This window comes from Mobula hypostoma, chromosome X1 (assembly GCF_963921235.1).
Source record: "Mobula hypostoma chromosome X1, sMobHyp1.1, whole genome shotgun sequence".
NCBI classification, from domain to species: domain Eukaryota; kingdom Metazoa; phylum Chordata; class Chondrichthyes; order Myliobatiformes; family Myliobatidae; genus Mobula; species Mobula hypostoma.
In genome coordinates, this window is record NC_086128.1 from 23,472,127 (window position 1) to 23,616,305 (window position 144,179).

Genomic DNA, 144,179 nt, shown 5'->3' on the forward strand with positions numbered 1-144,179 from the left:
TTGGATCTTGTGCCTCAACACCTTGGTGCCACTGGTCTGGCATTGGACATTTATTTGCAAGTAAGAATGTGCCCACCTGTTCCCTGGCCAACTCTGCCAGGGTAGAGACGGCCGATGGCCCTAGATTGAACTGCAGCCCAGAGACAGGTGGAGTGGTTGCCAAGCTAGTAAGAGGTCAGGCTGGAATTGGAGATCAGGGACTCCATTGGCAGACTTGAGGGTACCAGGTATCTGTTGTTTTGAAAAATCTGGGGAATTATGGGAAGGTGGCCTGAGTGTTAGGGCCAATCTGGGATTGGGAGAGATCAGTGGATTGGGGGAGATCCCAAAGAATATGGGGCCAGTGCCTTGGGACCTGCCTGTGGAACCCCAGTTGCAAAACACAGATGTCCCAGGACTGACCAAACACATTTGCCCCACGGACAACATTGACTAATTCTCTGAGCACTGCTGGGAAGGAGACCATTTGGTGTGCATGTAATGTGTGCATGCAATTGTATCTGATTTTGGCTCTATTTTTTGGGCCTTGTTTATTTGAACTTTTGCGGCCATGTTTCCAGACTCTTGCACTGACCCTCGTCCAGACCTCACACCCATAAGTGGCAGCGGGTCTCTTGTCAGCAGAAGGTAGCCTGCATACTTTAGATGGTAATGGTGCCAATTAAAGAAAGGCAGTGCAATTAGTACCTGCCATCCAATTGGTGGCTACCATTTGTAAATTCAGTTAAACAGAGATATCCACCAAACCCTTTGTCACATGATTGTTTATTAACAGACATAAATTTCTAATCAAATCACATTGGTAAATCAGACACAATTAATGACTGGTAGAACTGAAGATACTTTAAATTCATTGTCATAGCTAAGCATTGACGGATAAATATGACCTTTCAGTTTACAATTCCACCCTTCCCCTTTGTGCTCTAGGTTGCCTTAACATTGCATAAAGCTCCAAGCTTGTTGGTGCCCTCCCAGTTCTCCTGAGGCCACTTCCTATAGCGGACTCACAACTTCATGGTCAGTCTGGTATATCAGCCTAGTGACCTGTCTCTGCACACTGAGGAAAGGTGCCTTATCAAGATACCTGGTCATTAGCTTGACCATCTGATCAAGGTGAAAAGGTTGACTGAGAGAAAAATGTTTTCCTCTGATGAGGGAGTACTGAATAAGGAGGTATAAACTTACACTGAGTTCTCATCAGGAAACATTTCTTAATGTAATCCATTAGTGGAGAGATTTGGGAACCAGAGATCAAAGTTCACCTGATTCTCTCAAAACTTGATATACTCTCCACTTATCAGGACTTAAATTACTCAAAATTATTTGTGGGAGGAAAAATTATCTAATCTGTATTTAGCTGAAACAACTTCCACCTTCTCTCTTGGCAGGATCAACCACTCACTTCACTGTGTTGGAACTGGGGTCAGCTGGAAATTTCAGAACTGAACTGTTGAGTGAGATGATTAAGGAATTTGAAGCTAAGCCAGTTAAGGTGGAGCTTAGGTATGGAGGAAATTCTTCTCAGGTCAATGGGAATCTTTGGAATTTATCCAAGAGAGCTGTAGAGGTGGAGCCATTGACTATATTCAAGGACAAGAATGACAGAACTTAAACGCAGGAGATTCTGCAAATACTGGAAATCCGAAACAACACACACAAAATGCTGGAGGAACGCAGCAGGTCAGGCAACAGAAATGAATAAACAGTTGATGTTTCAGGCCGAGACTCTCTTTCAGGGCTGGAAGGGAAGGTCAAAGATGCTGGAATAAAAAGGTGGGGAGGTGGGGAGGGGGGAAGGAGGATAGCTAGAAGTTGATAGGTGAAGCCAGGTGGGTAGGAAAGGTAAAGGGCTGGAGAGGAAGGGATCTGATAGGAGAGAAGAATGGACCATAGGAGAAAAGGAAGGAGGATGGGACCCAGGAGGAGCTGATAGGCAGGTGAGAGGTCAGAGTGGGGAATAGAAGAAGAGGGGACGGGGAGGGGGAGGGAAACTTTTTTTTTACCAGAATAAGAAATCAATATTCATTCATCAGGCTGGAGGTTACCCAGATGGAATATAAGGTGGTGCTCCAGTTCCTGAGGGTGGTCTCATCGTGGCACAAGAGGAGGTCATGAACCGACATGTCAGAAAGGGAATGGGAATCAGAATAAAAATGCTTGGCCATCGGGAAGTTCTGCTTTTGGCAGATGGAGCAGAGGTGCTTGACAAAGCAGCTACCCCAATTTACAGTAGGTCTCACCTATGTAGAGGAGGCTACATCAGGACCACCGGGCACAAAAGACAACCCCAGCAGATTCACAGGTGAAGTGTTGTTCTGGAAGGATTGTTTGGGGGCCTTGAATGGAGGTGAGGAAAGTGGTGAATGGGCAGGTGTAGTACCTAGGCTGCTTTCAGGGAAAAGTACTGGGAGGGACGAATGGATGAAGGATTCATGGAGGGAGTGATCCCTGTGGAAGGCAGAGAGAGTGGAGGAGGAAAAGATAAGTTTGGTGGTAGGATCCCTTTGGAGATGGCAGAACTTGCAGAAAATCATGTGTTAGATGTAGAGACTCATGGGATGGTAGGTAAGGACAAAAGGAATTCTATCACTGTTAAGGCAGTGGGGAGATGAGGTGAGCGCGGATGTTCGGGAAATGGAGGAGGTGTGAATGAGGGTAGCATCAATGATGGAAGGAAATCCAGTTCTTTGGGTGTTGCCAAGAATGACAGATGGTTGGTTTATGGGAAACAAGCAGGAAGTAGAGCTGAGGCCAAGAGAGATATGTTTCTGACTGGAAGTCTGTAACTAGTAATATACTGCAGGGATCTGTGCTGGACCACTTATGGCTTGACATAATGACTTGGATAAGAGTGAAGGAGGTCTGATTAGCAAGTTTGCAGATGACACAAAAGTTGGTGGAGTCATAAATCACAAAGAAGTTTGTCTAAAGATACAGCAGGACATAGGTCAGCTAGAAAGTTGGACAGAGGAGTGGCAAATTGAATTTAATCCAGACAAGTGTGAGATAATGCTCTTTGGGAAGTCAGATTTTGGTAGGACACTCACAGTAACTGACAGGGACCTTAGGGTTGTGTCATAATACAGCTTTACAAAATAGTGGTTAGACCATACTGAGAGTGTTGTGTACAATTCTGGTCATCACACTTCAGGAAGGATATGGAAGCTATACAGAGAGTGTGGAGAGATTCACTGGAAGAGATATTGCCTGGAATGGAGGGTTGTATTTACAAGGAGAGATTGGATAGGCTGGGTTTATTCTCACTGGAACGTAGGAAGCTGAGTGGTGACCTTGTAGAGGTTTATAATATTATGACAGGCACAGATAGAATAGAGTTTTTTTTCAAGGGCAGTGGAGTCTGGAGGTGGGGAGAGGGCACAGGTTTAAGTCTCAAGGAACATGTTGGTGACTCCAGCCCTCATTTCTTAAGTTGATCTACAGATCTGTCATTAATTGAATGGGGCAATGTGCTCAAAGGTCTGAAGTGCCTCCAGGTCTTTCTCTACAGTATCAGGAGCAACACAGCTGACCCCACGTTGACTTCAAAACACACGCATATGTATGTGGACTTCCCAGCAGACCCCTTTGCGGAGGGAGCAGGGGGTAGAAATGCTGCATCATTTTCCCTCCAAGCTGCCCCCTCAGTAACCTGATATAGGTTGGCAGAGACTAGGCATCCTGGCCTGTCTGACCATGTTCCAAAATGCATGGAGCCAGATGAATTCTCAAATGTAACTAAAGAAAAAATTCAAGAAGCAACGAGCAATAACTGTCCATTCATTCACACCTACCATACAAAAGAAAGGACCAACACTAGTGATATAAATTGATGTCCATCTATTTCAGCTTAATCCCATGCAGGTAAGAACACTACTCTCCTCTACCCCAACTTCCTCACCTCCAACTCAAATCAATTCTATTGTTTGCCAAGCGCTCCATGAAACCGGTAGCCCTTTAATGAACCAGTCTATGTCTCATTAACTAATCTCAGGCATTCCCAGTGGCAATAGAATTCCATCTGGATTAAATCTTGATAAATATTGGCAGGAGGGGTTGAAGTTGGCTACCTGCTTTGTTAAATGTGACCTTTAGCTTGAACTTAACAATCATTTGCTTTGGGTAACCATTTTGACACAGTCCCTAAAAAACTACGTTACACAGCTTAATCTGTAACTGCATTCCATTAGCAAAATACTGCACATTTTACATCATAACATAAGTCTCACTCTGAGTCCCAGCTTGAACAGAATCTATTTGCTTTTTTTCAAGCATCCTTGAAAGCTAATCCTGGTCATACAGGACGTTGTGAATGTCCTTTAAGTGCTTGGTTTAATCGGTAAATGAACTGAAAGTCCACGGGAAGATTTCATACCCAAATTGTTGTGCTTTTCTGTGATGAAGCTTCCTAAAAAGAGAAAAACAATCACATACAGTATATACCTTAATGTCTTGCGGTATTACTCAAGCATAACAAGAGCAGTTACAATTTCTGGTAAAGTTTAGTTTACAGAGGATCTGAGAAAGGAAAAGAACTGGATAATTTCATTTGCTAGTTATAGCACGTGATCAAGTGGTTAAGGCATTCGACTAGTGACCTGAAGGTCGTGAGTTCGAGCCCCAGCTGAGGCAGTGTGTTGTGTCCTTGAGCAAGGCACGTAACCACACAGTGCTCTGCCACGACACTGGTGCTGAGCTGTATCGGCCCTTGCCCTTCCCTTGGACAACATCGCTGTCATGGAGAGGGGAGACTTGCAGCATGGGCAACTGCCAGTCTTCCATACAACCTTGCCCAGGCCTGCACCCTGGAGAGTGAAGACTTTCCAGGCTCAGATCCATGGTCTAGCAAGATTAACGGATGCCTTTACTAGTTATAGCAGGAGGAATGGTCCATTGTTGCAATTTACTGTTTCCCTCTCCACCTCCACTTAACTCTTCCTCTGCTTTCTCGGTGTACCTCTCTGCGTCTCTGTTACACTACAAGTTGGCTCCAGAGTCCAGCAGGAGAGAGAAGACCCAGGCACAATGACCGACCAAGCATTGCAAGAATAGGGAGGCAGCTGTAAAGGTGAATTAAATGTTGGGTGCACTTGTGTACCGGTGGAGACCGATTCCACAAAGTAATGTAGCCTCTGCTTGGTGGAGGTGAAGGTAACAGGTAATGCTGGGAACAGGGAAACATTTAAGTTGTAGAAGAAGTTTATGGGGGAAAGCAAGGAAGGGTCTCAAGTTTCCAGCTTCCTTATAGAAAGGGACCACAGAAATGTAGGAAAGCATTGAATAGAACGAGCAATTTGGCCCTTCTTGTCTGCTCCATCCAAAATCTCTGTGTAATGCGGTAACCCACAATTGGGGTAGTTGATTCATCACAATTTCAAGCTCCATGGATGAGGACTGCAGTGGGAAAGCTTACACAAAAATGCAACCTTCAGCCAGTGGATGACACAATGCAACGCAAGGAGTGGAGGTCAATTGGAGCTTTGCGCGGGTATTAATCACCACCCCCAACCCTTCCCAATATTGAATGCAGATTTGCGCCTCAAGGAAACTTGCAGGATGAGAAGCACTTGGCTTGCATATCTTTTTATTGCACACTTGCTGCAAAGTTGTACAGCAAAATGGTCAGATAACTCAAAATTAAAAAGGAAATTATGGAAACACTCACTATGTCGGGCAGTGTCTATGGAGGGAAAGAGAGTCAATGTTGCCGCTTCATCAGAACTCTTCTGTGAACTCTTTTTCTCTCCCAGCAGATGCTGCCTGACCTGCTGAATGTTTCCAACATTTTCTTCTGTGTTTTTGAGTCACTCAGTAGCTGCTTGGGAATCATCATCGTTACAGGTAGCTCATGGTTGACTCTTCACTTTCAGTAACCTCACCCGTACCTGGCTCTTAATTCTCAGCAACCGCATCCACAAGTCTCCTTGTTCTCAGCAACTGCACCTGCATCTGAAGTGAATTATATTTGATGAGGGCATTCCTTCCATTAACCACGGAAGTAGCACGTCCGACTTGAATGGCTTTGGAGCCACACAGCGCAGGGCAACTGGTCCCTGCAGACCAACGTCCCCATCTCAGTTAGTCCCATTTACATGTGTTTGGCTCATACTCCTCTAAGCATTTCCAATCCATGTAGTGTACCTGTCTAAGTACCTGCCTCTACCGCTTTCACTGGCAGCTTATTTCTTATGCGTACCATCCTCTGTGTGAAAAATTTGCCCCTCAGCTTCCTATTAAATCTTTACTTTTCACCTTAAACCTACACCCTCTAGTTCTTGATTCCCCAACCCCGGGAAAAAGACTGTGTGCATTCACCCTAACCAGACCCCCAAATGATTTTATACACCTCTATAAGGTCACCCTTGTTCTCCTATGTTCCAATGAAGTCCCAACCTGCTCAACCTTTCTCTGTAACTCGGTCCCTCGAGTCCCTGCAACATCCTCGTAAATCCCCTCTGCAATCTTTCCAGCTTAGTGGCATCTTTCCTGTAGCAGGGTGACCAAAACTGAACACAATACACCAAGTACAGCTTCGTGAATGTCTTGTACAACTGTAGCATGACATCCCAACTTCTATACTTAGTGCCCTGACTGATGGATGTCAGCATGCCAAACATCTTTTTCATCACTCTGTCTACCTGTGGCTCCACTTTCTGGGAACTTTCACTTTCACTTCACCCAAGTGAAAACGGCCAGAGGCTCCGTTCGCATTTTGTCACAGATCAGCTTTCATGTCTTGGAATTATTCCTTTAAAGAATCTCCCTTAAACTTCCACTGCCATTTGTTTAATTTGCATGGTGGGGTGAGCCCACAACAAGAGGGCATAATCTTAAAGCTCTATCCAGCCTGATGTCTGGAATAGCTTCCTTGCACAAACCTCCCGCTAAAATGCTTCTGACATGACAGGTCAATAGAAACTTTCTAAACTCTTTTCTGGCTGGGGAATTATTCATGTCAGGACAGATGGGGGTAGATGGTGGTTAATTCAAGGTGATGAATAATATCCTCATGTCCCTATCATCTGTCATACTGGGTACCAATTTACTCAAAATTTAAATTTCCTGTTATTCTTTCAAGGTTCCATTTAAATGAGCTGAACTCTGCCTACAAGATATTGGAGAGGACAACACTTTGGGAAGTAGACAGAGAATCTGCTTTCTCTGAGGGCTGGATTACTGAACAGTATTTTTTTTATCCACCCTCAAGGATGAATTACATGGTCTAGTGGGATGTGGCCAGAATAGAGGCTGCAATTGGAGTATTGTGTATGCAGCAGTCTTGGCTGCTGTGTTATAGGAAAATTGTGATTTAACTGGAAAGAATGCAGAGATTTACAAGGATGTTGGCAGGGCTAAAGGGAGAAGTTGGCCAGGTTAGGATTTTATTCTTTAGAATGTAGGAGAATGAGGGTGACCTTATAGAGGTGCCATGGTCATAAGGTCTTTTCCCCAGAGACAGAGTCAAAAACTAGAGGGCACAGGGCTATGGTAAGAGGGGAAAGCTTTATAAAGGATCTGAGGGACAACTTCTTCACACACAGGGTGGTGATTATATTGAATGAACTGCCAGAGTAAGTGGTTGATGCAGGTATAATAATAACATTAAAAAGACACTTGAACAGGCCCATGCATAAGAAAGATTTTGAGGGGCAAATGCAGGCAATTCAGACTGGCTTGATGGGCACCATGGTTAGCATGGATGAATTGGGCTGAAGGGCCTGTTTCTGTGCTGTATCTGTGTTGTCATCTATATCCTTGTACCAATCGATCTAGGCTTTGTGTCTACAGTATGACTCTATGACTCAGTGATCTTAATGTCCAGACATCAGGAATAGCTAGCTTTAACATAACACTCTCAGATAAAAGCTAACGGGATTATAAATGTTGCCTAATGGTCAATGGAAACCAAAAGCAGGTTTAATATGAGTGGGCAGGCTGATCAAGTCTCACTGAGGGTGGTGGGGATATTGGAGGAGGTTTAGTCAAAGTTACTCCCCTAGGATTTCCAGAGAATTCATGACTAGATTTCAAGTGTCATCCAGGTAAACCTTAGAGCCAGCTGGCTGGGCACGTTCTGTATATTTTGTAGCACTGACCACTGATTAGACAGATATGGATTATTTGATCTGCAGAAGTAAAGTCTAGACGAGTCAATGCTACCTGAGGTTTTAGTCATCACGCTCTGTGGAGTGAGCTACTTATGCCCTTATGTGACCCTTCAAGTGAATCTCTCTTTATTGGGATACATTGTACCAGGTCCTTAAGGCTTTAGAAAAATACGGCCCAAATGGGGACAATTGGGGTTAATGTACAATGATTGGCATGGATATAGTGGGCCGAAGGGCCTAATTCTGTGCTGTATGCCTTTATGACTCTAAAATCTGCAGATACAGAGTCATTATAACACAGAAAGAAGCTACTTGGCCTATTACGTCTATGCCAGATATCTAAGCAAATCCACTCAGTGCCATTCTCCAGCCCTACCCCGAAATCACAGCAGGTGTATTTCTCTGAGTGTCAATGAGATTTCCTTTGAAAATTATTGATAATCTTTCTTTGCACTCTAGGAGGCACAAGTAACCACCACTCACTGTGTAAAGACAGTTCTTCCTCACACCCCTCTCCGCCAGTCCCTGTCTCTTGTCCAAAACCTAAGTCCTTGCTAATGAGAACACCTTTTCCTTGTAAATCCTATCTAAACCTGTTATGATCCGGCACAAATATCCCCTCAACCATCCTCACTCCAAGGAGAGCAATCCAAGCTTCTCCAAGGTCTTTTAGCTCTTGGAGCTAAAATCCACATCCCTGGAATTTCTCCTGCACCCTCTCCAGGACCTTCACATCCACACTACAGTGTGGTGACAATGAATACAAAAGCGAAGCAGGAATAGGCCCTGTGGCATTCAATAAGATTATGGTTGAGGTTCCATCTTGACAGCTAACCTTTTGGCCAATACTCTGATCCTATTTGGATAAAATGGAAATCAATCAATCTCCGCCTTGAATGAACTCAACCCCCAAGAACCCACAATTCCCTGGGACACAGAACTCAAACAATGCATAAGCCTTTTGAGTATAAACATTCGTCCTCACCTCACAGTCAAATGGATGATAGCTTATTCTGAAAACCTTTTCCCCTAATTCCAGATTCTCCTGGAAACACCCTCCCAGCATCTACCTTACAGTATCAAGCTCCTTGTGGAGCTGCCAACACTTCCCTCTGTAAGGGACCTGAGATTCCAGCACCTGCCTAGAAGTCAAATGCTTTCTGATCTGTGTTCACTGCAACTTTGATGACCACACTCTGTGATTGGAGTCATTGTAGACTACAGCAACATGTTCCCATAATTAACACTGAAGAAGTCGGTCTGTAGAACATGCGCTAGGAACGGCAATTGTTCATTTCAAGGGAGAGGAATGGCTGCAGGAGAACTGGTAAGTATGAGGGAACTTAATGTCTTTCCAATTAATTAACTTTAATTGTTTTGAAATACTTAAGTGTTTTAATTTTGACAGGTAATTGTTGAAATGCAGAAAGCTAACATGTAGGCCCAGCAGGAAATTAGCTTTGAATCAACTCTGGATTTACACGTGTTCTACACCATTGTTTTGACAGCCAGCTAAGCGATTGTCATCTGTCAGTATTCCTACAAGTACATTCTGCCAATAGCCTTGTGCTCAATATAGGCCTCATCAGAAAGGTTCAGGATGGCCTCCACAAGGTAGCTCTAATGAAGGAATCTGTATTGGTTAAGTGGGTAGATAAACAGTGGAGCTGCTGCTGAGAATTTCTTGAGTTATATGTTTAAATAAGAACACCTCTTAGTCTTCCAAACTCTAGGAAACTCAATTTCTCCTGCTTGGACAATCAATTCATCACAAGAGTCAGTCAGGTGAACCTGTACTGTGTACATCTAAGCACACAGTACTCCAGGTGTGGTCTCAGTAAGGCCCCATATAATTACAGAAAGGCTCCTTTCTTCTTATACTGCCTTGTAACAACATCTAAGATATTATTTGCTTCCCTAATTTCCTGCTGGACCTACATGTTAATCTTCTGTAATTTCTGTACAAAGGACACCCAAGTTCCTCTGAGCCCTAAAGTTTATCAGTCCCTCACTATTGGAAAAATGTCCTCCTTTATTTATCTAAGTGGTTAGTTTCTCATTTAATCACATTCTATTCCACTAGATACCCTCTTGTACAATACTTTCACCCATGTCAGAATTACTTTATCATCTGGTTCTGTTTTGTTGTGTGAGGGAATGGATTTGGGAGTTGAGGTTCTTATTGCATTCTGTTAGTTTTTGTGTGAGGGGGGAGTTTGGGGGTCAATGTACTTGTTCTGTTTTGTGCAGGGAGAGAGGGGGTTGGGAGTTGATGATCAGGGTGCCGTTCTTTTTGTGTGTGTGTGGGGGGAGGTTGTGTTTGATTCTCTCTGAACAACTTCCATGTCCTTTCTTTGTTTCATGGCTATCTGGAGAAGAAGAATCTCAGAGTTGTATAGGGATACCTACTTTGATGATAAATGAACCTTTGAACCGTAGTGTTGTGAATGAATTTAGATAAATTACACTGACCATTCTTCTAAATCAAGAATTATAGCCCTCTAAGGTTCAATCACAGATCCTTGCTGCTACCAGATTCAGAATGCCAGCCTTATTTGTTTGCTGTCTCACCCATTGCCTTGTACCACAAAACAATCTCTACTGTCCCTGCCAGTAAGAGGCGCCGCAGTGCCACAGCAGGTAGAGCCATTGCCTAACAGCTCCAAAGATCCGGAATCAATCCCGATCTCAGGGGCTGCCTGTGTGGAGTTTGCATGTTCTCCCTATGACTCTGTGGGCTTCTCCTGGGTGCTCTGGTTTTATCCCAAAGGCATGCAGGTGAATGGGTTAATTGGCTGCTGTAAATAATCCCTAGTGTGTGGGCGAGGGGTAGAATCAGCAGTGGGGGAGGAGGAGTTGATGGGAATCGGGGAGATGGGATTAGTGTGAATGGGTGGTCGATGGTCAGCTGAAGGGTATGCTTTATGCTACTGTATATGATTCTCATGGGCCCAAATTTACTTTTCCTGATCTTGTTTTACAATTATAATAAAGCTGCTGTCAGTTTCATGTGTCTTGATAGTTCGTTATCATCTCCTGCTTTCACCTTTGTTATGAGTGCCATGGTCATCCCTCACTGAATACTAAATTCCTCAGGCCAACTACATCTTTTTTTCTGGTCAGAAAGAAGTTAAAGTTCAGTGACTGAGTTGCAGCTCTGACCTTAGGCGGACTAAAATCCAAATTGAATTCTGGACTCAACCAGCTGTGGGAATGTCTGTGGAATGTTTTCAGATGGTTTAATCTCTGGAGACTAAAGCAGGAGAAAATCACTTTTGAAAAAGATTGTTACCTTGACTTGCTCCAAGTGGACAACAGCATCGTGCACAGTTACAAAGATCTGCTCTGGACGAAGGTGTTCAAGTAGGCCACTACACGTTAATACTCTCAAAACACCTTCTACGAAACAGAGAACAAACACAACTGTGTGACTATGCCTCACTGTTGCTGGCACCTTGAGAATTGCAAAGTCACTACATTCAGGCTCAAGTCTCTCTGAGGTAAATGAAAGCAAAGTACGATGGATCGGCTGATAAGCGGCACGTAACGTTAACTTCACAAAAGTTCTAGGCAATGACCATCTCTAATAAGAGAGTCTAATCACCTACTCTTGGCGTTCAGTGGCATTGCCATTGCCAATCCCCCGGTGTCCTGGGATTCACCACTGACCAGAAACTCAACTGGATCAGCTATATAACTGTAAATCGTTTGATGAGTGGCACTCCAAAACCTTGTCACCATCCTCTCCTGATGGGTCTCAGCCCAAAACAGCAACTGTTTATTCCTCTCCATAGATGCTGCCCGACCTGTTGAGTTTTTTTAGAACATGACAGCACAGTACAGGCACTTTGGACCATTATGTTGTGCTGAACTTTTAACCTACTCTAAGTTTAAGCTTACCCTTCCTCCCTATATTGCTCTTCATTTTTCTATCATTTGATAGTTCCTCCAGCACTTTAGGTGCGTTGCTCTGCAGTTCCAACATCTGCAGAAACTCTTGCGTTTATGACCGCAAAACCTTGTCACAATCTATAAAAGGTACAAGTCAGGAGTGAGGTGGAACACTTCCTATTTGCCTGGGTGAGTGTGGGTCCAACAAGTGTGAAGATGCTTGACACCACCTAGGGCAAATCAGCCTGTTTGATTGGCACCCCATTCACTGCCCTAAACAGCGCACAGTCTGTGCCGTCTACAAAATGCACTGCAGAAGTACAGTATGGCTCACAGAACACAAACTACATGGAGAGAGGACGTTTCCTCAGCATGTCAGAATGCCAGTGGCTCAAGAGGGTCGGGCACTAGGGACACTAGCCGAGATGATGACAGAACAAAAATAGCTGGTGTTTCTGGGAGCAATTTGGAAAGCGCAGGATGGGTACATTCCAAAGAAGAAATATTCTAATAGGAGAATGAAACAACTGTGGCTAACAAGGAAAGATAAAGACAGCATAAAAGCAAAAGAGAGGGCATATAATATAGCAGAAATTACTAGGAAGTTAGAGTTTTGGGAAGCATTTAAAAACCAACAGAAGGCAACTAAGTAAGGAACAAGAAGTGATGAAATATGAAAGTAATCTAGCCATTGAGGTAAAAGAGGATACCAATTGTTTTTCAGATGCATAAAGAGTAAAGGAGAGGTTAGAGTGGATATTGGACCACTGAAAAATAATGCTGGAGAGATAGTAATGGGGGATAAAGAAATGGCAGATGAACTTAATAAGTATTTTGCATCGGTCTTCACTGTGGAAGACACGAGCAGTGTTACAAAAGTTCGAGAGTGTCAGGGCGCAGAAGTAAGTGCAATTGCTATTACTAGGAGAAGGTGCTTGGGAAGTTGAAAGGTCTGATGGTAGACAAGTCACCTGGACCACATGGACTACACCCCAGGGTTCTGAAAGAGGTAGCTGAAGGAATTGTGGAGGCATTTGTAGGTCTGGAAAATTGCAAATGACACTCCATGCTTTAAGAAGGGAGGGAGGCCAAAGAGAGGAAATTATAGAACAGTAAGCCTGACTTCAGTAGTTGTTAAGATGTTAGAATCTATTATTAAGGATGAGGTTTCGGGGTACTTGGAGGCACATGATAAAATAGGCCCAAGTCAGTATGGTTTCCTTAAGGGGAAATCTTGCTTAACAAAGCTATTGGAATTCTTTGAGGAAATAGAGGACAGTACTTGGATTTTCAAGAGGCCTTTGACAAAGTGCTGCACATGAGGCTGTTTAACAAGATAAGAGCCCATGGTTTGAAAGATACTAGCATGGACAGACCATTGGCTAATTTGCAGGAGGTAAAGAGTGGGAATAAAGGGAGCTTTTTCTGATTGGCTGCTGGTGACTAGTGGTGTTCCACAGGGGTCTGTGTTGGGACCACTGCTTTTTACGTTATATGTCAATGATTTGGATGACAGAATTGACGGCTCTTTTTTGCCACGTTTGTGGACAATACAAAGATAGGTGGAGGAAGCAGGGATTCTGTGGAAAGAGTGAGACAGACTGAAGAGAATGGCCAAAGAAGTGGCAGATAGAATATAGTGTGGGGAAATGTATGGTCATGCATTTGCTAGAAGAAATAGAAGGGCAGACTATTTGCTAAATAGAGAGAAAATTCAAAAAATTGAGGTTTAAAGGGACTTGGGAGACCTCGTGCAGGATTCCCTAAAGGTAAATTTGCAGGTTGAGTCAGTGGTGAGGAGGGCAAATGCAATGTTCACATTCATTTCAAGAGGACTAGATTATAAAAGCAAGGATGTAATATTGAGGCTTTATGAGGCCTCACCTGGAGTATTGTGAGCAGTTCTGGGCCCTTTATCTGAGAAAGGATGTGCTGACATTGGAGAGGGTTCAAAGGAAGTTAACGAGAATGATTCTTGGAATGAAACTGTTAAAATACATGAGGAGCGTTTGACGGCTCTGGGCCTGTACTTGCTGGAGTTTAAGGCAATGATGGGGGAATCTCATTGAAGTCTATTAAATATTGACAGTTCTAGATAGAGCGGATGTGGAGAGGATGTTTTCTATAGTGGGTGAGTCTAAGACCAGAGGACACAGCCTCAGAATAGAGGGTCATCTCATTAGAACAGAGATGAGGATTAATTTTTTGCCAGCGTGTGGTGAATCTGTGGAATTTATTGCTACAGACAGCTGTGGAGGCCGAGTCACTGGGTATATTAAGAGCGGAGGTTGATAGTTCCTTGATTAGCCGGGGTGTCAAAGGTTACAGGGAGAAGGCAGGAGAATGGGATTGAGAGAGATAATAAATCAGCCATGATGGAATGGCAGAGCAGATTCAATGGGCAGAATGGCATCATTCTGCTCCCATATCTTTTGATCTAGTGGTCTGACATAGAAAACAGGTAGCAGGAATAGTCCACCTGGTAGTCTGCGCCGTCATTCAGCAACATCAGAGCAGAACAACACCTTCCTGTCTGGAGCAACGCATAATCTGTGGGAGGGGATCTAGGTGAGGAGGGAGCATAACAGATGGAGGATGGAAGAGTGGAGATAGTGACAGAGGCTGGGAGGTGAGAGATGGAGGTGGCAAAGGGCTGCAAATGGTGGCTCTGATTGGAGAAGAAGGTGCAGCACAGAACCAAGTAATAAGGTGGGGAGGGCAGATGGGACCAGTGGGGGGAGGGGACCCCATGGGAGGGGAGTGTGGGTGACAGACAGATGGAGTGGGTGGGGGAGGGGACCCAGTGGGAGGGGTGTGTGGGTGATGGACAGATGGAGTGGGTGGAGGGAGGGGACCCAGTCGGAGGGGTGTATGGGTGATGGACAGATGGAGTGGGTGGGGGAGGGGACCCAGTGGGTGGGGTGTGTGGGTGACGGACAGATGGAGTGAGTGGGGGAGGGGACCCAGTGGGAGGGGTGTGTGCGTGACGGACAGATGGAGTGGGTGGGGGAGGGGACCCAGTGGGAGGGGTGTGTGGGTGATGGACAGATGGAGTGGGTGGGGGAGGGGACCCAGTGGGAGGGGTGTGTGGGTGATGGACAGATGGAGTGAGTGGGGAGAGTGAACGCCGTGGGAGGGGTGTGTGGGTGATGGACAGATGGAGTGGGTGGGGGAGGGGACCCAGTGGGAGGGGTGTGTGGGTGACGGACAGATGGAGTGGGTGGGGGAGGAGACCCAGTGGGAGGGGTGTGTGGGTGACGGACAGATGGAGCGGATGGGGGAGGGGACCCAGTGGGAGGGGTGTGTGGATGATGGACAGGTGGAGTGGGTGGGGGAGAGGACCCAGGGGAGGGGTGTATGGGTGACGGACAGATGGAGTGGGTGGGGGAGGGGACCCAGTGGGAGGGTGTATGGGTGACGGACAGATGGCCTGGGTGGGGGAGGGGACCCCGTGGGAGGGGTGTGTGGGTGACGGACAGATGGAGTGGGTGGGGGAGGGGACCCAGTGGGAGGGGTGTGTGGGTGACGGACAGATGGAGTGGGTGGGGGAGGGGACCCAGTGGGAGGAGTGTGTGGGTGATGGACAGATGGAGTGTGTGGGGGAGGGGACCCAGTGGGAGGAGTGTGTGGGTGACGGACAGATGGAGTGGGTGGGGGAGGGGACCCAGTGGGAGGGGTGTGTGGGTGACGGACAGATGGAGTGGGTGGGGGAGGGGACCCAGTGGGAGGAGTGTGTGGGTGATGGACAGATGGAGTGTGTGGGGGAGGGGACCCAGTGGGAGGAGTGTGTGGGTGACGGACAGATGGAGTGGGTGGGGGAGGGGACCCAGTGGGAGGAGTGTGTGGGTGACGGACAGATGGAGTGGGTGGGGGAGGGGACCCAGTGGGAGGGGTGTGTGGGTGACAGACAGATGGAGTGGGTGTGGGAGGGGACCCAGTGGGAGGGGACCCAGTGGGAGTGGTGTGTGGGTGACGGACAGATGGAGTGGGTGGGGGAGGGGACCCAGTGGGAGGGGTGTGTGGGTGACAGACAGATGGAGTGGGTGGGGGAGGGGACCCAGTGGGAGGGGTGTGTGGGTGACGGACAGATGGAGTGGGTGGGGGAGGGGACCCAGTGGGAGGAGTGTGTGGCTGATGGACAGATGGAGTGTGTGGGGGAGGGGACCCAGTGGGAGGAGTGTGTGGGTGACGGACAGTTGGAGTGGGTGGGGGAGAGAACCCAGGGGAGGGTGTGTGGGTGACGGACAGATGGAGTGGGTGGGGGAGGGGACCCAGTGGGAGGGTGTATAGGTGACGGACAGATGGCGTGGGTGGGGGAGGCGACCCCGTGGGAGGGGTGTGTGGGTGACGGACAGATGGAGTGGGTGGGGGAGGGGACCCAGTGGGAGGGGTGTGTGGGTGACGGACAGATGGAGTGGGTGGGGGAGGGGACCCAGTGGGAGGAGTGTGTGGGTGATGGACAGATGGAGTGTGTGGGGGAGGGGACCCAGTGGGAGGAGTGTGTGGGTGACAGACAGATGGAGTGGGTGGGGGAGGGGTCCCAGTGGGAGGGGTGTGTGGGTGACGGACAGATGGAGTGGGTGGGGGAGGGGACCCAGTGGGAGGAGTGTGTGGGTGACAGACAGATGGAGTGGGTGTGGGAGGGGACCCAGTGGGAGGGGTGTGTGGGTGACGGACAGATGGAGTGGGTGGGGGAGGGAACCCAGTGGGAGGAGTGTGTGGTTGACGGACAGCTGGGGTGGGTGGGGGAGGGAACCCAGTGGGAGGAGTGTGTGGTTGACGGACAGGTGGGGTGGGTGGAGGAGGGGACCCAGTGTGAGGAGTGTGTGGGTGACGGACAGGTGGGGTGGGGGAGGGAACCCAGTGGGAGGGGTGTGTGTGTGTGAGGGACAGATGGAGTGGGTGGGGGAAGGGACCCAGTGGGAGGAGTGTGTGGGTGACGGACAGCTGGGGTGGGTGGGGGAGGGGACCCAGTGGGAGGGGTGTGTGGGTGATGGACAGATGGAGTGGGTGGGGGAGGGGACCCAGTGGGAGGGGTGTGTGGGTGACGGACAGCTGGGGTGGGTGGGGGAGGGGACCCAGTGGGAGGGGTGTGTGGGTGATGGACAGATGGAGTGGGTGGGGGAGGGGACCCAGTGGGAGGGGTGTGTGGGTGACGGACAGCTGGGGTGGGTGGGGGAGGGGACCCAGTGGGAGGGGTGTGTGGGTGATGGACAGATGGAGTGGGTGTGGGAGGGGACCCAGTGGGAGGGGTGTGTGGGTGACGGACAGATGGAGTGGGTGGGGGAGGGGACCCAGTGGGAGGGTGCATGGAGGTGGGGAAAAGAACATGGAAATGGGGGCTGGGATGGATTACTTGAAGTTGGTGAGACCAAAAACAGACTTGGTGACCACTTCACTGAGCACCTTTGCTCCACCTGCCATGGCCATCTGGAGCTCCTGGTTTCCAGCTATTAGTTGTTCTCCCCATTCCCAAACTGACCTGTCTGACCTTGGCCTCTCCACTGCCAGGGTGAGGTTAAACACAAACTAGAGGAACAACACCTCATTTTCCCCCAGGTGTTCTACAGCCTGATGACAGAAACAATGAATTCTCCAACTTCAGGTAAACTGCTCCCCTTCTGTCCCTTTTCTGTCTCCCCCTGATCTACCCAGTTCCTCCTACACCCATTCCAGCCCCCATCACCCTGTTCCTTCCCTTCTCCCACTGTTCCCATCTGCCCAGCCCACATGGTTCCATGTTCTAGGTCAGATACCGTCATCTGCAGCCCTTTTTAACCCCACCTCTCACTTCCAGCCTCTGTTGTTATTCCCACTCTCCCCTCCTCCATCTCCCCATCCTCCTCCTCACCTGGATCCACCCATAACCTGCCACCTCTTCTGCTCACCTCTTTACTCTGGCATCCCCCCTCTACTCTTTCATTCCAGATGAAGGGTCTCAACCCAGAACATTGACTCCATTGGCTCCATTCCTCTCCTCAGATGCTGCCTGACCTGCTGAGATCTCCTCACAGATGATGTGCTGCTCCAGACTCCATTATCTACAGTCTCTTCTGTCTCACCTTTCAATCTTAGCTTTGAATGAATGAATGGGATGAGCAGCTCTCTGAAGTGGAGAGTTCCAAAGCTCCTTAACCCTCTGCGTAAATGAATCTTCTCACTAGATGACCCTCTCTGCTAACTTCATGCCTTTTACTTCTGGGCTGGAGTCAAGGGAAGTTATATCTCAACACCAGCCTTTCCACCTCTCTCTGGATGTGAGAGTTCTCAATGAGGTGAATTCATTTTCCGCAACTCACACTCTCTCTCTCAGTAGTCTCTCTCCCTGACTCGGAATGTTCCTCGCCTGTGTCCCCCATCCTGCCATTAACCCTTCAGTTGTTATTCGGAGAGCCCAACAAGTGGACACCAGAAGCTACTGCACTTCATTCAGTATCCCAAAGGAAGACACATGATGGAGCTGTGATACTTACTGTTACACTCTGCTAGGTAGACCCACAGGTCAGCTTTCTGACACTCAACGCACATCTGTAAAATAAGAGGTTTATAGATTCAGCAAGCTCCACCAGAGGCTTAAATATGCCCGCTATCTGTGATGGATATACACTTTCTGGGCCAGGGGGCCTTTTTGTTTTGCCAGGCTTAGCTTTCTAAACACAACAGTTGCCACTTATAAGGATCAAACAGTTGTATATTAAACTTCCAACTAATATTGGCAGAATGCAGCAGGCCAGACAGCATCTATGGAAAAAAGTACAGTTGACGTTTCAGTCCGAAACCCTTTGGCAGGACTGGAGAAAAAAAGCTGAGGAGTAAATTTAAAGAGAAACACAAGGTGATAGGTGAAACCTGGAGGGAGTGGGATGAAGCAAAGATCTGGGAAGTTGTTTGGTGAAAGAGACAGAAGGGTATGAAAGAAAGAAAAAGGGGGAGGAGCACCAGAGGGAGGTGATGGGCAGGCAAGGAGATAAGGTGGAATTAAAATGGGTGGCCACTGGGAGATCCCACTTTTTCTGGCGGACAGAGCGTAGGTGCTCGGCGAAATGGTCTCCCAAGCTACATTAGGTCTCACTGATACACCAGAGGCCACGCTGGGAGCACTGGACACAGTATATGACCCTAACAGACTCAGAAGTGAAGAGCCACCTCAGAACTGTTTAGAGCTCTGAATGGTAGTGAAGGACGAGGTGTAGGGGCAGGTGGAGCACTTGCTTCACTTGCAAAGATAAATGTTGGGAGGGAGATCAGTGGGGAGTGGTGAATGGACGAGGGAGTCGCATAGGGAGCAATCCCTGCGGAAAGCAGAAAGTGGGGGGGAGGGGTGGAGGGAAAGACGTGCTTGGTGGTGGGATCCTGTCGGAGATGACAGAAGTTTCAGGAATTATGGACGTGCAGTCTGGTGGGGTGGTAAGTGAGAACAAGAGGAACCCTATCCCTGGTAGGGTGACAGGAGGATGGGGTAAGAGCAGTTGTGCGTGAAGTGGAAGAGATGCAGTTGAGGACAGCATTGATGGTGCAGGAAGGGAAGCCCCTTTCTTTGAAAAGGAGGATATCTCCTTTGTTCTGGAAATGAAAAGCCTCAGCCTGAGAGCAGATGCGGCAGAGATGGAGGAATTGAGAGAAGGGATGGCGTTTTTACAAGTAACAGGGTGGGACAAGGTATAGCCCAGGTGGCTGTGAGAGTCTGTGGGTTTATAATAGACATCAATGGATAAACTGTCTCTGGAGATGGAGACAGTGAGATCAAGAAAGGGGAGGGAGGTGTGGGAAATGGACCAGGTGGATTTGAGGATGGAAGTTGGAGACAAAGTGGATGAAGTTGATGAGTTCAGCACGGGTGCAGGAAGCAGCACCAATGCAGTCGTCGACGTAGCATAGGAAAAGTGTGGGACAGTCACCAGTGTAGGCTTAGAACATAGACTGTTCCATGTAGCTAACAAACAAGCAGGCATAGCTGGGACCCATGCAAGTGCCCATGGCTACCCCTTTTGTTTGAAGCAAGTGGGAGTCTGTAGGAGTCATATACTTCCTTCAGTGCTCCCGGTATGGCCTCCTGTATATCGGTGAGATCTGACATAGATTGGGAGACCACTTCACCTGGCTTTTTCTGCCAGAAAAAGCGGGATCTCCCAGTGGCCACCCATTTTAATTCCACTTCCCATTCCCATTCTGATATGTCCATCCATGGCCTCCTCCACTGTTGTGATGAGGCCACACTTAGGTTGGAGGATCAACACCTTATATTCTGTCTGGGTAGCCTCCCAACCTGATGGCATGAACATCAATATCTCAAACTTCCAGTAATGCCCCCCACCCCCACTTCACCACTTCCCATCCCCTTTTCAATCTCTCACCTAATCTCTTTGCCAGCCCATTGGCTCTCTCTGGTGCTCCTCCCCTCTTTTCTTTCTTCCATGGCCTTCTGTCTCTTCTACTAGTTTACTTCCCAGATCTTTACTTCATTCTTCCCCCTCCAGGTTTCACCTATCACCTTGTGTTTCTCTCTCCCCTCCCCCCACCTTTTAAATCTATTCCTCAGCTTTTTTTCTCCCATCCTTTCAAAGGGTTTTGGCCCGAAATTTTGTGTGTTGCTCAGAATTCCAGAACTGCAGATTTTCTCTTGTTTCCAACTAATATTTATTGCTTAGCTTCTGGTCCTAAACAGGAACTAGTCTTCAGTTCTTAAAATATAAATGGCAAGCAGTAATCAGCTTGAACTTAAAAGCACAGCTTTGCAAGCAGATGCATTTTCTGTATAAAGCCGTATGTTGAGTCACAGCACCTGCCTTAATGCTGAAGTGGTGTAGACCATGAATTACCGTGGCATGGAAAAGTTTGGGCACCCCTGGTCAAAATTACTGTTACTGTGAATAGTTAAGTGAGTAGAAGATGAACTGATCTCCAAAAGTCATAAAGTTAAAGATGAAACATTCTTTTCAACGTTTTAAGCAGGATTAGTGTATTATTTTTGTTTTGTACAATTTTAGATTGGAAAAAAAAGGAAAGGAGCACTATGCAAAAGTTTGGGCACCCCAAGAGGTTTGAGCTCTCAGATAACTTTTACCAAGGTCTCAGACCTTAATTAGCTTGTTAGGGCTATGGCTTGTTCACAGTCATTGTGAGGAAAGGCCAGGTGATGCAAATTTCAAAGCTTTGTAAATACCCGGACTCCTCAAACCTTGTCCCAACAATCAGCAGCCATGGGCTCCTCTAAGCAGCTGCCTAGCACTCTGCACTCTGAAAATTAAAATAAATGATGCCCACAAAGCAGGAGAAGGCTATAAGGAGATAGCAAAGCATTTTCAGGTAGCCGTTTCCTCAGTTCATAATGTAATTAAGAAATGGCAGTTAACAGGAATGGTGGAGGTCAAGTTGAGGTCTGGAAGACCAAGAAAACTTTCTGAGAGAACTGCTCGTAGGATTGCTAGAAAGGCAAATCAAAACCCTTGTTTGGCTGCAAAAGACCTTCAGGAAGATTTAGCAGACTCTGGAGTGGTGGTGCACTGTTCTACTGTGCAGCGACACCTGCACAGATATGACCTTCATGGAAGAATCATCAGAAGAAAACCTTTCCTGCGTCCTCACCACAAAATTCAGCGTCAGAAGTTTGCAAAGGAACATCTAAACAAGCCTGATGCATTTTGGAAACAAGTCCTGTGGACTGAAGTTAAAATAGAACTTTTTGGCTGCAATGAGTGAAGGTATGTTTGGAGAAAAATGGGCACAGAATTTCATGAAAAGAACACCTCTCCAACTGTTAAGCATGGGGGTGGATCAATCATGCTTTGGGCTTGTGTTGCAGCCAGTGGCACGGGGAACATTTCACTGGTAGAGGGAAGAATGAATTCAATTAAATACCAGCAAATTCTGGAAGCATACATCACACTGTCTGTAAAAAAGCTGAAGATGGAAAGAGGATGGCTTCTACAACAGGATAATGATCCTAAACACCTTAAAATCCACAATGGACTACCTCAAGAGGCGCAAGCTGAAGGTTTTGCCATGGCCCTCACAGCCCATGGACCTAAACATCATCGAGAATCTGTGGCTAGACCTCAAAAGAGCAGTGCATGCAAGACGGCCCAAGAATCTCACAGAACTAGAAGCCTTTTGCAAGGCAGAATGGGTGAAAATCCCTCAAACAAGAATTGAAAGACGCTTAGCTGGCTACAGAAAGCGTTTACAAGCTGTGATACTTGCCAAAGGGGGTGTTACTAAGTACTGACCACGCAGGGTGCCCAAACTTTTGCTTTGGGCCCTTTTCCTTTTTTGTTATTTTGAAACTGTAAAAGATGGAAATAAAAAAAGTAATCTTGCGTAAAATATTAAAGAAATGTGTCATCTTTAACTTTATGCCTTTTGGAAATCAGTTCATCTTTTACTCGCTTAGCTATTCACAGTAACAGAAATTTTGACCAGGGGTGCCCAAACTTTTGCATACCACTCTACTTAGTTTGGCTTCCTTCAAAAGCTAGGTTTTGCACAGTTCAAGGACACTTGCAGAGCAGATGGAGGTAATCACTTATCATATCAAAAAATTATTTATTAATAGTTGGAATGTTTATGTAGTCAGGGAATTTAGCTTCACAGCATTACTTGTGAGCAACTAGGATATGTATCTCCAAGAAGCTTTTAGACTGTTCGTTTAAAAAATGTTATCTCAGGAAATAGCATATGTGCGTGAAGTCACATAAGAGGCAAAGGAACTGTATAAATGAAGAGAGCAATGTAGGCTTATTAGGAATGGGATAAAGAACATCAAGAAGCATGAAAGAAACACAATGTGGATAACTTCACTCACCTCAACTCTGAACTGATTCCACACCCTACAGACTCACTTTTAAGGACTCTATAACTCATTTTCTCAGTAATATTTTTTAATTTGTACAATTTGTTTGCTTTTGCACATTGGTTGTTTGTCAGTTTTTGTTATTTATAGTTTTTCATAAGTTCTATTGTGTTTTTTATTTTCCTGTAATTTGCCTGCAAGAAAATGAATCTCAAGTTAATATTGGCACATGTGTACTTTGATAATTAATTTACTTTGACCTTGACTTCGATGTAAAGCCAACTTTTCATTTCTGGAGCAGCAGCTCTGACCATTAGGTTTCTTTGAGATATGTCATTGGCATCTTCAGAAGAAGGCTGATGAGGCCAGGCAGGTATAGAAGGATATGCTGATATGGTAAATAGAGGCATGGTGGGTCTACGTGGAGCATTGGATACCATTTCTTTTGTTGATGATCCTTTAGGGTAATTGAGGAAAACAGGATTCTGCCATTTCCTGTCTTCTTTCCTCATACATTTGACCTCCCAAAGTGCAGTGCCTCACACTTAACCAGATCGAATTGTATTTGCCATTTCTTTGCCCATATTTCCAATTGATCTATATCCTGCTGAATCCCTTGATAACATTCCTCACTATCCACAGCTCCGCCACTACTCGTGTCATTGGCAAACTTGCTGACCAACAACGCGAGCTACATCTGTTCATGTCTGATCTGCTTTCAATCTATAAATATTCTGAAGCTAATTTTGTGACAACTTCAGCATCCTTGAACAACAGGAATTCTGCAGATGCTGGAAATTCAAGCAACACACATCAAAGTTGCCGAAGGGTCCCGGCCTGAAACGTCGACTGTACCTCTTCCTAGAGATGCTGCTTGGCCTGCTGCGTTCACCAGCAACTTTGATGTGTGTTGCTCAGCATCCTTGATCTCATTTTTGACAAAACAGACAAATTTTCCCCTTCACCAGCCTTCCCAGGAGGGAACGAAAGTTCCTGTCAACTCTATAACAAATGGTAAATTCAGCATTATTGGAATTGAGAAGGTTTAACAAATGTTATAGCCGGGAAAAAAATGTCAAGTATGATACAGGGAATAATAAGGGCAGGAAGCAAGTTGCAAAGGAAAATAAAGCCTCAGATACCATTTTAATTTTTTTTGTTGATGATTCCTTTATGGTAGTTGAGGAAATAGGATGAGACTTACATATGAAACTGTTATGGCATAAGGCTTTGAAACCTCCAACTAAAATTAGTGCTCTGAATTTTGAATTATCAGCAAAAGCAGTTGTGGTTGGACATCCTGACAAGTTTCCCTCAAAAATAGATTATTCTGATTCCACCACACAAATTCTGTGGTTGAGAAGCCATGACAACACCTCTACTTCCTCTGAAGGCTAAGGAAATTGGCATGTCACCACTGACCCTATCAACTTTTACAGATACACCACAGTTGCCACATTGGACAGGAGATACAAAAGCCTGAAACCATATATCACCAGGTTCCAGGACAGTCTCTTTCCTGCTGTTATAACAATCTTGAACTGACCTTTTGTACAATAAACTCTTCATCTCTCTGTCTACTCGTCATGGCCTTTGCATTTTATCTGTCCATCTGCACTGCACTTTCTTTGTAACTGTTACACTACGTTCTGTATTCTGTTACTGCATTTTCTTTTGTACTACCTTGATGTACTGATGTGTGGAATGATCTGTCTGGATAGCACACAAACAAAAACTTGCACTATCCCTTGGTACCTGCAATGATACTAAACCAATCACCAATATTCAGACAATGTGTATGCATGATGTAACAGCCTAACCAACTTCTTTCCACTACAGGAAGCAAGAAGTTTTGTATCAGTAGATAGTAAACCTTTACCATCTGCATCCATTCTCAAATGTCAAACAGCCCAAGGATGAGTGTGTGGCATAATTAACACAGAGGCACACTGTAAAATGTTCTCTATAGGGAATATTCAAGCAAATAAATTGCCAAAGTTAGGCACCCAAGAAGGGGAACCATGGTAACCAATAAGTGAACAGGTAGATGCAGGCACTTTCAATCAGAATAAGACTGATGATCTGATACAGGCCATGGATAATGAGCCAAAACAAGTCCAAGATAGAACCTATGCCATCTCATATGATAAATGGAAATCTAAAATACAATTCAAGGATAGACTTTACACAGAGTGTAGTGAGTACCTTGAATGAGCTGCCAAAGGAAGTGGTCAAGGAAGGTACAATTGTAACATTGAGGAATCATTTTTATAGGTACATGGAAGGGTGGGTCTTGGAGGGTTCTGGGCCAAATATGAGCAATTGGGACTGGCAAGGAGGATGCTGTGCTCAGCATGGACCATTTGGACTGAAGGGCCTGCCTCCATACTGTATTACTCTATGACTCCAGTCCTGACGAAGGGTCTCGGCCTGAAACGTCGACTGTACCTCTTCCTAGAGATGCTGCCTGGCCTGTTGCGTTCACCAGCAACTTTGATGTGTGTTGCTTGAATTTCCAGCATCTGCAGAATTCCTGTTGTTTACTCTATGACTCTATGACTTATTCTTCAAGATGGACAGTATATCAGACACATCCCTCTCTACCATTGATAGTATCTACGGGAGGGGCTGCATCAAGAAGGCAACATCCAGGTCATGTCATCTCACAATTACCTTGGGCAGGAGATACAGAAGCCTGAAGTCTTGTGCCACTAGGTTCAAGAACAGCTACTTCCCTTCAGCCAGTTTAACCCCAATAACAACAGTTTAGCAACACTATGATTACTTCGATCACGATGGACTAAAAATGTGTATTTTTGTTTTAACTGTGTTTTCTTATAAAAAATTGTGTGGAGTATATGTTTACTTTATGTTTCACTTGTGAACGCTGCTTATCTGATGCTCTGTGCCTGTGATGCTGCTGCAAATATGTTTTTCACTGCACCTGTGCACTTGTGTGCGTTTGACAATAAACCCCACTTTGACTTTGACCTACCCAAGATCACAATCAAATAATATTCCAATGCCCCTATGTTTGGAACACCAAGAAGTTGAGATAATTACTCTCCAAATAAAAAGCTTGTGTTGGTGGTTGCTAGTAAGATGGTTAATTATTTGATGTGTGTAACAAATAACCAACAAGTAAGCAGACCCTGGACAAACTTACAGAACGATTACGTTGGTCCTCTGCACCATGCGGGGAGAATACAAGTACACCTTGTTAATCATTGATACGTTGAGTGAATGGGTTGAAGCTATTCCCATCAGGACTGACACCGCTAAAAACCACAGCCAGTATACTGGTAAGGTAGGTATTTACTAGATGGAGACTCTCACACTGTACTAAAATATTCTCAGTTACAAACATCCTGTTCTGACACCCACTGACAGAGGCATCTACTTCACTGCCCCAGTCATGCAGAACGCAATGTTGGGAATAAACCAGAAATTCTACAATGGCATATCATCCACAGTCAAGTAGCACAGTTGAACCTAGCAATAAATGACAGATTTGCAAGCAACAGCTGCATTCTTGAATAACTGGAACAGGCAGTAACAAGGTAAGTTGCTTCGACAGAGTACAGGCACTGCCAAAATGACAACCCCATATTTTGTTTCTTCTTCCTAGATTTAGTTCATATAATTGGAGACATTAATACATATAGAACATAGAACAGAGAACATAGGCACATAATCTTGCTTCGACCCTTCAGCTTACTCTAAGATCAGTCTTATCCTTCGCTCCCACATAGGCCTCCATTTATTTTGGTAATAAAGGCATAGATTATTTTCTAAATGAGGAGCAAATTCAGAAATTGGAGCCGCAAAGGGACTTGGGAGTCCTCGTGCAGGATTCCCTAAAGATTAACTTGAGTTGGTGGTAACAAAGACAAATGCAATTTTAGCATTCATTTCAAGAGGATGAGAATATAAGAGCAAGTGTAATGCTGAGGCTTTGCAAGGCATTAGACAGTCCACATTTGGAGTACTTAAGCAGTTTTGAGCCCCATATCTTATGAAGAATATGTTGGCATTGGAGGGGGTCACGGGAAGGTTCATGAGCATGAAAGGATGAATGCATGAGGAACGTTTGATGGCTTTGGGTCTGTACTCGCTGGAATTTAGAAGAATGGGGGAGGGAGGGCGGAACCTTATTGAAACCTATTGGATAGAGTGTATGAGGAGAGGATATTTCCAATAGTAAGATAGTCTAGGAAGAGAGGCACAGCCTCAAAATAGGACATCCCTTTAGATCAAAGATGAGAAGGGATTTCTTCACCAGAGGATGGTGAATCTGTGGAATTTATTGCCACAGATGGCTGTGAAAGCCAAGTAATTGGGTATATTTAAAGGGGTGGTTGATATGTTTGATTAGTCAGGACATCAAAGGTTACGGGGAGAAGGCAGGAGAATGATGTTGAGAGACATAATAAATCAGCCATGATGGAATGGCAGAGTAGACTTGATCGGCCAAATGGCCTAATTCTGCTCCTGTTACGACGTATGCTGGCAATATCAGAGACAAATCCAGAGGAAAGACAAAATCCGATGTAAAGACGGTGACAAGAGTTTATTCATATTAACTTCAAGCTGACCAAAATTGTACACCATACTCCAAGTGCGACCTCACCAATGACTTATTTAATTGCAACATAATGTCCCTACTCCTAAACCTGATGTCCTGACTGATAGGGACCATCATGTGAAGCGCCTTCTCCGTCAGCCTGTTTACTTGCGCAGCCAATTTCAGAGCACTGTACATTTGTACTCCCACATCCCTTTGTTCCACAAATCTCATCGCTGCCCTGCCATTTGATATATAGGTTCAACCTAAGGTGAAATACATTTGCCATTCCTCAGCCCATCTCCCTGAATGACCGAGGTCTCTTTGCAATTCATTGGAACCTGTTTCACAATGAGCAAAACCGCTGAATTTAAAGTATCAGCAACCTTTCTAATTGTGCCATGTCTAAATTATTTACATAAGTAATGAAAAGTCCCAAAACTGTCCACTGGGGAACCCCACTAGTCACAGGCCTGCATTCAGAAAATTAACCTTCAACCATCACCCTCTGCTTCCTATTATTATTGAGACAATTCTGAAACCACCTCGCTAGCTTCTCCTGAAGCCCATGCGTTCAAGAAGGAATCCAGGGATAATCCTTGAATCTATAGACTAGTGAGTCTCAAGTCAGTGGTAGGGAAGTTACTTGGGAGAATTCTTAGGGATCTGATTTATGAGCATTTGGAAAACCATGGCCTAGTTAGGGAGAGCCGCAAGGCTTCGTGTGAGGCGAGTCCTGTCTTACTAACTTGATTGAATTTTTTGACAGGATATAGATCAGTTGCAGATATGGGCGGAGAAATGGCAGATAGAGTTTAACTCAGCCAAATGTGAAGTGTTGCACAGTGGTAGGTCAAATGTAAAGAGACAGTTCACTGTTCGGGGCAAGATCCTTAACAGTGTTGGTGAGCCAAGGAATCATGGGATCCAAGGTCATGGCTCGTTGAAAGTGGCTACACAAGTTGATAGGGCAGGTAAGAGGGCATATAGCATGGCTGCTTTTATTAGCCGAGGCACTGAGTTCAAAAGTCAGGAAGTTATGTTGCAGCTTTATAAAACTCTAGTTAGGCCGCATCTGGATACAGTTCTAGTCGCCCCCATTACAGGAAGGATCCCGAGGCTTCGGAGAGGATGCAGAAGAGTTTACCTGATTCGGCCTGTATTGGGGGGCATAAACTATAACGAGAGGTTGGACAAACTTGGGTTGTTTTCTCTGGAGTGGTGAGGGCTGAGGGGAGATCTGATAGAGGTTTATAAGATTATGAGAGGCATAGATAGAGTAGACAGAAAATATCTTTTTCTCAGGGTTGAATTGGCTAAAGTTAAGGCCATGCATTTAAAGTGAGAGAGTGTAATTTAAAAGGAGATGTGAGGGCCAAGTTTTTTATACAGAGAGTGGTGGGCGCGTGGAATGCACTGCCTGGGGTGGTGATAGAGGCAGATACATCAGGGTTTTTTAAGAGATGTTTAGATAGGCACATGAATGTGAGTCACATCTGCCAGAAGTGCATACGGCTGGGCGATCTGGAAGACCATGTAAGGAATCTGGAGCAGCAGCTGGATGACCTTCGACTCATAAGGGAGAATGAGGCAGTCATAGATGAGAGCTACAGGGAGGTAGTCACACCTAGGCTGTCGGAAGCAGGTCGTTGGGTGACAGTCAGAGGGGGGAATGCGAAGGTGAGCAGGCAGGTAGTGCAGAGCACCCCTGTAGCCATTCCCCTGAATAATAAGTTTACCGTCCTGGATAGTGTTGGCAGGGATGACCGACCAGGGGTGAACCACGGTGGCAGGACCTCCAGCACTGAGTCTGACCCTGTGGTGCAGAAGGGTGGGACGGAGAAGAGGAGAGCTGTTGTCATTGGAGACTCTATAGTCAGGGGAGCAGACAGGAGATCTTGTGGACATGAGAAGGACACCCGCATGGTTTGTTGCCTCCCAGGTGCCAGGGTCCGGGATGTCTCTGACCGGGTGCACGACATCCTGGTACGAGAGGGAAAGCAACCAGAAGTCGTGATACATGTTGGGACCAATGACATAGGCAGGAAGAGGGATGAGGTCCTGAAGTGTGAGTTTCAGGAACTAGGCAGAGGGCTGAAGAACAGGACCTCAAGGGTGGCGTTCCCAGGATTGCTGCCAGTGCTATGTGACAGTGATGGTAAGAATTGGAGGAGCTGGCAGTTGAATGTGTGGCTGAGGAGTTGGTGCAGGGGGCAGGGTTTTAGATTTTTGGATCATTGAGATCTCTTCTGGGGAAGGTGGGACCTGTACAGATTGGATGGGTTGCACCTGAACTCGAGGGGGAGCAATATCCTTGCAGGTAGGTTTGCTAGCATGGTTCGGGAGGGTTTAAACTAATTTGCGAGGGGGATGGGACCCAGAGCGATAGAGCAGTGAAAGAAGTGCATGGAGTAAAGCCAGATCTAACATATAGAGAGGCTTTGAGAAAAGAGAAGCAGAATAAACGGTGTAAAGACAGTAAGGTAGAAGGGCTGAAATGTGTGTACCTCAATGCAAGAAGCATCAGGAACAAAGGTGATGAACTGAGAGCTTGGATACATACATGGAATTACGATGTAGTGGCCATTACAGAGACTTGACTGGACCAGGGCAGGAATGGATTCTCAATATTCCTGGATTTCAGTGCTTTAAAAGGGATAGAGAGGGCGGAAAAAGGGGAGGAGGGGTGGCATTACTGGTCAAGGGTACTATTACAGCTACAGAAAGGGTGGGTAATGTAGCAGGATTCTCTTTTGAGTCAGTATGGGTGGAAGTCAGGAACAGGAAGGGAGCAGTTGCTCTATTGGGAGTATTCTATAGGCCCCCTGGTAGCAGCAGAGATACAGAGGAGCAGAATGGGAGGCAGATTTTGGAAAGGTGCAAAAATAACAGGGTTGTTATCATGGGTGACTTTAACTTCCCTAATATTGATTGGCACCTGATTAATTCCAAGGGTTTAGATGGGGCAGAGTTTGTTAAGTGTGTCCAGGACTGATTCCTGTCACAGTATGTGGACAGGCTGACTATGGGGAATGCCATACTAGATCTAGTACTAAGTAATGAACCGGGTCAGGTCACAGATCTCTCAATGGGTGAGCATCTGGGGGACAGTGACCACTGCTCCCTGGCCTTTAGCATTATCATGGAAAAGGATAGAATCAGAGAGGACAGGAAAATTTTTAATTGGGGAAGGGCAAATTATGAGGCTATAAGGCTAGAACTTGCGGGTGTGAATTGGGATGATGTTTTTGCAGGGAAATGTACTATTGACATGTGGTCGATGTTTAGAGATCTCTTGCAGGATGTTAGGGATAAATTTGTCCCGGTGACAAAGATAAAGAATGGTAGGGTGAAGGAACCATGGGTGACATGTGAGGTGGAAAATCTAGTCAGGTGGAAGAAGGCAGCATACATGAGGTTTAAGAAGCAAGGATCAGATGGGTCTATTGAGGAATATAGGGAAGCAAGAAAGGAGCTTAAGAAGGGGCTGAGAAGAGCAAGAAGGGGGCATAGAAGGCCTTGGCGAGTAGGGTAAAGGAAAACCCCAAGGCATTCTTCAATTATGTGAAGAAGAAAAGGATGACAGGAGTGAAGGTAGGACTGACTAGAGATAAAGGTGGGAAGATGTGCCTGGAGGCTGTGGAAGTGAGCGAGGTCCTCAATGAATACTTCTCTTCGGTATTCACCAATGAGAGAGAACTTGATGATGGTGAGGACAATATGAGTGAGGTTGATGTTCTGGAGCATGTTGATATTAAGGGAAAGGAGGTGTTGGAGTTGTTAAAATACATTAGGACGGATAAGTCCCCGTGGCCTGACGGAATATTCCCCAGGCTGCTCCACGAGGCGAGGGAAGAGATTGCTGAGCCTCTGGCTAGGATCTTTATGTCCTCGTTGTCCACGGGAATGGTACCGGAGGATTGGAGGGAGGCGAATGTTGTCCCCTTGTTCAAAAAGGGTAGTAGGGATAGTACGGGTAATTATAGACCAGTGAGCCTTACGTCTGTGGTGGGAAAGCTGTTGGAAAAGATTCTTAGAGATAGGATCTCTGGGCATTTAGAGAATCATGGTCTGATCAGGGACAGTCAGCATGGCTTTGTGAAGGGCAGATCGTGTCTAACAAGCCTGATAGAGTTCCTTGAGGAGGTGACCAGGCATATAGATGAGGGTAGTACAGTGGATGTGATCTATATGGATTTTAGTAAGACATTTGACAAGGCTCCATACGGTAGGCTTAATCAGAAAGTCAGAAGGCATGGGATCCAGGGAAGTTTGGCCAGGTGGATTCATACTTGGCTTGCCTGCAGAAGGCAGAGGGTCGTGGTGGAGGGAGTACATTCAGATTGGAGGATTGTGACTAGTGGTGTCCCACAAGGGTCTGTTCTGGGACCTCTTCTTTTCGTGATTTTTATTAACGACCTGGATGTGGGGGTAGAAGGGTGGGTTGGCAAGTTTGCAGTCGACATAAAGATTGGTGGTGTTGTAGATAGTGCAGAGGATTGTCGAAGATTGCAGAGAGACATTGATAGGATGCAGAAGTGGGCTGAGAAGTGGCAGATGGAATTCAACCTGGAGAAGTGTGAGGTGGTACACTTTGGAAGTACAAATTCCAAGGTAGAGTACAAAGTAAATGGCAGGATACTTGGTAGTGTGGAGGAGCAGAGGGATCTGGGGGTACATGTCCACAGATCCCTGAAAGTTGCCTCACAGGTGGATAGGGTAGTTAAGAAAGCTTATGGGGTGTTAGCTTTCATAAGTCGAGGGATAGAGTTTAAGAGTCGCGATGTAATGATGCAGCTTTATAAAACTCTGGTTCGGCCACACTTGGAGTACTGCATCCAGTTCTGGTTGCCTCACTATAGGAAGGATGTGGAAGCATTGGAAAGGGTACAGAGGAGATTTACCAGGATGCTGCCTGGTTTAGAGAGTATGCATTATGATCAGAGATTAAGGGAGCTAGGGCTTTACTCTTTGGGAGAGAAGGAGGATGAGAGGAGACATGATAGAGGTGTACAAGATAATAAGAGGAATAGATAGAGTGGATAGCCAGCGCCTCTTCCCCAGGGCACCACTGCTCAATACAAGAGGATATGGCTTTAAGGTAAGGGATGGGAAGTTCAAGGGGGATATTAGAGGAAGGTTTTTTACTCAGAGAGTGGTTGGTGTGTGGAATGCACTGCCCGAGTCAGTGGTGGAGGCAGATACACTAGAGAAGTTTAAGAGACTATTAGACAGGTATATGGAGGAATTTAAGGTGGGGGCTTATATGGGAGGCAGGGTTTGAGGGTCGGCACAATATTGTGGGCCGAGGGGCCTGTACTGTGCTGTACTATTCTATATTCTATGTTCTATAAAATGGAAGGATATGGACATTGTGTAGGCAGAAAGGATTAGTTTAGTTGGCCATTTGATTACTAATTTAATTGGTTTGGCACAACATTGTGGGCTAAAGGGCCTGTTCCTGTGGTCTATGTTCTATATTCTATGTTCTAACCTTCCAGATCAGCCATGCGGGACCTTGTCCAAGGCCTTACTAAAGTCCATAAAGTTGGAGTGTATGGGGTGTCAGGGAGGGGTAGCACCTCTGGTGGGGGAACATGTCGCGTCCTTTTCAAGGCGGTTATCCCACCTTTGGTCCCCACCTGGCACTCAGCTCTCATCTGTGGCTCCCCATAGCTGTTTGTATGTGACAGCAGCTACACCCCGGGCAACGACTCCGACAAGCCGGCTAAGCCAGGTGAGGATAGCCGACAGGTCTCAAACCCTCGGTGAGATAGGGAGTTGTCTATCCCAGCATGTGAAGACAGACTGCGGCGGATTGAGCAGATGAGACCAATGAAAGGTCCAACAGTCAAGAAGGCGATCTCTGCAAGCGTTGTGGAACGTGTAGAGCAGGACAAGACACAGAAGATGTCCTGGTCATCCATTGCGCCTAGTCCCATCTCCGGCCGTCTCGACTCTTGTCTTGCCACTGGATCCAGATGGGAATTGGGAAGAGAGAGTGAGGCTGACGCTGCACAACTCTTCCTCACTTAAATCGAAATCAAGCACTCGTCTCGACACCATCATCATCATAATGGTGTCGAGGTCTTCATCGACGACAATGATGGACGAACAACAACTGAAGTCCATATAGACAACATCCACTGCCCTACCTTCATATATTCCCTTGATTAACTCTTTGAAAAACTCCAAAAGATTTGTCAGACATAACATCCCATACATAAAACCATGTTGTCTATTCCTGATCAGGTCTTGACTATCCAACTGATGGTAGATCTTGTCCCTCAGAATTCCCACCAATAACTTATAACTGCAATTGGTGTCAGGCTCACTGGCCTGTCATTGCTACCCATCTGGAACAAAGGAACAACATTAGCCACCCTCCAGTCTCTGGAACTTCATGGCAAATATCTCTACAAGGGTTTCCATGATGAATGAATAAGCTCTTTGTGGGTTCAAGGCAAGCTTGTACTAGAAACGTAGAAAAACTACAGCACAATACAGGCCCTTCTGCCCACAATGCTGTGCCAAACATGTTCTTACCTTAGAAATTACCTGGGGTTACCCATAGCCCTGTATTTTTCTAAGCTCCATGTACCTATCCAGGAGTCTCTTAACAGACCCTATCGTATCCGCCTCCATCACCATCGCCAGCAGCCCATTCCACGCACTTACCACTCTCTGCGTAAAAAACTTACCCCTGACATCTCCTCTGTACCTACTTCCAAGTACCTTAAAACTGTGCCCTCTTGTGCTAGCCATTTCAGCCCTGGGGTAAAAGACTCTGACTATCCACATGATCAATGCCTCTCATCATCTTATATACCTCTATCAGGTCACTTCTCATCCTCCATCACTCCAAGGAGAAAAGGCCAAGTTCACTCAACCCATTCTCATAAGGCATGCTCCCCAATCCAGGCAACATCCTTGTAAATCTCCTCTGCACCCCTTCTATAGTTTCCACATCCTTCCTGTAGTGAGGCAACCAGAACTGAGCACAGTACTCCAAGTGGGGTCTGACCAGGGTTCTATATAGCTGTGACAATACGTCTATGGAAGCTAGGATCCTCAAACTGACTTCACTAAGGTTACGTATAAATGAAAGGGAGAATAAGTTATCACTACCATCTTAATAAATTACCAGCATGGGGTGCAGGTATGCCGTATTATAAATACCACCTTTTCTATTAACCCTTGAATAACAGCCAGCATAGGTAAAATCAAATTTGTTGATACACACAATTGAGAAGATATTACTGTGGAGATCAGAGAGGAAATAAAGACTCATGCAAATATATTGCTGATATTAAGCACCTGCCTGAGGATTTGCAATGGATGGAGGCAAGGTGTTTACCAGGGTCACTCGAAAATATTGAACAACTGGGCCGGATACTAGAGAAAATCAGGTATTCAGATCTGGGGTACAAATGTACAAATTAACCCAAGGGTAAGGAATGCCTCTCATGGTTATCACTGTAATGATTATCATTTTGAAGGAGGATGAGAGATGACTTGATAGGAGTGTACAAGTTAATAAGCGGCATCAATCAAGCAGAGATGCTGGTGACTAATGGAAAGATAGGGGGATGTCAGAGGTAAGATTTTTACATAGAGAGTGGTGGGTGCATGGAACGTAGAATGTGGAGCATAGAACATGGAACACTACAGCACAATACAGGCCCTTCGGCCCATGATGTGCTGACCTTTTAACCTACTTTAAGGTCAATGTAACCCTTCCTTCTTTTATCGCCCTCCATTTTTTTTTATTATCCATATCCCCACTGAAACTTGTATCTCTCTAGGTGTTGTGCTGTCAATTACCTGAACAAATAGTCTTGCTCCGGCTGTGTCAACGAATATGATGCTACTGCAGTCAATTATAACTGACTGAATCCTCTCCTGTCGATCACCTGCCAGACAAAAGTGCAATGTCTACATTAACTCCACAAAGACAAGCTGCTGGGCTTTACAGCAGCCTTAATGTCCTCAAGGGTCTTTGACCTGCTTCTTTCTCAACATATACTGCCTGGCATGCTGAAGATTTCCAAATTTAAAAAAAATAATAACAGTATATGAGAACATGAAAAAATATGATCTCTACTGGGAAATTTGAATCAATCAACAGCAAACTGGGTAAAAATCCAAGTGGTTTAAGTGGTGAAGTTACGATACACTCCAAGCAGCATGGAAGATAACGCTGGATTTGTAAATGACCCACAAGCTGCAGGAATAATAAGGCTTGGGATGATTTGTGAGTTTGAAATAAAGTGGTGTAGTTTCAAAAGGTTAACAAAATGATTGAATAATTAAAATAAATAGTTTGAAGTTGCTATAAGTCAGGAGAAGGTAAAATTCAATAAATTCTCAAAATCAATAAACTCAGGACTGACATACTCGGAAAGCAAGTAGGGTTATGGTTGAGAGGGGAAATAGTCAGTACAAGTCCAGCATGGAAACCAACATAGCCGAGATTGGGCTAAATAGAAGAACTGATTGAAATATTTTTGCAAAAAAACACATTGCAGGAGGAACTCAGCAGGCCGAGCAGCATTTGAAGTGGTGATGGGGGAGAAATTGTTCATGTTTTAGATCGAGACCCTGCATCAGAGTTCGCACTTTGTTCCAGTTTCTAGCAGCTGCAGTTTCTTGTGTCTCTGGAAATATTTCGGAACAGATGTCTGCGAAAACATGGAGTGTGCTTGGCAGCTGATGTTAAATAAATAAAATGCTGCGGATAATCAGTAGGCCAGAGCGGAAATGATGTTAATGGTTCACGTCAAAAACGCTTTTGTATCTCTTTCCACAGAGGGGTCATTGGCCTGAAATGTTAACTCCCTTCCTCTCTCCTCAGATACTGCCTGATTTGCTGAGTATCCCTGGCAAGATCTGTTTTTGTTTCAGGTTTCCAGCATCTGCAGTTTTGATTTTCAATCAATAAGAAATTCCTTCTGTACCCTAGGGATGAAAGAAAGGCTAAGTGACAAAGGTATAACTGTGCTTGAAATTGAATATGCGGCCAAAATAGTAACTTTTTGGGGAGAAACACTTCCCAGAAATATTTAAAAGACAACAGATGGACAAGCAATAGCACCACCCAAAGATGTCCCAAGACTGATCAAAAACTTGACAAAACTTGAGCTGGGTCTGGGGCAGACATGCCCAGCACAATAATGTTAGCTTCCCCTATCATTTAATTACCTGCAGGTGATGTGTCTTTGTCTGATGAGCAGGCAGTTCGTGGCAGACCCTTCTCCTAGAGGTAAAAGCACCACATTATATCCTGTAGGACACTAACAGTTTCTGCGCTTATAGGTGTTTGATTTCATGCAGTAACCAGAGGGACTAAATAATTATTCTTATTAATCCCGCATTCCCAACATATAATCAGAATCAGATTTATTATCACTGGCATATGTCATGAAGTTTGTTGTTTTGCTGCGGCACTACAGTGCAGGACATAAAAACTAAGAATTACAATATCAACATACAATATTATATAAATATTGAAAAGTAGAGCAAAAAGAGAGTGAAAATAATGAGGTAGTGTTCATGGGTTCATTGTCCATTCAGAAATATTATGGCAGAGGGGAAGAAGCTGTTGAGTGTGTGTGTTCATGTTCCTGCATCTTCTGCCCGATGGCAGCAGTGAGAAGAGGGAATGTCCTGGGCAATGGGGGTCCTAATGATGGCTGCCACCTCTTAAGACATCACCTTTTGAAGGTGTCCTGGATGCCGGGGAGGCTAGTGTCCATGATGGAGCGCGCTGAGTTTGATTATTGTTTGACTATTGGTTAGGGGGTTTAAATCCTACTTCCCTAAATCCCTGAAGGTCGGATTTTTGGAAAGGGAGTCTCATTGTACCTCACCTGGGAGAGTTTGTCAGCTCAGAATAGCAGGATTGCAAGAGTGGCTAGGGGTCGCTCACTCACTCAGCATTTCTGACTGAACCTGATTGTGAGTGCTTCTCCTTGTCTTCAACACTGAAACGCCTTCACTTAGGATCGGGAAATTCTCAGAGACTCCCTCCTCCCGTTGGCTGTTTAAATCTCCATCACCATTCACAATTAAAGATGGCAAGACTACAGAGCTAGCATTGGATCTGTTGGCCTGGTGATTGCTTAGCTCTCTGAATTGCATGCTGTTTCTGCAGTTCGTCTGATCACATGCCGTGGGATTGTGTGATGAGATGGTGTAGAGGGAGCTTCACTTTGTTTCTGACCTCAGCAGTGTGTGATGGGACGGTGTGGAGGGAGATTTGCTCTGTGTCTGACCTCAGCATAGTGTGATGGGATGGTGTGGACGGGGATTCACTCTGTGACTAACTTGGTAATGTGTGGAGGGAGCTTCACTCTACCTAATCTGTGCTGCAACTGACACTGGGAGTCTTTGATGAGGAGCGTATGTGAGCTGGTGATACATTCTGTTCTCTGCACTGTTTGCTGACACCTTCCTACACAAAGTACAATGTGTTCATTTGATTCTTTAACTGTCATCTATTGAATCAGCTAGCTTGCTTTGAGCTTGCACAACTGAGCAGTTGCAAATCACTGAGTGAACTTGTGTTGGGACCAGTCTGAGGACATTGCGGCTTAACGTGTGTGTATGTATGTGTGCGTGTGCGTGTGTGTGTGTGTGTGTGTGTGTGTGTGTGTGTATGTGTAAAATAACCTGCAATGTTAAATAACCTGTGTGTGTGTGAAATAACCTGCAATTGAAGTAACCTGCAATGTCACTCACATGCACGTGCACGCACGTGCGCGCACACACACGCACACACACACACACACACACACACAAGCAAACACAAGCACGCATGCAAAACATTCACAATGCAGTTACATTCATGCATAATACACACATACACACACACAACACGCATGCACAAGACCTGCACACGCACACAAGATGCAACATGTGCACTCAACGGTCACCTGCACAGAACACACACACACTCCTAGATATGACAGGGAACCTAAACAGACATACAATGGTGGCGACTGTCATCTTGTTTATCTTCTTTAGTTCCTTCTTGGTCTTTGCTCTTGCTTTGATCTTCTCCTGAGTGAGTCCAATTAATCTGGTCATGGCATCCCGGAAGAAGCTTTTGTTTCCATAGTAAATGGGGGCATTGTAAGCCAATATCTTCAGACCAGGAATTTCGTGGCACTGGAATAGAATGAGAGCAGCTGGAAAACTGGATGGCACGGAAGGGAATTCATAGAACCGTCGCAGGAGAGTTAAATGTAACCAAACTCGGGGAGGGCAGTGAGCAGGGCAAGTGGGAACATGGGAAATAATGAACACTTTATATGTCTTTATTTTCTTATTTCTGAAAATGAGCTGATTTCCTGCCCATAGAGTCACACAGTGTAGAAACAGGCCCTTCAGCCTACTGAGTCCGTTCTAACGATCAACCACCCATTTACACTGATCCATTTTATTCTCCTTATGTTCTCATCAGTTGTCCCAAGCTCCTACCCCTCACCCATGCACACCTGGGGCAAGTTACAGTGGCCAATCAATCCACCCACCCACATGTCTTCAGGGGATGGAAGGAGACCCCCAAGGCCATGGGAGAACGTACAAACTCCACACAGAGAGCACCAGAGGTTGAGATCTGGATCTGTGAGGCAGCAGCTCTACATGCTGTACCACCTGTAAATTTTGTATTTCAGATTTCCAGACTTTTTGTCTATTAAATTGACCTTAACTCTGAGGAAAAATAGCTACCTGCTGTTAGTTGATCTCAGTTGACCAGGTAAAGATACCATAACTTTTCTTTGGTACTTTAGGTTGGAGTTGAAGGCTGAGGATGGGCTGAAAAATGGCAGATGGAATTTAATGCAGACAAGTGTAAAGTGTTACACTTCATGAGGACCAGCCAGGGTAGGTCTTACACGGTGAACGGTAGGGCACTGAGGTGTGCGGTAGAACACAGGAATCTGGCAATACAGGTCCATAATTCCTTGAAAGTGGTGTCAAGTAGACAGGGTCATAAAGAGAGCTTTTGGCACGTTGAACTTCATAAATCAAAGTATTGAGTGCAGGAGTTGGGATGTTATGTTGAAGTTGTACAAGACTTTGGCGAGGCCTAATTTGTAGTATTATGTGCAGATTTGGTCACCCACCTACAGCAAAGATGTAAGTAAGATTGAATGAGTACAGAGAAAATTTACAAGGACGTGGCTGGGACTTGAGGACCTGAGTTATACGGAAGGGTTGAATAGGTTAGGACTTTATTACCGGGACTTTATCATAATGCGTGTGAGTTTTGTGCCAGAGTGCTGTCCTCTGTGATCGATGTATACTGAGCCTTCAGTGTGGTCACGACAGAACCTGGATAAGTTCCCTAGCCCTGGGGTTTTGAGCCCTCTGGAACTTACCATACTGTTCTCCTCCATGGGTCGGTAGATCTCGGTGTTCGAGGCTTGGCCCAGCACAGAACAGTCAGCTCTGCAAAGCCAAAATCCAAAGGTTAGCATCAGGTGCTACGACGGTGGGAGACTTCACCAATAACACCCCCTGCCCTTGCCCTCAGTACCGCAGAGGCCAAGGATCATTTCTGAAGCATTAGCTACCATAACAGTTTGGTATTCTTACTCTCACAGCTCTGATCCTTGGGTCAAAGGCTGATGGGATAGGCATCTCTCCTTCTTGCTGGCTCCATCAAGGAACTTCCTCTCATTCCAACTGGCAGTTTCCTTTAGACAGTGCAGGTTTGCTAATGGGGTGGTTTATTTTTCTATGGTTAGAGGGAGGGTGGGGAAGGAAAGGACATTGCAATGCACCTGGGAATTGGATATGTTGAAGGAGAGGACATTGCAATGCACCTGGGCATTGGATATGTTGGTAGTGTTCTTGATTGAGTTGGTAGGACGTGGGTTCCAGTCCTGCTTCAGAGACTTGGACATGATCCCAGGCAGAGTCTCTAGTGTGGTGCTGCAGGAAGCACTGACAAGTTAAACTGAGGCCCTGTTTGCCAATTCAGACAGATGGGAGAGATCCCAAGATGCTCCTTGAGGAAAAACAAGGAGTTTTCTCTGAGATTGTGGCCGATAGGTTTCTGTCGGTTGACGCCACTTAAACAAGTTCACCTTTCACTCTTATTAAGAACACAAGACAACTTGGAGTGCTTTGGAACTGGAGACATTGTTATAACACATGAAATGCAGGCAGAAAATTTGTGCATGGCAAGATCCCATGAGCAGTGCTCCATATAATCTTTGTGCTGATAAAATTTAGCCAGGACACCAAGGGCAACTCCCCTGCTCTTCTTTAAGATCAAGGCATGGATTCCTTCATGTCAAGCCTTAGAACACATGAACAAACACAGGAAAATTAGAGCAGGGGTAGGCCACTTGACTCCTCAAGCCTCTCTCCACCATTCAATAAGATCATGGGTGATCTGGCCGAGGCCTCAATTCCTGCTGTGCTGGTTTCCCACTGCCCCAATCTTTCAAAAGTGCATCCACCTCCTCTTTAAATACCCCCCAATTGATCTGGCCTCCACACCCTTCTGCTCTGGGGTAGGGAATTCCAGAGATCCACCAGCCTCTGCGACAAGTTATTGCTCCATACCCCCTTGATGATAAGGAATTCAATGAAGAGGCCAGAGCTGGTACGCTTTTTAAAGGAAAGATGTGCTGTCCAATAGAGTTTCACCAGTTCAATTCCTGGGATGAGAGGGGTGAGCAATAAAGAAATCAGATTTACGCTCACAGCACGCTGGAGGAACTCAGCAGGTTGGGCAGTATCCATGGAAACGATCAGTCAACGTTTCCAAGGACGCTGCCCGACCTGCTGAGTTCCTCCAGCGTGTTGTGAGTGTTGCTTTGACCCCAGCATCTGCAGATTATTTTGTGTTTAAGAAATCAAATTTGTCTTCTTTGGAATTCAGAGTAATGAGGGGTGAGCTTATGGAATGCGTACGACCCTGAGTGAGCTTGACAGGGTGGATATTGAGATGTTTCCAACTAGTGGGAGGGTCTTCAATGAGGGGACATGGTTATAGGATTATGGCCAGTCATTTATAGCTGAGATGCATAGGAACATCATCTCTCAGAGACTGGTGAACCTCTGGAACCCTCTGCCCCTGAGGGTTGTGGAGGCCAGGTCACTGGGGGTATTTTAAGATTGTGGAATGAAGGTGACGTGGAGCTGACACAAAAGTGGAGATGGGGCCTGGGACTCACTGACCACGATCATATGCGGGATTCCTTTAGCCAGAAGGGGCGGTGAATTGGTGGAATTCATTGCCACAGGCAACTGTGGGGGCCAAGTCATTACTTATATTTAAAATGGAGGTTGATGGGGTTCTTGATTTAATCAGGGTGTCAAAGGTTACGGGGAGAAGGCAAGAGACCGTGGTTGAGAGAGATAATAAATCAGCCATGATGGAACGGCAGATCAGACTTGATGGGCTGAATGGCCTAATTGTGCTCTTATGGTCTTAGTGAATATTGGGACAGGCTTGAGGGGATGAGTGACTTACTCCTACACGGACCTTGTTGTGTTCTTGTGTTGTAAGAACCACATATCATTCACCCTTATGAATACTACTCTCAATGAACCACAATTCACTTTGTCTACAAGACCTAAGACAGCTGGTGTTCAGAAACTGAACATATCCCTCCATTCCTATTTAACAGCTTCTTAACCAGTTCTGTCGTATCTGCTTTCACTGCCGTCCCTGGCAGTGCATTCCAGGCAGAAACTTCTGGTTTTATCTTGAAAGTAAGGTTGTGCTTTTAACGATTTCCTGCACAAATACGTGAAGTCACCAAAACAAAATACCGGACTTGGATGGCAGCATTTTTCAGGGGCTATTTTAGTGCCTGTAAGACAACTTTGACCAGGCACAGGCTGCTTCAGGAAACAAAACACTAGCAGCATGTATATAAACTTTATTTCCAAAGACTACAAGTATAATTTGTTCAATATTTTGGAATACAATTTGGGCCAAAAATAAAAGTCACAATGCAAAATGTTTTTTTTCCCTTTCACTTGAAACTCATGCAGGAAAACCCAGGCGTGATGCAAACTGCAAAAAGGATTTTGGTCAATAATCAATGGGGAAGGTGGAGCCAGCAGCCCATTGATGGAATGTGATCGCGGGACCGTCGCAGCAGGAAGAGGAGCCAGGGGCTCGGGAGAGCGCTGAGTGCTGGGAAGCAGCTGAGGTGAGTGAGGAAAGGAAACAGGTATGAGATGTCAAACTCTAAGGAGTCAGGGGACAAACAAAATAGGACAGCAAAACAACGGAAAGAAGATGAGATTAAAGCAATTATAACACTGAGCGAAGACTTTTGGTGAATGGAACCCGATTCATTTGACGAAGATAATCAACAAACTTATAGGTGAAGTCGAAAGAGTAAAGATTTTATGAAATGGATTGCTATTAGTGATTTGTCGGGATAGTAATCAACAAGGCAAAGTGATAAGATTAAATAAAATAGACGGCAAAAAAGTACAATGCTCAATATCCAACAAAAGGAAGTGGACTAGAGGAGTTATTTTGGGGACACCAACAAAAGTTACTATGGATGAGATTAAACAGAATATAAAAGGAGCAAAAATTATTGAGGCCAAACGTTTGAAAGATACAAGAAACAGGAAAAAGTGTGATAGTTTATCGGTTTTGATCAACTTTGATGAAGAGAGATTGCCGACTAAAGTTTATCTAGGGTATATGTGTTATGAGGTCAGAATATATATTCCACCGCCTTTAAGATGCTTTAAATGTCAGAAATTCGGGCATATTGTGGCGGTCTGCAGAGGGAAACAAAGTTGTGCTGGAGAACATGAATATGGGAAATATGAGGCGGGAGCTAGGTTGAAATGCTGCAATTGTGCTGAGGAACACACTGCAGTTTATCAAGGGTGCTTTATTAGCAAAAAAGAAGCTGAGATACAATATGTAAAAGTAACTCAAGAGATCAGTTACGTAGAAGCAGTGAAAGCATTTGCTGGAAAAAAGAAGGCTGTCAAGCAAACAAATACAGGGAATAATAAACTGGTAAACTGTTCCCGATGTTGGGGAAGTCCAGAACGAGGGGCCACAGTTTGAGGATAGAGGGGAAGCCTTTTAGGACCGAGATTAGGAAAAACTTCTTCACACAGAGAGTGGTGAATCTGTGGAATTCTCTGCCACAGGAAACTGTTGAGGCCAGTTCATTGGCTATATTTAAGAGGGAGTTAGATATGGCCTTTGTGGCTACGGGGGTCAGGGGGTATGGAGGGAAGGCTGGGGTGGGGTTCTGGTTGGATGATCAGCCATGATCATAATAAATGGCGGTGCAGGCTCGAAGGGCCGAATGGCCTACTCCTGCACCTATTTTCTATGTTTCTATGTTTCTCAACTGTGAGGGTTGTGATATGATAAATAAGGATACACTAATTATGAGTAAGAAGGATTTTGTACTGTTTATGGTAGATGCAATTAACTGTTCAGCGCAAACAGACAAAAGAACCGAAAAAATTAAAATTATAGTCAAGTCTGCAGAAAAATATCTTGGTATTACAGGGCTTAGGTGGGAAGCAGTCAAAGATACGCTGAATGGAGGATCAAACAGTTACCTGGCAGGAGAGGTGGGAAATTAATGGCTGTGTATATATATATATAAATATTACAAGGGAATGCAAGGAGTCCTATTGCAAATGATCAAGAATTTACAAAATATGTACCAGAATTTAAGGAAAAAACCTCAGATTTTATGTTACAAGAAACATGGTTGAAACCCAGGGAAAATGTGCAGAATTCCATCAATAAATAGAAGTACTCAATAAGAACAACTGTGAGTTGGAAAGAGATTGGACGAAATGGTACTGCATTTAAAGGAGATGGTTTCTGAAAAAGATGCTTGTTGTCAAAAATTCAGTGACATGGAAAACAGATTAAAAATGGAGGAACTTATTCCAAAGTTACAAAAGGAAAAAGGAATTTGTTGCAAAGTGAATTATCTACATTCAGATTATAAAATGAAAACTTGGAAACAACTGAGGAAGAATTTCAAGATCTCAATAAACAAGTACAGGCTTTGATTCAAGAAAAGGAAAACTTGGAAATAGCAGATAGACTTGGAAAACAACAATTTTAAATGTTAAGCATGCGATAATGAATAATCTCAAACAAGAAGCTATTAGTTTTACAAATGATTCAAATTAAGTTAACGTAATTTGAGGCAATGCAATTATTTGGAAACCACGTGACAAAAATTTGAGAAAGAAAACAATCTGCGGCATTGCTATTTAATGAGCACATACAGCATTTGCAGTGGAATTATAATTAATTATACATCCTGCAGAGGGCAGTAATATGCCTAGATGCGTCTAAACTGCTGGAAATAGAAGAAGACGAAGAAGAGGAGCAGCCAGTGTGTGAGTGGCTCAGGGTAGGAGTGGAGCTTTGAGGCTTTGGCTCGAGGAACTTCAGTGAACAGAGGCTGAGGACGAGCCTGCTCTCAGTGTGGTAAGGCCGGGTAAGTTCCTTTAATTAATTTAATTAATTTAGGAGTAGGTAATGGAGGCAGCAGTTAGGGCAGTCGAGTGGTCCGTATGCAGTATGTGAGAAGTCAGGGACAGCACAACTGTCCCTGATGACTACACCTGTAAAAGGTGCATCCAGCTGCAGCTCCTGACAAACCGAGTTAGGGAACTGGAGCTAGAGCTGGATGAACTTTGGATCATTTGTGAGGCAGAGGCAGAAATAGACAGGAGTTTCAGGGAGACAGTCGCCCCTAAAAGTCACAAGGCATGTAACTGGGTGACTGTCAGGAGAGGGAAGGGGAATAGACAGAAAGAGCAGAGCACCCCTGTGGCCGTTCCAATCAACAATAAGTATACCGTTGGTGGGGACAACCTACGAGGGACAAGTTGTAGTGGTCACATCTCTGGCGCCGAGACTAGACCCTCAGCTAAGAAAAGAAGGAGGGAAAAGAGGAGAGCAGTAGTGATAGGGGACTTGATAGTTAGGGGGACAGGTAAGAGGTTCTGTGGGAGAGATCGAGAATCCCCGATGGTCTCTTTTCTCCTTGATGTCAGGGTCCACGATATCTCGGATCGAGTTCTTGGTATTCTCAGGAGGGAGGGTGAGCAGCCAGATGTCATGGTCCATGGAGGGACCAATGACGTGGATAGGAAGAAGGAGGAGGTCCTGCAAAGAGAGTTTAGGGAGTTATATGCAAAGTTGAAGGACAGGACCTCCAGGGTTGCAATCTCAGGATTGCTACCCGTGCCACGTGCTAGTGAGGCTAGAAATAGGAAGATAATGTACCTAAATACATGGCTAAGGAGATGGTGCAGGAGGGAGGGCTTCATGGTTCTGGACAATTGGGCTTTGTTCCAGGGAAGGTGGGACCTGTTCCGACGGGATGGTTTGCACCTGAACTGGAGGGGGACTAACATCCTTGCAGATAGATTTGCTAGTGCTGCTCTGGGGGGTTTAAACTAGATTTGCAGGGGGAGGGGAACCAGAGTGTTTGAGCAGATAGTGAGGTGGAGGAGGATAAAGGTCATGCGAGGACTGCATGTATAGACAGAAATCAAAGGTTTGTATGTGATAGAAATGTTCTCAGGTGCATCTATTTCAATGCAAGGAGTATTGTAGGTAAGGCAGATGAGTTTAGGGCGTGGATTGGCATGTGGGACTACGACATTATTGCTATTACTGAGACTTGGTTGCAGGAGAGGCAGGACTGGCAGCTTAATGTTGTTTCAGACGTGACAGAGGGGGAGGGATGAAAGGGGGAGGAGTGGCATTACTAGTCAGGGAAAATATCACAGCTGTGCTTAGATAGGACAGCCCTGAAGGCTTGTCTACAGAGGCCAAATGGATGGAGCTGAGGAACGGGAAAGGTGTGATTACACTAATAGGGTTGTATTATAAACCGCCCAATAGTCAGAGAGAATTGGAGAAGCAAATCTGTAGAGAGATAGCAGACCGATGTAAGAAACAGAAAGTTGTAATAGTAGGGGATTTTAACTTTCCACATATTGCCTGGGACTCCCACACTGTGAAAGGGCTGGATGGCTTGGAGTTTGTCAAATATGTTCAGGATAGTTTTCTAAATCAATATAAAGAGGTACCTATGAGAGAGGATGCAATACTTGATCTCCTATTAGGGAACCAGACAGGTCAGGTGACAGAAGTACGTGTAGGTGAACATTTTGGGTCCAGTGACCATAATGTCATTACAAGGGGTGATTGATAAGTTCGTGGCCTAAGGTAGAAGAAGTCAATTTTAGAAAACCTAGCACATTTATTTTTCAACATAGTCCCCTCCTACATTTACACACTTAGTCCAGCGGTTGTGCAGCATACAGATCTTGGACCTCCAGAAAGTGTCCACAGCAGGGGTGATTAATAAGTTTGTGGCCTAAGGTAGAAGGAGATAAGTTATACAGCTCTTGTTACACGCACATGCAGTTCAACTCTTTGAGTGATTATGCAGAAAGTTTGAAGTTAATAACTCATCAGGGGTGATTGATAAGTTTGTGGCCTAAGGTAGAAGGAGATGAGTTATTAACTTCAAACTTTCTGCATAATCACTCAAAGAGTTGACCTGGATCAACTGGAAAAATGGGCCAGAAAATGGCAGATGGAATTTAATGCAGACAAGTGTGAGGTGTTGCATTTTGGAAGGACAAATCAAGGTAGGACATACACAGTAAATGGTAGGGCACTGAGGTGTACAGAGGAACAAAGGGATCTCGGAGTTCAGATACATAATTCCCTGAAAGTGGCATCACAGGTAGACAGGGTTGTAAAGAAGGCTTTTGGCAGCCTGGCATTCATAAATCAAAGTATTGCGTACAGGAGTTGGGATGTTATGGTGAGGTTGTATAAGACATTGGTGAGGCCAAATTTGGAGTATTGTGTGCAGCTCTGGTCACCTAACTATAGGAAGGATATCAGTAAGATTGAAAGAGTGCAGAGAAGATTTACTAGGATGTTGCCGAGTCTTCAAGAGTTGAATTACAGGGAAAGATTGAACAGGTTAGGACTTTATTCCTTGAAGCGTAGAAGAATGAGGGGAGATTTGATAGAGGTTTACAAAATTATGAGGGGTATAGACAGAGTAAATGTGAGTAGGCTCTTTCCACTTAGATTAGGAGAGATGAATACGAGAGGACATGGCTTTAGGGTGAAAGGGGAAAGGTTTAGGGGGAACATTGGGGGGAACTTCTTCACTCAGAGTGGTGGGAGTGTGGAATGAGCTGCCATCTGACATGGTAACCATCTGACATGGTAAATGCGGGCTAACTCTTAAGTTTTAAGAATAAGTTGGGTAGAAACATGTATGGGAGAGGTCTGGAGGGTTATGGACTGGGTGGAGGTCAATGGGACTAGTGGAATAAAGTTTCGGCACAGACTAGGAGGACCAAATGGCCTGTTTCCTGTTCTGTAGTGTGTTATGGTTCTATGGTTCTATGAATAGGGAAGGAGCTGGGGCTGTTCTCTGTTTGACCACAAGAGTTCAGGATCACTCCTTCAACATATAAGTGGCCTTTGTTCAATTAAACAGGCTCACCCATTGTCAACAACTCCTTGGAAAGTTATAATTGATGACCTTGTAGAAACAATTCATTATTTGTTATGAAATAAATTATATGAAGTGAGAACTTAATCATAATTCATACTGAAGGACTGAAGAACTGACTTCCTTTACCCACACAAATGCGATGCACATCCTCTATAGCCTGCAAATTCATGTGCATGTCTAAATGACTCCTAAGCACCTCCATTGTTTCTGCATCCAGCACCACCCTGGCAGAGCAATTCAGGCACTCTCCACACTCTGTGTAAAAAAACTTGGCCCATACATCGTCCTTGAACTTCCCTCTCTCACCTTCAAGCTACGCCCTCTAGTATTCAACATTTTGACTCTGGGTAAGACTCAAACTGCCTCCCCTATCTGTGCCTCTCATAATTTTATAAGCTCCTATCAGGTGTCCCCTCAGCCTCTGACGCCTTAGAGAAAACAATCCATGTTTGTCCAGTCTCTCCTTATAACTAATACTCTCCAATCCAGGCAACATCCTGGTGAACTTCTACACCCTGTCCACAGCCACCACATCCTTCCCATAATGAGGCAACCAGAACTGAGCTGGAATCTGGGCTAAATGTTCACTGATTGACTAGAATTGTATACAATTGTATACAGTTGTATACACTGGAATTTAGAAGGATGAGAGGGGATCTGATTGAAACATTTCAGATTATTAAGGGATTGGACACGCTAGAGGCAGGAAACATGTTCCCGATGTTGGGGGAGTCCAGAACCAGAGGCCACAGTTTAAGAATAAGGGGTAGACAATTTAGGACGGAGTTGAGGAAAAACTCTTTCACACAGAGGGTTGTGTTTCTGTGGAATGCTCTGCCTCAGAAGGCAGTGGAGGCCAATTCTCTGGATTCTTTCAAAAAAGAGTTAGATAGAGCTTTTAAAGATAGCGGAGTGAAGGGATATGGGGAGAAGGTAGGAAAAGGGTACTGATTGTGAATGATCAGCCATGATCACAGTGAATGGTGGTGCTGGCTTGAAGGGCTGAATGGCCTACTCCTGCACCTATTGTCTATTGATTCAAGGCTGAATTGTGGATGGCAGTTGTGTTATTGTACAAATACTGTAATCTCTATAATTGTGCGCAATGAGCTCTTTAAATGTGGCGTCATGCTGCCACCTGGGCTTAGGAAAGCCATGCCTATATCTAACAACACAGAGAAACATAGCTGTGCCAACTGTATACCAGCAGGTGGCTGGCTGTATGAACATGCTAAATAAGAGAGATCTCGTCACTCGGCTCCTTGAGCCTGCCTCATCACTCAATTTGATCAGGGCTGATCTACTTGGAATTAAAATTGGTTTATTGTTGTCTCATCTACTGAAATACAGTGGAAAAACTTGTCTTGCATACTGTTCATACAGATCAGATCACTAAACAGTGTATTGAGGTAGAACAAGGTAAAACAATAACAGAATGCAGAATAAAGTGTCACAGCTACAGAGAACGGACAGTGCAGGCAGACAATCAGGTATAAGGTCATAACAATGTAGATTGCGAGGTCAAGAGTCCATGAATTTGTACCAGGGAGCCATCTAGTAGTCATAACAGCAGGATAGAAGCTTTCTCTGAGCCTGGTGGTATGTGCTTTCAGGCTTTTGTATCTTCTGCCTGATGGGAGAGGGGAGAAGAGGTGTGTTGGTCTTTGAGTATGTTGGCTCCTTTAATAAGGCAGAGAGAAGTTTAGACAGAGTCCATGGAGAGGAGGCTAATTTTTTTTTTCAATTCCACCCTTCTGTCTCCCTGCAGTAACCTTACAGCTTCTCACTTTTCCAGAACTGACCACTCATGTTCTCAAAAATAATCAGAGCTCCCCGGCATTTGAAGAAAGGAAATCGAATTGCTCACAACTCTCTGCGAGAAAACACTGTGCCCCCTGTCTGTGCTCAATGAGAGACCACTGATTTTTGAACTGCAACCCCCACCCCCCAGTTCTAGACTGCTGAAGGGGAAACATTCTCTCCACACCTGCCCTCACCAGGGTAGTACAGGTTTTGTCGCTCAGCAATACATCAGACACTAATCATACAGCACTGAGTGATTACAGTACCTCTGAGTGCGGTAGATCACAGTCATCATCGAGAAGACCACTCCCACAGCGAGTCCCAGGTCTGCGTTGAGGGTGATAACTGCCAGCCATGTGACCACCCAGACCATCTGAAGAAAGGTACATAGTTCAAAGTGTTATTATTTTCTTACAGCAGGTTAGGTAGATCAAATAGGTCACAGGATGCGTAACAGGACCTAATGACAGGGACATTCCAGCTCCTGTTTAGAGATGATTGATTATTTTTACTGATTATTGATTATTGACACTGATGGGGCCAATCCTGAGCTGGGAAGGCCATCAATCAATTTGTGTCTCACTGCTTCTAGAATGACTTCTTAAAGTGGCTCAACTACGTCAGAAGATGATTGCACACTGACCGACTTGAAAGACTTACAAAGTCCATCCGACTGACTCTCCAAAGTTGTGGGAGGTCCTGAAACTGGAGGAACATCTGGCGCAGACTGGTGATGTTGATGCAGGCTAGGACAGCCTAGAAAGAGAGGAGATTATATTAAACCTGCCTCCAAACTGCCAGGTCAGCACACTGTAGGAAGTAATTTGATTGAACTGCAGAGGAAATTCACGAGAATGTTGCCTAGGATGGAGTGTTTCAGTTATAAGGAGAGACTGGATAGGTTGGGTCTGATTTCCTTGGAGTAGCAGAGACTGAGCGGGAACCTAACATGAGAGACATGGATGGGCCAAATATGGCAGAGTTATAGATTTAGGGTAAGGGTCAAAATACTTAGAGGGGATCTGGGGAAGAATTATTATCCCCACAAGGGGTGGGGGTGGTTAGAATCTGGAACACACTGCCTGAGGGGATGGGGGAGGCAGATCTCATGATATTTAGGAAGTATCTGGACGAACACTTGAATCACCAAAGCAGAGAAGGGCACGGACCAAATGCTGTTAATGTGATTGGTGTAGGTGGGTACTTGTTGGTCAACATGGGCTAAGGGCCTGATTCAGTGCTCTATAATTCTGAGTCTATGGTTTACCCTGGTCCCCACAGGAAAACAATGTTTACTATTTGAATAAAATATCCACAGTTCTCCTCTCTGTAAGGTAGAGCCTATATTAAGCCTCAAGTTCCTTACATAATCCATGTTTTCTACTCTGTGTTAACATCATTGATTGCAGTGGTGCACTAGTAGAGCCGCTACCTCACAGCTCTAGACACCCAGGTTCAATCCCGACCTCTGGTGCTGTCTGTCTGGAGTTCTCACATTCTCCCTGTGACAGTGTGAGTTTCAAACTTCAAAGTTGAAAGTACAAAGTTGAAAGTATACTACATACAACCTTGAGATTTGTCTCCTTACAGGCAGCCACAACACAAAGAGTCCCAATAGTCCATTAAAAAATAAGACTGTCAAACACCCAATGAGCAGAAAACGAACAAATCGTGCAAACGATAAAAAGTAAGCAAATAACATTCAGAGCTGAAGTTCAGGAAAATGAGTTCACAGCTGCAAAGTCAGTCATCACTGCAACTGGTCTAGGCCACAGCCTCAGTTCAGCACAGAGACAAGTAAACCTCACCGAGCAGTGAGCTAAACACTCAGTGAGCTAAGCAGTGAGCCTCCGGCTCCGACACCCGATCCTTTCAAATCGGCCAAGCATCGATTTGTTCCTCACATTCAGACCCGGACCCTTCTATTTCGATATGGTCTCAGGCCTGGGCCCCACCACCTCGATTCAGCCCACGAATGACCTTTCCAATCTGACCTGGCGTTTAAATGGGTCAAAATTCAGCTCGTTCCTTGCTCTTGGGCCTGGGACCCACCACCTCAAATCTGCCTCGCCTCAGATCTGTGGCTTCAAATCAGTTCCAAGTCTGTTTCAGCAATGGCCAAATATTGGCTCCTTCCTCGATCTCAGGCTCAGGCCCAGGCCCAGGCACCCCGATTTGGTCCATATACTCCACACCGCAACCATCCTGCACCTTTGAAACTTCAGAATCAGAATCAGGTTTATTATCACTGGCGTGTGACGTGAAATTTGTTAACTGAGCAGCAGCAGTTCAATGCAATTCCTTGAACCTTGTCCAGTTCAAAGAGACCCAAAATTGTTCACAATTGAGGCCTCATCTGAGCTTTATAAAGTTTCAACATTATATCCTTGCTTTTATATTCTAGTCCACTTGAAATGAATGCTAATTTTTTATTTGCCTTCCTCACTACAGACTCAACCTGCAAATTAACCTTTCGGGAATCCTGCACAAGCATTCCCATGTCCGTTTGAGCCTCCATTTATAAAATAGTCTATGCTTTTATTTCTTCTACCAAAGTGCATGACCACACACTTCCTGACACTGTATTCCATCTGCCACTTCTTTGCCCATTCTCCTAAACTATTGAGGTCCTTCCGTAGCCTCTCTCTCTACTTCCTCAAAACTACCAGCCCCTCCACCCATTTTCATATCATCTACAAACTTTACAAAGAGCAGTTAGTAGTTTTGTTTGCTGCCAGTAAGGCATCATTGTGTTTCAGCAATGCCATCTTCCCCTGGTGCCCTGGTTTCCTCCCACATACCAAAGGCATGCGGGTCAGTGGGATAATTGGTTGTGAATTGCCTCTTAGTGTGTGGGGCAGAGAAAGAATCCGGGGTGGAGAGAGTTCAGGGAGTTATGTGGGGAGTAAAATGGGAACAGTATAGTTCTGGTGTAAGTGGTTGTTAAAGGTCAGCACAGAGTGGTTTGGCTGAAGGGCCTGTTTCTAAGGTGTAGGGCTCTTAGTCTTTGACTACTTACCAACTCTCATACGTGTGTAATGGAGTCTCTGATGGTGAAGGCGTGTCAAATGGGGTGGGAGAACGAAGGGCTTATCTTTAGCTTTGTCTGGGACACACACTATGGGATCACTGTGTAACTCTTCCCAAGGGGAGAGCGAAGGACAATGTCTCGCTCTGCTATGGTAACTAAGCACACAATTACGTCCGGAACCCTTCACAGGATACAAATGAAAATCTTTGTCAGGTTCTGAAGAAATTAGAATAAACAAATAATTGCTTTAACTGTAGTATGGAGTCAAGTGACAGAAACAGTTAACTGATTGGGTTATTTTCCTCACCTTGGGCAGGAAGTAAAACAGTGGACCAATCAGGAGCAGCACCGCCAAGACAACCAGACAGGTGAAAAACCCAGCAAGCTACGATGTAAAAAAAGCAAAAGAGGATTAAGTAGAACTCACTATAACTTCCTCCCACTTTGCAGTTCACTTGGTAGCCCACTGGATTCTACTGCATAGTTCTGATGACATTATCTAATTAGGCAGCACAGTGGCATACCTGGTAGTGTCGCCACTGCACAGCACTAGTGCATGGGTTCGAACCTCACCTCTGGCACTCTGTGGAGTTTGCATGTTTTCCTTGTGACTGTGTGGGTTTCCCCAGGTGATCTGGTTCCCTCGCACATTGCAAAGGCATCTAATCAGCCACTGTAAATTGTCCCCAGTGTGTGAGTGAGGGGGAGAATTGGGCAGGAGTTAATGGGAATGTGGAGACAGAAAAAATGGTGTAAAATGGAATTAGTGTAAGTGGATGCTTGTTGGTATGGTCTCAGTGGGCCGAAGGGCCTCTTTCTGTGCTGTATTTCTCTCTCATATTCAGATTTATTTATCCTGTGTACATTGAAACACATGACGAAATGTGTCACTTGCATTAACAACCAACACACCGAAGGATGTGCTGGGAACGGCCTGCAAGCTCCACCACGCATTCCGGCACCAACACAGCATGTCCACAATACTCAGCAGAACAACACAGAGCTCAACAAAACAGAACAGAACAAGCAACAAAACAAGCCCCGTTCGCCTTTCCCACCCTCCCTCTCACTCACACACGCGTGTAGTCCTCCAATTGCAGGACAAGCCTCTGGGCCTCCTGGCTTCAGCTATTTGATTGGCCATTAGCTCTGATAGGCTATTTCCATAGTCTCCGCTTTCAGAGGCAGTGGTTCCATTTGAATCACTGGCTTTGCTCCTTAGAGAGTAGGAAAAGTGCTCCTTGTGTGCATTAATTACCTAAACTCATTCCAGAACTCGAGGAGAGTCTGGAATAGATGGGGGAGGGGAGCAATTTTCACATACAGTGCATAGCCTCCAATGATGTTGACCACTGCAAACTGTAAGCTGTGCTCTTTATCCCTGCTTCCCTTCCCGTCCCACAATGAGGGGGAAACCTCATTGCAACCTATCAAATCTTGAAAAGTCTGGATAAAGTGGATGTGGAGAGGATGTTTCATCAAAACTGAGGCACATCCATTAAGAACAGAGATGAGGAATCTCTGTTTCTCATCTCTGAGGGAATTTTTAGCCAGAGGGTGGTGAATTTGTGGAATTCATTGCCACAGACGGGTGTGAAGGCCAAGTCATTGGGTTGGGTTTACTTAAGGTGAAGTTTGATAAGTTCTTGATTGATCAGGATGTGAAAGGTTACAGGGAGAAGGCAAGAGAATGGTGTTGAGAGGGATAATAAATCAGCCATGATAAAATGGCAGAGCAGACCTGATGGACCAAATGGCCTAATTCTGCTCCTATATCTTATGGTCTTATCGTCTTATTTTGTGAGACTGTTCTTGCCCCCACCATCTTGTGAATTGACTCTTTCCAAATAAGAAGTTGTTTATATGGTTATGTAGAAATGGTAAGCTTGTAGAAACAACAGCCAGTGACTTGAAGTAGCCTGAGCCCAATACTTGGCTGAACTGGCGAAACTGTTTTGAACTGTTCTGATTCAGGGAGAACAGAGAAAGTGTCTTGAGGCACAAGTCTGGTGGAAGAGCAATACGGTGATACTGTTCATAGCCTTGGGCAAGACCCAATGAGAAGCTGACACAGAACAGTTAGAGGAGCCTGAGCCTACAAAATGGAAACACAACAGATCGATCTGATAAGAAGGAGGATAAGAATGGAGGATATTGGGAGTACATGCAGCCACAACTCTGGAGACCAATCATCACAAAAGTAGATGACCCCAACTGGAAATTCGGAGGTTCCATTGGGATCAAGAGGAACACCTGGCCAGCATCAGCTCCTTCACTCCAGGTATTACCTTTTCTATTGAAAAAGGATCAAGTGCTTTCCCAGTGTATAATAAACTCTTCTCGGGCTTCCAGCCGTGTACAGGTATCGATTATAACCAATGTTTCAATGACAATCTCCACCATCCTCGATGAAGATGGCAGAGTTTATCATTGAAACGTCAGTTATAATTGATACCTTTTCCATTCTTTGAATGTTCAGGTAGGGTCAGAGAAACCTAGTGGGTGTGCACACAGTTTTGTATGTTCGCGTGCTTGTTAACTGAGCCAATAGAGGTACTTGTCAGTAAATACAGATTCTCTCTGTGCCTAACTGATCAATATTGTTGTGGGTGAATGTCTAGAAATGGACACAACACTCAGAGAGCCACTGAGAACAGTTATGAATTCATATCCCAGGACTCAGGAGACCTGTGAGATATCTCTTACTTTTTGCTTGATATCCAAGATTTAAACAGTGGCATACCACAGCAGACTGAAGTAACTTCTGAGGCTCCGCAGTACTCTTTATATCCTCACCTGTGTGTGGCTACCAGCACTTTCTAGGATGTTACTTGTAGCTAGTGAGGCTGAACTTGGGAAACAGGTGAAAAAGGAGGCGACGGTGTTGGAAATACCATGAGCCAGCAGTTCCTATGACAGAGACAGAAATAAGTTATTGGGAATACACAGATAGGGAAGGAAACAAAATATGTAGGCATTTGTCACTTTGCATTCAAAAATGGTCTTAGAATTGTACAGTATAGAAACAGGCTCTTTGACATATCATGTCTGTCTATACTAATCACACTTGCCTAAATTAATTCCATTTCCCCCTGTGTCTCATTATAGGAAGGATGTGAAGGCTTTGGAGAGGATATAGAAGAGGTTCACCACGATACTGCCTGGATTAGAGTGTGTGAGCTACAAGGAGAGGTTGGACAAACCCGGGCTGTGTCTTCTGGAGCATCGGTGGCCGAGGGAAGACTCGAAGTTGATAAGATTATGACATTAGGGCAGTCAGGGTCTTTTTCCCAGGATAGAAATATCAGATATTAAAGAGCATGCATTTAAAGTGAGAAGGGGGATGTTTAAAGGAAGTGTGTGGGGCATATTTTTTACACAGAGACTGGAGGGTGCTTGGAACAGCCTTCCTAGAAGCAAATATGATAGAGGCACTTAAGAGACGGTTAGATAGACACATGAACATGCAGGGAGTGAAGGGATATGGATCATGTGCAGGCATAAGGGATTTAGTTTAATTCAGCATCATGGTCAGCACAGACATTGTGGACCGAAGGGCCTGTTCCTGTCCTGTACTGGTCTGCGTTCCGTGTTCTATATATGCCCTGCTCATTCAAATATAATCTAAAGTGATTAGACAAGAGTATAGCAGGGATGTCAGAGGTAAATTTTTACACAGAGAGTGGTGGGTGGGTGGGTGGAACATCCTGCTAAGCATGGTGGTCGAGGCAGAAATACTCGGGGCATTTAAGAAAGACAGACACATGGATGATAGAAAAATGGAGGACTATGTAGAAGGGAAGGGTTAGAATGATCTTAGAGTAGGTTAGAATGTTGGCACAACATTGGGGGCTGAAGAGCCAGCACTGGGTTGTAATGCTCTATATTCTAAGTACCTTTCATGTGTTGTTACTGTGTCTGCCTTCATCACCTCCTCTGCTACTGACCCTACAATTAAAAAAGGATTCCCTCTGGGCCTTTGAACATATTGTGTTGTCACCATGGACTTTCTATCTAATATCTTGCAAAAATTGGAGTTGCCCCATTTTTGGTTTCCCTGAGCAAAAGTGGTGGCTCCGTAGGGTGACGGGGCCACACACATATTGAGTTGATCCATGCTTCTCCGCGAAGGAGGAGGGTCACTGAAATGCAAGAAGGCATGTTCCACCTGTTCCACCACCCAGTTTACCCATGGCTTGTACATATCCATGCTAATTGATTCCATGTCTCTTAATTCTCTTTTGCCCTCCCCCAACCTCCGAAATAATGATCAGTCTCAGTATTGAAACTTTAATTGAATCCCAAGTTCATCAACTTTTTCAAGCAGAGAATTTCACATTTCCCTACACTGGCATTGGAGGCAATCCAGGAGAGACTCACGGGATTAATTCCCAGGATAAGAGGTGTGCCCATCTATCATTAAAGACCCTCACTATCTAGAACATGCCCTCTTCTCATTACTGCCATCAGGGAGGAGGTATAGGAGCCAGAAGACCTACATTCACTGTTTTATGAACAGCTTCTTCCTCTCCAATATCAAATTTCTGAACAGTCTCTGGACCCATTCCTCTTTTGACTATTTACTTCTTTATAGTAACTTATAGTAATTTTTATGTCTTGCTGTCACAAAACAACATGTCACTAATAATAAACCTGATTCTGATTCCTATCACAAGCAGTTGAACAGATTAGGGTTGCATTCTTTGGAGTTTAGAAGAACGAGGGGTAATCTTACTGAAATGTATAGGACCCCAAGGAGGCTTGACAGGATGAGTGTTGAGTCATTTCCGTTAGAGGAGGAGTCTCAATAGAGGGGAATTGTTTGCCAGACTAGGGGATGGTGATTTACAACAGAGGTGGGTGGGAACTTCTCAGAGAGGGTGGTGAACCTTGCTGAAGTTGTATAAGATATTGGTGAGGCCTTATTTGGAGTATTGTGTGCAGTTTTGGTCACCTACCTACAGGAAAGAGTACAGAGAATATTTATAAGGATGTTGCCAAGACTGGAGGACCTGAGTTATAAGGAAAGATTGAATAAGTTAAAATTTTATTCCGTAGAATGTAGAAGATTGAGGGGAGATTTGGCAGAGGTATACAAAATTATGAGGGGTATAGATAGGATAAATGCAAGCATTCTTTTCCACTGAGGTTGGCGAGACTGGAACTAGATGCCATGGGCTAAGGGTGAAAGGTGAAATGTTTAAGGGCAACATGGGGAACCTCTTCACCTAGAGAGTAGTCAGAGTGTGGAACAAGTTGCCAGCGCAAGTAATGCATGCAATTTCAATTTCAACATTCAAGAGAATCTTGGATAGGTACGTAGATGGGAGGGGAATGGAGGGCTATGGTCCATGTACAGGCCGATAGGACTATGCAGTTTAAATGGTTCAGCATGGAATGGATAGACTGAAGGGCCTGTTTCTGTGCTGTAGTGCTCTATGATTCCATGAATTCTCTGCTCTGGAGAAATGATGGGAATGTGGGGAGAATAAAAAATAAGATGTGTAGAATTAGCGTGATTGGGCAGTTGATGGTTAGTATAGACTCATTGGGCTGAAGGGCCTCTTTTTGAGCTGGATGCCTCTATGATTCTCTGAGAGGAAAAACCTAAAAGGGAAAAAGAAACCTCCTCAGACTCACTCCTTCCTGAAGTGCAGGAATGTTCTTTTCCATAGGACCTGTCCACTCCCAACTTCAAATTGGTGATTTATGAGAAAAGTGCACCAACTAGCATTTACGGAATATCCGTTAATCTGAAAATACAGACCTGGTTGGGGTCAATCTTGTATCTGTGCTTGTCAGCATAGATCATGGCTAGAGATACCGACACAGCATAGCCAACAAAGGTAATCGCCACCGTGTCTCCAACTAGGTTCGGGATGCTTCCCAGGGCTGGTAACTGAGGGCTTGGAAACCTGAGAAAAAAATACACAAAACACATTATTTTATTTCCACTTGCGATCAGAATCAGAATCAGGTTTGTTATCTCTGACATATGTTGTGAAATTTGTTGTTTTGTTGTTGCAGTCCAGTGCAATACATAAAAAGTACTTCAAGTTACAGCAAGAATATATGAGAAGTAGGTGAATGGTACAAAGAGAGAGCAAAACTTTGGGGTAGAGTTCATGGACCATTGAGAAACCAGACAGCGGGTAGGAAGAAACTATTCTTAAAACATTGAGTGCGTGTCTTCAGGCTCCTGTACCTCCCCGCTGATTGTAGTCATAAGAAAAGAGCATATTCTAGATGGTGAGGGTCCTTCATGATGGGTGCCACTTCCTTGAGTCACCATCTTATGAAGATGTCCTCAACGATGGCGAGGCCAGGACTTGACAATTAATAGATAAGACAAGCTGATACCAGGTTAAGGTTTGTTGGTGTGCCTTTTTCTGTTGGGATGCCAATATTAGAAGCTGAATGGAACTGCTGCTCATTTGTTTCTTCAAAGAACATTGTTTCTGGGCGATAGCAATCTTCCTAAGCGGAGCATTAAATTGCCCACTCTTCCTATCTCATTTGGAATTGAAACTGGTCACAATCCATCAAAGATAGGACACAGAACAGTGCAGCACAGCTACAGACCCAGCAGCCCACGAGGTCTGTGCCAAATTTAACCAACCCTGTCTGCTTGCACATTGTCCATATCCCTCCATTCTCTGCATATTCATATGCCCCAGTTGAATGTTACTAACATATCTGCTGCTGTCACCATCCCTGCCAGCCCATTCCAGGCACCCACTATGCTCTGTGTTATAAACCTTGCCCCCCTCATCTCCAACTGAGTATCCAAATTCACCCCAATATGCAATGTCACGTCAATGTGCAACTTTACCGACTCACATTGTTATTTAACAAATTGCATCTGGATGATCTTGTGCCCTTGAATATAAGAAAGAAATCCTACGAAGTGCTTGGAAGATGCTTTGCCAGATTTCTGATGTTTACTGCTTCTCTTAGTTGTATAGAAACTGAGACTATTTGATAAATCAAATATTTAGATCCCAACTTCATATCAAGATGGCTCAATCTAAAGTTGTACCACCAGAAAATCTATCCCTCAGGATTTCTTCCTCTGCTCTTTGGGGTACCCTCCTTTTTAATCCCAGTGTTGTCTTTGAGAGCCCCAGTGCCTCTATTTCTCATTGACTACTCTGACTGGTGTTCATGCACACTGGATGAGCCAAGAACTCCTCTGCTTTTTAATTGAACTTCTAGACAAGTTAAAACCTATAAGACCTGCCAAGATGGGTTCTGAAAGAATGTAAGGACAGCTTCTATCCCACTGCTTTCAGACTTTTGAGTGGGCCACTCAAACACCAAAGATGAACTCTTTCTCCTCAATTTACCTTGCCATGGGCTTTACTCTTTGTCTACCTGCACTACTGAACCTTTTCTATAACTGTGAAACTGCAGTCTATGTCCTTGAGATATTTACATATGGAAGGACCTATACTGGGGGCATATGAACAAAAGCTTTTCATTGTATTGCAGCACATGTGACAATAATAAAACCAAAAACCAACTTCTTGGTTAGAACTCCATTGTTCTGTTATGATTTTGTGAAGCTATGCATCAATTGGCTTTCCAGTCCTTGTATACTGTGATAATGTTAGTATTTCAACAGGATTACGAGCTGAAAGTGTTGCTGACAAATAAATTTGCACTACTTAGTTCTGATATATTATGGAGTGTAACTCTGTTGGTGCCTTTTACTTACTTTATTAATCTTTTTATCGATTTAAAAGAACCATAAATACAAACAAGAGGAGAATTATCTCAAATATATATATCAATAACACTACAAACCGAGATTAAGATAGACGTTATCAAAATCATACATTTTGTTAAGCTAGTATAAAATATATAATTTAAAAAAAGACAACAGCAATTCTCCTCTTATCAGTTCTTGAAAAGGAAAGAAAAAACATTGAATTTTAAATGAAGAAAAAAAACCCCACTCTATAAAAAAAAACAGAAAAAAAGGGACTTGGCAGTCCATTTTGAGGATACGACCAAAAAAAAGAAAGACTTTCTGATCAAATCTAAAACTTTGGAAAAAAGATTGGAAGAGTAATAAATCAAATTAAATGAAAATATTGGATAAAAGATCGCCAGATTTGCTCAAATTTAAAGGATGTATCAAATGTCCGACTTCTTATTTTCTCTAAGCATAAACAGGACATAATGGAGGAGAGCCAATAAAAGGTTGGAGCCTTTTAAACCTGCGTTGGTGTGAAAATTATTTAGACAACATTACAGTGATGGCATAGAAAAGCAATAAGGACCACTGATTCCAGTAGAAGGGCAGGGATCTGCATCCTGATGACACCCAACCAAAGTTCATAGGGTCTGGAGGAAGTTGGCTGCTTTAAGTGATGGTACCACACTCATCACTGGGGCAGCATCTGAATGTCTACTTCCCCAAGGAGGCTGGAGTTTGTTCCCCAAGGTGCAGAGTCCCACTCCAGGTTGCCCCAGCAACTAGTTGCAATGATAGACACCACGGCCAAGAAAGCACGCCAGCGCCTCTACTTCCTCAGGAGGCAATGGAAATTTGGCAAGTCTCCACTGACCTTCACCAATTTTTACAGATGCACCAGGGAAATCATCCTATCCAGGTGCGTAACGCCTTGGTACGGCAACTGCTCTGCCTGAGACCACAAGAAACTGCAGAGAGCTGTGGGACACAGCCCAGTCCATCACAGAAACCAGCCTCCCCTCCACTGACTCTGGCTACTCTTCCTGCTGCCTCGGTGACGCAACCAACATAATCAAAGACCCTTCCCACCCTGGTCATTCTCTCTTCTTCCACCTCCCATCAGGCAGAAGATACAAGAATCTGAAAGCATATACCACCAGTCGTAAGGGCAGTTTCTACCCCACTGTTATCAGACTCTTGAACAGACCTCTCAAATGCTGATCTCTCAATCTGCCCATTGTAGGCCTATCACTTTTATTTGTTGGTCTGCGCTGCATTTTCTCTGTAACAGTAACACTATAATCTACATTCTGTTTTCCTTTTTATACTACCTTGATATGCTTATGTACGGGATGATTGGGTGAGCTTTTCGCTGAATCTTGGTACATGTGACAATCGTAAGCCAATTACCAACAGCTGATGGCCAACTAGTCCCAGCATTCCCCACCCTCGCACACTCACCAAAAGTAAAATGCAAGTGTGGTCGGGTCACAGGTCATTTGCACCTGTCCGATTGGCCAGGGATGTGGAAGCTCCTGGTTATGGAGTCCCCTCCCTTGTCCGCTCTTTCCTCCACCAGTGACCCCATTTTTGGGGTTGGCAGCAGACTGGAATCCAGCAGGGGAGGCAGAAACTCATCGTGTTACCAGAGACAGCTGCATGTCATCACCCCTTCTTCTAGCGATCTGCTGATATATGCTCTTCCAAATTAAGCATTCTCCCCTTGGTCGGTATTAGAAAGACAGAACTTCCAGCAAATGGGAAATGGCCTGACCAAAGGCCAAAGAATCGCTACTACTATCGGGCAAGAGGTATAGGACCCTTAGGTGCCACACTATCATATTCAGGAACAGTTATTACGACCATCAGGCTCCTGAAGCAATGTGGATGACTTCATTCACTTCAATTCTAAACTGATTGCATATCCTATAGGCACAATTTCTAGGACTCTACAATTCATGCTGTCAGTATTATTTATTTACTTTTTTGTTATTTGCACAATTTGTCTTCTTTTGCACATTGGTTGGCTGTCAGTCTTTGTTAATAGTAGCTTTTCATAAATTCCATTGTAGTTCTCTATTTTCCTGTAAATGCCTGCAAGAAAATGAATCTCAAGGTAGCATATGATAACATATACGTACGCAAATAATACATTTCTTTGAACTTCGAAACTCCCATCACAGAATAGCAGCAACAGATGAGAGTCCATTATGTAAAGATTGGGTTCGTATTGATAAGCACAATGAATGTCATGAACCTGGTGGGTTAAAAGGTTTGTTTCTGTGCTGTGTGACTTTATAACTCAAAAAAGGTTCACCAACACGTGTAATTAACAGAAGTCTCAAACAGAGGTGTTAGAATCTGGCAGACTCACTGCTTTGTTCATACATCATTTGCAAACTGCAAGGTTTTCTTAAAAGTAATCAGGTCCATGAGGTGGAAGTCAGAAAACCCAATTCACAGTTGTTTTGCTCCCCTTCTGTCCCTTTTCTCTCTCTTCCTGATCTACCCAATTTCTCCCACACCCACTGCAGCTCACATCACCCTGTTTCATTCCCCTCCCCCACCCACTCCATCTGTCCATCACCCACACACCCCTCCCACTGGGTCCCTTCCCCCACCCACTCCATCTGTCCATCACCCTCACACCCCTCCCACTGGGTCCCCTCCCCCCACTGTTCCCCTCTGCCCTCCCCACCTCCATATTATGTCCCATGCTCCACCTTCATCTCCAATCAGACCCACCATCTTCAGCCCCTTGTCACCTCCACCTCTCATCTCCCAGCCTCTGTCACTATCTCCATTCTCCCCTCCTCCATCTTCCAATCACCCTCCTCATCTGGATCTACCTACCAGCTCTTGTCGCACCCTCACCTCTTTATACTAGCTCTATTCTTTTAACCCAGATGAAGCATCTTAACCTGAAACATCAATTGTCCATTCCCCTCCACAGATGCTGCCTGACCTGTTGAGTTCCTGCAGCATCTTGATAACTACTCACAGTTATTCACACATGTCTCATGTGATTACTCTTGTGGACTTTCATTACTGTGGTTTTAATCTTCTAGAGAAAGAGGAGCTCACCCTGCAGGGATGTGTCCCACAATCTGGACGTTACAACGCTCGTCAAGGGATGTAGCAAAAGTGACGGCTGTGGCCACGATCAGCTGTGAAGGAGAAGTGTGCAGTTAAATCCAATATTCTATTCAGTTCTTATGATTGGAGTTTCTACAGATTTCTAAAGATTTCTATTGATTTCTGCAGGTGTAACATGGAAAGCATTCTGACTGGTTACTTCACCCATTAGGATAGAGGATTCAATGCGCAGGATTGTAAAAGATGCAGAGAGGGTTGTAAACTCAGCCAGCTCCATCACTGGCACAACCGTGCCCCCCCCACCCATCGAGGAAACTTTCAAACATCGGTGCCTCAAGAAGGCAGCATCCATCGTTAAGGTTCCTCACCATTTCTGACATGCCCTCTTCTCATTATTACCATTGGGGAGGAGCTACAGGAGCCTGAAGATCCACACTCAAAGTTTTAGCAACAGCTTCTTCCACTGTTCCATCAGAGTTATGAACAGTCCATGAACCCACTATACTACCTTGCAGTTTCTCTTTTGAACTATTTAATTATTTCTTATTGTAACTTAATAGTAATTTTTAATGTACTGCACTGTACCACTACTGCAAAGTAACAAATTTTATGACACATGTCAGTCATACTAAGCCTGATTCTGATTCTGATACATGCAACATACCTCAATAGAGACCATTCCAATATGGCAAACACTCTTACCGTGGATGCAGAGTGTGACAGGCCAATGACATAAACTACACTGATACTCCAGTCCAATACCAGCACAGTGTGAACTGTCAAAGAAGTTTCCTTTAATTGAAATGTGCAGTCGTGCTGGCAGGAAGGGTAACTGACTGGACCAATATCAATGGGGCCTGGTGGTTATAAACTGGAAGCAGTCAGTGGCTGGAACTTGACTAAAGGCATAACATTACAGCGTGTGGAATGTCCAGACTGTGTGGTCAAAGAAGGGTGGGGACAGGGCAGGCTCAGGCATGGTTTGGGTTAAACTTAGGGATGTAATTTCTTCTCTGACTCCCTGTGTGTTTTGACTATCCTTAAGACTAGAGTTGCCACAGCACTGTCATAACACGTCCTCAGAAACATTCGCTTTGGGCAACATAGTCAGAAGCTCGAATTATCCCCAGAGAAAGGATGTCCTTGTTATCCCAGCAAACATCAGGCGACAATTGGAGCCCTTGCTGTGCGGTGAAGGATTTGTTTGTTTAAGTTGGGCACTTCATGTCAATGTGCGGTTAGTGAGTTTCAGTGGGTGGGAATTCAATTACTAGTGCATTGTAAATGTGACTAACATGAGGCGCTAGTCCAACAGATATATAAAGATAAAACTACTGCCTGTCCTCTCAGGGGTGGATGTAATAGGTCCCAGAGCATAATTTTGAAGAACTGGTATCTGGGCTAATATTTAACCCTCGACTAACAAAACTGGAGTAGCAGATTACGTGATCGTGGGGTGGGGTTGCACGGTAGCGTATGGTTAGCGTAACGCGAGTACAGCGCAAGTGACCTGGGTTCAATTCCACTGCTGCCTGTAAGGAGTTTGTACATTCTCCCCGTGGGCATGTGGGTTTCCTCCGGGTGCTCTGATTTTAAAGATGTACAGGTTAGTGGGTTAGTTGGTCACACGGGTGTAATTGAGTGGCATGGGCTCATTGGGCTGGAAAGGCTCATTAGTGTGCTGTATCTGTAAATAAAAATAAATAATTACAGAGTAGCACACACAAAAGATTTCCAGCATCTGCAGAATCTCTTGTGCCTATCACTACAGGTTAGCCCTGATCTGACTTCTGGGACAGACCCAAGTGCTCCTCTCCTTCACTCCTTCAATGCCTCCACAAAGAGGCCCAGCCATGCTGGATCCACCCATTCACTTCCTAAGCACCTGATTGCCAAATATTCCAGCACCTGTTGACATGTCCTCACCATGATGATCTCAATGGGGATGGGGGTCCTGAGTTTCTGCTGGAAGCGGCTGTTGATTTCCTTCATCGGAATGAGCACACTGAGGCAAATCAGTGAAATAATCAGCTCGACAATGTTTGTCATCGCGAGGGCTCCAAGCAGTGATGCCAGTGTCTGCAAAGATAAGAAATAATACCTTACGCATTTTGCTCAGTTCAGCCCCTCCATTCGTTCTCCTTCATCTGATAATAATTATTTTATGAAGCTGCTTTTGATGTCTCTCGGCCTCATTAAGGGGCGACATAGTGTGACATTATCCCAGACCATTTCAGATAACAGGACTGGGTGCCATCAGCAGATGAGGTCCCACCTTACCTGACCTCATATGTCAGGGGAACCTGATGGAAAGGCCTAGATCTAAGATGAATACCTGCACAACGTAGCTTTAGAAACATCTTTGTACAAGCTCCTTACAGACAGTAGCGGGAATTGAACCCCAATCACTGATCGATGGTGCTGTAAAGCGATTGTGCTAACCACTACACTACCATGCTGCCCCTTCTCTGTTACTCTAGGAAGCAAAGGAAATAATCAAAGTTCAAGACAGGGCAGAATTATTGAAACTTTACAGCAAAATTCTGGCTGTTCAGTCCATCACCACTCAGTTCAAATCCATTTTCCAGGACTGGCCCCGTGCCCTTGCTAGTTGCAGGATTTCAACCACACACTCGGGTCTGCTTAATTGTGGGGAGAGGTTTATGTCTCTCCCACCTTTTCAGACAGTGAGTTCCGGACCACCCACTATCTCTATTTCCCTTCAAATCCTTCCACTCCAAGTGGTTAGGCCTTACATGGATTATTGTATGCAGTTCTGTTTGCCCCATTACAGGAAGGATGTGGAGGCCTTGAAGAGGGTGCAGAGAGTTCTTCCTGGATGCTGTCTAGATTAGGGGGCATGAGCAATAAAGAAAGGTTAGACAAACTCTCTGGAGTGGTGGTGGCTGAGGGGAGACCTAACAAAATCTTATAAAACTGTGAGGGCATTTAATAGGGGCTTATAAAATTATGAGTGCATAAATAGGGTAGGTGTTGGTGCATGGCCAAGTGGTTAAGGCGTCGGTCTAGTGATCTGAAGGTCACTAGTTCGAGCCTCAGCTGAGGCAGCGTGTTGTGTCCTTGAGCAAGGCACTTAACCACACATTGCTCTGTGATGACACTGGTACTCATATATATATAGGGTCGACAGTATCTTTTTTTCCAGGGTAGAAATGTCAAATACTAGAGATCATGCAGTTAAGGTGAGATGCGGAAAGTTTTTTTTTACACAGAGAGCAATGGGTGCCTGGAGTGCACTGCCAGGGGTGGTGGTGTAAATAGATCTGATAGAGGTGCTCAAGCAGCTTTTAGACAGACACATGAATCTGCAGAGAATGGAAAGATATGGATCGTGTGCAGACAGAAGAGATTTAGCTTAATTCTGCACAGTGTTCAGTGTAAACATTGTAGGCCAAAGGACCTGTTTCTGTCCTGTACTGATCTATGTTCTCTGTTCTTTGTTCTATTATTTTAAATTTCTACCCCTGCTTCTGACTTCTCTGCCAAGGATAAAATAGCCTTTCTGTTTATCAAGATGATTCATAAATTTATACAAGTACATGAGCTAGTCCTTATTCGGGGATCGGAGGTGGAAAGGGCGAGTATCTTTAAATTCTTTGGCATTACCGTATCAGTGGATCTGTCATGGCACCAGCAAGTAAGTTCAGACATGGCAGCACCTCTATTTTCTTAGAAGTTTGTGTAGATTTGGCATGTCATCTGAAACTCTGACAAACGTCTATAGTTAAAAACTATAGACTCACTTCTAAGGACTCTACAACTATTAATTATTTATTATTACTTGCATGATTTGTCTTCTTTTGCACATTGGTTGTTTATTGGTCTTTGTTACTAATCGTTTTTCATAAATACTACTCTATTTCTTTATTTTCTTGTAAATGCCTGCAAGAAAATCAATCTCAAAATAGGATATGGTGACATATACGCACTTTCATAATAAATTTACTTTGAATTTTTGAACTTTGAAGTGAATGAATTTCAATGAGCCCAGTTACTCCTCCCTAATCTGTACCAATGGCGTTGACATGTAAAAATTATGTTAATTTAAGTTTATGTTAATTTATGCTAGTCATGTCTGTAATATACTGTCCTGCTGCTGGAAAAAGCCAATTTTCATGGCACTTACCCTAGGTCTGCATCCCCATGACAATAAACTTGAACATAAACTATCCTTATTTCTTATTTGCTCATGACAGAAGAAGACCATTCAGCCCATTGAATCAATGCAAGTTTGGACAAACTTGGGTTGTTTTCTCTGGAGGTTTATAAAATTATGAGAGGCATAGATAGAGTTGACAACAAGTATATTTTTCCTCTTGGTCAAAATGTTTAATACTACTGTAGGTGACATTAAGGTGACAAAGAAATAAATTCAAAGGAGATGTGTGGGGCAAGGTTTTATGCACAGAGAGTGCTAGGTGCCTGGAATGTGCTGCTAGGGGTGGTGGTGGAGGCAAATAATCATCATCATCATCATCAGGTGCCATGCCCAGTTTGAGCTTTGACTGCCATGGCCCAAACACTGCTGTTTTGGGTCAAGTGGATCAATCCATTGGTATTCATTTCCAGTTCTCTGGCTGCTGTCTCCACCATCATTTGTCTTTGTCTTCCTCTTGCTTTCTTCCCTTCAATCTTTCCTATAATTACCATGCATTCTAACTCCTCTTTCCTAATCACATGTCCAATGAAGTTACGTTGCCTTTTCATGATCTCATACATTATTTCTCTTTTTGTGTTTACTCTGTTCATGACATCCTCGTTAGATATTCGTTTCGTCCATGATATTCTTTGTATACTCCTCAAAAACCACATCTCTGCTGCTTCAATTTGTTTCCTCATGTTATTAGATATTGTCCAACATTCTGAGCCATATAACATAACTGGATAAATGTAACATTTCAGTACTCTGAGGCAGGTTGTCATGCCTAGTTTAGTATTGGTCAGCATACTCTTTATTCTCATAAAGGAGTCTTTTGCCATCCCTATTCTTCTTTTGATGTCCATGTCGCACCCGCCATCTGATGTGCGCATGCGCCAGTCGTGCATGCAGCCTGTTACAGCCGTTCCGACTAGTTTTCTTACTTTTTTCCTCTTACTTTTTTAACTTGCATTATTAGTTGTATTTTTTTCACGGTAACATGTTGAAGTTGCACCCTCTCTAACATGCCGGTAGAGAGAGTTTTACTTGGGTTTTTAGCGCTGGAAGTAGTTACATTCGGACACGTCTCATTAGCGTGGCAGCAGTATGGTCGCATTGTTTATTCCAGGGACCAGCTGATTGTGCTTATGCCGGTCGGTTTAGCGAGCAGAGCGGCGGACACCCCGGCTGAAATCTGGAGGAAAACACACAGAGGATGTAGAGGGGTATCAAAAAGGCGAGGAAAGAGGATCGGGTCAAGACAACAGAGACTTGTGGAGAAGAGGAGTTCGGTGAGTAATAAAATGGACGAGTTGATGGCGCTAGCCAGGAGTCAGAGAACATTTCGGGAGAGCAGTGTTATGTGTTTTACTGAAACATGGCTGCACGTGGACATACCCGACCAAAACTTTTCCATGGAGGGCTTCCAGACCGCTCGGGCTGACCGGAAGTGCACTGAGAGTGGTAAGCGTAAAGGAGTTGGGGGCTTGCTGTTCTGGTTAACAACGGATGGTATAATCCTGGTCATATTACGATCGAGGAATGTGTTTGTAGCCCGGATATTGAACTTTTTGCTGTTGGACTCCGGCCATATTCCACCAAGATACAACACTGGGCAAAATGGGAGGTTGTTCCTGCCTGTGGCCATTGAACTTTGCAGCTCCTCCCGTGGAGGGTCAGACACCCTGAGCCAATAGGCTGGTCCTGGACTTATTTCCATCTGGCATAGTCTGCATATTGTTGTTTGATTGTTTGTGGTTTTTGTATTGCTATATTTATGCTCTATTCTCGGTTGGTGCAGCTGTAACAAAACTCAGTTTCCCTCGGGATCAATAAAGTATGTCTATGTCACCCAGCTTCCTAAGTAGCAAAAGTTCTATACTTGTTTTATGTCTTCCCCGTCTATTCTCAGCCTGCAGATAGGATTCTCCTTCTTTTTGGATATCACCATACATTCTGTCTTTTTGCAATTGATAGATAGACCCATTTTTGCACTTTTTTCAACAATTATATCAATTAAGTTTTGTAGTTCTTCCTCCGTACTTGCAATTGTCATCTGCATATCTGAAATTATTGATGTTTTCACTGCCAACTTTGATTCCCAAGATGTCTCTTACTTTTTGTAATATTGTTTCACTGTACACATTAAATAAACCAGGCGAGAAAACGCACCCTTGTCTAACGCCTCTCTTGATTTTCGTAAACTGACTCACTTCTCCATCTATTCTTACAGCGGCAGTTTGTTCCCAGTACAGATTTCTGATTAGGCAGAGGTCTTTCGAATCTAGATCTAGAGTTTTCTGTAATATTTCAAATAACTTATTGTGCTTCACTTTATCAAATGCCTTTGTGTAGTCGATAAAACAAACAAACAAATCTTTTTGCACTTGAATAGCTCGTTCTGATAGTATCCTTAACATCAATATTGTGTTTCTTGTACCTTTGTCTTTCACAAAACCACATTGTTCTTTACCTATTTCAACTTGTATCAGCTTGTATCTTACTTTTAGCTCTTGTCACCAAAATTCTTAGAAGTATCTTGGTGATATGACTCATTAAACTTATGGTCCTATGTAATTCACATTCTATTGCTCCAGGTTTCTTAGGAAGAGTGATAAATACTGATTTTTTTCATCTCTTCTGGTATTATTCCAGTCTCATAAATGTCATTGATTAAATCAGTAAGTTTTTCAATTCCATAATCTTCAAGGGCAATAATTTGTTCTATTACTAATTCATCAGGACCTGCTGCCTTTCCTTTCTTCATCTTATTTATTGCATTACGAACTTCGGATTTTAAAATACTTGGACTTTCAATGCTTTTCTTAATTTCTGGTTTTTCACCTCGATCGTCTTCAAACAATTCCTGAATATACTCAGTCCATTTGTTCATAATCTCATCTTTTTCCATGATAATGGTACCGTCCTTTGCTTTCAAACATCCACCTGAAGAACAGAGGAGCTTTTTACTAGTGATATTCTTGATCTGTTGATGTAACCTTTTTGGATCAGTAATAGGGATTCTTTCTATTTGCTCACATTCCTGGTTTAACCATTCTTCTTTGGCTTTTTGACATAAGCTTTTAACTTTTTAATCTAAGGATTTATATGCTATAGGATTTGCTTTCTTCTGTCTCCTTTCTTCCATTAGATTTTTGATTTCATCTGTCATCCATTTATTCTTTGTGTTTTTTTCTTTTTTAGGAATCACTGACTTTGCCGATTCTACCAAGGCATCCTTTAGAGAGATAAATTTCATTTCTACATGATTGCTATCATTTTTAACAGATTCTATTTCTAGACTTTGAAATCTATTCCTTACTTCAATTGTAAATTTTTGTCTCAAGATATTGTAATTGTCATGGGAGATCTAAATGCTAAAGTAGGACAAGGTGCTGATGGAAATACCATAGGAAAATTTGGACTAGGGGAAAGAAATGAAAGAGGTGAGAAATGGGTAGAATGGTGCAAGATGAATAATCAGGTCATTATGAATAGCTACTTTAAAAACCATCCAAGACGCTTGTGGAGCTGGAAAAGTCCAGGGGGTAACACTAGAAATCAAATTGACTTTATTACTATAAACCAAAGATTTGGAAACTCAGTGACTCAATGCAAAACATATCCAGGTGCAGACTGTAATAGTGACCATAACCCAGTAGTATGTCATGTAAAAGTAAAACTTTAAAAACTAAAGAAGCAAAAACCTGAACAATCCCTTGACTATTTTCAATTAATTAAAGAAGAAAACTTAAGACAAAAATTTACACTTGAAGTAAGGCAATTAATACAGAGGTGTTCTAAGAGGCCCTTAGCTGGGCACATGAATGTGCAGAGAATGGCAGGATATAAACTATGTGCAGTCAGAAAGGATTAGTTCATTGAGGCATTATTAGTTTAATTAGCTGGGCACAACATTGTGGGCCAAAGGGCCTGTTTCTGTGTTGTTCTGTTCTTAGTCCTATGTTCTTTATTGTATCTTCCAATTATTTACACCCAGTCCTTGGTTTGGTATGTTTGTGGCAGAGGGCAAGCCTCAAGTGGACAGATACCACTAAATTTTAGCCTCAAACTTTCAAACAGAACAGTGAATAAAAAGAATAGCAGCAGCTCTTAAAGGGGCCACTGCTCTTCATTAAAGAGGAGTAGGGCTCAGGTTATTCAGATACTTTCTGCCTGTACGAACATTTAATACCAACCTCCAATCGTCTTAACCCAAAGAAGAGTGTGAATGTGGGACCCGTTGCTATGGGGAGCACTTGAAGTGGACAGTCCTTAAACAGGGCTGGAAGGGGCTCGTGTGGAGGATAAACACCAATTATGGAGCAAATTGGCCTCTTTTTGAGGTATATGAAAAGGAAAGGGGTGTGGCAGTGATGCAGCAGGTAATGCAGAGACCTAAGCTCAGTGCTGACCTCAGACGTTGTCTGTGTGGAGTTTGCAAATTCTCCTTCTGACCGTGTGGGTATCTTCCCACATCCCAGAGTCATGCGGGTTGTTAGGTTAATCAGTTTGCTGTAAATTGCCCCTAGTGTGTGGATGAGGGGTGGAAACCGGGGAGAATTGATACGAATATGGGAGAATGGGATTCATCTATGAGCTAGAATAGACTGAATGGGCTGAATGTCTGCCTTCAGTGTTGTAAGGAAGTATAAGAAGCACTTAAAGTGGACTTTTCTGCTAACAGAGGATGATCTGAAGATGCAGAACAGAAGGTTCTCCCGTGAGGAAGCTAAACTGAATGAGAAAGCAGGCAGACTTATCCACCTTGGTGGCTGCTGGCCACCTGAGCAAATTCACCGGAGACAACCATCCAGACAACAAAGCCAACCTTAAAGAGGGTGAAGGGTCCAGTGAAGCGTGGGAGCCTCAGTCCAAGCATGGTGTTGAGCTGCGAGATGGTAACGTGGAAAGCCGTGCCACTGGTAAACGCCTTCACGATTGGGTCCGACAAGTAGGTGGAAAGAAACCCCAGTTGCAGAACAAACATGCAAATCTGTAAGAGCAAGAGTGAACCGGCAAGAGGTGAGCAGCGTAACCGTAGGAACGTGTACATACTGAGTTACAGAGGAGGACAAGGTGTGAGCAGATGCAGTGCTCAGTTTAAGGCAGGACTTCACTTTATTTCAGTACCACTGTATCACAGTTATACAGTCATACAGCATGGTGACCGGCCATTTGGCCCAACTGGTCCATGCTGACCACAATGCCCATCCAAACTAGTCCTACCTGCCTGTGTTTGGCCACACTTGGCCCATAGCCCTCTAAACCTTTCCTACTCATGTGTCTGTCCACATATCTTTTAAATGTTGTTAATGTACCTGACTCAACCACTTCCTCTGGCAGCTCGTTCCATGTACTGACCTAGGTGAAAAATGTGCCCCTCGTGGTCCTGTAAAATCTCTCCATTGTCACCTTAAACCTTTGGCCTCTAGTTCTTGGTACCCCAACCCTAGGAAAATGACTGAGTGTATTGATGCTATCTATGCCCCTTATGTTTTCATACACCTCTCAGTCCCCTATGCTCCAATGAAATATCAAAATACATTCAGTGGCCATTTTATTGGGTACATGTGCTTATTAATGCAAATATCTAATCAGCCAATCATGTGGCAGCAACTCCATGCATAAAAACATGCAGGCATGGTCAAGAGGTTCAGTTGTTGTTCAGACTAAACATCAGAATGGGGAAAATATTATCTAAGTGACTTTAACTGTGGAATGATTGTTAGTGCAAGGTGGATGGTTTAAATATCTCAGAAACTTGCTGATCTCCTGGCGGTCTCATGCACAACAGTCTCCAGAGTTTACAGAGAATGGTACGAGAAACAAAAAAAAACATCCAGTTGAGTGGCAATTCTGTGGGCAAAAATGCCTCGTTGATGAGAGAGGTCAGAGGAGAATGGCCAGATTGGTTCAAACTTGCAGGAAGGCAACAGTAACTCAAATAACTACGTGTTACAACTGTGGTGTGCAGAAGAGCATCTCTGAACACACAACACATCAAACCTTGAAGTGGACGGGCTACAGCAGCAGAAGACCGCAAACATACAGAAATACCCTCAGTAGCCACTTTATTAGGTACCAGAGGTACTGCAGTGCTGCCTGACCTGTTGAGCTCCCAGCACATTGTGTGTGTGTCATATATTCTGTCATGTGAAAGAGACACCCAGATGATATGTTGCCTCCCAGTGCCAGGGTCAGGGATGTCTCGGAGCAGGTCCACAGCACTCTAAAGGAGAAGAGTGAGCAGCCAGAAGTCACGGTACATATTGGTACCAATGACATCGGTAGGAAAATGGAGGCAGTCCTGTAGACCGAATTTAGGGAGCTTGGTAAAAACTGAAAAGCAGGACCTCCAGCAAAGTGATCTCTAGATTGCTGCCTGTCCCACACACCAGTGAGCGTAAGAATAGGATGATTTGGGAGATGAATGCATGGCTGAGGAACTGGTGCAGGGGACAAGATTTCAGATTTCTGGATCACTGGGATCTCTTTTGGGGAAGGTATGACCTGTACAGAAGGGACTAGTTACACCTAAACCCCAGGGGGACCAATATCCTTACTGGCAGGTTTACTAGAGGCGTTGGAGTTGGTTTAAACCAATTTGGCAGGGGGATGGGAACCAGAGTGATAGGGCTGAGGATGGGGCAGTGGATATACAAGCAGAGGCAGTGTGTAGTGAGACTGTCAGGAAGGACAAGCAGATGATAGGGCAAAATTGTGGTCAGTGGGATTAGTTGCAGTGTAATAGGTTGACAAAATTGAAAAAGATGGTGAATACAGCACTGAAGGTGTTATATTTCAATGCACGCAGTATACAAAATAAGGGAGATGAACTTGTAGAGCAGCTAGAGATTGGCAGGTATGACATTGTGGGCATCAATGAGTCATGGCAAAAAGTTGGGAGCTTAATGTCCAAGAATATACAGGCAGGTAGACAGGGATGGTGTGGCTCTGTTGGTAAAAAAGTGAAATCAAATCCTTAGAAAGAGGTGACATGGGATCAGAAGATGTAGAATCCTTGTGGGTAGAGTTAAGAAACTGCAAGTGTGAAAAGACCCTGATGGGAGTTATATGCAAGCCTCCAAACAGTAGCTAGGATGTAGACAACAAATTACAGTGGGAGATAGAAAAGGTATGCCAAAAGGGCAATGTTACAATCATCATGGGAGATTTCAATATGTAGGCAGATTGGGAAAATCAGATTGGTGCTGGATCCCAAGAGAGAGGATTTGTAGAATGTCTACAAGATGGCTTTTTAGAGCAGTTTGTGGTTGAGCCCACTAGAGGAAAGGTTATTCTGGACTGGAAGTTGTATAAAGAACCAAATTTGATTAGGGAGCTTCAGGTAAAGGTGCCCTTAGGAGGCAGTGATCATAATATGATATACTTCACCCTGCAATTTGAGAGGGAGAAACTAAAGTCAGATATATCAGTATTACAGTGGAGTAAAGGGAATTATATAGGCATGAAAGAGGAGCTGGCCAAAGTTGATTGGAAGGAAATACTAGAAGGGATGATGGTAGAACAGCAATGGATGGAGTTTCTGGGAGCTATTCAGAGGACATAAGATAGATACATTCCAAAGAAGAAATATTCTAAGGGCAGGATGATGCAACCGTGGTTGACAAGAGAAGTCAAAGCCAAAATAAAGGCAAAAGGGAGGGCACATAATAGAGCAAAAATTAATGGGTAGTTAGATGATTGGTAAACTTTTAAAAACCAATAGAATGCTAATGAAAAGCCCTAAGGAGGGAAAAAATAAAACATGAAGGTAAGCTAGCCAATAATATCAAAGAGGATACCAAATGTTTTTTTCAGATACAGTATATAAAGTGTAAAAGAGAGGCAAGAGTAAATGTTGGGCTGCTGGAAAATGATGCTGGAGAGGTAGTAATGGGGGACAAGGAAATGGCGGGTGAACTGAATAAGTATTTTGCATCAGTCTTCACTGTGGAAGGCACTAGCCATCAGCCAGATGTTCAGAAGTGTCAGGGCAGAAGTGAGTGAAGTTGCTATAAGTGAGTGAAGGTGATTGTGCTTTGGAAACTGAAAGGTCTGAAGATGGATATGTCTCCTTGACCAGATGGACTACACCCCAGGTTTCTGAAAAAGGTAGCTGAAGAGATTGAGGAGACATTGGTAATGATCTTTCAAGAATCACTATATTCTGGCATGGTTTGGGAGGACTGCAAAATTACTACTGTCACTCCACTCTTCAAGAAGGGAGAGAGGCAGAAGAAAGAAAATTATAGGCCAGTTAGCCTGACCTCAGTGGTTGGGAAGATGTTGTAGTTACTTGTTAAGGATGTGGTTTCGGGTACTTGGAGGCACATAATAAAATGGGTCAAAGTCAGCATGGCTTCCTTAAAGGAAAATCTTGCCTGACAAATCTGTTGGAATTCTTTGAAGAAGTAACAAGCAAGATAGACAAAGGAAAATTGGGGGATGTTGGGTGTACGTAGGTTTTCAGAAGGCCTTTGTCAAGGTGCCGCACATGATGCTGACGAACAAGTTGAGCCCATGGTATTACAGGAAAGATACTAGCATGGATAGAGCATTGGCTGATTGGCAGGAGGCAAAGAGTGGGAATAAAAGGAGCCTTTTCTGGTTGGCTGCCAATGACTAGTGGTGTTCCACAGGGGTTGGTGTTGGGGCCGCTTCTTTTTACATTATATGTCAATGATTTGGATGACAGAATTAATGGCTAGTGGCCAAGTTTGCAGATGATATGAAGATGGGTGGATGGGCAGGTAGTGTTGAGGAAGCAGGGAGGCTGCAGAAGGATTTAGACAGATCAGGAGAATGAACAAAGTGGCAGATTGAATACAGTGTCAGGAAGTGTATGGTCATGCCCTTTAGCAGAAGGAACAAAAGCACAAACTATTTTATAAACAGGTAGAAAATTCAAAAATCTGGGGTGGAAAGGGACTTATGAGACCTCATGCAGGATTCCGTATCGATTAACTTGCAGTTTGAGCCGGTGGTGAGGAAGCCCAATGCAATATTACCATTCCTTTAGAGAGGACTAGAATATAGAAGCAAAGATATAATACTGAGGCCTAATTCTCCTCCTATGTCTTGCGGTCTAAAATGCAGAATAAAGTGTAACAACTGCAGAGGAGGTACAGCGCAGTGCAGGTAGACAATAGACAATAACAAGGTAGTACACTAACAACATTTAACAGACATTTGGACAGGTACATAGCTAGGAGATGTTTAGTAGCATTTGGACAGGTGCTGCAACTCCTACAGTTACAGGGGACAGTACCTAGGTTGAAGGGCTTGCCCAGGTCACTGTATGGCCTCGTGGGTGAGGTTACAAGAGGATTATTGGGGCCGACGAGCTGAACCCCAGCAAGGATTGAGAGAGAGAGAGAGAGAGAGAGAGGAGTAATTACCATCATCAGTCCTGAGAGGAAGGTTACAGCTGATGCCACAGATATCCGTTGTTTCTCTAGCTCTGGATCCTCCTGGGTTGTTATGTTCCATCCCGACTGGTGGGGTACCAGCCGCTCGACCACAGAGCCAGTCATCAAACTTATCCCAGCAAAGGTGCCTGGCACGGGCAGAACAAAGTTCAAAATTCAAAGCATATTTATTATGAAAGTACATATATGTCATCATATACAGCCCTGAGATTAGTTTTCTTGTGGGCATACTCAGTAAATCCAAGAAAGACAATAGAATCAATGAAAGGCCGTACCTAACAGGATAAACAGTCAATGTTTATCAAAAGACAACAAACTCTGCAAATACAAAACAAAACAAATAATAATAATAGATAGATAAGTAATAAATATTGAGAACATGAGATGAAGAGTAGTTAAAATCGAGTCTATAGGTGTGGGAATATTCAGTGATGGGGTGAGTGAAGTTGAGTGAAGTTGTCTCCTTTGGTTCAAGAGTCAGGCAGAGAAGCTAATCTTTGGTCACCAGCACTTAAAAAGGTTTGAAACTCTTACTGTTTGCTTGTTTTCCACCTCTGGAACTGAATGTCAGGTGGTGGGCTCTACCATTGACCATTATGTTCTGACCCCTATAAAATAATTTCTCCTCCCGTTAACAATAAAACGTTTCATTATCAGTATGATGAGTATCCATTATTAAGGACCTCCACCACCCAGGACATGCCCTTTTCTCACTGTTACCGTCAGGAAGGAGGTACAGAAGCCTAACGGCACACACTCAGCGATTCAAGAACAACTTCCTCCCCCCGCCATACGATTTCTGAATGGACATTGAATAGAGAGGCATCTATTTAGAATGTAGATGAGGTGGAATTTCTTTAGCTAGGTGGTGGTGAATCTGTGGAATTTGTTGCCTCAGGTGACTGCAGCGGTCAGGTCATTGGGTATACATAAGGCAGAGGTTGATACATTCTTGATTAGTCCAGGCATGAAAAGTTACGGGGAGAAGGCAGGAGAATGAGTTTAAGAGGGAAGTTGGATCAGCCATGATGAAGTGGCAGAACAGACACAAATGGCCTAATCTTGCTCCTGAATGGACATTGAACCCATGAACAGAACCTCACCACTATTTTGTTTCTGTTTTTGCACTGCTTATTTAATTTAACTATTATATATATAGATAGATATTCTTATTGTAATTCACAGGATTTTTTTCTATATTGCATTGTACTGCTGCTGCAAAATTAACAAATTCATGACACATGCTGGTGATATTTAAAACAAGAGAAAATCTGCAGATGCTGGAAAACCAAGCAACACACAGAAAATGTTGGAAGAACTCAGCAGACCAGGCAGCATCTATGGAAGAAACATCCTGATGAGGGGTCTCGGCCTGAAACGTCGACTGTACTATTTCCCATAGATGCTGCCTGGCCTGCTGAGTTCCTCCAGCGTTTTGCCGGTGATGTTAAACCCGATTCTGATTCTGAATACAAAAGCAATTCTAGCACTTCATTTATTTTTAGCTCTCTCTTTCAATGGTTGCACTCTTACCTGGGTAGAAAGATACGGACATCCAGATTTTGTTTTATTTAAAGATACAGCATATCAACAGGCCCAACAAGCCTGCACTGCCTAATTACACCCATGTGACCAATTAACACGTTAACTCATATGTCTTTGGAATGTGGGAGAAACTGCTATGCCTGGAGGACCGGAAAAACTCCTTACAGTGGCGGAATTGAACCCGGTTTGCTGGTGCTGAAGAGCGCTATGCTAACCACAATGCTACTGTGCTGCCTCATCTTAACCCTGTCATGTGGACAAGTGGGACTGGTGTAAATCTAGGTAGGTTCTTCTTGACCTACTGCTGTGTACATTGTGTTTTCTATTCCACTAAGTAAAAGATGAGCATAGTTTGAACATAAGTACCCCACCTGTGGACACATGTCGTCCAGTTCCAAAAAGCATGTAGAGCACAACCGGGAAGAAAGAGGTGTAGAGTCCATAAATTGGAGCCACAGAGGTCAGCAGTGCAAAGGACATTCCTGGTAAGACATAACAAGGTACAAGGAATTACACAGTGCAACATATTCCCTGGATGGGAAGCCAGTCAATGGAATCCAAAATGTCCCATTGTCTTGAATGCTCAGAGACCTGGTTTGCAATCTAGCCTGGAGCTACAGTGAGGAAGAGGTGCTGCACAGTGTGTCGGCTGTCAGGGTGAATCACTTGTGAGGACAGGGATGCAGTGAGGAAAGAAATAATTTGCCTTAAACATGGCAATTCCTTCTTTGGGAGTTTGGCTGTCCGATGGGACTGGCAAATCACAAAGTATCTGTCTAAACTGGAGAAGCCACGTTATTATTGCAATCTATTCGCAATCAGATAAGCAAAAGGTTTCTATTTATTTGGATATCTTTGGTGACAAACATATTAAGGAAACATCAGATTAATAATTTTAGTGTAAACATTCTGCTGTGACAGTGCCAGTGAATTGTCAAATCACTCAATAGAATGTATAAGCACTGTGGATGAGAAGTGGAGAGCTATACTATACTGCACAGAGAATAATTGACTTTTGCATCACCTGTAGGGAGAGTGATAAAATGTGTCACATGTAGAGACGTGGAGGAAAGTGTGATTCATATGTCCAGAGAGGGAGGCTGCATCAGTGACTGTGTGCAAAAACACCAAGTCCCTCTGAAGTCCAGCACTTACAAGAGACTGGAGTGAAGGAAGTTAAGAGAGAGCATGACAGGGGTATATAAAATTAGGAGGGATACACATGGGGAAGATTACAGGAAACTTTTCCCTTTACCAGAAGTCAATAAAACTGTGGGACACAGAGTTATGGAAAGGGAAGAAATTGAGAAAGGATTGGAGGAGATCCTTTCCATCAAGAGAGTGGTGAGTATCTTGATTGCCTGAACATAGAGGGCAATGGGCCAAGTATTTAGAGATGGGGTTAGTACAGAAGGGTGCTAACTAGGCACTGTAGATGTGGTGGGCCAAATGGCCTACTTCCATGCTGTATTGCCAGAGACTTTTCCCAAGGGCAGAAATGGTTAACGTCAGAAAGCATAATTTTAAGGTTATTGAGGAAAGGATAGGGCAGATGTCAGAGGTATGTTTTTCACACAGAGTGGTGGATGCATGGAACACCCTAACAGGGGCGACAGTAGAGGCAGATACATTAGGGGCATTTAATAGACTCTTAGATAGGCACATAGATGATAGAAAAATGGAGGGCTATGTAGGAGGGAAGGGTTAGATTAATCTTAGAGTAGGTTACAAGGTTGGCACAACATCATGGGCCAAAGGCCCTGTACTTGCTGTGATGTTCTATTTTCTATGTTCTATTAGATTATGAGGACACTCAATCCTCGTTTATTGTCATTTAGAAATGCATGCATGCTTTAAGAAATGATACAATGTTCCTCCAGAGTGATATCACAGAAAAACAGGACAAACCAAAGAATAACACTGACAAGACCACATAACTATAACATATAGTTACAGCAGTGCAAAGCAATATCATAATTTGATAAAGTGCAGACCATGGGAGCGGTAAAAAAAAATCTCAAAGTTCCGATCGACTCCCGATAGACCCTGATAGCAGGCGGCAAAAGGGAGAAACTCTCCCTGCCATAAACCTCCAGGCGCCGACAACTGCCGATGCATTGGAAACACCCGACCACAGCCGACTCTGAGTCCATCCGAAAACTTCGAGCCTCCGAGCACCGAGCACCATCTCTGCTGAGCGCTTCGACTCTGTCCCGGCCGCTGAGCAACAAGCAAAGCTGAGGACTCGGGGCCTTCCCCTCCGGAGATTCTGGATCACACAGTAACAGCGGCAGCGAAACAGGCATTTCAGAACTTTCTCCAGATGTTCCTCCATTCTCTCACATCTGTCTCCATCAAATCAGGATTGTGCACGGCACCCTACTTGACAGATTACAGATATCATTCACCAGAGTGGCCGCGCAAGCTGTGTCGCGCTGCCATCTTCTCATCCTCCTTCTATGTTCTATGTCTTTCAACCACTCACCATAAATGCTCTCTGCTTTTCTGTTTGTTCTATTGAAATAAACAACCTCACATTGCATTCCTCTGCCAGGTTCTTGTCTGTTCATTTGGCCTGTCCATATCCCCCTGAAGCCTCTCAGCACCGTCTTCACAATGCATCCAGCCATCCAGCCCTGTATCATCAGCAAACTTAAATATGCATAGAGAGCTAAGAGTGTATCACATACCAGAGGGCATATATCTGAGGTGAGAAGGGGTAAGTTCAAAAGAGATGTGCAGGGCAAGCTTATGACACAGAGAGAAATGGATGGCTGGGATGTTCTGTCAGGGGTGGTGGTGAAGGCAAACGTGGCAGAGGCATTTGCAAAGTGTTATAGACAGGCATATTCATGTGCAGAGAATCGGTGTATAGAGTACATTCAGGCAGGAGGGGCTAGTTTAGTTCGACATTTACCTTCTAGAATAATTAGTTTGGCACAACATCATGGGTGAAAGTATCTGTTCCTGTGCTGACATCTCCTACATAAAGACTCAGTGAGTGAGTGAGTGAGTGAATGAAGAACGTGTCACATGAGAGACACAATGAGGAGTGCCCTGACAGGTAGATAGGGTCATAAAGAGCGCTTACGGCACATTGGCCTTCATAAATCCAAGTAATGAGTACAGGAGTTGGGATATCATGTTGAAGTTGTATAAAATATTGGTGAAGCCTAATTTGGAGTATTGTGTGCAGTTCTGGTCACTTACCTACAGGAAAGATGTCAATAAGATTGAAAGAGTATGAAAAAAATCTACAAGGATGTTACCAGGACTTGAAGACCTGAGTTGTAGGGAAAGGTTGAGTAGACTGGGACTTCATTTCCTGGAACATAGAGGAATGAGGGGAAATTTGATGGAGGTATACAAAATTATGAGGGGTTTAGATCGGGTAAATGCAAGCTAGCTTCTTCCACTGAGGTCGGGTGAGGCTAGAACAAGAGGTCATGGACTAAAGGTGAAAGGTGTAGGGTGGGTGACTAGAGTACCACATTCAGACAATGAGTGAGTAGGTGGAAGTTAGCCACAGTAAGTGGAAAGTGTATCATATGTGGAAGAATGGATCTTGCCTACAGGTAACCATAAAATGTTTTTCACACAGAGGGAGGAGTGCAGAGTATATCTCAGGTACACAGAGGGAAACAGAGAGAGTGAAGAAAGTGTGAGAGAAGAAAGAGTAAGTGAGAAGAGGTAGAGAGAGGAGTGCTTCACATGACAAATACGATAAGAATTACGTGGTGAGTGGTAGGGCACTACGGTGTACGGTAGAACAAAGGGACCTAGGAATACAGATCCATAATTCCTTGAAAGTGACGTCACGGGTATTTAAGAGACCTTGTCACGTTGGTCTTCATAAATTAGGGCATTGATTACAGGAGTCAGAATGTTATGTTGAAGTTGTATAAAACATTGGTGAGACCTAATTTGAAGCATTGTGTGTAGTTTTGGTCACAAACCTACAGGAAAGATGTAAATAAGCTTGAAAGAGTGCAGAGAAAATTTACAGGGACGTTGCCGGGACTTGGGGGCCTGAGTTATAGGGAAAGGTTAGAACTTTATTCCCTGGAGTGTAGGAGAATAGATAGCGTAAATGTTTGCAGGCTTTTTCCGCTAAGGTTGGGTGAGTCTAGAACTAGAGGTCATAGGTTTAGGGTGAAAGGTGAAATGTTTAAGGGAATATGAGGGAGAACTTCTTCACTCAGAGGGTGATGAGAGTGTGGAACGAGCTGCCAGTGGAAGTGGCGGATGTGGGATCAATGTTAACATTTAAGAGAAGTTTGGATAGGTGCATGGATAGGAGGGATTTGGAGAGATATGGTCCAGGTGCAGGTCGATGGGACTAGGCAGAAGACCAGGTGGGCATGGACTACATGAGCTGAAGGGTCTGTTTTTGAGCTGTGATACTCTCTAACACTCTGATGTGGGAGTATATTTTCTAAATCATCTGCCAGCTGCACAGAGGGAGGAGTAGTGAATGAGTAAAGAGGGTCAGAGGGAGTATATCACCTGTTGAGTGAGAATGGAGACTATATGGAGAGACGTTGAATTAATATGAGAATCATATGTAAAGGAAGAATGAAGTGTGTATCACAGGTAGAGAGAGTGAGTGTGAAGAGTTCATCACATTGGAGATTGCAGTATATGAACATCATCCTGATGCAGGTAATACATTTCCTGATTCATTTACCAGATGCAGGTTTGCTGCTGACAACTTTGTGGGACATGAGGTATTTTCTATGAAGTTTAACCTCTACTTGTTATAAGGATTGAGGTAATAAACAGGAATTTGTTTTTCATTCTATGATTATTCAGTATTTTTATTGATAAGATTTAATTTCCTATAATAGTATAGTGATATCAGCATTTTCATATTGTATAAGAGCAGTTACAGCTGAAAGAAATAAGTGAACCCAACATGTCCTGCTCCAATATTGTATCGGCAACCAGAATCGCATTCAAATTTACTATTACATCACCTCCCACCTTTTCCACATCAGCACCAGGGAATCCATTGACTGAATTGTTGTGACTAACGTCATCTCTGAAAATTGCCATCCAACCCATTCCTCATTTAGATGTATATACTCGTTGAGTAATCCTTACAAAATTACAACAGAGTAGGTTTGAGTGGAGGTGGGAAGGGGAGAGATGGGGGTTGTAATTGAGATGGTATAATGGGGTTGGGTCAGCATGTAAGCCAGGTTTCATGTACCGTCATGTTTGACAATCTTTTAAACAAAGGTGGAGGGATCGGTATTGGGAATAATGTGCTAGCACAACTGATAAATGGTTAACTGGACAGCAGGCAAAGGATGTTGACTCTTTGCAATTCTCCATCCAAGGAGGGTGTGATAGGCTCAGTCTCTGTTCAGGACAGGTACTGTTCGAATTTTAGGTGTTATGGGAATTAAGAGATATGAGGTTAGTGCAACAAACTGGTGCTGAGGTAAAAGATCTGCCATTATCTTACACAGTGGTGGAGCAGGCACGAGAGACTAAGTGATCTAAATGCTTCTATTTCTTATGTTCTTACATAACTGGGAAGAGGACTTACCAGCAGATTTACGTCGCCAAAACAAATTAAAATAGGTTAGCATCTGGCTTAATGACTAGCAATAAGTATACTCATGGAGGAGGTAATACACACAAATATTTGTGCAAATAGTAAATTGTTGAACTAAATAGACCTGTGAAAGAAAGTTATGATTTAATTATTTTTTCTCACTGGATGATATATCTCAGATGGCTGCAGTCGCTACTGGATCATGGAACAGCCAGCTACATCACAGGCACAAGCCTCCCACCATCAAGGACATCTTCAAGAGGCAGTGGCTCAAGAAGGTGGAGACCATCACCATCCAAGACATACCCTCTTCTCAATACTACCATCAGGGAGGGGGTACAGGAGCCGGAAGACCCACACTCAGTGTTTTAGGAGTAGCCTCTTCCCCTCCGCCGTCAGATTACTGAATGGTCCATGAACCCAAGAACATACCTCGCTATTTCTCTTTTGCCGTATTTTTTTATTGTAACATATTGTATATACAAATATATTTTTTGTCTCACACTGTTATAGATATTCACTTCCTGGCTTGTTTTTACTAATCTCGGCTTTCTAAATATAGCATCTCCTATTGTAAGATCAAAAACAACTGTAAGTAAACTGCCAACTAACAGTTAGTTTAGTTTCTGGTCATACCTCAAAGTCAGTTTTCAGTTCTTAAAATGTAAATGGAAGCAGTAATCAGCTTGAAGTTAGAAACACAACTTTGCAAACAAGCTCTGTCTATGTGGCAGACTGCTAGCCCAATACACCTGCTTTATTGCTGCTCAAGATACAATACCTGTATAAGAAAATGGATTGTTTAATTTGTATGTTTCAAGCAGACTAAAGTTCCTCAGTTTAAGGAGGTTAGCTTTACCACATTTACACCATTAGTTGAGATCTATGTCTTCAAAAGACGCTTTTAGACTGTTGTGTTAAAAGGATATCTGAGGAAATATCATACACGTATGAAGTTACCCAAGTGGGAGAAAAAGGGTACAAATATAGAGAACAATTCAGGTTTATTGGGAATAGGATAAGGAACATCAAGAAACCTGGAAGAAACACAGGGTGAACCAGAATCTATTCCTCCAGCTTTGGTTTCTGCGACGGACTTGTTCGAATGCATTGTGGTGTGTCTATTAGTTTATAGGAATTTGGAAATGCTTTATGTTTAAGAAATGCTTTGTGTTTTAGAAATTGGTTGAATTTGGAAATGTTTAAGATAGAAATCTTCTGTGAGTTTTAAATGTGTTTTCAGAGTATTGTTTGGATTTAATTATGCATCACTGAAAATAAATGAGCTGTGTTTTAAACTACTTTGTTAGCTGGAAGTATCTTCTCCGTGGTAGAGGGAGGGGACCCACCACTCGAATGGTGGGTATTGACACCTAAACTTGCCATGGAGCATAAACAGGGAAGTGAACTTTTCTTTGAAGATTGGGTAGTTACAATATAATCCTTTAGTAATTTATATTGATAGGGCTTAAGGTCTTTGCTTGAGTTTAGACCTTCGCATTCAGTAAACCCAATACCCTCCCAGCACTGTACTACCATCACAAAACAACATATTTCATGACATATGACTCTGATTCTAATAAGGCAATGAACATGTAACATGTACATGGGGCTTGTACATGAGACATTAGCCTCAGAAGGCAACTGTGTAACCTAGAAATTATACCTTGTTTCACTGTTACCAGCTATTACATCTCATCAACGTAGGGCAGTGCAGGTCAGGTGTGCTTCCACTGGCTACTGGTCACATCATGAACACCCTCCTGTTTCATCATGTCTTGATTCTTGTTCTACTCTGTACACATTTCATGAACAGTGAGTATACTGTAAATCAATATGAATATCAATTGCTGCAAAATACAATTGGTTGGCATTTCACCTGTGGGTTATTCAGTATTTTTCTATTAGTAGATTCGACTTGCCTTGCTGGAAGTGGGATTTTATCAATGACGTCTGACTGTACGCAAAAGAAAAGGTATTATTGATCAAGTGCTCAAACATGTCCCAATCAGTGTGACTCCAAGTTCTCTCCAAACACTTGTACCATTGCATACCTGATGTGATCCACACTGATCTCCTCCCTGGGTTGCCCATTCTAAGCCATTATTAATGCCTTTATTTCAGCTTCTCAGACATCTTCTTTGTGTCTAAGGCTTTTCTGTTTCTACCTGGACCAATGCTGACATCCTATCCCCCAGACCAGTGCTCTGATCCTACCCAGTAGTAATACTGGTGCTAACCATCCTCGCCATATTTTCCCTCCCCCACCTCCACTGCTAGTGCTCAACATCTACTGATGGGCAAAGAAGGAGTTCAAATTGTTCTGTAAGGCTGCTAATGCACTAGCCCCCAAGACCTGCCACCCTTGCCATGAAATCAAGCATTAACCATCTGGAACTGATCTTGAGTACCAAATGTTACAAAAAGCGAGAAAGACAAAGTTTATTCTGACCATTTTGCGGAACCACACTCTCTGTACATTGAATAAGAAGGTTTAATGATTAGAGGTTGTCTACCTTGTGGGATGTGGATGATGCCCACAGTCAGACCTGCGATAATGTCCCCAATGAGCCATTGCTTGATTTTGTACCTAGGCAACCAGGTGAGGAATGGTAGTCGCCTTCTCCAGAATTGTTTCCCAGCATTCCCAGAGCACGCATAACTTCTTCTTTCTGTCTGTTGAAAGCTCTCCGTGACATTTTCTTCATCCTTTGGTCCATTGAAGTGCTGGGCAAACCGATCCTCAGTGTAAATAGAACGGTAGATGGCCACCCCACTCATTCTGACTCCCTGAATCTTTCTGCTGAGTCCAGTGAGAGGGAACGAGAGAGAGAGAGAATGGGCTCCTACTTGTACAAGTCCGTCCGAGCCTCCCTGCTTTTTCCTGTGAGTCTCTCCGACCTATGGAAACACAGGGAGCGACAAGAGAGAGATTTCCTGAAGGCGTTTATCATTAATAACATTCCCAGGGTCTGACTCTGCAAGAAATGCCGCAAACTTTTTCCTCTTTGATCAGGCAAAGTGTGCACCCTTTTCCCTGTACCTGCAGTAAATACCTGGCTTCACTAAGTTCATGTGGGTGGCGGGGAGATTTAACTGGCCCTTACTTCAGTGACTGACATAGCTGACTCCAGCCAATTGGAACACATTTTTGACCCTCATAAAATCAGACGGTGGTGATGGACAAGGTCAGCACGCGAGCTGTGCTCGGTGTCCGTGAGGGCTGCAGCAGGAAACGATATACCTTTGTTTATTCAGCTGTGACCTCAGTGCAAATGTTATTCTTAAAAACCAACTTATAAAGAGTGTCACTGCGTCTGTTCTTCATGGCTTAGAAAACAATGCAAATATATTAATATGTAGAAAGATAGAGGAACACTGCTTCTAAGAGGAAGACACGCTCACAGGCAAAGAATGATATAGTACCCTTTCCTGCCCGATCACAGGTAACTGCGCTTGGGAGGAAATCCGCGCGGCACTCGGTTCAATAACTGCTTTGAAAGAAGGCAGGGGACAGCCGATTTCTCAAGTTCATGTATCGGGCAGTAACTCCAGAATTTAACCCTACGCGCTCTCTTTTGATCCCTATTGCAAATCTGGTCTCGTGCATACGATCAGGCATCCCAGCTCTGAGAGATGACGGCATCCAAAAGCAGAGGCGGGAATCAGTTATTCAGCCTCTCAATTCTACTCTGCCATTTATACGTATTAGGAATTTGGTGTGGTGTGTGGCACGACATACTACAAAAAAACACAGCATTCAACAATTATAAAAAATAAAGAATTATCTAAGAAATGAAGTTAGAGGTTAAAGTATGGATATGGAATAAAATGTGCATAAATACATAAATACCAGTGTGTATTTACAATGTAAACAGCATTGTAAAAAGTGGTTTAAAGTGTTTACAATGCAGTGATTGAGGTAATAGATAGAGTGGGGTGGGAACTAACTAGAATGGATGGAGCAAAATTTTTAGCTTTAATATCCCTATGGTGCTTTCCATAAGGGAGCTTTTGATTCCCTTGCTTTCCTCTCTGTTGATCTGTGTCTTCAATGTAGTCAACAGATGAACCTCCACATTCCTCTATGCCATAAAAGTCCAAAGGTTCACTCTTCTGCATATGAAGAATTCCCTGGAACCTAGTCTAACGACGACCCCAGCCCTAATCTCCGTTGCCTGAGGAAACAGCCTCCTGACACCTGCTTTGCCAGTCCCTCTCCATCTAAGCTGAAGATGGCGCCAGAGTGTGGCGACGCTCTGCGAGCTGTTCTCAGTCCTCTTCTGAGATTCACTTTAGTCATTCTACTTGTTAAAATCCAATTCTAAAATTGTCAGAATCACTCACTATGTTCCCTTAAATCTACTTACTCCCAATCTACCTCATCGTGGCCCATGCCTTTGTTAACCTGTACTGCACTTTCTCTGTAACCGTAACACTATACTCTGCATCTCCGCTGCTGCCTGTGAGAGATTTATACATTCTCCCCATGACCGCATGGGTTTCCTCCAGGTGCTCTGCTTTCCTTCCACCGTTCAAAGACGTACCAATTGATAGGTTAATTGATTATTGTAAATTAGCCCATGATTAGGCTAGGGGGATTGCTTGGTGGCGCGATTTGAAGGGTCGGAATGGTTCTATTCTGCGCTGTATCGCAATAAAATAAAATAAATAATTATATATTCCCTCAGTATAGCAACACTGACTATTTTGCAAAACTATGATCTACCTGATCTCTCAGGTTTGTTTTGGCAATAGTTCGAAGAACAGGGGAATTGTCTCCATCATCCTGGATCGAGACTTACCCCCAGGGTTACAAGGCAGATAATCTGGTTATAGAACATAGAACATAGAACATTACAGCACAGCACAGGCCACTCGGTCCACAAAGTTGTGCTGACTTTTTAACATACTCTAAAATTAATCTAGCCTGGTAAGGGTTAACGGGGACATGCCAAGTTTCTTTGGCCTCCTGAGGAAGAAGAGGTGTTTTGAGGCTTCTGTAACTTCTACCTGATGGAAAAGATAGAAAAGAGAAAGCCCAGGGGGAAACTTTCCTGAAGCAGCAGGAAGTGCAGACAAAGTCAATTGACTTAAGATAGCACCATGGGATATTTTATAGAAGTTAGGATGTGATGTTACAGTTGTACAATATTGAGTGTGACGGTAGCGTAGCAGTGTGTGTGATGCTATTACAGTTCGGGGTGTTCCGGAGTTCAATTCCAGTGATGTTCTGTAAGGAGTCTCTGTACATCCTCCCCATGGAATGTGTGGGCTTTCGCCAGATCGCTGGTTTCTTCCCACAGTCCAAAGACGTACCAGTTACATTAATTGGTCATTGTAAATTGTCCTGTGATTAGATTAGGGTTAATTGTTGTGGGGTTGCCAGGACGACATACCTTAAATGGCCAGAAGGGTCGACTCCGCGCCATATCGCTAAATAAATAAACATTGGTGTGGCCACATTGGTCTTCAGTTTTGATCACCCTGCTGTATGGAAGATGCCATTAAGCTGGAAAGAGTACAGAAAAGATTTAATAGGATTCTGCTGGGACTTGAGGGACTGGGTTGGGCAAGCTAGAACTTTATTCCTTGGAGCTTAAGAAATAGAGGTGTATAAAATTATAAGGGATGTAGATAGTGTGAATATACTCAGTCTTTTATCCCAGGGTTGGGAAATCAAGAACTAGAGAGCAAAGGTTTAAGGTGAGAAGAGAGCTACAAAGGGACCTGAGGGGCAACTGAGTGTGGTCTATATGTGGAATGAGCTGCCAGAGGAAGTGGTTGAGGCAGGTACATCAACAACATTTATAAGTCACCCGGACAGATACATGGATAGGAAGGGCTGAGATGAGTATGGGCTAAATATAGACAAATGGGATCAGCTTAGATGGGAACGTTGGTTGGCATGGACCAGTTGGGCCAAAGTGCCTGCTTCCATGCTGTATGACTTTACGACTTTGTGGCCATCCTTGCTCTGGATGGTGCTGAATCAGTCCTCTACGCAAACTCAATTAGAATTCCTGGATCAGTGACGCATCTCACACATTCCTTTTCTAGTGCAGCAGTGCTGTGTAAACTTCTTGGTTCCTGAGTCACAAGAATCCATTCAAGCCGCAAAAACCCCTTCCACATCAAATCTCCTGGAACCAAAGAACAAAGCTGGCCTGAGTTGTGCACAGGCTGCTATTTGGCACATTGAACAGAAGGAACGTCTGTAGGTGTTTCCTGAGAGATGCAACATCCTTTGTTGTGAATGGGAATGGGAAAGGGATGGCTCATGGGAAAGGAGAGGGAATTAAAACGTTGGTGGGTGCCAGACTTGATTGAAAAGAGAATAGGTCACAAGGGATAAAATAGTGGTATATGGATTACCCTGATCAGCATGGCGTCAATGGGCTGAATGTTCAATTGTGTATGCTAACAATAATCCATGATGAGATCAAGGTAGAGGGAGCTACAGTTAATAAAATATTTGAGTGTTCTGAAATTGGGGCCGTACAAATGATAATCATGAACAAGCTTGCAGAAGGCTACAAGACAAACCAGTCAAATGAACGACAAGGTACTGGACTTGGCTGCCAAGTAGTTACAGATGAAGATAAAGATAAAAATTAATTTTATTTGTCATGTGTACATTGAAATCCGTTGTTTGTATCAAATCAAATCAGCGTGGGGACAGCCCGCACGTGTCTCCATCCTTCTGGTGCCAACGTAGCATGCCCACAACTTATTAACCTAACCCGTCTGCCTTTGGACTGTGTGAGAAAACCGTAGCAGCCAGGGGAAACCCACGCACTGGCAAGGAAAATGTCTAAACTCCTTACAGACAGCAGTGGGAATCGAATCCCGATATAGCTGCTGCAGTAACGCGTTCTTCTAACCGCTACGCTACACACACACAACGTTCGATGAATACATGCAGGGGATGGGGACAGAAGGAAATGCTGATTGATTGAGATGAAGTACAATGGGAGGAGGGTCGTGTGAAGCATAACACTGAATTGTCTCTGCACACTCATTCTGTGTGAACGTCACTCTTATTCCAAGGGTGAAAAAGTTACCTGTCAGGTTCCTACTAAATCTCTCCCCTCTCAGCTTAATTCTTGGTTCCTTAATCCTGGTAGAAGGACTGTACACATTGACCTGTCTAGAGTCATAGAATAATACAGCATGGAATCAGGCCCTTCGGCCCAAGAGCTCCATGCTGACCACAGCATTCTCCCTGCTTGTCTTAGTTACCCATGTCTGGTCTACAACCCTTCAAGCCCCTCCCCTCCATGTACCTGTACAAATGTCTCTTAAGTGTTGCAGTTGTATCCCACTCAAACACTTCCCCTGGCAGCTCATTCCAGGTAACCACTGCCTTCTGTGTAAAGGAGTTACCACCCAGGCCTTTTTCAAATCTCTCCCCTCTTATCTTGTTTTGGACTCCCCAACACTGAGGAAAAGGCTAAAACTCTCCACCTTATCCATAGCCTCAGGATGTTATAAACTTTTATGAGGTCTCCATTAATTTTCCGAAGCTCTAAGGAATAAAGATCCAGCATGGCCAACCTCTCCCTATAACATGGGCCCCGTAGTCCAGGCTGCATCCTCATAAATTGTTTCTGCACCCTCTCCAGCTTGGCCACATTTTCCCAATAGCTGGGTGACCAAAACCGTACACAATATTCCAAGTGCAGCCTCACCAATGACGAGTGACTGCAACACAAAGTCCCTACTCCTCAGCTCGATGCCTTGACTGATGAAGACCAGAATGTTAAATGTCTTCTTAACCACCCTGCCTCTTTCAGCGAACTGTGCACTTGTACTCCCAGGTCCCACTGTTCCACAACTCTCATCAGTGCCCTGCCATTCGATGTAAAGGTCCTATCCTGGTTTGAATATCCAAAATGTATCACCTCATACTTATCTACATTGAAATTTATTTGCTATTCCTCAGCCCATCTCCCTAACTGATCAAGGTCTCCCTGTAATTCATTGTAACCTGCTTCACTATCAACAAGACACCCTTTGTCATCAGCAGACTGGGCAATTATACCATGTACATTCATATTCAAATCATTGACATAATGAACAACAGAGGTCCTAACACTGACCCCCTGGGGCATCCCACTAGCCACAGGCCCTCAGAGAGAGAGTCAACCTTCAACGATCACCCTCTGTTTCCTAACATCGAACCAATTCTGAATCCACCTCTCTAGCTCACTATGAATCCCATGCAACTTAACCTCCCAGATCAGTCTGCCATGCTGGATATTTTCAAAGGCCTTACTAAAGTTGATGTAGACAACATCCACTGCTCTACTTTCATCTATCCGCTTAATTACCTCAATAGATTTGTCAGACATTCTGTATATGTAACCTCCCACACTCAAAACCATGCTGAATATTCTTGATCAGGCCTTTACTATCCAACTGATGGTAGATCTTGCTCCTCAGAGTTCTCTCCAGTAACTTATAATTGCAATTGGTGTCAGGCTCACTGGCCTGTAGATCTCTGGCCTGTCATTGCTACCCTCCTGGAACAAAGGAACAATATTAGCCACCCTCCAGTGTTCTGGGACTTTACCAGTAACTAACGACAAAGCAAATATCTCTACAACGACCTCTGTGATTTCTCCCCTGGCCTCCCATAAAGTCCAGGGGGTACACTTGGTTGACACTTGTGAATTTGCCCATCTTACTGCTCTTCAAGACTGCAAATACCTTCTCCCTCAAAATAAGCATATGTCCCAAGACCTCATTACCTATTACCCTTATTTCTTTGACGTCGATGATACTCGGCTTAGTAAACACTGAAGAAAATGAGACATTAAAAATCTCAGCCATCTGCTGCAGGACTACATATAGGTGGCCCTGATGGTCTTTTGTGGTTCTGAACGAGGTGGCTGGGGAGATTGTGGAGGCATTGGTAATGCTCTTTCATGAATTGCTAGATTCTGGAATGGTTCCAAAGCACTGGAAAGTTCCAAATGTCACTCCATTCTTCAAGAAAGGAGGGAGGCAGAAGAAAGGAAGTCATAGGGTAGTTAATCTGACTTCAGTGGTTGGGAAGATGTTGGAGTTGATCGTTAAGGATGAGGTCTCTGGGTACTTGGAGGCACATGATAAAATAGGCCAAAGTCAGCATGGTTTTCTAAATGGAAAATCTTGTCCGACAAATCTGTTGGAACTCTTTGAGGAAATAACAAGCAGGATAGACAAAGGAGAATCAGTGGATGTTGTGTACTTGGAATTTTAGAAGGCCTTTGACAAGGTGCTGCACATGAGACTGATTAATAAGCTACAAGCCCATGGTATTATAGGAAAGATACAGCATGGATAGAGGATTGGCTGATTGGCAGGAGGCAAAGTGTGGGAATAAAGGGAGCCTTTTCTGGTTTGCCGCTGGGGACTAGCGGTGTTCTGCAAGGGTCTGTGTTGGGACTGATTCTTTTCACATTATATGTCAATGATTTGGATGATGGAATTGATGGCTTTGTGGCCAAGTTTGCAGACTATACAAAGATAGGTGGAGGGGTAGGTAGTTTTGAGGAAGCAGGGAGGCTGTAGAAAGATTTATACAGATTAGGAGAATGGGCAAAGAAGTGGCAGATGGAATACAGTGTCTGGAAGTGTATGGGCATGCACTTTGGCAGAAGGAACAAAAGCGTAGTCAATTTTCAAAACGGGCAGAAAATTCAAATTCCGAGGTGCAAAGAGACTTGGGAGTCCTCGTGCAGGATTCCCTAAAGGTTAACTTGCAGGTTGAGTTGGTGGTGAGGAAGGTAAATGCAATGTTAGCATTCATTTTGAGAGGATTAGAATACAAAAGCAAAGGATTCAGAGGACATTCATGAGAATGATTCTGGGAACAAAAGGGTTATCGTCTGAGGAGCATTTGATGGTTCTAGGCCTGTACTTGCTGGAATTTAGCAAAATTATGTGGGATCTCATTGAAACCTATTGAGTATTGAAAGGTTTGGATAGAGTGGATGTGGAGAGGATGTTTCCTATACCGGGGGAGTCTAGGACCAAAGAGCACAACCTCAGAATAGAGGGATATTAGATTAGATTATGAGGACACGCAGTCCTCTTTTATTGTCATTTAGTAATGCATGCATTAAGAAATGATACAATATTCCTCCGGTGTGATATCACAGAAACACAGGACAGACCAAGACTGAAAAACTGACAAAAACCATATAATTATAACATATAGTTACAACAGTGCAACAATACCATAACTTGATGAGGAACAGGCCATGGCACAGTAAAAAAGTTCAAAGTCTCTCGAAAGTCCCACATCTCACGCAGACGGGAGAAGGAAGAAAACTCTCCCTGCCATGCCCGACCACAGTCCGACTCTGAGTCGTCCGAAAACTTCGAGCTCCGACCAGCCCTCCGACACCGAGCACTGAGCACTGAGCACCGAGCACCATCTCTGCTGAATGCTTCGATCCCAGCCTCGGTCGCCAGCAGCAGGCAAAGCCGGGGATTTTGGGGCCCTCCCTCTGGAGATTCTCAATCGCACAGTAGCAGCGGCAGCGAAACGGGCATTTCAGAAATTTCTCCAGATGTTCCTCTGTGCCTTCTCACGTCTGTCTCCATCAAATCAGAATTGTGCACGGCCCCTACTTAACAAATACGATATCATTTCACCGGAGAGCTGTGCGCGCTGTGTTGCGTCGCCATCTTCTCCTCCCGCCGATATCCAACTAGAACAGAGATGGGGAGGAACTTCTTTAGCTCGAGAGTGGTGAATCTGCGGAATTCATTGCTGCAGGTGGCTGTGGAGGCCAAGTCTTTGGGGGTAAAAGGCAGAGGTTGATAAGTTCTTGATTATTCAGGATGCAAAAGGTTACTGGGAGAAGGTCGGTGAATGGGGTTGAGAGGGAAATGATTTAGCCATGACGAAATGGTGGAGCAGACTCGATGGGCTGAATGGTCAAATTCTGCTCCTATCTCTTCTGGTCTTCTGGTCTTATGGTCTTTAAGAGGACTTAGTCTCTTCTTTATCACTCGTTTACTGTTAATGTAACTGAAGACTTGGGATTATCTTTAACCTTGCCTGCCATATCTATCTCATATCTTCTTTTTGCCCTCCTGATTTACCTCTTGTCTGCTATTAAGCTTTTTTTTATATAATCAACATCCCTTGTGATTTGATACAGTTCTACAAGGTCACCCCTCATCCTCCTATACTCGCATTAAAAAAATTCCAACTTGCACAATAACTCTCCATAACTCAGTCCCTTGAGTCCCAGCAACAACATCTTAAATCTCCTCTGCACTATTTCCAACTTAATGGCATCTTTCCATTATTGGAGAGACCAAAGCTGAACGCAATATTCCAAATTTAGCCTTGCCAACATAACATCCAACTTCTTTACTCACTACTGAGACCGATGAGACTTCCTGTGCCCAATGCCTTCTTCAGCTACTTGTCAACCTATGACACCACTCTCCGGAAGCCACTTCTGTGTACCCCTAGGTCCCTCTCCTCTACAACATCTCTAGGGCCCAGCTGTTAATGGCCATTTGTCTTCCCAAAATGTAACACCTCAAGCTCATCTGAATTAAACTCCTTTTGCCATTCCTCTTCCACTTCCCTAGCAGACTGAGATCCCACTATAAATTCTGATAACCACCTTCACTGGCTATGGTGCTACCTATTTTAGTGTTTTCTGCGAACTCACTGACCATGCATTGTACACTCCCATCCAAATCATCAATATAGATGACAAATAGCATTGGGCCTAGCACCAAGCTTACTAGTCATTGGCCTCCAGTTTAAGAAACAACCTTCCACCATTACCCTCTGCTTCCTCTATCAAGCTCGCTCTGTATCCAACTAGCCAGCTCTCCCTGGATCCCATGGGGTCCAACTTTCCAGAGCAGCCTACCATGTGGAATCTTGTCAATGGCCTTACTGAAGTCTAGATAAATCACATCTCCCACATTGCCCTCATGACCTTCTTGGTTACTTCTTTAAAAATCTCAATCAAATTTGTGAGACATGATCTCCCATGTACAAAACTGCACTGATTATCCCTAATTAAACCATGATTTTCGAAATGCTTGTATATGTTACCCCTTAGAGCTCTTTCCAGTTAATTACCTACTACAGATATTAGGCTTACTGCTCCCAAACTTTTACTTTGCAGCGATTGTTAAATAAAGGCACAAAGGCCTCTGTTCATCTCGGGGTCAGAGTCAGATATGTTGGAGGGCTGTGTCACTGGGAACAATGACTGCAAGAAACCTTCTTGCCAGGGCTCTGATTGTCTCTCAGACACAGCAGGCAGAAGCTTTGGCATTGCTGTGGTACACCTACCCTGGGCACAATGTGCTGCCCTCCACAGGCAGCGGCTCTGAGTTCCAGGCCCAGGAAAAGCTTAAACTGACAGGCCCTGACATTCTGTAAGGAGCTCCGAGTTTTCCATCCACTCCATTAAAAGTTTCCCTTCCAGGCTTGGGGCTTTTCCAGTAGCTGCTCAGTCCAAGTCCTGTGGCAATGTGTGTCAGCTATTCTTACATGGTACAAAGAGGCCCACCAAACAATGAGGCCCGCATAGGTGAATGGCGATCGCCACCTCATTTCTTGTTTGGTTTCCAAGCAAGTAAACAAAAGCAGTCACAAATTGATATTTTAATAATTCACCTGGGCCATAACTCAATTACATCCACCCTTGTCATTGAGATCCCTGTATTAAGTGACCCATTATATCAGTGTACTGAATCTTGGCTCCTGGTATGCCTGTGATTCATTTGACATTGTTATGAGACTTTGATTGATGCACATGGTGTACTTATGCCCACAGGTCTGCAGTATACTAGTGGCTGGTTTCGGTACCCCTGGAAGGATGATGCCATAGTTTCACTGTGTATTTGACCTGACTTGTTAGAAACCATTGATACAGTCACGAAGAAGGCATGTCAGTAGCTATACTTCATTAGGAATTTGAAGAGATTTGGTATGCGAGGGGCGATTGATAAGTTCATGGCCTAAGGTAGAAGGAGATGAGTTATTAACTTCAAACTTTCGCCATATATTCAACCTGAGCCTGAGGCTCCGGAGGGTTCCTGTACTATGGAAGATGTCCTGCCTCATCTCTGTGCCGCAGTCGCCGCGCCCCAGCGGCCTCAATGACTACAGACTGGTGACATTGACCTCCCACATCATGAAGACCCTGGAGAGACTTGTTCTGGAGCTGCTCTGGCCTATGGTCAGGCCACACTTAGATCCCTCCAGATCGCCTACCAGCCCCGACTAGGAGTTGAGGATGCCATCGTCTACCTGCTGAACCATTTCTACGCCCACCTGGACAAGCCAGCAAGCACTGTGAGGGTCATGTTTTTTGACTTCTCCAGTGCGTTCAACACCATCCACCCTGCTCTGCTGGGGGAGAAGCTGACAGCGATGCAGGTGGATGCTTCCCTGGTATCATGGATTCTTGATTACCTGACTGGCAGACCACAGTACGTGTGCTTGCAAAACTGTGTGTCCGACAGAGTGATCAGCAGCACTGGGGCTCCACAGGGGACTGTCTTGTCTCCCTTTCTCTTCACCATTTACACCTCGGACTTCAATTACTGCACAGAGTCTTGTCATCTTCAGAAATTTTCGGATGACTCTGCCATAGTTGGATGCATCAGCAAGGGAGATGAGGCTGAGTACAGGGCTACGGTAGGAAACTTTGTCACATGGTGTGAGCAGAATTATCTGCAGCTTAATGTGAAAAAGACTAAGGAGCTGGTGGTAGACCTGAGGAGAGCCAAGGTACCACTGACCCCTGTTTCCATCCAGGGGGTCAGTGTGGACATGGTGGAGGGTTACAAATACCTAGGGATATGAATTGACAATAAACTGGACTGGTCAAAGAACACTGAGGCTGTCTACAAGAAGGGTCAGAGCCATCTCTATTTCCTAAGGAGACTGAGGTCCTTTAACATCTGCCAGACGATGCTGAGGATGTTCTACGAGTCTGTGGTGGCCAGTGCTATCATGTTTGCTATTGTGTGCTGGGACAGTAGGCTGAAGGTAGCAGACACCAACAGAATCAACAAACTCATTCGTAAGGCCAGTGATGTTGTGGGGATGGAACTGGACTCTCTGACTGTGGTGTCTGAAAAGAGGATGCTGTCTAAGTTGCATGCCATCTTGGACAATGTCTCCCATCCACTACATAATGTACTGGGTGGGCACAGGAGTACATTCAGCCAGAGACTCATTCCACCGAGATGCAACACAGAGCGTCATAGGAAGTTATTCCTGCCTGTGGCCATCAAACTTTACAACTCCTCCCTTGGAGGGTCAGATACCCTGAGCCAATAGGCTGGTCCTGGACTTATTTCCTGGCATAATTTACATATTACTATTTAACTATTTATGGTTCTATTACTATTTATTATTTATGGTGCAACTGTAACAAAAACCAATTTCCCCCGGGATCAATAAAGTATGACTATGACTATGACTATGACTATGACTATGACTATAATCCACAGGGCAGTTCACATCCCTGGGATGAGGCAAATAGGACAACCTTTGACAGCTGCCTTTGTAGGAAGTGCTCCCCCAGCACCGCACCTGGGTTTCAAGGCTGGCCACAGGACTCAGATCAGTGGTGTGTAACTCAAACTCATGTTTGACTCCAGAGCAGAGAGTGTGAACCACAAGCGACTGGTGGAGTTGTCAGGAGGCAACAGTGAGTTTAATTCAGTTGCCTCCACTTATGACAGGAATGAGCAACTGCATCAACTCCCTCTCTAGACTGAAGTGGAGATACACAAAATACTTGAGGAACTCGGCAAGTCGAGCAGCAATTAATGGAAAGGAATAAAAAGTCGATGTTTCAGGCGGAGCCTTTTCATCACAAATGTAAAGGAAGGGGGAAGAAGCTAGAATAAGAGGGTAGGGGAGGGGAAGTACAGCTAGAAATTGATAGGTGAAGCCAGGTGAGGTGGAAGGTGGGTAGGTGGGGGAGGGGGGAATGAACAAAGAAGCTGTGAGGTGATAGGTGGAAAAGATAAAGTATTGAAGAAGGAATCTGATAGGAGAAGAGTAGACCATGGGAGAAAGAGAAGGAGGAGGGGCATCGGAGAGATGTGATAGGCACTTGAGGAGAAGGAAAAGGATAAGAGGAAGGGGACAGAAATAACTGCAAGTTAGAGAAGTCAATGTTCATGCTGTCAGATTGGAGACTACCCAGGCGGAATATGAGGTGCTTCTCCTTTAACCTGAGAGTGGCCTCATCATAGCAGTAGAGGAGGCCAAGGACCGACATGTCGGAATGGGAATGGGGATTGGAATTAAAATGGCTGGCCACTGGGAAATCTTGCTTGTTGCAGACATAGCGGTGGTGCTCAAAAAAGTGGTCCCCCAACCTACATTGGGTTTCATCGATATAGAAGAGGCCGTATCGGATGTACCCCGATACAGTAGACAACCGCAACAGACTCACAGGTAAAAGAGACTGCAGTTGCTGGGATCTACAGCAACACTTAAGATGCTGGCGGAAATCAATATGTCAGGAAGGAAATGGACAGTTAATGTTTTTTTACACTGGCCAGCAATTTGTGTGTTGCAACAGTGTGAACTACTTGATTTAAAGAATCACACGCTGTCTAGTAATGGCAGATTGCTTGTTTAGGTCCGAGATATGAATAGTGGTGACGGTAAAGGAAAAGCACTGCATTACACGGAGGGTCATATTTCATTTAAGTACATCCCAGCTATATCCCACCTAAAGTGACGGAAAAGGAAGGAGAGCATGGGAACATGCTCCCTGATGTTCCAGCCTTCACCCTAGTGCTAGGCGAGGGGCTAAACAAAGGGCTGGATGTTGACATCAGGACGAGGGGAATTGAGGCACACATTGCTGTTCACATCAATGCGCTGAGGTTGAGATTTTCGAGCTCCTAGGGGAGATCGACAACAACCTGTCTTGGTTGTTGTCGCGGCCGAGAAAGTTCGCCAACTCCTCTACTTCCTCAGGAGGCTAAAGAAATCTGGCGTGACACCCTTTGACTATCACCAGAGATACTATCCTATCTGGATGCACCATGGCTGGTATGGCAACTGCCTGTGACCACAAGAAATTGCAGTGAGTTGTGGACACAGTCAGCACATCCCAGGTACCAGCCTCCCCTCCATGGACTCTGTCTACACTTCTCACTGACTCAGTAAAGCAGACACTCCGAATATTCTCTCTTCTCTCCTCTCCCATCGGGTAAAGGATACAAAAACTTAAAAGCACATACTACTACGGTCAAGGACACTGTTGTAAGACTATTGAATAGTTCCTTAGTATAATAAAATAGACTCTTTACTGCACAGCCAATCTTGTTATGACCTTTCACCTTCTCGTCTGCACGTTCTCTGTGCTGGTACACTTTATTCTGCATTGCTATTGTTTTACCTTGTAAATCCTCAATGCTCTGTGCAATGAATTGATCTGTGTGGATGGAGTGTGTCCATACAGATAGTTTCATTTCAGACAAGTTTTTCACTGAACCTCGGTACATGTGACAAAAAGAAGCCAATTTACCAATATAAGAGCATCCTTGATAGGTCTCTGCACTGATAATGGAATATATTAGTTCTAATTGGGAGTACCACCATGGGAGAACATAGAACATAGAATAGTACAGCACAGTACAGGCCCTTTGGCCCACAATGTTGTGCCGAGCCTCAAACTCTGCCTCCCATATAAGCCCCCACCTTAAATTCCTCCATATACCTGTCTAGTAGTCTCTTAAACTTCACTAGTGTATCTGCCTCCACCACTGACTCGGGCAGTGCATTCCACGCACCAACCACTCTCTGAGTAAAAAACCTTCCTCTAGTATCCCCCTTGAACTTCCCACCCCTTACCTTAAAGCCATGTCCGCTTGTATTGAGCAGTGGTGCCCTGGGGAAGAGGCACTGGCTATCCACTCTATCTATTCCTCTTAATATCTTGTACACCTCTATCATGTCTCCTCTCATCCTCCTTCTCTCCAAAGAGTAAAGCCCTAGCTCCCTTAATCTCTGATCATAATCCATACTCTCTAAACCAGGCAGCATCCTGGTAAATCTCCTCTGTACCCTTTCCAATGCTTCCACATCCTTCCTATAGTGAGGTGACCAGAACTGGACACAGTACTCCAAGTGTGGCCTAACCAGAGTTTTATAAAGCTGCATCATTACATCGCGACACTTAAACTCTATCCCTCGACTTATGAAAGCTAACACCCCATAAGCTTTCTTAACTACCCTATCTACCTGTGAGGCAACTTGCAGGGATCTGTGGACATGTACCCCCAGATCCCTCTGCTCCTCCACACTACCAAGTATCCTGCCATTTACTTTGTACTCTGCCTTAGCGTTTGTCCTTCCAAAGTGTACCACCTCACACTTCTCCGGGTTGAATTCCATCTGCCACTTTTCAGCCCACTTCTGCATCCTATCAATGTTTCTCTGCAATCTTCGACAATCCTCTACACTATCTACAACACCACCAACCTTTATGTCGTCTGCAAACTTGCCAACCCACCCTTCTACCCCCACATCCAGGTCGTTAATAAAAATCACGAAAAGTAGAGGTCCCAGAACAGATCCTTGTGGGACACCACTACTCACAATCCTCCAATCTGAATGTACTCCCTCCACCATGACCCTCTGCCTTCTGCAGGCAAGCCAATTCTGAATCGAACTGCCCAAACTTCCCTGGATCCCATGCCTTCTGACTTTCTGAATAAGCCTACCATGTGGAACCTTGTCAAATGCCTTACTAAAATCCATATAGATCACAGCCACTGCACTACCCTCATCTATATGCCTGGTCACCTCCTCAAAGAACTCTATCAGGCTTGTTAGGCACAATCTGCCCTTTACAAAGCCATGTTGATTGTCCCTGATCAGACCATGATTCTCTAAATACCCTTAGATCCTATCTCTAAGAATCTTTTCCAACAGCTTTCCCACCACAGTCGTAAGGCTCACTGGTCTATAATTACATGGACTATTCCTACTACTTTTTTTGAACAAGGGGACAATATTCTCCTCCCTCCAGTCCTCCGGTACCATGCCCGTGGACAACGAGGACATGAAGATCCTAGCCAGAGGCTCAGTAATCTCTTCCCTCGCCTCATGGAGCAGCCTGGGGAATATTCCGTCAGGCCCCGGGACTTATCCGTCCTAATGTATTTTAACAACTCCAACACCTCCTCTCCCTTAATATCAACATGCTCCAGAACATCAACCTCACTCATATTGTCCTCACCATCATCAAGTTCCCTCTCATTGGTGAATACCGAAGAGAAGTATTCATTGAGGACCTCGCTCACTTCCACAGCCTCCAGGCACATCTTCCCACCTTTATCTCTAGTCAGTCCTACCTTCACTCCTGTCATCCTTTTCTTCTTCACATAATTGAAGAATGCCTTGGGGTTTTCCTTTACCCTACTTGCCAAGGCCTTCTCATGCCCCCTTCTTGCTCTTCTCAGCTCCTTCTTAAGCTCCTTTCTTGCTTCCCTATATTCCTCAATAGACCCATCTGATCCTTGCTTCCTAAACCTCATGTATGCTGCCTTCTTCCACCTGACTAGATTTTCCACCTCACTCATCACCCATGGTTCCTTCACCCTACCATTCTTTGTCTTACTCACCGGGACAAATTTATCCCTAACATCCTGCAAGAGATCTCTAAACATCGACCACATGTCCATAGTACATTTCCCTGCAAAAACATCATCCCAATTCACACCCGCAAGTTCTAGCCTTATAGCCTCATAATTTGCCATGAACACAAGAACCGTGCACACAAATGTAAAAACATTCTTAAAAAGATGATATTGTCATATCATTGCCATCATGTGAAATGACAGAGAGTGTGTATTAGATATTAGAAAGCAGCACAAAATGGGAAATATTGCCCATTGTTACATAAAACCTATGACACAGCAACAAACCGTTTTGCCCAATAGGAAATCTAATCATTGTCTTTTTGATCTCTCACCCAATTAGTTAGGTTGAACAAAAGAATTTTCGGAGGATTGCATTTGGAGAACTGTGCTAGGAATGGGATCGCGAACAAGAGGAAATCTGCAGATGCTGGAAATCCGAGCAACACACACAAAATGCTGGAGGAACTCAGCCCAAAACGTCAACTGTACTTTTTTCCTAGGAATGAGATATAGAGGCACTTGAGGAAATGCAGCCATGATTTACAATAATAACCTCAGAACTGAGAGAAGTCCACGTGTCACTGATAAATCCAGTAATGCAAGCGAAGACCTCCTATCCCAGAGAGATGATGCATATGGATGTAATGAAGTGGAAGGTGGACAAGCACATGAAGGAAGAAGGAATGATAGGACAAACCGTGTATATTGCTAAAAGAGATGGCAGAATATGTTGATAGCTTTTATGGAGAAATTCTTCTAGTCCAATGGACCTGAGGATCCTTGTTGGTAGATATACAAAAAGATAAGGAGGTCAAGACATCTGGGGAACTGGTCTTCATTGGCCAAGATGTTGAATACAAGAGAAGGGAGGTCATGTTAGAAGCGAATAAAGCTTGAGTATTGGGTTCAGTTCTTGTCACCACACTACAACACAGGGTGCATAGACTTACAAGGACATTACCAGGGATGGAGAATCCTATTTCCAAGGAGAGGCTTCCCAGGCAGGAGGTGACTTCCCTAGAAAAGAGGAAGTATAATTTAGGTGTTAAAATTATAGGGCCTAGGTAGAATGGATAGGAAAAACTGTGATAATGAAGAGCAGTAGATTCAGAGTGAATGGTTGTCTGGCAGCTAATGTCTCGATGAAGGTCTGGTCTCTTCATCTGAAGTGGGAGACAGAAAAAAAAGTTAGTTTTAGGCAGGAAAAGCTGGAAGGTGGGGGAATAGGTGGAACAAAGGGAATAACTGACAGGATGACCTAATGTGGCAGTGAAAGGATAGCCTAGAACATATTAAACTTCCTTGCTTGTGTAATGTATTGCGAATGGAGACACCGTGGGACATTATCAGTAGGTAAGACTATATTAAAACAAGGAAAAACTAAAATAATAACAGGCAGAAATGCTCTGATACAGAGAAAGAAAGGGTGAGTCACCCAAAGTTGGAGAACTTGATATTGAGTCCATCAGGCTTCAATGAGCCCAGAGAGAAGATGAGGTGTTTTTCCTCAGGTTTGTGTTGGGTCTCATTGTAACGATGGGAGTAGTATGGAACGTTCAAGGTGCCAGGCAACGGAAGTTTAAGGGTCACCCCTACAGTCTGAACAAGTACGCTTTGCAAAGCAGTCACCCAGTTTGTGTGTAGTTTCTTCGGTGGAGAGGAGACTGCACTATGAACGCTGGGCTGGAGGAAGTACAAGTGATCACTGCTTCTCCTGGAGAAACTGTTTGGGTCCCTAGATAGTGGAAAGGGAAGGGGTGAGAATGGTTGAAAAATCACAAAGGATTTGGGGATTTAATCCAAATTTATTGTCATGGACATACATACTCAGGGTATAAATGTCATGAAAATTAGCCTTTTTTTTAAGCAGTGGCACAATACATTACAAACACAACAAACAAAAGTTTAAGTGAACATAAATTATACATAACCTGCACGCAAATGAACGTAACAGCAAGTTAGTGCAAGCTGAGAGAGAGAGAATAAAGAAATATAGTCTGAGCTAGTGTTCGGGTTTTTCAGGTCAGTACAAGGACTTGGTGTAGTAGCTGGTGTTGAACCTTGAGGTATAGGTCTTCAGGCTCCTGTAACTTCTGTCTGACAGCAGCATCGAGAAGATGGCAGGGTCTGGATGGTGGGGATCCATAATTATGGATGTTGCCTTCCTGAGACATCACCTCATGTAGATGTCCTTGATGACAGGGAGAAACACAGAGCGGAAGTGCAAAAAAGCCACTTTGAAACTGGTTTGGCCACAGCTGAAGTCCCGTATCCAGTTCTCGCCACCACACTTCAGGACAGATGTGAAGGCTTTGGAGAGGGAGCAGAAGGAATTACTGATGTGATTCCAGGGAGGAGGGAGTTGAGTTCTATGGATAGACTATGGATAGATATGGAAAGCTGAGGTTCTCTTTGCAATGATGGGGATTTGACCAATGAGTTTACAATCATGAAGGCTATGGACTAGGTGGATATAGAAAAAACATTCAGGATAAGGACCAGAAGTGACCAAGAGGAAAAACATTTTACACAATGAGTGGCTGAGGTGTGGAATTCACTACTGAGCGCAGAAGTAGGGGAAAGTTCAATCGTATCACTTAGGTGGAGCTGGATAAGAGTCTGAAAAGATGATTTGCAGGGCTGCGGGACAGGGCTGAAGAGTGGGACTCACTGGGTTGCCCTTACACAGACCCAGTTGAGACCCTGTGAGGCTCACGTCACTTTTCATGTCATCGCCTACAACTGTTTGACCAAAGTCTGGAAGTTCTTGGGTAGGTATTTTTTTCACCTGGCATGGACAGGATGGGTGGAATAGTATCCTGTGTTGTAAATCTGTGAGATTCTCTGGTTTCCCTGAGTAGACTGTTGCAGAACATAAACACTGGCGCATATGGCTGGGCTCGATAGGTCTGTTTCCGTGCTGTAAACTCTAGGCGTTAAAAGGCACCAGTCCTTTATCCCTGAAGTTTCACTGTCTTCTGGAGTGTTTACAGCAACACCCAGGGACCGGGCGGAAGGGCTTCAGTGGCGGCCAGAAGAGCCACAAGTACAAAGCCAGCATCCTGACAATGAAAGCTGCTCGTCAGCAGGAATGGGTCCATGCAGACTGCATCATACCTCACCTCCCTCTCCTTGTCACATAATGGGAGCCTCTCATTCTTGGCACCAAACATTTGCTCCTTGGATCTTCCTGTTGGCTGCCAAAGGAAAACATTCACTGCTAATGATTTTGTGTAACAGGCTCAACAATGAGTCTGTATTGTTTCCAGGAGCTGTCATCATGAAGTATTCAAAGGTGGTTCTTTGTTTCCATAGCACGATGTGTCAGTCAAGAGATTTGCTGCAGGAACTGCTCTGACAGTGGTTTGGATCTCACATTGTCAATATTGTTTTTCTCCCTAATTTTACCATAGGTCGCAGCATAAGAAATCACAGAGAGTTGTAGTTAAAGCCCAAAGCCAGTCTCCCCTCCACGGACATTGTTTACACTTCCCGCAAGCTGCCAAGATAATCAAGGACCCTTCCAGCCTGGTCATTCTCTCTTCTCCTTTCTCCTATCAGCAGAAGATATCAAAGCTATTAGCATTGCTATTCATAATACAAGATCACAATTTAACCTTTTCTTTAATGATTCACTGAGCCATAATTCTTTAACTCAAAACTCAGGTGTATTTATCACTCTTGCCCATGACATTCACAGAGTTACATCAAAGTTCAAAGTTCAATGTAAATTTATTATCGAAATATGTATATGTAACCATATACTGCCCCAAGATTCACTTTCTTGCAGGCATTCACAGTAGAACAAAGAAATACAATAGAATCAATGAAAAATTACACACAAAGACTGACAAACAATGTGTAAAAGGGAAACGGTGCAAATACAAATATAAACAAATAAATCGTGCTGATAACATGAGCTGTAATGTCCTTGAAAGTGAATCTGTAGGTTGTGGAATGATTTCAGATTTGAGGTGAGTGAAGTTACCTACGCTGGTCAGGAGCCTGATGGTTGAAGGATAATAGCTGTTCCTGAACTTGGTGGTGTGCAACATGAGGCTCCTGTACCTCCTGCCCGATGACAGCAGTGAGAAGAGAGCTTCAGTTTTATCGCCCACATGGTAAAGTCCTTGGACCCATCTAATTACACTGGTGTTTCTACCACACAAAATCGTCCCTTCACTCTAACTGCCTTTTTTCATCTAAGCAACGTCTTAATACTCACTTTGTTACTGTCCACCCTGATGTCATAGAAATACTATGTGGAAACCTAATCCTGGTCATTTTCTGCTCTTCCTTCTCTGATCAGGCAGAAGATAAAAAAAAGCCTGAAAACACATACCACCAGGCTCAAGGACAACTTCTATCCCACTATTCCACTGAAGAAGGGAACGGTCGTGATAGGGGTCATGAGGGAAACAGACAGGAGATTCTGTGGACGTGAACGGGACACCCGAGCGGTATGTTGCCTCCCAGGTGCCAGGGTCAGGGACGTCTCAGATCTTTGGAGAGGGAGGGAGACCAACCAGATGTCTTGGTACATATTAGTACCAATGACATAGGAAGGAAAAGCAATGAGGTCCTAAAAGGAGATTTTAGAGCTAGGTAAAAGCAGGACCTCCAGGGTCATTATTTCTGGATTGCTGCCTGTGCCACGCACCAGTGTGGGTAGAAACAGGATGAATTGGCAGATAAATGCGTGTCTGAGAAGCTGGTGCAGGGGACAGGGCTTCAGGTTCTTGGATCATTGGGATCTCTTCTGGGGGAGGTATGACCTGTTCAAAAGTGACGGGTTGCAGAACGCGAGAGGGACCAATATATTCGCGGGCAGGTTTGTTAGAGCCGTTGGGGAGGGTTTAAACTAATTTGGCAGGGGGGTGGGAACTGGAGTGAAGGGACTCAGGATGGGACGGATGGTAAAGCGTGCAGTCAGACTGTCAGGAAGGGCAGGCAGGTGATGGGACATAGGTGCAGCCAACAGGCTGTGTATCAAAACATTAGGGATACAGAATCAGAAAGGGTAGCAAATACGGTACTCAAGGTGTTGTATCTAAATGTGCGGAGTATAAGAAATAAAGTGGATGATCTTGTTGCACTATTACAGATTGCCAGGTATGCTGTTGTGGCCATTACTGAATCGTGGCTGAAGGATGGATGTAGTTGGGAGCTGAATGTCCAAGGTTACACGTTATATCGGAGGGATAGGCAGAGGGGATGGCATGGCTCTACTGGTAAAGAATGGCATCAAATCAGTAGAAAGATGTGACATAGGATCAGAAGATGTTGAATCCTTGTGGGTTGAGTTAAGAAACTGCAAGGGTAAAAGATTAGGGAGCTTAGGGTAAAAGAACCCTTAGGAACCAGTGATCACAATATGATTGAGTTCAACTTGAAATGTGATAGGGAGAAAGGAAAGTCTCATGTAGCAGTATTTCAGTGGAGTAAAGGAAATTACAATGGTATGAGAGAGGAGATGGCCAAAGTAAACTGGAAGGAGCTACTGGCAGGGATGTTAGCAGAGCAACAATGGTGTACGTTTCTAGGAAAATGAGGAAGGCGCAGAACATGTGTATTCCAAAAATGAAGAAATACTCAAGTGGCAAAATAGTACAACCGTGGCTGACAAGGGAGTTCAAAGCTAATGTAAAAACAAAAGAGAGGACATACAACAAAGTAAAATATAGTGGGAAGATAGAGGATTGGGAAGTTTTTAAAAACCTGCAGACAACAACTAAAAAAATCATTAGGAAACAATGAAATATGAAAGCAAGCTAGCAAATAATATCAAAGTGGATAGTAAAAGCTTTTTCAAGTATGCAAAAATAAAAGAGAGATGAGAGTGGCTATAGGGCCACTAGAAAATGAGGCCGGAGAAATAATAACGGGGAAAAGGAGATGGCAGATGAACTAAAGGAGTATTTTGCATCAGTCTTCACTGTGGAAGACACTAGCAGTGTGCCTGATGTTGTAGTGTGTGAAGGAAGAGAAGTGAGGGCAGTTACTATTACAAGGGAGAAAGTGCTCAAAAAGCTGAAAGATTTAAAAGTACATAAGTCACCCGGACCAGATGAACTGCACCCTAGGGTTCTGAAAGAGGTAGCATTAGAGATTGTGGTGGTATTAGCAATGATCTTTAAAAAAAAGATGGTGCCAGAGGACTGGAAAATAGCAAATGTCACCCCACTCTTTAAGAAATGAGGAAGGCAGCAGAAAGGAAATTATAGACCAGTTAGCCTGACCTCAGTGGTTGGGAAGATGTTAGAGTCAATTGTTAAGGATGAGGTTATGGAGTACTTGGTGACATAGGACAAAATAGGACAAAGTCAGCATGGTTTCCTTCAGGGAAAATCCTGCTTGACGAACCTGTTGGAATTCTTTGAGGAGATTACAAACAGGATAGATAAAGGGGATGTAGTGGATGCTGTATATTTGGACTTTCAGAAGGCCTTTGACAAGGTGCCACACATGCGGCTGCTTGCCAAGTTAAGAGCCATGGTATTACAGGAAAATTACTAACATGATTAGAGCACTGGCTTATTGGAAGAAGGCAGCGAGTGGGAATAAAAGGATCCTTTTCTGGCTGTCTTCCAGTGACTAGTGGTGTTCCACAGGGGTCGGTGTTGGGACCGCTTCTTTTTATGCTGTATATTAATGATTTAGATGATGGAATAGATGGCTTTGTTGTCAAGTTTGCAGATGATACGAAGATTGGTGGAGGGGCAGGTAGTGTTGAGGAAATGGGTAGGCTGCAGAAGGACTTAGACAGATTAGGAGAATGGGCAAGAAAGTGGCAAATGAAATACAATGTTGGAAAATGCATGGTCATGCACTTTGGTAGAAGAAATAAATGTGCGGACTATTCTCTATATGGGGAGAAAATCCAAAAATCTGAGATGCAAAGGGACTTGGGAGTCCTTGTGCAGAACACCCTAAAGGTTAACTTGCAGGTAGAGTCGGTGGTAGGGAAGGCAAATTCAATGTAAGCATTCATTTCAAGAGGTCTGGAATACAAGAGCAAGGATGTGATGCTGAGGCTTTATAAGGCATTGGTGAGGCTTCACCTTGAGTATTGTGAATAGTTTTGGGCTCCTCATCTTAGAAAAGATGTGCTGGCATTGGAGAGGGTCCAGAGAAGATTCATAAGGATGATTCCAGGAATGAAAGGATTATCAGACGAGAAATGTTTGATGGCTCTGGGTCTGTACTCGCTGGAATTTAGAAGGGGGGTGGGATCTCATTGAAACCTTTCAAATGTTGAAGGCCTAGACAGAGTAGATGTGGAAAGGATGTTTCCCATGGTGGGAGAGTCTAGGACAAGAGGGCATAGCCTCAGGATAGAGTGGCATCCATTCAAAAGAGAGATGCGGAGAAATTTCTTTAGCCAGAGGGTGGTGAATTTGTGGAGTTTGTTACTACAGGCAGCAATGGAGGCCAGGTCATTGGGTGTATTTAAGGCAGAGATTGATAGGTTCTTGATTGGATACGGCATCGAAGGTTATGGGGAGAAGGCCAGGGATTGGGGCTGAGGAGGGGAAAAAAGGATCAGCCATGATTGAATGGTGGAGAAAATTCAATGGGCCAAATGGCCTAATTCTGCTCCTATGTCTTATGGTCTTATGGTTCTATGGTTATCAGATTCTAGTAAGATAAAGATGGACTATTGATCTCACAATCTACCTCACTGTGGCCCTTACGCTTTATTTGTCTGCCTACACTGCACTTCTTCTGCAACTCTAACACTATATTCTGCATTCTGATTTCCTCGACAAGGCATGATCTGCCAGAATGGCAAGGCAAACTGAGCCCTTTCGCCATTTCTCAGTACACATGACAATAGTAATAAACCAATGCTATTTAACAATTCTTTTCCTCGTGCAAATGTGCCAAGCTGGCAGTGAGATTGGTGGTTGCAGTGGTTGAATGACTGTAGCCGGTCCAGGAAAGGGAACCCCGATCAGCGTGCCTGATTTGGGTCATTATTCTGCTGAACATTGGGCATTATGAAACACTGGGAAGGGTGCGGATTGAACCTGACTAATGGCTGTCATAGTCTACTAACCAACCAACGTGCATCTGGGAGCTTCCAAATCAACGATGCTCGATGCCAGTCCATTTATTGTGTACAACACTGTGGATGGTGAAGCTCACGTATTGAGTTCTGAGAGGACCAGCTGATTGAAATTGCAAAAAAGTCTCCTTCACACCTTAATTTCCGTTTGCTCTGCTTCTGAGTGAAGAACATGCACTTCAGATGTAAGTCATGGGCAGACGTTGGTCACTTTGGGTCTTGAGTTTCCTCCGCCATTAAATTCAGCTGATTTATATTTGTACCTGAGCCTCATGTTCGGTGATCGGCGAGTCCTGAGGACGATGCTGAGGATCAAATCGGAAGTCCGGAAGTTGAGGTCCATTGGCTGGGCCCTGAGTCCGCAAGACCAGTGAGGAAGTCAAAGGCCAATGTCTGTGAGCCCAAGTCTGAGTGCAGTAGACAGTCAGTTGTGGGGTTGGAGGACAGTGTGTGCGAAGGTAGGTGGGTGGGAGGAAGGAACAGGGCTTGTTTTGATGTTGTTGTTTGGTTCCTTGTTGGGTTCTGTTTTGTTGTGTTCTGCGTTATTCTGCTGAGCAGTATGGGCATGTTATGTTGGTGCCAGAATATGTGGCGACACTTGTGGGCTGCCCCCAGCAAATCCCTTGGTTCCATTGGCTGTTAATGCAAACAACACATTTCACTGTATGCTTTGATGTACACTTAATAAATAAATTTGAATCTTGTATCTCAATTCACCTGCATTGCTCCATGTCCTTTGCTAGACTGAGCAGCCCTTTCACCCACAGTCTTGAAAGCTATGACCTATTTCTAGATATCAAGGTAATCAGCAGATGTGGGTGTGGTGCAAGAAAGGGGGCAGAGGTAAATATATCAGCCATGATCTTATTGAATGGGAAAACAGGCATGAAGGGCCGAGTGGCCGACTTGTGCTTCAGCATAGAAACACGTCCTACAGCCCACTGAGCTCGTGCTAACCATCAACCACACATTTATACTAATCCCCCACTGGTCCCATTTTATTCTCTCTGCATTCCAATCAATATACAGCAAACCAATCAACTCACCGACCTGCACGTCTTTGGGATGGGGGAGGAAACCTGAGCACCCGGGGGGAGTTCACGTGGCTGCAGGAAGAACATGCAAAACTCCACACAGCCAACGTCGGAGGCCGGGATTAAACCCGGGTCTCTAAAGCCGTGAGGCAGCGACTCCATCCACTGCACAGGTTGTCTTGGGTGTGAGTCATGTAATCAGCAGAGAAAAATCACTCGTATTCCCCTACTCCACCCCACAACACCCTTCCCTCACAACACTGGTTGACTCAAACACTTTTATTTTTCAAAAATGTACTTTATCCAAAAATATGCACAGCAAATACAATGGGGACACGTCTTTCTCAGCAATCATTGTAACATCATTTCAATACATCCTCTTACAATGGATCAACACCACTCATGTTTCCTCCTTAAACAATGCATCCATAAGAGGTTGCTACACAGGACCTGGTGTAAAGTTGCAGCCGGACCCTAGACTGTTGCCCTTCCCCACAGAAATTTTGCGTTGGCTACACTGAGCTTCAGCATGTTCTTCGGCACGTACTCCTGCAGCCCAAAATGTGCCCATTGGCAGGATTCTCTTACCCTGGACACCAACAAGTCTTGGGCAAACCAAAATATGCTCCTCACCCAGTCTCAAGTTAACTCAAGTATATTCTTCATTTCAAATATACTTTATTCTCAGTAATATATACAAAGGAAACGTAATGGGGTTCATCTTTCTCGACATTTATTGGACCATCAGCATTCTCATACAATGTGTCCCAACCACGTGTGCTACTGAATCAGATTAAGATTTATCTTCACTGACATATGTCATGGAATTTGTTGTTTTATGGCAGTGCGATACTGTAAGTTACGATATAAAAATAAGTAAATTAATAGTGAAAACTGATGGCAAAAATATTGAGCTAGTGATCATGGGTCCGTGGACCATTTAGAAATTTGATGCCAGAGGGGAAGGTGCTGTTCCTAAAATTTCCACAAACTCCAATGAAGTATAGGTGCTGGCATGCCTTCTTCATGATTGCATCAATATAGTGGGCCCAGGATACTGTAGATCCTCAGATGTTGGTGCCCAGGAACTTGAGGCTGTACACCCTTTCCATTGCTGACCCCTCAAAGAGGACTGGTATGTGCTCTCATGACTTCCCCCTTCCTGAAGTCCACAATCAATTCCTTGGTCTTACTGATGTTGAGTGCTAGGCTGGTGTTGTGACACCACTCAACTGGGCTATCTATCTCACTCCTGTACACCTCCTCATCACCGTCTGAGATTCTGCCAGCAAGAGCGGTGACATCAGTGAATTTATAGATGGTGTTTGAGCTGTGCTTAGTGACATAGTCATGATTGTAGAGGGAGTAGAGCAGTGGACTAAGCACATATCCTTGAAGTGTGCCTGTATTGATTGTTTCCAATCTGCACTGACTGTTGTGTTTTAATGAGGAAGTCAAGGACCCAGTTGCAGAGGGAGGTACAGAGGCCCAGGTTTGAAGCTTGATAACTGGGTTAATTATCTAAAAATCTGCACTAGTCCCCTACAGCACTCTGTTCAAGTCTAATGAAAACTCATATCAGAAATGGTGACTAGTGGATTGTGGCACCAACCCATCTGGGTCATTGATATCTTTTAGGAGAGAGGACTCTCCTTCCTTAACCTGCACGTCTGAGCCCAGACCCACAATGCTGTAGTTGATTTGCAACTGTCCTTTGAATTTCCCATATTTAAATTTGCTAACGACACCACTGTTGTTGGCCAAATAAATCGGTATACAGGAGGGAGATAGAAAATTTGGTTGAATGGTGCCACAACAACAACCTCTCACTCAATGTCAGCAAAACCAAAGAGCTGATTATAGACAACAAGAGGAAGAAATTGGAGGTCCACGACCCAGTCCTCATTAGGGGATCAGAGGTGGAAAGGGTCAGTAACTTTAAATTCTTGTGTTATCATATCAGAGGATCTGTCCTGGAATCAGCACGTAAGAACCATTTCAAAAAAGCACGGTGGCGTTTCTATTTTCTTAGAAGGTTGTGAAGATTCAGCATGTCATCAAAAACTTTGACAAACTTCTATAGATGCATAGTGGAGTGTATCCTTACTGGTTGTATCATGGCCTGGTATGGAAGCACCAATGCTCAAGGATGGAAAAGCCTACAAAAAGTGATAGATACAGCCCAGTCCATCGTAGGCAAAACCCTCCCCAACATTGAGCACATCTACAAAGAGCACTACCACAGGAAAACAGCATCCAATAGTTTTAATGGTTTTGGTGGTTCCATCCATCATCAAGGACCATCCAGGCCATGCTCTCTTCTCACTGCTGCCATCGGGAAGGAGGTACATGGGCCTTAGGTCCCATACCACCAGGTTCAGGAACAGTTATTACTGTTCACAGATCAGCCTCTTAAACCAGTGTGGACAATTTCACTCACCACAATAATGAACTGAGCACAGGGCACAGTTTATGGACTCCCTTTCAAGGATGCTACAACTCATGTACTCAGTATTATTTATTTATTATTAATTGTTTTTTGCGTACTTTCACAGTTGGTCTTCTTTTGCACATTGGTTGTTTGCTCATCTCGGTGCGTAGTTTTTCATTGATTCTGTTGTATTTCTTTGTTCTGCTGTGAACGCCTGCAAGAAAATGTATCTCAGGGCAGTATCTGGTGGCATACATGTATGTTCATAATAAATTTACTTTGAACTTTGAACTTGAAATGCGTTAGAAACTGCTAAGGTCAAGGGGCAATTGGAGACGGGTGACGTTGGCCTTGGTGGTATGCCCACGTTTCTTGTGAATTAAAGAAGCGTTAACCATTTGACCAATAACACACTCCCTATCACATGTGTTGTTTGATTCCTCGAGTGGCATCCAAATCATGAGTGACAGATCAGTTTTACTGCAATCACTATTAAGGATGCAAGACATATCAGTAGATGAATGGTGGGGAGTATATTGACTGGTTGCATCATGGCCTTGTATGGAAACACCAAGGAAAATCCTACAAGAAGTAGTGGATATGGCCCAGTCCATTACGGGTAAAGCCTATCTTCACGGAGCACTGTCCTACAATCTAACAACTCACTTTCAAGGACTCTTCATCTCATGTTCTCGATATTTATTGCTTATTTATTTATTTATTATTACTATTAGGTTCCAAGGTTGTCAAGCCGAGGAGTGGTAGTGGTGACAAGCTCCCACTACCTAAAAGTGCTCCTCATGGCATGCACCTCAAATAGCCTCTGACAACCAAGTCCAACTCCTGGCCTTCTCGTGTGGCTTAGCCTCTAAGCTTAGCGGAATTGTTTCTACTGACAGGAGAAGGGGCGAAGGCAGGTCCGAGAACCTTAAAACCAGTGCTTCAGGTAGATGGAGCTCGTCAGCCTGGGAAGACAGTCCATCTAAGAGGGAAACACTGATTTTAAACCTCTGCTGCCTTGCGGCCATACCCACTAATGGGAAAAGCTTCGAGAGTAGACCCTGAGGACAAATCCGGAGCTGGAGTCCCTAAGGCAGTCTGATGTTGCCTTCAACCTCGTTCTGGCAACTCCTGCAACGACACTGGTGCCAAGCTGTATGGGTCCTGATGCCCTTCCCTTGGACAACATTGGTGTCGTGGAGAGGGGAGACTTGCAGCATGGGCAACTGCCGGTCTTCCATACAACCTTGCCCAGGCCTGCGCCCTGGAGAGAGAATGAAGCAAGACTTTCCAGGCGCAGATCCATGGTCTCGCGAGACTAACGGATGCCACCATCATTACTATTAATTTTTTTCTCTTTTCTATTTTCACAGTTTCTTGACTTTTGCACATTGTTTGTTCATCCTGTTGGGTGAGGTCTTTCATTGATTCTATTGTATTTCTTTGATTTACTGTGTATGCCTGCAAGAAAATGAATATCAGGATTGTATATGGTGACATATATATACTTGGATAATAAATTTACTTTGCATTTGAACTTTGAACTATGAATCACCAAGGCAGAGAAGAGTATGGACCAAATATTGGTAAATGGGATTAGTAAAGTTGGGTACATGATGGTCAGCATGGACATAGTGGGCTGAAGGGCCTGTTTCTGCATTGCATGACTTGATGAGTTTATGACATCCTGCTGAATACTGGGATCTATCCAAGGTCTACCTGCTATTCAAGCATTTCAGAACACTTTTCATAGCTCTCAGCCAAGACAGTGGGTGTGAGTTTTTTCTTGTTCTCAATGGCAGTGGCTAGACCCTGTGCTGAGAGACTCTGCCCTGTGGCACTGCCTGTTCTGAAAGGGTACAGCTACCGATAACTGTGAGGGTAACAATATGAGCAGTGTTGCCCAGTGCAGTGGGACCAGAGGTTGCTGCTGACCCTACACCTCCCCGTCCCCACCACCACCCTTTTTGTCCTCCCACCTCCCACCTGCCACTACTGCCTTTTCCCAAATAAGCTAGTAGCTTCCCAGAACTGCCACAAAGTAATAGTAATTGCTTAAGGAGTGGGAGGAGCCATTCAGCCCATGGGATCTATGCTATCTTTCCCATCAGTCTCATTTCCCTGTTACTCATTCTCCCCATATTCCCATCAACTCTCCCCAGATTCTACCCCTCACCCACACACTAGTGGACAAATTACAGTGGTCAATTAACCTACTGATCTGCAGATCATTGAGATGTGGGAGGAAACTGGAGCACCTGGAGGGAACCCAGATGGTTGCTGGTAGAACAGCCTAACTCCACACTAACAGTGCCCGAGGTTGGGATTGAACCTTGGGATCTTGAGCCGTGAGGCACCATCACATTTGGTATTGGAGTTCCATGCAAGAGTCTGATAACAGCTGGATTTAAACTGTTGTTGAGGCTGGAGCTATATGCTTTCAGGCTTTTGTATCTATGACCAATGGAGAAGAGGAGAGGAGAGAGGAAAGAATGGCCAATATTAGGTTTCTAGTAGCATTTCTATGAGATCAGGGTGGACAGTAACAAAGAGAGCACTAGGAAGTTGCTTAGATGAGCAGAGGCAACTAAAGTGCAGGGAAAACTTTGTGTAGTAGAAGCACCAATATAATATGATGGGTCTAAGGACTTTACTGTGCGGGTGATAAAGCTGATTTAACTCCGTGAATGCTATGGGCAGGAGTGGAAAATACACCAGATTTTTGAGTTAAAGAATTCTTCTTCTGTGATCACTGGAGTTGAGTCAGATGCTCTCCTAAGGAGTTGTCTATTTGTGAGTCTTCAGGTGGCTGTAGAGGATCTATATGTTCTGAGAGACTTCCAGATCTCACAATCCTGCCCCCTTCACCACTTGCTGATCACCACGGGACTTAGTCCGGGATGTTAGGGTGGATTCCCTCGATGGAGAACACCTTGTTTAATGTGGGGAGGCTGGTGCACAGGCAGCCACTGCACGCTATTTGACTGATCGGCGTCAGGGTCCAGTGATATGGAATGCTCCACCCGGACCAGATGGAATGCACCCTTGTGTTCTGAAGGAAGTAGCTGTGGAGATTGCGGAGGCATTAGCGATGATCTTTCAAAAGTCGATAGATTCTGGCATGGTTCCGGAGGGCTGGAAGATTGCAAATGTCACTCTGCTATTTAAGAAGGGGGAAAGGAAGCAAAAAGGAAATTATAGACCTGTTAGCTTGACATCGGTGGTTGGGAAGTTGTTGGAGTCGATTGTCAAGGATGAGGTTACAGAGTACCTGGAGGCATATGACAAGATAGGCAGAACTCAGCATGGATTCCTTCAAGGAAAATCCTGCCTGACAAACCTATTACAATTTTTTGAGGAAGTTACCAGTAGGCTAGACAAGGGAGATGCAGTGGATGTTGTATATTTGGATTTTCAGAAGGCCTTTGACAAGGTGCCACATATGAGGCTACTTAACAAGGTAAGAGCCTATTGAATTACAGGAAAGTTACATACGTGGATAGAGCGTTGGCTGATTGGCAGGAAACAGAGAGTGGGAATAAAGGGATCCTATTCTGGTTGGCTGCCAGTTACCAGTGGTGTTCCACAGGGGTCAGTGTTGGGGCCGCTTCTTTTTACATTGTACATCAACGATTTGGATTATGGAATAGGTGGCTTTGTGGCTAAGTTTGCTGATGATACGAAGATAGATGGAGGGGCTGGTAATGCTGAGGGAACGGAGAGTCTGCAGAGAGACTTGGATAGATTGGAAGAATGGGCAGAGAAGTGGCAAATGAAATACAATGTTGGAAAGTGTATGGTTATGCACTTTGGCAGAAAAAATAAATGGGCAGACTATTATTTAAATGGGGAAAGAATTCAAAGTTCTGAGATGCAACGGGACTTGGGAGTCCTCGTACAAGATACCCTTAAGGTTAACCTCCAGGTTGAGTCGGTGGTGAAGAAGAGAAATAGAGTATAAGGGTAGGGATGTGATGTTGAGGCTCTATAAGGCTCTGGTGAGACCTCACTTGGAGTACTGTGGGCAGTTTTGGTCTCCTTATTTAAGAAAGGATGTGCTGATGTTGGAGAGGGTACAGAAAAGGTTCACTAGAATGATTCCAGGAATGAGAGGGTTAACATATGAAGAACTTTTGTCCGCTCTTGGACTGTATTCCTTGGAGTTTAGAAGAATGAGGGGAGACCTCATAGAAACATTTCGAATGTTGAAAGGCATGGACAGAGTGGATGTGACAAAGTTGTTTCCCATGATGGGGGAGTCTAGTACAAGAGGACATGACTTAAGGATTGAAGGGCGCCCATTCAGAACAGAAATGCAAAGAAATTTTTTTAGTCAGAGGGTGGTGAATCTATGGAATTTGTTGCCACGGGCAGCAGTGGAGGTCAAGTCATTGGGTGTATTTAAGGCAGATATTGATAGGTATCTGAGTAGCCAGGGCATCAAAGGTTATGGTGAGAAGGCGGGGGAGTGGGACTAAATGGGAGAATGGATCAGCTCATGATAAAATTGCGGAGCAGACTCGATGGGCCGAATGGCCTACTTCTGCTCCTTTGCCTTATGGTTTTATGTCTTATGGAATGTAAGAGGACTGGACACCCTTCACTGCTGCAGCCTTCTTCCACCTTCACTGTCATTGTGATGTGTCATCATCTTCCACCAGCCCCACCGTTGAGGTCTTAGCTGGAGTGCTCCTTTTTGTAGAACCTCCCCCTTGGCCTTACCGCCATAGGTGACCCTACTAGGAGTTAAGCGCCATATGGCTAAACTCCAGGTGTCATTGCTCTTGGTAGCTCAGGAACTTACAATCCTCTCCACCATGATAAGATGAAGATGGTCAGAGAAGAGGTTAAAGAAGTACAGTTCAGTGAGTGGTTAAAAAATAGGTTAAAGTGCAATCTTGTGTTACTAATAGCAATACTTGAATTTGCTTGAACTGCATGAACTGTTCTTATTTCAAGCTGACAAGCCAGGAAGTGCTTTTGACATCAGGGTGTGAGTTTCACTAGTGGAAGCTCTTCTGTCAACCATCTGGGCTCTGACCAAATGCCTGTTGGCAGTGCTCACTTCCTTCACTGAGTCCTAAATGATCAAACTTGTCGGCAATCTGTTCAGGGTTAAAAGTTGAGCTAACTTTTGCAGGCAACTGCCACAGGTTGTTGATTTTGGACTCTTTGATTTCAAAAGAAAAAAGTGCATGTCTATAGCACCTTTCACAACCTCAGGACATCCCAAAGAATTTTACAGCTACTGAAATTCTTTTTGCACTGTAGTCACTGCTGTTATATCGAAAATATTGCAATTTCTACAAAGCAAGCTCCCACCAGCAATGACCAGGGATCTTGTTTAGTGATGTCCATTGAGGAGTGAATGCATCAAGATACCAGGAATATTTGTATTTCTTCTCATAATGTTCTGGGACTCTGGGATCTTTCAAATGTTCATAACGGCAAATGCAGTCTCAGTCTAACACTTCGTCTCCAGAGTGCGACCTGAGTCACAGCCTGACTTGGTAGGTGGTGTGGTTGGAGGAGTCTGCAAAATACGTGTGTGTGTGTGTGTGTGTGTGTGAGAGAGAGAGAGAAAGAGAGAGGGTATGCATGCCTGAGCAAAGGAAAGATATCAAGAAGACTGAATAAGTGCAGAAAAAATTTACAAGGATATTGCCAGGACTTGAGGACCTGAGTTATAAGGTAAGGTTGAATAGGCTAGGATTTTTATTTCCCTAGAGTGAGGGAGAACGAGGTGAGATTTGATAGAGGTATACACAATTATGAGGGATATAGATAGGATACTGGAAATGCAAGCAGGCTTTTTTCCACTGAGGTTGGGTGGGACTACAGCTAGAGTTCATTGGTAAAGGGTGAAAGGTGAAAAGTTTAAGGGCAACATGAGGGGAAACTTCTTCACTCAGAGGGTGGTGAGAGTGTGGAACGAGCTGCCAGCGTGAGTGGTGCATGCGATTTCGATTTCAACGTTTCAGAGGAGTTTGGATAGGTACATGGATGGGAGGGGAATGGACGGCTGTGGTCCCAGTGCAGGTCGATGGGACTAGGCAGATTAACAGTTCGGCATTGACTAGATGGGCTGATAGACTGCTTCTGTGCTGTGGCGTTCTAGGACTGTGTGTGTGTGTGTGTGTGTGTGTGTGTGTGTGTGTGTGTGTGTGTGTGTGTGTAAAAGAGAGAGCAGAGGGTAGAGAGAATGGAAGATAAAAGGGAGAGTGATAGACAGAAAATTTTAAGTCAAAGTCGAGTTTATTGTCACATGCACAAGTACATGTATGCAGAGGTGCAATGAAAAACTTACCTCCAGTAGCATCACAGACACATAGCATCAGAAAAACAGAAATTAAACATAAATTATACACAATGTTTAGATGGAAACACAATTAGAACAAAAAATGTCAATTTTACTGTAAAGTGATCAAAGTGGATATAGTGTTGTTAAGCTGTAGTGACTAGTTTTGTGTGGTTGGTTCAAGCCGCAAGTGGTTGAAGGGAAGTAACTGTAATGTGGGACTTCAGGCTTCCGTACCTCCTACCCGATGGTAGCTGAGAGAAGATGGCATGGCCCAGATGGCGAGGATCCTTTATTGAGGTGGTGCCTCTTGAAGATGTCCTGAATGATGGGGAGGCTTTTGCCTGTGACCGTGCTGGCTGTGTCTACAATCGTCTGCAGCCACTTGTGATCCCGTGCAGTAACTCCTCCCTACTGGATGGTGACGCAACCCGTTAGAATGCTGTCTCGGTACATCTGTAGAAAGTTGCTAGAGTCTTTGGTGACTTTCAAATCTTCTCATACTTAATCTCAGTGATGGCCCAAGTGCAGAGGCAGAGACCCTGGAGCAGATGAACAGTTCACCAACTTTTCATAAGAACTGTGCAGAATTAAAGGAAAAACAATAAGCGCTGGGGCAACAGGACTTTTAACTAAAACTCTCAAACTGAAAGATAACGGCAACACTGCGGCTCGGAAGCAGTAATAAGTACTAAATAAATGCTGCTCCTTTACAACATCAATCTAAACGGTTGTCTTCTTTCCCAGAACAAGGACAAAGATAAGCAAGGAATGTTGATGTTGTTGTGCTTTGCTCAAGGCACAAGACTGAAACAAGAGGCAGGGAGCGTGATTGTCAACTACGGTCAGCAGTTCACCTGCAAAGGTGCCCAAATCCCACAGCAGAGTCCGTGGTTGTGGCAGGGCCCTCCTCCAGAGGCGCAAGTCCTGAGGCACCAGAGACCTGTGCCCACTGGAAGTCTCGGATGACAGACTCGTCCGGGATGTCTCGAGCCAGAACCCAAGACTGTTCCTCAGGGTCATGCCCCTCCCAATCCTTGAGATAATGGACCCTGCCCCGCACCTGGCGAGATGCCAGGAGGTGTCGCACAGAATAAACCAGGGACCCATCAACCAAAGTTCAAAGTTCTAAGTAAATTTACAATCAAAGCACATATACAAACGTATGGCACCATATACAACCATTTTATTGTGGGCATACACAATAAATCCAATAATTAATGAAAGACAGCACCAACAAGGCAGACAACCAGTGTGCAAAGACAACAAACTGTGCAAATACAAAAAGAAAGAAGAGAAAAAGAAATTATAACAATAAATAAATCAATAAGCAATAAATTATCAAGAATATGAGATGAAGATACCTTGAAAAATGAGTTGATACATTGTGGGAACAGTTCAATAACAGGGCAAGTGAAATTGAGTGAAGTTATCGCTTGTGGTTCAGGAGCCTGATGGTTGACAGTTAATAATTGTTCCTGAACCTGGTGATGTGAGTCCTGAGGCTCACGTACCTCCTTCCTGATGGCAGCAGCGAGAAGAGAGCATGACCTTGGTGGTGGGATACCCTGATTTGAATGCTGGCACGGAGGAGGAGTGGGAGGTGACTAATGCAAGGAGGGACAAAATCACTGGCTTGAGCTGGAAAACATGGAACACTGAGTGAATCTTCATTGATGATGGTAGGCGCAGTCATATAAGACCTTGTAGATAGTCTTCTCCACTACAAATTGTGACACATAGCTTGGGGCCAAATTGTGGCTCTCAGCTTTCAAATGAAGATCTCTAGGCATCAGCCAGACTTTTTCCCCTGGCTTGAGAGGCCTCACCTGTCAGCAGAGCTGCTCAGCCAGACAGGCATATTGTTTCAGAGTGTGCAGCACAGAAGCTCAGGCACATGTGTGCTTGTACTGTTGGACCAACTGTTCATCAGCAGGAAATCCCATGTGAATCTGTTGGTCTGGGAAGAATGGTGGCTGGAATCCCTTCTGGCATTCACAGGGGGACATGACAATGGAGGAAGGCAGAAGGTTATTGTGGGCCATCTCTGCCCAAACCAGTTGGGACCTCCAGGTCATGGGGCTAGAAGAGACAAGGCAGCTCCCAATTCACTCTCTCAGTCTGGAAGTTAGATTGGAGATGGAAACCAGATGAGAGGCTGGCTGTGGCTCCCAAAAGAGAACAGAAAGTTTCCAAAAATGGGATGTGACTGTGGTCCTTGATCAGACACAATGGCCTGAGCAAAGCTGTGCAGACTGAACAGATGCTGAACCATGAGACTGGCAGTCTCATAGGCTGTTGGGAGCTTAGGGAGAGCAATGAAATGGACAGCCGCGGAGAACCAGTCCACAACCACCAGAATCTTAGTGTTTCCATCTGACAGTGGCAGACCAATGATAAAACCCACTGAGAGGTGGGACCAAAGGAGGTGAGGCACAGACAATGAGCAGAGCAAACCAGCAGGGCACTGACATTACGACTGTGTAGCTAAGCACAGCTCCAACGCCATCTCCAAGTTTGCTGACGACACCACTGTTGTTGGCCAAATCAAAGGTGGTGACGAAAGAGGGAGATTGAAAATCTGGCTGAGTGGTGCCACAACAACAACCTCTCACTGAATGTCAGCTAGACCCAGGAGCTGATTATTGACTTCAGGAGGAGGAAACCAGAGGTCCATGAGCCAGTCCTCATCGGGGGATCAGAGGTGGAGAGGGTCAGCTACTTCAAATTCTTTAGTGTTACCACTTTGGAGGACCTGTCCTGCGCCCAGCATGTAAGTGCAATTAGGAAGAAAGCACAGCAGTGCCAATACTTCCTCAGAAGTTTGCGAAGATTCAGCATGACATCTAAAAGTTTGCCAAGCTTCTCTAGATGTATAGTGGACAGCATATTGACTGGTTGCATCACAGCCTGGTATGGAAACACCGATACCCTTGAATGAAAAATCCTATAAAAAGTAATGGATACTGCCTAGTCCATCAAGGGTAAATCCCTCCCCACCATAGGGCACATCTACATGAACCATTATTGCCAGAAATCATCAGGGACCCCCACCACCCAGAGCATGCTCTCATCTAGCTGCTGCCATCAGGAAGAAGCCACAGGGCTCACACCACCAGGATCAGGAACAGTTGATATCCCTTAACCATCAGGCTCCTGAACCAGTGGCGATAACTTCTCTCAACTTCACTTGCCCCATCACTGAAATGTTCCCACAACCTATGGACTCACTTTCAAGGACTCTCAATATTTATTGCATATTTATTTATTTACTATTATTATTTCTTTCTTTTTGGATTTGCACAGTTGTCTTTTTCACACTGTTTGAATGCACAAGTCAGGGCAGTCTTTCACTGATTCTATTATGGTTATTATTCTATTATTGGATTTATTGAGTATGCCCGCAAGAAAATGAATCTCAGAGATGTATATGGTGACATTTCCGTACTTTGAGAATACATTTACTTTGAACTTGAATTTTCGAACTTTGTTCTGAGCACAAGTGGGACATGCAGAGATGAAGTTGTGAACATCCTGGGACATAGTCGGCCACCAAAATCATCTCCTTATGAATTCCAAGGTCCGTTGAATTCCTTGCTGGCCAATTAGACAGGAAGAATGAATCCACTCCAACGCGCTGGGGTGCACAGTGGCAGGAACAAACAGCCGATTTTGAGGTTCCCCCACCTGGGCCTGGATCCAACTGCTGGGCAGCCCTCATGTCTGCCTCTATTCCCCAGATCACTGGAACAGCAATGCACGAGTGAGGAAGGATGGGCTCTGGATTGGCGTGGTCCTCAGAGATGTCAAACTGGCAGGAGGTAGCATCGGCCTTGGTATTCTTGCTGCCATGACAGTAGATGAGGGTGAAATTAAACCAAGAGAAGAAGAGAGCCCAATTGGCTTTATGGGAGTTGAGTCATTTGGCATTCTGAATGTAGGAGAGGTTCTTGGGATTTGTCCATATTGGAAAGGGATGTTCTACCTCCTCCAGCCAGTGTCGCCATTTTTCCAGGGACACCTTCATAGCCAGAAGTTCTCAGTTCCCGACATTGTAGTTACATTCAGCAGGAGTCAAGTAACAGGAAAAAAAAGCACAGGGTGCAGGAAATTATGCACAGAAGAGCGCTGGGAGAGTACAACTCCAGTGCCAACATATGATGCATCAACCTTGACGATGAATAGAGAGGATGGGTCTGGATGTTGCAGCACTGGGGCAATAATGAAGCTTCACTTTAGTTCCGAGAATGTTCATTTATCCATAGGAATCCTGCAGAGGTCTTCTTGGTGAGTGCGTTTATGGGGACTCCAATGGAACTGAAGTTTCTGATGAAGCAGCGATTAAAGTTTGCAAACCCCATGAAGCACCTCACCTGTTTGACCGTAGATGGTTTGGGTCACTCTTTCACTGCCTGAACGTTACACGGGTCTGTTTGAACACTGGAGGAGGTGAGTATTTCGCCCAAGAATGACACCTGCTCATTGTGAAATACATATTTCTCTGGCTTGACGTAAAGGTTGCTCTCAAGAGCCTTGAAATTGAGATCATCTGAGAACACTCTAAACTTGCTGGAAGTGCAAGAGCGGGAATCGATAAGAATGTTGTCCAAAAACACAAAAACAAGCAGGTTATTGACCAGGGCCTGAAAAACAGCTAGGGCACAGACCAGACCAAAGGGCATCATGTTGAATGCTGTCTTCCTCTCATCCCCTTCTCGGATATGAACTAGGTTGTAAGCCGTGCGCAGATCTATCTTGGAAAATATGGAGATGTTCAAACGCAGAGGCAAGCAGGAGAAGAGGGTGGTGGTACTTCACTGCAATTTTGTTCAGGGGCCGATAATCAGTGCAGGGACAGAGCTTGCTATCCTTCTTGCTCACAAAAAAAAAAGCCCACCTTGCTGGTGAGGTAGATAGATAAATCCTAAGGCAAATGCCTTCTTGATGTACCCTTCTGTGGCCATCGTTTCGAGATAAGAGAGGGAAAAAGGCTGACCCCAGGGAGGACTAGTAGCACGTAAGAGGTCAATGGCGCAATCGTATGTAGGGTGGGAGGCAGGGGCTTTGCCTTCTTCTTACTACAGACCTCAAGAAGGTCAGTATATTCAGCTGGAACACTACACAGGTGCACACTAGCACAGGAGAGGATACACTGACAGGGGCTTGAGCTTGACCCAGACAGGTATAGAGGCATGCTGGTCCCTGCTCTTAGAGTGTCTTTAGGGACCAGTCATTCCATGGGTTGCATTGAGATGGCCAAGGAAGGCCGAACACCAGCAGTTGTTCAGGGGAATCAACAAGATAGGAGAGTTGTTCCCTATGGTTGGCTTCTACAGAAATTGGAGGGGTTCTGTGGAAAGGTGGATCTTGCTGGTGCCCAGAGGCCGACATTGATATTTTCTCTCAATTGTTGGATTGGAACTTCCCATCTCTGAGCCACAGAGATATCCATAACATTCCCTGCTGTCCCAGAGGGGCGGAGCGAAGTGATGATGGTGCTAAATAGTGACTCGTTTGCTTGCATCTTTGGAAACAGCTCTATTTCTATCTTTCATATCTCTTTTCTTTTCCTTTTCAAGGTTGTTTTGAAGACCCTGACCTGGAGTTACACTCTGACTTCAGTTCTTTGCGGGAATGGGGCCCGCTCTCAGGGCCTCACAACCGGAAGCTTTTTGATATCCCAAGTACGCAGCCTGGAAGACTGGTGCACATTCAGGGTGCCGGATTTTCGTGGCTCTGGAGACGGACTGATTCAAAGCCGGTGCTCCTGACTGAGGCATCGTGGGAGAACATAGAACATTGCGAGCAGCGGGCTAGCTGCAGTGGGCTGTGTGTTCAATGACCTGAGCTCTCTGGGCACAGAGCTCGGAAAAAGCGACGTAACGGACTTTTAACATCGTAAATCAGTGAGTTGTTTGTTACGTCTCCCCTCTCGCTGTGAAACGGGGATACATCTTTTTCCCTTATTAGGGAGAGAGAGAGCCTGTAGTATGTCAAATTACCAGGGGAATGAGTAGTCTTTGGGGTGCTGCAAGTCTGTGTCCTTATTGATGCTTTGCTGTATGCTTAAGTGCTCGGTAGGTGGTGCTGATGCTTTTTTTGCTGGTGGGGATGGGGAGTCGTTGCCTTGTTGCTGCTTATGCATGGGTGGGGGGGTTGGGGGGACTTTAGCGTTCTAACATTTTAACTGTCATTCACTCTTTGGGGCACTCCTCTGTTTTTGTGGATGTTTGTGAAGAAAAAGAATTTCAGGATGTATATTGTATATGTAGCCCCCCCGGCCACCCTCAGGGTCGCTCGGCTCGCTGTCGTCTAGGGAAACAGCCTCAGCCCCACCAAACTGGGTAATTAGTTGGTGTGGATGCTGTGTGAGGTACCCCACCCCGCCCAAATAACAGACAATACACCAGATGCAATTAAATGATTTACAGTTTATAGATATTACTGGAACTATATAATTAAAAGAGAATAAAATATAAAAGGAAAATAAAAGGTGCCACACTTACCAAAGTTCAATCTCTTCGTGCACAAAAGCCGTTGGAGCTCAAGGACCTTATTCTTCACCCTGCGACCCCTCGGACCACCTCGATCGGCCGCCTGGGACCAACAACGGTGGTCGACCAGACGCTCCACACGAGTCCGTCTCCGTCTCCCCGCCGAACGCCCTCCTTGGGGTCCGACCCCGTTAGTGGGCTCACAGCACCTGGTCCATCCTCTGTCTCGCTCTCCCGCCTTCTGCCCCAAAACCCCGCGCATACAGTATCTTCAAATACACCAAAACCATAACAACTATCCCAATTGGTTAATAGCACTCTCTTATTATACTCTAAAGAAAAAACAAACTGTTAGCGCAAACTTTCTCAGTGTTTAACACACAAAGCCGCATTCCCCAGATTAACATAACAAAGACGCCATTTTAATTAGCCTCCGCAGTAACATAAAAATCAAAACCTCCTTACATATACATGTCTCTGACATTAAATGTACCTATTGAAACTTATCTATATGTTTCTGAAGATCGTGGGTCTGGGGCCTCCACGAAAGGAAGCTGGGAGCATTTCTCAATTAGGGGAGGATTCTTTCAGGGATAGTCAGTCCATCAGAATTCCCTTTTCTGTTGACTGGAACCCTCTTCTATTGCATGCCTGGTAAAGGATGCCCAGAAGTGTCCTGGATTGCCGTAGTAGATCCAGAAACCTGTTCTCCTGTTCTGATCTCGTTCCTCCTGAGATAGGTAAATGCACCCCACCTGCATAGGCAACCTCCGCAGACTGTACTGGATAATGTGGAAGGGGGTGAAGACAGACTGTGAGCTAATGAGTAGGAAGCTCAGGGCATTCTTTCCCTGTACCACTCAGTTTCCCGATTATCAATTTGAGTGGCTAGATTTATCAGGTTATCCAGGCTATCCTGCTCAGCATGCACTGCAATCTTGTGCTGTAGCCCACGCTGGAAGGTAGTGATGAAAGATTTCTTGTTCCACCCCATCTCAACTTTGCTGCATTGTCCCTCACTGTCCCTTAGGTCGCAGGTCCAGGAATTGGTAGGCAGCATCCTGACCCCATACTGGAAGATCAAAAACTCAATACTTGCCTGTTCTCATCCAAGGTGGAGAACAATATCTTCTAAATCTTAGCCTTGTTCCAGTGAAATAACCTATCACGGTGGCATATTGAAGGGACGGAAGATTATTACAATGGCATTATATATGTAAACTGAAATTCTAAAAGACCTGTGTTGCTTTCTCTGGAACGTTGGAGGCTGAGTAGAGATCTGATCAAAGTTTATAAAATTGTAAGAGGCATAGATAGTGTAGGCAGTCAGAATCCAAGGTAAGAATGTCAAATACAAGAGGCATAGCTTTAAGGTCATGGTTAAAGGACATCCATCCATCTATTTATCTATCTAATCTTTACCGCACAGTACTTTCTAATGTTTTGCATTATACTGCTGCCACTAAACAACAAATTTCATGACTAATGTCCGTGATAATCCTGATTCTGATACATCCATTTCCACCTGTAAGAAGAACCCAGCTCTGCAATTCACCGGAAGAAAGGTACTACTGAGAGTGCAGGGATCATTGAGCCTGGATTCAGTGTTTAGATCCTGAAATAGGTCCCAAACTGAGTTCATTATTTACCTCAATGCCCATCACACTTAACTAATGTCTTATACACAAGTGGCCTGCTCCCTAGACAGTCCTCTATGCTGTCGCCTACTCTTCAAAGCCAGGGTGGTTCAGCTTTGAGCAATACAGTCCTCTCTTTCCTGGTATTGTTTTCACTGCTTCTTATCTGATGGTTCGGCTTGCTTGTGCTGATTTTGTTTGCACGTCTTAAGGGTTTAATCCTACCTCAGGGAGGCCAGACTGCACAGTTATACATAGAAGCTTCATTGTTCCCTGAATGAAGGGTTTCTGCATTTACTCTACCCTTAAAGGATTTACCCTGGCCAGTTGCCACTTGGCACAGAGGAGTCTTAAGAGGGTGACAAAGTATTTTGTTGTCTGGTGTGCAATAACTCCATGTCTGAGGGGAAATTGTTTTCAAGCTATTTTCCTTTCCTAAGGCATTGGTTGAATTGAAGTGAGCTAGAAGACCAGTGCAGAACCTCCCTTGGGGTTGTATAGGGCACTAGCTCGATGGAGTGGTAATTTGCTTGATGAAGAGTCCTGACAATTGTTTTAGGAACATGATCTTACTCATAGGGCTGTAGGTAAGACAAGTGTCAGCATTGCAGCCATTTTTCCTCATTCTCAAAGTCTTTGCACAAGGAGACACACTCTCAATTTATTCAACGCACAGAAACATCGTACTATTTTGATGCTAAATTTACTTTGAATATTAAACTTTGAACTGGGGAGACTTGCAAAGTTACACGAGCTTCTGCTAACTTCTGTCTTTTGTGCCTGGAAGCATCAAGTTTGCAAGTTCCTTGGCGTGGTGTATGCCTGGTCTGCTGTAGCTAAGAAATACACAGCATGTATAACCCTGACACTCATGCTGAGAGTCTGGAAAGGGTTAAGTTGAAGTCTTCCGAAGCTCCAGAGTTCATGGCTCCACAAGTGACTCCGAGGAAGTCAAGGTCACTGCTTTTGAGTCGACTTTTTGAATCGCATGGTTTATTGACGTGAGGGTTTAATGGCTCCAGCAACAGCCTCTGCCTCTCCTCCCTGTTTCTGTCTCTGTTGCACTTCCTCCCCACTCCACCTCCTGTGAGTTTGCAGACCCAGAGAAAGCAACGACCTCCCATTACCTCGAACTAACTCTTGCCCTGCCAGTATGATCTGAAGCACCACAGAATCCTAGGGACTAGAAGGGAAAACTTCTATTAGCTTGTCCTCTTCCTATCAATCTCCTATCATTTGTCCCTGCTTAAGTATACTGGTTAGATACAGTTAAGGAACAAGCACTTAGGATAATTTTAACAGATGGAGACGAACATGCTTGGATCAGATCTCCATTATATCAGCACCCACACCTGAATATCACTTTCCACTGACTCAACTAGAAAGTAAAATCACATACGATGTAAAATAAGGAACCAATCAATCATATCAGTTTTCTTTCTGCTGGACAAGGTTAAAATTACCTAGAAAATATGCTGGTTTAAATCATTATTAAGAATGAACAGGGTTTTAGAAATGTGTAGAATGCTCCCAAATCATATTGTGGTTATTCTGATGTGCCTTGGTTTGTTCTTGTCCTGTGGAATATTACATAGTTCACAGACTAGGGGCAATAAGCAATGTCAAATTATAGTGGCAGCTGATGCATGGTGCACCAATTTTTATCAGTGCATCATGGCTTGGTATAGAAACTGCTGGTGACCTCAAGAAACTGCAGAGAGTTGTGGACACAGCTCAGCACATCACGGGAGCCAGTCTTCCATCCATGGACTGTCTATACTTCTTGCTGCCTCAGTAAAGCAGCCAGCATAATCAAAGACCCCACCCACCCCGAACATTCTCTGTTCTCCCCTCTCCCATCGGGCAGAAGTTACAAAAGCCCGAAAGCACACACCACCAGACCTAAGGACAGTTTCTCTCCCACTGTTATCAGTCTCTTCAATGGACCTCATATGATAAAGTGGACTCTTGGCCTCACAATCTACCCTTATACAACCTTCCACTTTATCATTTACCTGCACTGCACTCTCTCTGTAACTTTTATACTTTATTCTCTAGCGTTATTGCTTTACCTCAATGCACTGTGAGCTGTATTTAATTTAAAGGTGCAGTGTGGAGTAGGCCCTTCTGGCCCTTCGAGCCGTGCCGCCCCGGCAACCCCACAACCCCGATTAACTCCAACCTCATAAAGGGACAAGTTACAATGAGCAATTAACCTACCCGGTATATCTTTGGACTGTGGGAAAAAACGGGAGCACCGGGGAAAACCCATACATTCACATGGAAGACGTACAGAGGCTCCTTGCAGAATGGCGCTGGCATTGAACTTCAACTCCGGGATGTCCCGAGCTGTAATGGTGTCATGCTAAACATTATGCTCCCATGGTCCCCAATGAGCAGCATGTAAGACAAGCTTTTTACTGTATCTTGGTACATATGATCATAATAAACCAATACCAATAATGCACATTGTTAATCACGTGACACAATTTCTTAGAGTAATAGTGACCTCATCAATCTTAAAGTAACTGCTGCACTTAAACAGCTAATATACATGAGCCAGAAACCAATAAACCGTGAGAGACCCTAATGTCGCCCTGGAATATTGCTTCACAATAGCTTGCTATAGATCCTTAATAGACAAGCTTTAAAGATTTACGTGCTTACAGGCAACATTGAGGCTGCAGAATGCACTTGTTATGCAGGTCCACAGGCCCAGTGGAGAAAGGAAGAGGAATGAAATGTTTTGCAAAGAACTGCCAAATCTTTCAACTAGCATTCTATTAATACAAACATGAAAGCCTTCTTCTTTCTGAATGAAGGATTGGCTGTTTGGACAGAGGAGTTAAAATGGTTTCCATCATTTCCCTTTTCCTGGGCAACCAGCCTTTATTATTATAGTGAAGGACAAAGCAAGGAAGACACCTCAATGTCTGAACAGCACTGGACCAGATCCACTGTGGATACAAGGCAACAACATCACTTTATACTAGTTTACAAACAGCTGGCAGGAGCCCAGAGAAACTCAACTGCTGACTTGCTTCCTTACCGTGATATTAATTTTCTGCTTATCTATCACATCATCAAAAGGACCAGAAAATGCTGGAAACACTCAGCAAATCAGACCACAGCTGTGGGAAGAGAAACAGAGCCAACAAGATGATGTGGAAGCTTTACAGCGTGTGCAGAGGAGATTATCAGGATGCTATTTGGGTTAGGGAGCATGTCTTATAAAGATAGGTGAGTGAGCTAGGGAGGATGAGAGATGACTCGTGGCAAAGGAGGATGAGAGACGACTTGATGGAGGTGTACAAGACGATAAGCAGCATAGTTCAAGTGCACAGCCAGAGCCTTTTTCCTGCGGCAGAAATGACTAATATCAGAGGGCATTATTTTAACGTGATTGAAGGAAAGTATAGGGGAGGTGTCAGAGGTAGTTTTTTTATACAGAAAGTGGTGGGGGGGGGCAGAGTGCCCTGTCAGGGGTGGTGGTAGAGGCAGATATATTAGGGGCATTTATAACCTTGGATAGGCACATCGATCACCATCATCATCATCATCAGGTGCCGTGCCCAGTTTGAGTTTTGACTGCCATGGCCCACACACTTCTGTTTCGGGTCAAGTGGATCAATTCATTGGCATTCATTTCCAGTTCTCTGGCTGCTGTCTCCATCATCATTTGTCTTTGTCTTACTCTTGCCTTCTTCCCTTCAATCTTTCCCATAATTACCCTGCATTCTAGCTCCTTTTTCCTAATCACATGTCCAATGAAGTTATGTTGCCTTTTCATGATCTCAATGGTAGAAACATTCAGGGCTATATAGGAGGGAAGGGTGAGAGTGATCGTAGAGTAGGTTAACAGGTCAGCACAACAACACTGTGGGCCAAAGGGCCTGCATGGTGCTGTACTGTTCTATATTCCATGTTCTATATTATGTTTCAAGTCAAAGGCACTTCATCAGAACAAAGGAAGCAAAAAAATCTTGTTAAGCTTCAGGATGGGTGTCTCTGAAAGGGTAAAACTCAGATTACCATGGGAATAAGATGTAAACAAGGTTATCTGCTCAATGCAGGATCGGAGCAGTTAGAGAGTGAGATTTTAGACAAAAGAATGTTGGGGTTGCAAAATGCAGAGCAGGAAGACCTGCCCGGCAGCTCAGAGCAAGCACCTCCTCCACTCCCAGAGAGGAAAAAAAAAGGAAAATTGGTTAATGCTGTCAATGCTGGGGACGGCTATGTCTGTGATGGGCTATTTCAAACAAATCAGTGAATAAAAGAATTTAGCTAGTAACTCCAACAATAGTGCAGATGAAGATTTTGGAGAACAATTCACAAGGGATGGTGAGCGAGGAAAATGGACTTCTTACACCATAAGACCATAAGCCATAGGAGCAGAATTAGGCCATTTAGCCCATCGAGTCTGCTCCACTCTTTCATCACGATTGATTTATTATCCCTCTTAACCCCATTCTCCTGTTTCCTCCCTGTAACCTAACCTTTGATGCCCTTAATAATCAAGAACATATCAAACACTGCTTTAAATATACCTAAAGACTTGAACTCCACAGCTGTCCGTGGCAATGAATTCCACAGATTCATCACCCTCTGGCTAAAGAAATTTGTAATTTTCCAGTCCTCCGGAACCATTCCAGAATCTAGTGATTCTTGAAAGATTATTACTAATACCTTCACAATCTCTTCAGCCACCGCTTTCAGAAACCTGGGGTGTACACCATCTGGCCCAGGTGACTTATCTACTTTTAGACCTTTCGGATCCCCAAGCACAATCACCCTAGTAATAGCAACTGCACTCACTTCTGCCCCAGACACTCTCAAACTTCCAGCATACTGCTAGTGTCTTCCATAGTGAAGACTGATGCAAAGTACTTATTCAGGTCATCTGCCATGTCCTTGTCTCCCATTATTACATCTCCAGCATTATTTTCCAGTGGTCCAATATCTAGTCTTGTCTCTCTTTCACTCTTTATATTTTGTATCTGAAAAAACCTTTGGTATCCTCTTTAGATATTATTGGCTAACTTACCTTCATATTTCATCTTTTCTCCTCTTATGGCTTTTTAAGTTGCCTTCTGTTGTTTTTTTAAAAGTCTCCAAATCCTCTAACTTCCCACTAAATTTTTACTCTATTATATGCCATCTCTTATGCTTTTATGTTGACGTTGATTTCCTTTGTCAGCCATGGTTGCATTATCCTGCCTTTGCAATACATCTTCTTTGGGATGTATCTATGCTGCACCTTCCAAACTGTTCCCAGAAACTCCAGCCATTGCTGTTCTGCTGTCATTCCTGCTCACATCCCAATCCAATCAGCTTTGGCCAACTCCTCTCTCCATACCTCTGTAATTCCCTTTACGCGATTCCCTTCTCCATTCATCCCTACGCACTAATCTCCCTCCTGGCTCATATTCCTGCCAGCAAGAGAAATGCTACACCTGTCCATTCACCTCCTCCCTCTCCGCCATTCAGGGCCCTTCCAGATGAGGCAACACTTCATATGCGAATTTGTTGGGGTCGCCTATTGTATCTGGTGCTCCCAATGAGGCCTCCTCTACCTTGATGAGACTTGACGTAAATTTGGGGACCGCTTTGTCGATCACCTCCTCTCCATTTCCACTCTGACCAGCGACGGGGCATGGGGCTGCAGTCGCTCTTCACAAAAGGAATGAGTTCGAGTGGTCGCTCTCCTCGATGATGATTGAGGATGTTTTTGAAATTCTGAGATTTATGTGATTATTGGCGTGGATTGTAGTTTATATTGGTAGCGTTCAGTTTTCTGTGTTTTTCTTTCTTGTTGCTGATTAGCGGGTTGGGGGCTTGATGTCCTTGTTGCGATTTTCTGGATGGACAATATGTTAGTTATGGTGCGAGGGAGTGGTTGGGGAATTTGGGGTCTGATGTTCTTATTGGTGGTTCTCTGTGTGGGGGATCTGTTTTTTGTGTGCGAGAGAGGGTGACATGGAAAGGATGTTTCCTGTGGTAGGGGTATCCAAAACTAGAGGGCATAGCCTCAAAATTCAGGGGTGACCTTTTAGAACAGAGGAAAGGAGGAATTTTTTTAGCCAGAGAGTAGTGAATCTGTGGAGTGCTCTGCCACAGACTGCGGTGGAGGCCAAGTTCATGGGTATATTTAAGGAGGAAGTTGATCATTTCCTGATCGGTCAGGGCATCAAAGGATATAGTGAGAAGACAGGTGTATGGGGTTGAGTGGGATCTGGGATCAGCCATGATGAAATGGCGGAGCAGACTCGATGGGCTGAATGGCCTAATTCTGCTCCTATGTCTTATGGTCATAATACCTCTCCAGCATTATTTTCCAGTGGTCCGATATCCACTCTTGCCTCTCTTTCACACCTTATGTATCTGAAGAAACTTTTGGCATCCTCTTTAATATTATTGGCCAGTTTACTTTTGTATTCCATTTTTACTTTCGTATTCCATTTTTACTTTCTTAATGACTTCTTTAGTTGCCTTCTGTTGGTTTTTAAAAGCTTCCCAATCCTCTAACTTCCCACTAGTTTTTGCTCTTTTGCTGATTCTATGATGGTTATTATTCTATAATGAATTTATTGAGTAGGCTTGCAAGAAAATAAATCTCAGGTTGTATATGGTGACATATATGTACTTAGATAATAAATTTTCTTTGACTTTTGAACTTTAAACTTGAGTTGCAGGGGGATAGGAACTAAAACACCAGAACAGAGAGTAGAGTGGTTTTGAAGAAAGTATATATACAAAGTCAGAAATCAAAAAGTTGAGCATTGTGGGACTAATGTTCTAAGCTACGTATATTTCAATGCAAGGAGTATTGTAGGAAAGGCGGATGAGCTTAAAACATGGATCAGCATGTGGAATTATGACTTTGTAGCTATTAGTGAGACTTGGTTGCAGGAGGGACAGGACTGGAAGCTCAGTGTTCCAATGTTCCATTTTTTCAAATGTGACAGAACGAGAGGGATTAAAGTGGGAGGGGTGGCATTACTAGTCAGGGGAACTGTCACAGCAGTGATCAGTCAGGACAGCCTGGAGAACTTGTCTAGTTCAATTCAATTCAAATCAAGTTTAATTGTCATTCAACCATACAGGAGTACCCATGAATACAGTGAAACGAAACAGCGTTACTCCGAGGCCAAGATGCAAAACACAGTACCAACAGTAATACACAGCACAAGGCACATAGAACACATATACAATAGCAAGCACATACAAGATATTAGCAAAATGCAGTCATACAAAAAAAATGTCAAGTCCCTGAGTCCATGAATGTTACAGCAGTCTGCAGTCAAACACTAGAGGACAGCACCAACTCCAGCTTGGTCGCCACACCACACCACCTCCGGCACTCTGGTAGTACGCACCGACTCCAACGCCCCGCTTCTGAGTGGCTGCAAACAGGCAACATCTTGAGCCGAGGCCTAGTCTATGCCATGATCGAGGCCACAATTAAGAGAAAGAAGGAAGTGTATGGCAGGTATAGGCAGGTATAGGCAGGTAGGAACTTTGGGAATATAAGAAATGCAAGAGAATACTTAAGAAGGAAATCAGGAGGGCTAAAAGAAAGCATGAAGTTGCTCTAGCAGATAAGGTGAAGGAGGGCTAAGGGCTTCTACAGATAGGTTAAGAGCAAAAGGATTGCAAGAAACAAAATTGGCCCTCTGGCGATATTAAATGGACTTTTTGCATCTGTTTTAGTTGGGAGATGGATGCAGAGTCCATAGAAGTGAGACAAAGCAACAGTGAGGTCATGAGGCCAATACGGGTTACTGAGGAAGAGGTGTTTCCTGTCTTGAGGCAAATCAGGGTTGATAAATCCCTGGGCTGACAAGGCGTTCCCTTGGACCCTGTGGGCAGCAAATGCAGAAATTGCAGGGGCCCTAACAGAGATATTCAAATCATCCTTAGCTATGGGTGAGGTTCTGGAGGATTGAGGGGTAGCTAATGATGCTCAGTTGTTTGAGAAAGGCTCCAAGAATAAGCCTGGAAATTATAGGCCGGTGAGCCTGACATCAGTAGTGGGAAAGTTATTGGATGGTATTTTAAAGGACCGGATATATAAGTATTTCAATAGATAGGGACTGATTAGGGATGGTTAACATGGTTTTGTGTGTGGTAATTCATGTCTAGCTAATCTTATAGAGTTATTTGAGAAAGTTACTAGGAATGTTGATGAAGACGAGGCAGTGGATGCTGTCCACATGAACCTTAGCAAGGTATTTGACAAGGTTCTGGATGGGAGGTTGGTCAAGAAGGTTCACTTGTTTGGCATTCAAGATGAGGTAGTGAATTAGACTAGACACCAGCTTCACCGGAGAAGCCTGGGAGTGGTTGCCTACGGGGATGGTTTCCTCTCTGACTAGGGATTGGTGCTGGGCTGTTGTATTTTGTCATCTATGTCACTAATCTGGATGATAATATGGTAAATTTGCAGATGACACCAAGATTGGGGGTGTAGTCGACAGCAGGGAACATGCTCAAAGTTTGCAACAGGATCTGGACTAGCTGGGAAAACACGGTGAATTGTGGCAGATGGAATTTAATGCAGGCACGTGTGATGTGTTGCACTTTGGGAGAACCAGCCAGTGTAGGACTTACACAGTGAGCAGTGCGACACTGAGGACTGTGGTAGAACTGAGGGATCTGGGACACAGATCCATTAATTCCTTAAGATGGGTTCGTAAAGAAAGCTTTTGGCACATTGGCCTTCATAAATCAATATATTGAGTACAGGAGCTGCGATGTTATGTTGAAATTGTATAAGGCATTGGTGAGGCCTAATTTGGAGTCTTGAGTGCAGTTATGGTCACCTACCTACAGGAAAGATGTAAATAAGATTGAAAGGGTGCTGAAAAAATTTACAAGGATGTTGCTGGGACTTGAGGACCTGAGTTATAAGGAAAGCTTGAATAGGTTAGTACTTTATTTCTGAGAACACAGAAGAATAAGGGGAGATTTGACAGAGGTGTACAAAATAATGCGGGGTATAGATAGGGTAAATGCAAGCAGGCTTTTTCCACTGAGGTTGGGTGAGACTAGAACCAGAGGTCATGGGTTAAGTTTGAAAGTCCAGTGTTTAGGTGGAATATGAGGGGGGGGGGGTTTCTTTATTCAGAGGGTGGTGAATAAAAATCTAGTTAGACCACACTTGCTTTCAGTTCTGGTCACCTCATCATGAAAAAGACATGGAAGCCATGGAGAGGGTGCAGAGGAGATTTGCCAGATTTGCCTCTGAGTTAGAGAAGTGTATAAGATTATAAGAAGCATAGAACTGGTGGACAGCCAGTGTTTTCTCCCTCCCAAGGTAGAAATTGTTAATTCCAGTGGACATCCTTTTATGTGAATGGAGGAAAGTTTAGGGGAGATGTCAGAGGTTTGCCCGTTTTCATACAGAATGGTGGGTGCCTGAAATGCACTGCCAGGGGTGGTGGTAGGGACATCTAAGAGGTTTATGGGCTATGTAGAAGGGAAGGGTGAAATTGATCATGGAATAGGTTTACATAGGTCAGTCAGATATTGTGGGCCAAAGGGCCTGTACTGTGTGTGTACTGTTCTATGTTCAGTACCAGGCAATGATTCTCCCTCAACCAACATCATCAAAAAATACTCTACTGGTTATTAATCTCATGGTGTTTGTGGGATCTTACTCTTTTTTTTTTAAAGATTAGCTTGATTTGCCACATTTACATTGAAATATCAAAACATACAGTGAAATGCATCATTAGTGTCTGCAACTAACACAGTCCGAGAATGTGCTGGGGGGCAGCCCGCAAGTGTGCTAACATAGCATATACACAACTTATTAAGCCCAACCCATACATCTTTTGGCATGTGGGAGGAAACCCACACTGTCTCGGGGAGAACATATGAATGCCCTACACACAGTGGCAGGAAATGAACCCGGGCGACTTGCGCTGTAAAGCATTACGCTAACCATTATGCTACCATAGTGCAAAAGTGTGTTGCACAAATTTGCAGCCACACTCCTATATGTCACAATATTGTGTACCAGCTTGAGCTGAACTCTGCTTGCTGCCCACCTGTGCTTACCTAGAAGGCCAATCAAGATGACATTTACACCTGACAGGCACCTGGCAATGGGCAGGTAGTTGACCAAACTTTGGTCTGTATCCTGCTGATGCTCTGCTCCCAGAATACCCTGAAAGCCTTTGACAGCAGGTAAGGTCAGGGCATAATTTCAAACTCCGGTAAAGCCAGGAAGCTCTGAAATGAATTTTAGATGCTTCTCATTATTCAATGACATTTAAAAGCTATTAGAATAACTGTAAATAAAAAAATTAAATGCTCAATATACACAATATTATTAATTAATTGAACATATTAATCACAAAAAAATAACCAGGGATGTTAAAATAGTAAGTGAAAACTTAATTTAAGAACAAAAACACAGAAGATACTGAAGATCTGATGTATAATCAGAGAAAACTAGAACACTCAACAGGTCAGACAGCATCTGTGCAGAAAGAAACAGATTTAATATCCTGGTCAACATAGAACATAGAACAGCACTGGAATAGAGAATTTGGCACACCATGTCGGGACAAACCATGATACCTTATCAAATTCAACCTATCTGCCTGTGTGTTGTGAATCATATCCCTCCATTCTCTGCATTTTAATGAGCCAGTCTAAGTGTTCCTTAAACTCCACTTTTGTGTCTGTCTCTACCACCAACCCTGGCAGTTCATTCCAGGCACCCACCACATAGAAACATAGAAACATAGAAAATAGGTGCAGGAGTAGGCCATTCGGCCCTTCGAGCCTGCACCGCCATTTATTATGATCATGGCTGATCATCCAACTCAGAACCCAGCCTTCCCTCCATACCCCCTGACCCCCGTAGCCACAAGGGCCATATCTAACTCCCTCTTAAACATAGCCAATGAACTGGCCTCAACAGTTTCCTGTGGCAGAGAATTCCACAGATTCACCACTCTCTGTGTGAAGAAGTTTTTCCTAATCTCGGTCCTAAAAGGCTTCCCCTCTATCCTCAAACTGTGACCCCTCGTTCTGGCCTTCCCCAACATCGGGAACGATCTTCCTGCATCTAGCCTGTCCAATCCCTTTAGGATTTTATACGTTTCAATCAGATCCCCCTCAATCTTTTATACGTTTCAATCAGATCCCCCCTCAATCTTCTAAATTCCAACGAGTACAAGCCTAGTTCATCCAGTCTTTCTTCATATGAAAGTCCTGCCATCCCAGGAATCAATCTGGTGAACCTTCTTTGTACTCCCTCTATGGCAAGAATGTCTTTCCTCAGATTAGGGGACCAAAACTGCACACAATACTCCAGGTGTGGTCTCACCAAGGCCTTGTACAACTGCAGTAGTACCTCCCTGCTCCTGTACTCGAATCCTCTTGCTATGTATGCCAGCATACCATTTGCCTTTTTCACTGCCTGCTGTACCTGCATGCCATCTCTCAATGACTGGTGTACAATGACACCCAGGTCTCGTTGCACCTCCCCTTTTCCTAATCGGTCACCATTCAGATAATCTGTTTTCCTGTTCTTGCCACTAAAGTGGATAACTTCACATTTATCCACATTAAATTGCATCTGCCATGAATTTGCCCACTCACCCAACCTATCCAAGTCACCTTGCATCCTCTTAGCATCCTCCTCACAGCTAACACTGCCACCCAGCTTCGTGTCATCCGCAAACTTGGAGATGCTGTATTTAATTCCCTTGTCTAAGTCATTAATATATATTGTAAACAACTGGGGTCCCAACACTGAGCCTTGCGGTACTCCACTAGTCACCGCCTGCCATTCTGAAAAGGTCCCGTTTATTCCCACTCTTTGCTTCCTGTCTGCTAACCAATTCTCCACCCACACCAATACCTTACCCCCAATACCGTGTGCTTTAAGTTTGCACACTAATCTCCTGTGTGGGACCTTGTCAAAAGCCTTTTGAAAATCCAAATATACCACATCCACTGGCTCTCCCCTATCCACTCTACTAGTTACATCCTCAAAAAATTCTATGAGATTCGTCAGACATGACTTTCCTTTCACAAATCCATGCTGACTTTGTCCGATCATTTCACCGCTTTCCAAATGTGCTGTTATCACATCCTTGATAACTGACTCCAGCAGTTTCCCCACCACCGACGTTAGGCTAACCGGCCTATTATTCCCCGGTTTCTCTCTCCCTCCTTTTTTAAAAAGTGGGGTTACATTAGCCACCCTCCAATCCTCAGGAACTAGTCCAGAATCTAACGAGTTTTGAAAAGTTATCACTAATGCATCCACTATTTCTTGGGCTACTTCCTTAAGCACTCTAGGATGCAGACCATCTGGCCCTGGGGATTTATCTGCCTTCAATCCCTTCAATTTACCTAACACCACTTCCCTACAAACATGTATTTCACTCAGTTCCTCCATCTCACTGGACCCTCTGTCCCTTACTATTTCTGGAAGATTATTTATGTCCTCCTTAGTGAAGACAGAACCAAAGTAATTATTCAATTGGTCTGCCATGTCCTTGCTCCCCATAATCAATTCACCTGTTTCTGTCTGCAGGGGACCTACATTTGTCTTTACCAGTCTTTTCCTTTTTACGTATCTATAAAAGGTTTTACAGTCCGTTTTTATGTTCTCTGCCAGTTTTCTCTCATAATCTTTTTTCCCCTTCCTAATTAAGCCCTTTGTCCTCCTCTGCTGAACTCTGAATTTCTCCCAGTCCTCAGGTGAGCCACTTTCTCTGGCTAATTTGTATGCTACTTCTTTGGAATTGATACTATCCCTAATTTCTCTTGTCAGCCACGGGTGCACTACCTTCCTTGATTTATTCTTTTGCCAAACTGGGATGAACGATTGTTGTAGTTCATCCATGCAACCTTTAAATGCTTGCCATTGCATATCCACCGTCAATCCTTTAAGTGTCATTTGCCAGTCTATCTTAGCTAATTCACATCTCATACCTTCAAAGTTACCCCTCTTTAAGTTCAGAACCTTTGTTTCTGAATTAACTATGTCACTCTCCATGTTAATGAAGAATTCCACCATATTATGGTCACTCTTACCCAAGGGGCCTCTCACGACAAGATTGCTAATTAACCCTTCCTCATTGCTCAAAACCCAGTCCAGAATAGCCTGCTCTCTAGTTGGTTCCTCGACATGTTGGTTCAAAAAACCATCCTGTATACATTCCAAGAAATCCTCTTCCTCAGCACCTTTACCAATTTGGTTCACCCAGTCTACATGTAGATTGAAGTCACCCATTATAACTGCTGTTCCTTTATTGCACACATTTCTAATTTCCTGTTTAATACCATCTCCGACCTCACTACTACTGTTAGGTGGCCTGTACACAACTCCCACCAGCGTCTTCTGCCCCTTAGTGTTACGCAGCTCTACCCATATCGATTCCACATCTTCCCGGCTTATGTCCTTCCTTTCTATTGCGTTAATCTCTTTTTTAACCAGCAACGCCACCCCACCTCCCCTTCCTTCATGTCTATCCCTCCTGAATATTGAATATCCCTGAACGTTGAGCTCCCATCCCTGGTCACCCTGGAGCCATGTCTCTGTGATCCCAACTATATCATAATCATTAATAACAATCTGCACTTTCAATTCATCCACCTTATTACGAATGCTCCTTGCATTGCATCTCCTTTAAACTTCACCGCTCTCACCTTAAGTGCATGCCCTCTAGCATTAGACATTTCATCCCTGGGAGAAACTCTATCTACTCCATCTAAACCTCTCGTAATTTTATAAACGTCTATCAAGACTGCTGTCAGCCCACAACGTTCCAGAGGAAACAACCTATCAGAAGTCACAGAGAGTAGTGGACTCTGCCCAACACATCACAGGCCCATCCCTCCCCACCACTGAGGAAAACAACTCCCCTTACAACTCATACCTTCTAAACCTCTGCATCTCCCCGAAGCCTCACATCATTCCTTTAATACTGTACACCTTCTTTACCACTCTATCTACTTGCGTTGCCACTTTCAGAAGCTATAGACTTGATCCCCAAAATCCCACCATATACCACTGTATCAGTACTAAGAGTCCTGCCATTTACTGCATACCTTCCCCGAGCTGTTAACTCTATTTCTCCACAGATGCTGCCTGACCTACTGAGTACCTCCAGGATTCTCTGTTTGCATTACAAATATTTAATTTAATCTTATTTTCCTAATCTCTAGATCAGATATCTCTATGCAAATAGGAAGAGACACTGATCCTAGAGTGGGGTTCCCTGGTAACAGGCGGGAGAAAGGTTTTGCCACTTTAATGCTGGTGCTAATCCCAATAAAGCTGGGGCCCATCAGTAGACTCCACACTGAAGCCAGAAGCTGAGTATTAACAGATTAAACACTCTGAATGCCCCAAACTAACAGTTCATTGTGGCCATAGAGCTGTAGAGTCATAGAGTAATACATCACGGATACAGGCCCTTCAGCCCAACAAGTCCATGTCAACCACCGTACCCACCCAGCTAGTCCTGATTTCCTGTGTTCAGCCCATATCTTCTAAGCTCTCTCCCTCCACGTACCTGTCCAACTGCCTCTTAAATGACACTATTGTACCTGCCTCAACCACTTCCTCTGGCAGCTCCTTCCATATACTCACCACACTCTGCACGAAAAAGTTCCCCCTTCAGTTTCTTTTAAATCTTTCCCCTCTCACCTTAAATCTATGCTTCGTGGTTTTGGACTTCCTTACCCTGGTTAAAAGACTGTTACCCTCCACTCTGTCTACGCCTCTCATAACTTTAAGCAGCTCTATAATATCGCCCCTCAGTCTCCCTATAGCTCAGGTACTCTAATCTTGGCAAAATCCTTGGGAATCTTTTCTGCATTCCTTCAAGTTAACTATGTATTTTGCATAACAAAGTGACCAAAACTGTACACAGTACTTCACGTACAACCTCGCCAATAACTTATACACAACTAGGTTCGCTCTAGTCTGGGACTTCCCTTGAGGCTGCTGGATTCTGATGGTTTGCTTCAAAACTGCCAGCAAGGCTCGGTTGGGAGGACTCAGTTTAAATGGGGTCTGAGGGGTACATTTTTCACCGAGAGAGTAGTTGGTATCTGGAACAAGCTGCCAGAGGTGCTGGTGGAGACAGGGACAGTAGCAACATGTAAGGGGCATCTCGATAGGGACCTGAATGAGCAGGGCATAGAGGAACATGGAATTAATGCAGGATTAGTTTGGGATAATATAGATAAGCATGAGGGTTAGCATAGACACGATGGGCCAAAGTGCCTGTTTCTATACTGTACAAAGGTGTGACTCTGTAACTGAGGCTGCAGCTCGGTTAACCTGACCCGGCCTAATGATT

The 144,179-nt window shown here is 44.3% G+C and overlaps 1 protein-coding gene across 2 annotated transcripts; it reads right to left on the bottom strand.

The window, feature by feature from the left end:
* Positions 1–762: 762 nt before the first annotated feature.
* Positions 763–87,075, bottom strand: slc26a10 (solute carrier family 26 member 10). Of its 2 annotated transcripts, XM_063036910.1 has the most exons (18): positions 86,739–87,075; positions 79,031–79,141; positions 77,085–77,242; positions 72,512–72,676; positions 65,448–65,600; positions 63,510–63,592; positions 58,494–58,641; positions 55,523–55,636; positions 53,034–53,111; positions 50,356–50,451; positions 49,962–50,068; positions 39,736–39,805; positions 38,339–38,518; positions 36,551–36,605; positions 35,174–35,262; positions 18,470–18,524; positions 11,398–11,504; positions 763–4,405 (listed from the first exon to the last, which is right to left on the bottom strand). In XM_063036910.1, the coding sequence occupies exons 1-18, from the start codon at positions 87,001–87,003 to the stop codon at positions 4,367–4,369; spliced, it is 2,073 nt and encodes a 690-aa protein (XP_062892980.1). In that variant the 5' UTR covers positions 87,004–87,075; the 3' UTR covers positions 763–4,366. The 2 variants fall into 2 exon arrangements, with proteins under 2 accessions (XP_062892980.1, XP_062892982.1); XM_063036912.1 differs by lacking the exon at positions 11,398–11,504.
* Positions 87,076–144,179: the final 57,104 nt, after the last annotated feature.

What these genes read in the sequence shown, in the direction of transcription:
- slc26a10 (XM_063036910.1), bottom strand. Translation starts at nt 87,003, where the DNA reads ATGAGTGGGGTGGCCATCTACCGTTCTATTTACACTGAGGATCGGTTT. An exon ending in GACCCTTCACCCTCTTTAAG is followed by an intron (nt 65,601 to 72,511) that starts GTTGGCTTTGTT and finishes TTATCTTTGCAG; the next exon opens with ACACTGGCATCACTGCTTGG. An exon ending in CCATGGAGGAGAACAGTATG is followed by an intron (nt 38,519 to 39,735) that starts GTAAGTTCCAGA and finishes ATTCTATTCCAG; the next exon opens with TGCCACGAAATTCCTGGTCT.